Below are 144,179 nucleotides of genomic sequence, written 5' to 3'. Positions count from 1 at the left end.
GATTCTGAACCCAAGAATCCCATCAGCAGGCTAATTAGCTGCTGTGTGTAATCCAGAAGAAAGAATTCTGCTATTACAATCATGCTCATTTGGTTTCACAATGAGAAAGTGTTTTTGAAATATGATTACATTTTAATGAGTTAAGGATATAAACACATAAAGTGAAAACTTGCAAGCCGCGGAGTTTTGCCTGTTCCTACATGTGACATCTGCCTGCACAACATGCACGAGAGCTGAGAGTAAGAGCTCGTGAATGGCTCCCATTGCCAAGGCCATAATGCTGCAGGTGTAATGAAATGCAAGTAAAACAAAGCTGAGAGTGATGAAAGCTTTTCAATATGCGTTGGGATAAGCCCACGTTTCCCCCATGTGTCTTTGCATTTTCCTCCCAGATAAGCAGTTCTTTTCGTGGCCCATTCTCCCAACCACAAGTAATCTGTAGTTGGTAAATGTTCAGTCCCTGCCACTAGTTCTTAAAGTATCTTTTCCTGTAAGTTAAAAACTTCTTAGTTCTGGATATTTTTACTGTTTGGAAGCCTTAGGTTTTTTGTCACACTTTTTTTTTTTTTTTTTTTTTTTTTTTTTGCTGCAAACCACAGGTGGATATATAACAGCTTTGCTGTTAATGACTTCCTGACTATTCCAGCTAGTATGCACCCAGCCATCCCAGTCTATGAGGTATTCTATGCTTTACCTGTAAATTCAGCCTTTTAATAGGATATATCCAATGGTCCATGAACTAAACTTTCAGGTTAACTCCAGGCTATCTAACAATGATGCTTTTCCCTATTTCTCTCTGTTTCCTTTTCATTAAATTTTCAGCCTTCTGTAATATTTTGTAGTTCTGTGCAGTACTGTGCCACTGTCTAATGGGGTGTCCTGACCGGATGAAGTCTGATTGATGATTTCATAATCTCACCCAGTTGTCAGCTACGTAGTATGCTTGTCTATTATGCCTTTATATATGTTCCCACGGGATAATTTATGCATTCTTCTAAGCCAGCAGTGCCTTAGGACAGTTGAAGAACTTCTCTGGATTTCTGCTTGCTTCGTGGCAGAAGGCAACTTGTCAAGCATGGCCCTTGTATCTTCCTGTTGGTGAAGTTCCCTTGGAGCATGGTTCCTTGAGGGAGGAAGCTGCCCTCCATAGCTGACCTGGGTCTGAGATGAGCATCCTGCACCCCGACAGTCCTCGCTGCAGGTAGGAGTCCAGTTCTGGTACTGAACTCGATGTGTCCCCTAACAAACGCTGAGGACACCCAAGACATAAGAACACAAGACAAGGAAGCAAGTTTAAAAGTTACTGACGAAACATCTGCAGAAGTGCCTGGAATACTGACATCTTGTTCTAACTGGAAAACCCACATCAGGCCCATTTCATCCAGCATTCAGTCCCTTTTTACTTGCTTGGTGAATATTATGTTTTAATTTTAAAACTATGAGGCGTGAATTTTAGTCTATAAAAAATTGTCATTGTGCACATATAATGCTTACAGTTGAGACTGCATTGGGTACTGGAACTGCAGCTTTTTTATTTATTAGTGATGTATAGAGACTGTTTTTGAAACAGAAATGAACAGAATAGAGACTCCTCTTTTATTTTATTATTATTATTATTATTATTTTGGCAGGCCTTTTTTAATTTATTCTTTGGAAGTCTGCTGAAAAGGGCACTATTCTGCTGAGAAAAGTAGAACTTCATGCCGCCTGGAGCCTCCAGCAAGTTGTGCAGCAGTGGGACTGGTATGAGTAGGATGTCATTTCTTTCTTTCTGGCCAAAGGCAGCCATATGCTCCAAAATTTAGAACTGCATTGTGTCTGGGAGTGTCCCATCTTCTATTCATTAGGATAGGAGAGAAGTAAGCAACAAATTGAAAGAAAGAATACTGCAGTCATGTTGTTTGTCTCTTTTTTACTTGCTATTTTGAGACAAAAGGAGGAGAAGGGTGATGTTGGAATAATGCGATGGAGAGAACCTTAAAAATTACCAGTGCTCAGATCACAGGTATTTTAGCACATCTCTTTTCTACCTTCTTTGTGATAGATGATTGACAGCCACGTGATGCAGCCAGGAAGAGGGAGGACCGTGACAGTGCACACTGTACCGAACCACAAAATGCTAATCACACTTGCGTGGCTGACTCTCTGTGCACCACTCTCTGTATTTAACCCCACACAGTCTTCTGTCTCATTAACTTTCCTTACCCTGCTGACAGTACATTGTAAATAGTGTATGAAATTAAATACTCCTACCCACCCGGGGAACGTTCCCATCAGTGCTGTTTGCTGGGATATTGAACTCATAGCAGAGAGGGGGCAAAAAAAACCCTCTCAACTTTGAAGAGCACGCAGAGGGAGATTGCTCTGTGGGCTCAACAAATTCATAACACTCCTCTCTTATGATTAAGTGGCTGCCAACAGTGTGACTGAGACTGTGCACAGATTAGAGACACGTAACCCACAGTCAAAGGGCATTGAATTGTCACAGCAGCAGAGCTGTTAATCGGAGAGTGCTGGGAAATGAGAAATACAGGTTCAATTCTTTGCCTGCAGTGGTGCCAGATGCCTCTCCAGGCAGCTCTTCTGTGTGCTCGTTCCTAGGTGCTGGGCTGCAGGAACTCACAGGCAGTCCCACGTTGGTACCCTTGTGAGATCTTCATGTGAGCTGTGGGCCACGTGAGCTGGGACCATTCCCACGCTGATCACGGATCACAAAAGAAGGGGTGTACTTCTGAACATGAAAAACAGGGCTCTCAACCAAGATTATGTGCATCAAGTGCAGACCAGCTTTTTGCAACCTGTGTGATGAAGGCCCAGCCTCAGAGTTAGCTTTATTGAAAGGACATGGCATCATACCCTTTGGATGCTAGTAGAACTCCTAAAAATTGATGATATACACACCATGACCCAGCCCAACACCCAATATGTTAATGGAGATGGCCTTGTCTAGGCTTTTAATAGTATGGAAATGCAACTATATGCACTGTATAATTTATATATAAATACTGCTCATTCTCCGCTTTGAGCTCTGAGTTCCTTTATGTGATTTCTTGGGTTGTCAGCCTTTCTAGTGAGCATTTTACCTTCACTTTGGTTGAAATTGCAAGAGGAACTGACAACAGCAAAAACATTGCACAATCATTTTCCTTGTTGAATCTGAATTCAAAAGCCCCTTTGGGTAAAGACTTATCTACCTCCAAGGTGAACTACCATCCTTTGCTGTGGATGGTGTGAAGGTTTACCTGGCAGAGGGCCTGGAAGTTCTGCCAAGCTGTCTTCCTGGTTATTTTAGGTAACAGTTTAAAAAGGTCAGAGACAGAGAGAGAGAATACATGATTTTAATAAAAAACACGTGCGATATGGAGGATCTTAGTGGACACAATTGAAACCCAGTTCTGAAGAACACTCAAGAGCAGTTTTGCTTTTGAGCAGGTAATTAAGACATGAAATAACATAGTGGCTTTTTTCACTAACCTTATCAAGATGTGTATTTCCACCTGGGCAGCCTAAGGTCAAAACTAATCATTTTAGAATCAGTGATGTATCTATTAGCTACCGCTAGCACCTATTGCTGAAGATTTGAGGTGTAAATGAAAACATCCTGCAGCTGGAACTCTGAGCAAAGATGAAGCAATGGGCAAGACTGAGAAGCCTCCAATCTCTGGGAAAGAGAAGGAGCCCTGGAAACAAAAAATGGGAGGCTTGCTTGAAGATTTAAAGCCATAGGCAGCAGGTGGATTCACCTGAAAAAACCTTAGGAGAACCACGTTCCCATGCGGACTCGAGAGCAGGGGTGAGAACCCCGAAGCTGGAGCTAGAAGGTGACTCCACAACAGCTGCCTACAGACCTGGCTTTCTGCAGTGAAAGCTGCAAATTCAAGGAGCTGCATCAATTAAAAAGAGCCAGATTTACTCTCATGCCAGCACTGGACGTATTCCAGTCAGGAGAAGACTTTGGGGTGTGATGATATTTGGTGACACTGATAATTTTCCTCACTCTGAGATACTCCATATAGAGAATATAGTCTCTACATCTATATATAAATAGATAAATATTTTATTACTCAGCTAGTAACCTCCCCTACCAGTAAGGTAGCCACCTTACTACTTTCCATTTATAAAAATGTAAATATATATTAGAATATCTAGTCTCTGTAACTCCACAAAGAGAGCAATTTAAGTCCATAAGTACTATTCTGCCTGAATAGAAGTATCACAGTTTAGTGCACAGTAAATAGCTTTGACCCAAGTGATTCCTGTGCCATAGGTGTGTGTTAGCAATAGCTAATGAGGTAGGATCAGCTAAAACAGAGTATGCTGTATATTCCATCACGGTTACTCAAGTTCGAAGAGGAAAATCAATGCAGGGCTGAAATATCAGCTGGCAGGTTCTATACATACGGAGGCTGCAGAAGGCTGGACAGAAAAGAGACAGATGGGGTGCTGTCAGTGTGGTTTGCAGAAGCTCCTCGAGAATCCCTCACAGCAAAGGCAGTTCGCAGCACAGAGAGTAGAAAAATGGGCAAATCCATTGATTTGTTTTCTTACATGCCTTCTTAAAACAACACAGTTCAGAAGTACAGCTGCAACATTCATCAAACAACCTCGTCAAATGAATTAATGGAAGTCCCTAGACGGTTTCTCTTAAACATGTCAAGTGTTTTAACCTCCTCTAAATACTAATGGAAGAAAAAAGCCTTTGTTTAGTATAACACAGAGCTGTCCCTCTCACATGTTTGTTCTTTTCAAGTAAACCATACAAAAATAAAATGGAAAAGGTGGCACAGGCATTAGTAGGCTTCAAGTCTCCAGAACTGCCTGAGTTGAAAAGCTATTTATCTCCCATTGCAAAGCTGTATGATCTATTTATTAACCTAATTTTTTCTTTGCAGAATATCTACCCTATATCTCATTTAGGAATATGGAGGAAGAGGTACAAGAAATATTTAGCATTTGTAGGTACATGTATTACTAAAATAAAATACAATGCACATCAATAATGTGCAGTGATATAAAGCATCTGGTGTGTATGAGGATGAAGTTCAAATTCACAAAGGGAGGATTAAGAGCAGGTTTATCTATCCATAAATATCTTGGTTGGGGAGACCTTGTATCTAGCTGACCTCAGCTATATTAACGTCATGTTTTTGCATAGGTAGGAGCAAACTTTGTTGGCTAGTGCTCAGCAATTTCACTCAGTTTGTAGGTAGCAAAGCACCACTGTTCTGCTGGACACAAGCTTCCCCACCAGTACTGAGTCCTGACTGCCACAGTGATCCTTCAGATGTCGGGGGGGGGGATCAGTCCAAACCCTCTTTAGATGCAGATCCTCACTTCACCATAAGAACTCGGGTGATACGGAGAGGTCTGATCCACGGCAGTCACAGCTCAACCTGAAGGCCATGCCAGATCCTCCATCCCAGCAAAGAGTCACAGCTTGCTGTGTTGCAACTGCACCTCTGAGGCAAGAGGGCAGAAGTCCCTTGTCTCTCTTTGCCACTCTCATTGCCGGGATGGCTCCCTTTGACGTCTCCTTGTTGGCAGCCCCAGACACCTCGTATCTCAGCCTGAGCTCCACGGCCTTCTCAGGCACAACATGGCCATAGCCAGAGATTGCCGTATCCCTGCCACGAGTTTATCTGCCAGCGCCTTGTCAACAAGATCAAAGTGCTGCAAACAGCCAACAAGGTCATTCTAGTGGCCCATTTTTTACTAATCTCCACTGACGTCATACACATCGAGTGCCACTGGACAAATCAAGTTACCTGAAGCTCCATTCTAGAGGCAGAGTAACCAGGGTGAAGATACTGATCCCACCATTTCCCCTTCTTTTTATATCTTTTTTTTTTTCCCATAAGCTCCACTGCCTGGTCTGGGAAACAGTCCAGAGAAGAGGTTGTAGATAGAGAAGAGGGAATGTATCCTCGGAGGTGAAACAAGGCAGAAAAAAAGCGAAGAGCTGCTCCAGAGAAAAGTGCAATGTACTCACAAGTAAGGTCGGTTGTGTTCTGTCACCAAACTTTTGGTTTCATTTAAGATGATTTTTGCTGGTGGCTGTCTTAATTCCTGATAAATGAAATGTTGTTTTTCAGAAATGTGTAAGAGTAACTATAGATACTGTGGTTTGCCCTAATATCGTACCGGGCTCTTGTCCTGAACAATTTAATGTAGCAGCAAGTGCCACCAGCTAACTGTAGATCGTGCAAAATATGATTTGAATTTCATGAATTGTCTTTTTATCTCTGATACATCTCTTCAAACCCTCCACATTTTAATCAGCTTTTATCATATTCTCCTTGTCTTTTAAATCCATATGTCTTCTTCAGTCTCTTCTCATAAGAAAATTTTTTTGTTGTAGCTCTTTGTTTTAATTTTTGCTATTTTTTTCAAGTTCTACCTTAGTGTCATGAGCTATGTCCACGTTCCGCCAAGTTCTCATGCGTCTTTCAAGACCTGCAGTCATGAACTGCACAAGCAATCATGAACAGCAAACAGGGACTGTATTTACATTTATCTGGCAAAAGGATGGAAGGCATTTTTCATAGAAAGAGAAAGGTCGGATGTTTTGGTGGGGCAGGAAAGAGCAGACAGCAAGCTGAGGGAGGTATCTGTACATTCCTGTGGTCAGGAACATGCTGGTAGAAGAGTCAGATTTTGAGGAAAGAAGAAAATTAGGCCATTTGGCGCAGAAGGTATTCTGTATGTATGCTTTCAAAACATGGGAAGAGAAGACAGTATAATCAGTTTCAGTAAATGGGAATCATACATCTAGATCACTGCCCCTCTGAGAATTTACTGTCTTAGTTCTGTTAATGCATAAAACAGAAGCACTTCTTACTGTCTCGCACTGTCAATAAACAATACAGTGAACCATCTACTCTATCTCGCATGCAAAACATTAGCTTCAAGTAACTGACATTATGCATATTCTTGACAAGTCTCTATTAATTCCCGCATGAAGCCTCCATTTTAATTAAATTTGTAAGCTATGTTACACTAGTAGTCGCCGGGTTCAAACGATAATCACCGACTATGCTATTTATTATGCACTAAACGCCATACTAAGGGAGAAAGATATTGCAAGTACTCTTTGAATTTCAAATAAAGAAAAAGAGATGGTGGAGGCATTCTGCAACAGCTTTACACAAACACACACAGATGAACAGAGCAAGACTGGAGACCAGTATTATTCCTTGGCTTGTAACCTCCCCATCCACACTTATAGTCCCCATTTATAAATGCTTAAAATTCTGTCCTCAAAAAAGGACTAACAAGGCAGCTAGCAGGTGTGTGACTTTTCTGGAAACACTTCGATTCAGTTGCCCTTTTTCCTTGCTGCATCCTACAGCTAGCTGGTCACCTTCTACCTGAAGCCCAATGATACCCACATCTCTCACCTGCCCTGAGGACCTCCAGGTTACAGGAGAGGTTACAGCTACGAACTGTAAATGCAGGCCTTTGTATTTGTGGTCTTGGATGTCACCCTACACTTATTACAGCTGTTCTCAAAGTCACCATTGTGCCTGAATAATATTCTAATATTACTCATCATTGACAGTGGTTTTTTGTCATCAGCAACTTTAACTTACTGTCTTGTATTGCCAGAATCACTCATGAAAATACCAGGATCATCTCCAAGATCTACTGTGGAGAAATTCCACTCCTTGCAATGCGATATGTTGTTATCTCCTCTCAACCGTGTGTCAGACTCACCTAGATCTCATTTTTCTCCAACATAACTAATAATATGCTTTACTGAAGTGCACGGGCTTTTGTCTAGAAAGTCAGTTGTCTTGTCAAAGAAATCTATTGGGTTATACTGGCATGGTCTATCTTTTCTAAAGCACTGCTATATTTTCTTCCAGTCACCTTCATTTTTTAATTCTCCCTTTGGAAGTATTTCTATTGCCTTGCTGACTATTGAAATTGCTGAACAAATTGATTGTTGTGTACTTTTTTCTAAAAGCAGTATCTGAATTACCTGAATTTTGCAATTTTATAATCTCAGCCAGTACCAGACCACTTTAAATATCCTGCCACGAAGTGGGGAAGTGAAGTTGCCTCAGGTCACACGTAACAGGAGGGGAAAGGCTGAAACCAAGATCTCGTAAGACCCCCACTTTCTATGCTGCCTCTTTTATCCAATTTAGTTTGCCATATGACTTAAGGGACTTAAGGCTGTCTGTCTTCTTAATCTTTTTCTTTGCTGCTTTATCTGCTTTTCCTTTGCGTTTTCCCTACAGCTAGGTTGGCAAGTTTCTTAAAATCTCGTGACAGTTCAAACAAATAGACATGTGAAAGAGCTGGGAATTTTTAAGTATTGTATTGAAACAACTCTCAATGGAGAAAGGTTTTATTCAGTTGCTTCATGGTAATTGTTTTCTTGGAGAGAGAGGAAAGGACCATCCTGAACTCATCATTGTACTCAGTGTGGACTTACGAAGTGGAGCCTCAGAGCTGAGTTAAGGTATTTGGGTGGCCGCTGCTTGCAGCCATTGCTGCCACAGAACCACGGGATCACAGAATAACACAGGTGAGAAGGGACCTTTGGAGGTCTCTGGTCCAACCTGCCCAGACTGTTGCCACGTTAGGAGTTGCTCAGCTTAGGTGTTGCTTTGCCACAAGCTGTGCTGATGACTCCTGTTTAACTTGTCCACCAAGATCCTCAGCCTCTTTTCTGCAAAGCTGCTTTTTGCCAGTCGGCCCCAACCTGTCCTGTTGCATGGGGTTATTCCATCTCAGATACAGGGCTCCACATTTACCTTCTCTGGAGCCCCTGAGGCTCCTGTCAGCTCATTTCTGCAACCAGTCGATGGAAGGGAGTAGGAGAAGAACAAGCAGTGGCGTAGGCTGGGAGCAGCATCTGCCACAGCCAGAGAGGTTGGTATCACCATGGCTCGTACAAACGTGGCCACATCCTGAGTTTGCTCATAGTCTACAACAAGAGTTCTTAAAGAAGAGGGGTCCCCCCATTTCTCTTTGGGACGTTATTGCTTGGAAGCCTCCACTGTAGGCAAAACTTCCATTCAACCTGGCACAGAAAGTTGTATTTGAAAGTCAGTGACAAAGGCAGGACTGGTTCAAACAGCACTGCCGACTGCTGCTGCTCCCAGGCTGCATCGCGATGGCATTTGGATAACAAGAGCGTGTGTGCAGCCCGGCACGCAGAAATGAGGCCTTGTCTGTGGAAGCATCCTGCATCGGTGACCTCTCCTACCCACCACCCAGCCCTCTGTGGAGTTCTGACTTCAACGCTGATGCAGGGAGAAGGTCCAGCGAGAGGAGAGAGCTGCAGCAGGAGAGCTGCTAGCTGCCCCTCCTGCGCCTAGCCCTGGATCTACCCCAGCCCGCCGGAGCGCCCTGCTCCCGTGTCACAGGCTTTGGTACTGGCACGGGCACGGCAATGCCCATCGGTTCGGTGCTCTGCCTGCGACGGGAGACCCACGGTCTGCTGCAGGCATGACCACACTGGCAGCCCTCAGAGCAGCCAGCAACTGGGCGTGTGGTGCCGACCTCTCCCAGCGAGGTGCGGGAAGGGCCCGTGTCCATGGTCCTGCCCGTGCCCACGGGGTTGTGATGGTGCAGCTGCCACAGCGGGACATCTCAGCCCGTCCCTTCTCCCACAGACCATCCTGAGTGAGTGAGGTCTCATCTGACCGGCTGGGCAGCCACCACCCCTCGGTAGCCTGAGCATCCGATGGCTCTTCGGTGGCTCCTCCGCCGTGTCAAGGTGAGGCCGAGGTTGGTGGAAACCACTGGGATCTTACCCTGGATCAGAGAGGAGGAGGAGCGCATGCACAGCCAGGATCGCGGCTTGGTCGCAAGGCAGCAGCCGGTAATTCCTCCCTCTTCATCATCCCATTCCTCTGCTCCTCAACACCCTCTGCTCCGCAAGCTCCCAGCAAGGAAAGAGAAGAAAAGATGCTGCTGAGGGGACAAATGTTAGTTGATAAATCGTATTTTAGATGCTTTCACTTCAGTTCATTTTTTCTGCATTAAAAGAGAAGTTATAAAAAATATACCTTTCATAATCAGTGTTCTTTTCGCGGGCAGTTTGCAGGCCAGGACCTGCGCGGCCAGGAAGCCGGCTCCCCCACACCGACCACGGAGGGGGTGGAAGCACGCACGCACGCCATTCGCCTCGTGGAAGTCAACACCACAGCGTTGTATTCTGACCCCGCACCTGACAAACTGGGGAGAAGTTTCCAAAGTCACCATGCAAGTCGGAAGATGACTGTGGGATGGAGATATGCACGGCCGCCTTAGAGCAGCGCTTGGTTTTGCCGAGAGAAGCATTGCTTTCCAGCAAGCTCCAAGGAAAGGAGGAATCATCTCACACTCACGCTTGCTTCTCGAGCACCTATAGTGACCTGCAGATCTCCAAATAATTGCCAACAGCCCCAAGCGTCATGGGGTGGAGGAGAGAAAGCTGTCTAAAGCTGCCTTCGCAGATGTGCTTAAAACTGCAGCAGCAACCCCGTGCCCCGGCGGGGTCATTCCTGAGTCGGTGAGCGCTCGCGCCTCGTGAAATCGTTGCCTCCTTCGCTTAGGCACAGACTGCAGTCAGCACTTTCTCCGCCATGCAGCATGGTAATTTTCCTGATCCTGCCTACGTTTAACTTTTCCCCTTGGAGCAGGATGCTGTTACGAAAAATTTCTGTCAGCCTGAAGAAAGGAGCAGCGGCTGGCGGTGGGAGAGTCTGCAGTTACAGACCCCCCCAAATCACCATGGACGAAAAACAAAACAAAAACCTGCTTCTGTGTCTGTTAGATTCTGCCTTGTAGTTACTTTTCACACAGGGATAAGCAATTTATATTTTGCCTGCCAGAACATCTACCGTTACAAGGTGACTGCAGAGAGGCAGCAGCGTCCGTGGTGCATAAAGTGCTTTGAGGGAGACGAGCTCTAATTTGGAATCAGGTCTTAAAGCTGTCTGTTGTTCTCCAGCTTGAAGCTGTCAAGCTAGTTCAATGAAATCCTAAATGAAAAGCAACCTGGGCTTTCCCTGGTGATTAGGAGGACTGTTTGAAAGAGCTGGATTCTAACAATATCCTGCGCTTGGCAAGCTCCGAACCTCCTAACGACGCCTGTGACTAAATCACCTGCGGAGGCTGCCTGGGAAATGTGCACTTTTGTTTCACCACTGCAATAACAACTTTGTGGCATTGCATTTTGCAACCTGTGCTCAGGTTAACACAACGTGCTTTGTCAGCACGGACCATTAAGCACAACCGGTCTCCTGAACAGAAATATCCGTGTGTGTTTCCTGGAACATCACTGCTAAAAATAAAGCAAAGGCAGCTGCTGCTGCAGGAAGTAGGAGTGGCGAAATATTCACCTGCAGCACAGTGCACTCTGCCGAACAGTCCAAAAACGGCAGCGCTGGCTCCCCACTCATGCTGTGGAGTGTATGTTTTGTTTCCCCTGCTTTTGGTCTGTCTCACCAACAGCTCCAGGATTTCTGGATAGATATTGTGAATCATCTTGGGAAAGGCAGCGTGCTGCATTCTTCACTTCTTATTGCCACTGGGAAATAACCGCCCTCCCTAGAAGGACTGTGAGCGGATATAGCAGCCAGGGAAGCTGCAGGGAATGTGTTTTCATCAGATACAGATGCGTAAGTAGAAAACAGACCACAGTTTTCATGTGACTCAGGGTGATTGCAGCATGTTTATGGAATCACAGGAAACAGTGTAGGAGGGACCTTGAATGTAATCTAGAATATGCCCTGATTCTGCAGCGGGATCAGCAGTACCTAAGGTGTTCCCACTTAATTGCTTCTGCTTCCACAAGCTTCTCTAAAGAAAGTCGTAAGTTTTATGTGCAAAGTCTGCAAAATTCTGAGACAGATATTTAATCCATGAAGAATGACAGCTGCCGTGTGCTGAACATGATGCATTTTGCTCATCTTCCACAGCACGTTGTACAAGTGTCCCTCACAAAATCCCTCTCCCTCCACCGGTTCTCTGAGAGGTTTCTAAAACAGCCCGTCCAGGTGCTTTTTACCGTAGGTTGCTTCTTGTGGAAGACTATGAGCTCCGCAGCATCCCTCAGGGAGTGGCATGGCCAGCACCACTGTGGCCTGGGGATCCATGCCGTAGGTCCTCCTTAAAAGCTTCTGTCTCACACCTGCATCCGGGCTGAATATTGGCTTCTCTTCCTTTCTATCTGTGACAAATTCCCTTTCTCTGTGTTTTCACAGAAAAGCAACCACAGCCCACTCCCTGACATGGAAGAGCTGGTTGCCCAGTCGTTCAGGAAAGCAGGACCTAATTAATTTCTCTGCTGAGAACATTAGCTGACCAGAGCTGTCCCTTTGCCTCACCAATAACTAAAGGTCTTTTTTAAGCTCAAAATATTCTGGACTTGTTCTTTCATTTTTAATTTCCCATCAACCTCTCTCTTTCCAGTGTTTTAGACCTTACACAAAAGCCATGAAACTGGTTGGTCAGTGCAGGCTTCTAGCCTCTGCTTCTTCTTTTTAAAAATCTGGTTAAATTGATTATTTATGTTTCGTACACTGAGATATAGATCCCATGAAATGTTGACGTTTGTGGGAAGAGCGAGAGGGTGTTTTACAAGAGCAAAGCTAGCAACCAGGGAGCCATGTTGCCTGTCTATCCAAGGGGAGCAAGCAAGCTAATGCAGGGCTGCTGCTCTGCAGAGCAGTCTCACTTGATCTCTTTTAGCTGCAAATCCTTCACATCTGATTTGAAAAAAATGAAAAGGGAAACTAAATAGAATCAAATAAGTTGATTCCCAGCTGGCTTGAACATGCAAGCACAGCATCTTAGAAACAAATTAATCTTAGCTGAAGGACTGGAGGCTCGAAGCATGGTCCAATATCCTAACGGGGGGTCGTGACCAAATGAAGTCCTGACATTTATATTTCCTGTAATACCGTACCAATGACAATGGGGCCAGAGCACACAGAAAAGAAAAGGTAGCATTTTAATGATGCGCTTTTATTTTGCAAGGCACTGAGCTAATTAGAGTAGAAATTCTGCAACAGAATGAGCATGCATTTTAATTACAAAGAATGATGTAAATAATTAAGACACAAATGCTTTTAGGTACCATTACACTGAGGATCCAAAGTAAACCAACAGAGAGAGAGATGTTAAAGCAAACTGATTATTCCATACCCAGCTATGCTCACTTATCATAACACAACCAGACAGCTCCAAGCCTTTGGCAGTCTCTGAGTGAAAGTCCACCTTGGGGTTCTTTCACTCTTAAGGACAGCACAGTCCCTTCTCCAGGGCTGGCTGAGTCCTCGCCGTGCTGCTTGAGATCAGGAGGTTAACAGAAGTGGCACAACTTGGTATTTACGTAGAGCACTAATCAACACGCAGTGCCCCAGCATCTGGGACTGCCACAGCACTGGTGGGGCTCTTCTGCTGGGGCCTGCCCAGTGCCCACCCTCCCCGTGCTGGCCCTGGGTAGCCGGCTCTCCTCCACGAGGTCCACCCCAGCGTGACACTGCGTTGTCCAAGTCTGTGTTATTGCCATCCGCTTACAACACGGGTGGTCAGAAGAGTCCTGGTGTCTCTTTGACTTCAAAGACCTAGGAAAGTGGCAGGTCCCTCCACAAGACCAACCAGGAATGGAGCCAGCAGGTCCATCCTAGCTCCTCAGCACAGATGAACTGATTTTCCCATGTTCTTTCAACACTGGTCTCCTCTGATCCTCCCTCAAAGCTGCGCTGCCTCTCCACCCTTCCAGGAGCAACCCCTGAGCCTCTGCCAGCTCCCGTGAAGGCTGCCCAGTCCCACCGGGCTGCAAAGCTACCAAGTGGTGCACAGCGCTGGGCCCCGCTGCAATGAAGCTTTCCTGCTCTGGACTTTTTGTTTTTCGGTTTCTTTTCATATCCACAGAGCTTTTTTGTTCAAAGCTAAATTAGCATCACCATTATAACTGGTATTTTAGTTCTGTTATTAATTATAAGTACGAGCTCGAATCACACTCATTAGCTGAATGAGCAATAATGCACGTAAAGCCTCTATCTGTTGATAATATTCTCCAATGGATTGAGTATGTGTCATTTGACACTGATAAACTAGGCAATATTATGAGCTGAATGTCTTAAATGCTACACAGATGGGGAATATATTAATTTAAGAAAATGTTATTAAGTGTTTAAGGAGTGTAATTATGAGCAGCCTTCTCATTTGACACCTGTGTGCAGTCTTTACTTGTGAGATAAAGACAGGAGAATGAGAACTGGAAACCAGCCTTCAATCTCTCGATTTTATTTTCCTTTTAGCATCTTTCTGAATTAATTATTTTCAAGATACAAATAGCATTGTAAAGAACTTCTTACCAAAACCAGTACTGGTTTGCCACGCAGGGAAATCTTCATTTTAATTCTACATTTCTTTGGCAATACTAAATATTTTCTGAGAAAAACTCAAACTTCATACCATGCAGCATGGACACCAATTTCACCTTGAGTCAGTAATGTGCCCTTGTGGCCAAGTAGACCGATGGTATCCTGGGCTGCCTTGGGAGGAGCATTGCCAGCAGCTCAAGGGAGATGATCCTCACCCTCCACTCAGCCCTGCTGAGGCCACATCTGTGTCCAGTTCTGGGCTCCCCAGTACAGGAGAGACAGGGAGCTACTGGAGGGAGTGCAGTGAAGGGCTACAAAGATGATGAGGGGACTGGAGCATCTCTGCTATGAGGAAAGGCTGAGAGAGCTGGGACTGTTCAACCTGGAGAAGAGAAGACTGAGGGAGGATCTTATCAACGTGTGTAAGTATCTGAAGGGAGGGTGTAGAGAAGACACAGCCAGACTCTTTGCAGTGGTGCCCAGCAATAGGACAAGAGGCAGCAGGCACAAACTGAAGCACAGGAAGCGCTGTCTGAACATGAGGAAAAACTTTCCTGTGAGGGTGACAGAGCCCTGGACCAGGTTGCCCAGAGAGGTTGTGGAGTCTCTATCCTTGGAGATACTCAAAACCTAACTTGACATGGTCTGAGCAACCTGATTTAGCTTTGAACTTTGAAGTTGGAGCTGCATTGAGGAGGGAGGCTGGGTGAGACAATCTCCAGAAGTTCCTTCCAACCTCAGCCATTCTGTGATATGCGTATTATCCACTCATTTTCAAATAATTTTGGATTAGAAGCTTTATATTCTTCATCCTAAAGGAGATGTCAGTTGAACAGGAACAGAAGTTCAGCCTCAGTCTACTGTGTAGCCAACAAACCAGTGCAGGGCGGGGGGGTTTTTTTCATTATTTGTAAAATATTACATGTTATTATTGAACTTTTAAGTCCTACAACTGGGGCTGTATTTTTTTTCTTAGTTGCTATAAAAACAGAAATAAACCTTTGTAAGTGAATAGACCTCTATTTGTCTAGGAAGAGACTAGAAAAAAGATTCTAGTTCTAGAGCCCTTAGGTTCTCTAGACCTAAAAAAGAAATTAATTTTAAGGAGAAATAAAGAAATAGACCTTTCTCTGAAGAGTTGTGCTCTGAAGAACTACATAGATGAACCAGAACTGAAGGAATAATCAAAAACATTTTTCCCTCTTTCATAGGGAAATGAAAAACTGACTTTCAGAAGAATCGATTGCTTTAACCCAGGGTTATGGGTCTCTTGCTGTGATATACTGACAGATTCCATGCTGAAGCCCAACCACTAGCCAATTTTTCCACTTTTCAGAATTCCCAGGATTTTGGGAGGCATGGGGAGAAGAGGGAAAATTAATCTCATTTCATTTTAGGCATTTCAAAGTTAGTTGTAGAGGTCTAAATTTCTCATGTGGACTCATGCTGTAGTCAATGGAGGGAGACAGCCATTCCCTGCAGGCAGTTTATCATGGTGGAAAATAAGCGTTTAAGACAACTGGGATGGATCTGTCTTGGTGACTAGAGAAGGAGCCTAGACGATTTGCTCAGGCTTAGACAATTAACTCTGCAATGTCTAAAGCCAGGCGACAAGAGGGCTGCCCACGGCATCTCCCCGTTTCAGCGGGGTGTCCCAAGGGCCACCTGAAGGAAGCAGCTGCCGAGCACCGTCAGCTCCTCCTCGGCCCGCCCCGGTGTCCCCCGCTGAGCAGACCTCCAGACGAGAGATACTCGGTGGACCTCAGCGGAAATTAATTAAGTAGGATGCCTGCAGCACTGTCACATCCCCTGAGCTCCAAAACAATCTTTTGCCGTTGTTAAATACATCACAGCTGCCTGGCTGCACACAGCAACTGCCTGCGACTGGGTGCTCCTCGGCATCCCGAATGTGCTGCAGGGTGCCAGAAATTGGGGAAGGGTGGAAGGGCACTAAAACGTGACATACATTTCATAGGCAGCTGCTTCTGCAGAAATACTGATTTTACATTGTGAGTATTTTAAAATCTGTTGATTTAAGATATAGTTATATCAACTACTATTCACCAGGTAGCACTGTAGGGTTCCTGGGTAGTTTGAGAGAAGATTAACCTAAGCCATTTGCAAATAGAAAAGGCATTTTCTAGAAAGGTAGTAACTGGCAGCCAGGAAATATTCCACTGTAATTCTACTGCACAAAACATCACAGAAAATTCATCTTGAAATTATGTATAAACCTGTGCAAGAAAGAAACTCAGAGAGAAACTGATGTCGAGGGTACAAGCTGACCAGGCGAATGGACTATGTGTCTTAAAAGGGGCAACAAATAGTTTTTGACTTATTTAGCATAGCAAAAAAAGGTTGAACTAAGGATACAACTGACACCTGTGAACGCATCAGGAATAATCATGAGAGGAAGGGAAAAAAACTATTGGAACTAAAAGGACAACTGGGAGAAAAAATGAAGGGTTATAGGCAAACATTAATACTGTAATTCCATAGAAATTTGAAGTTTTTAACCATCAGTGGGTCTGGTGCTGCAGTTAGTGTCCGAGGTAACTCTGATGGCTGTTTCTCCTAGGTGTTTTGTTTCTCACCATTGTCTGCTCCTGGATCACATGAACTAGGCTCCTCTTGGAAGAAGCAAAGCCAGAAGATGCACTCCATAAGCAATGAGCTCTGTCTGCTGATGAGTATCCAGCCCATGGGACCAAGCTAGAATCAATCCGAAGTAAAATCCCTTGAAACGCATCTCACGCGATGCCGGGTTTGGGGCACTAGCTGCTCCAGTCTAGATCCACTGCTGTCAGTCTGATGGACACCCATCCAGGAGGTTCGGAGTGACACGAGGAAAAGCTGACTGCTTTCAGATGGACCTAAGTACATTCATGAAAGGTAGCCTTTAATGTAGCTCTGGGCAACATTAGGGGATGGACTGAGTGCTCCTTGCAGGCCTTTTTATAGCTGCAAGCACCCTCATGTAAATCCGAAACCTCACGGTTGCTCGTGGTCGAAAGGGTTTGCTCTAGCAGTACCCAGCTGCCAGGCACTATGTGCCCATTTCAAAAGGCCTGCATTCAAGAAAGCACCCATGCATAACTTTAAAAATAAGTTGCACATTAAGATCTATTGTCTTACATTGAGTTTAGATTCAAGGCATATGTTTAACAGAAGTATGTGCATAGGGTCCTCTGCCTGGATTGGTTCATTTGTGGGGAATCTGGGCTAAAATCAGCTAACACGTTGCACGCTGCTTATAGCCTTCCATAGAAAAATCCTAACCTTGCCACGTTTCTTTTCAATGTAACGTTCTCTTGGATGTTTAGATCCATAAATGTAAATATAAGAGTTATAATTCTGCATGTTATATTTGTAAAAATTAAACTGTGATTTGTAAAATGAAGAATAAAAACAAATAAATGAACTATGAACCAGAAAATACAATGATACATTCAATAGCATCAAATTATCCCAATAGATGTGCCTCATTGCCCTTTTTTTTTTTTTTTTTTTTTTCTGAGCCAGGTGTTTCCCTGCATGGAAGTTATGTGACCATGGCCCTGGAATATACACCTGAATGTGAAAACACACTTTGGTTCAAAATATTGGCAGCATCACGTGAGTAATCCTTTAGTTGTGAACAACAGACTTTCAGCATTTCCTTTAAATTCCGTCGATTCTCCATACAAGAGAATCTTCCTGAGTTCGTATAAACACCGACCCCCCTGGGTTCTCTTCCAGCATGCAATTTTATTTCTAGCACATCCAAAAAAAGTCAAGAAAATGGAAAAAATTCAGGATTTCATTTTATTGGAACAACTAAAATGTAGGAAATACTTAGGTCTTTTTTAGACTTCAGTTTGCAGACATAGGTGCTGATCCCTGTCTTTCTTTTCTCTTGGTGAATAATAATGGAAAAGCAGAGGTATCATGCTGAAGGTATTTTAACCACGGATTTTTTTACTACCTGTTTTTCAAAAGTAGTGTTTTGTTCTTTTACTTATGGTACCTGTTTCAGACGCCTTCCCTATGTGGGGATATACCGCAAAAGATTCATTGCTTCATCGTGTTTCTCCAGGAGGTATTAATCCAACTCTGAAACACTTAAGTTATATATTTCTATTGGAGTTAGCTACAAATTTTTAAAAAAAAATTTATGACAAGAAAGTAAATAAATATGTGCAGTATTTCAACACTGGTTTCATTTTGCAAGTTTAAAAACGAAAGTCCAAAATATTTCCATCAGGAAAGTGGGGTGAGACAATATTGGAAGAGTAAAAAGGATTGTCTAAAAAAAGTATAATAGATAAAATTGAAATATTTCAAGAAAACCACCAAGTAAATTAACATTCTTTATTTCCTTTGAAACTTTTCATGAAAAAAAAGGGAAATAAAATCATTCTTAAAATCCTTCTTCCCAAAACTGAGTGGACATGACTGTCCCATTTCCCACCACCTCGTCCTTTATGACCAGTGGCAAATGAGCAGGTCCCAGTGGCACCGCTCTTGCTTGCCTTTTGGGGTTGATCTGCAGGAATTAGTGCAGTTCCATTAGCATTAGATGCGAGCAAAGTAGCCGTAAACCAGATGGAGAGCTAAAGGCTACGAAGACCCTGGGGTTTTTCAGCAGCTCTTCTGCTAACTTGGCTACGTGCTGTCTCAGCAGAGCAATTCTTTATACAGACAGTTGTGAGAATGAACCGGCCAGTGCGAGTCTGGATCGATTTATACTTCCCCTCAAGAACCTACTAGCCGAAATATAATTTTTAGCTGAATAAAACATGAAAAAATAATCTCTAAAAACTGTGCCACTGAAGCATAGAAACCTCTCTTCTTCCCAAATTACGCTGGCCAGGTAATTGAGAACTACGTCCTGGCTCCCAGCTTGCCAGCACAGTCCTTTTGCTGCAGGGGACGTGGGTCAGCAGCTTTCTCGCTGCTTGGATCTATTCGCTAAATGCCTTTTGTGCATGGATAACCGCTGCCCCTGAAGCACAGCAAGTGCGGGGCCCTGGGACGGGCCATCCAGCGGCTCCACAGCCAGCAGGCAGCAGGGGCCGAGGGGCTGGCTAACGCTGGCATCCCCCGGCAGTGCGATAACCGAGCTTCCCCTCATGCAGGGATCACAGAACTGAAATGGTGGGGACTGATATCCGTAAGAGCATGGTGCATTCAGCGATTCTCACCCTCTAGCACGTGGATCCAGGAGCGTGGTAGATGGAGTCCACAACAGGGTTGTGAACGGGAGAGCCTTAGAGTGAAAAGAGGGGTCTCAGCGATCAGCTGCTGAGAGTATGCATCAATTAAAAAGAAAAATCCAGGCAGAAAGCAAACAAAAACAATTTAATAGAAATGCACAGGGATTCTGGCTTGGGCTGACATTTTTTAGGACCCTTTCAGAGACAGGTCTCTCCGTCTCCGAGGTTATTAAACTGAGACCCGGCTGCTGAGCAATAGCAAACTCCCCAAGCAGAACAGGCCTTTAGACTGAAAAAGATGCAGAAAGACTCACAGGAACGAACTTAGAGTTGTTTCAGATCAGGAGTCTTGGTAGCCCACAATAACGCGTGGCAACGGCTGCTGAGGGGAGAAGACTAACAGAGAGTGGGTTACAGCAGGATGTCTCTGCCCGGGGAGTCTCGCAGATGGGCGTAGGTCAGCTTAGGGAGGAGGAAACACCCACTTCTTGCCATCCGTCTGAAGAGCTGCTGCAGGCTGGCCTGCTGCGAGACGGTGCCTTGCTGGATCGCTGCCTCGGCTGCGAGCCCAGCACCCTCTTCAAGCACCACCAAATCCTGGCAGTTTGGGCTCGCGCGCCGGAGCAAGCCTACGTGCTGCCAGAAGCGCCGACAGGAGCATATTGCTTAGTAAAACACGAAGGCAGGCACCGGGCAGGATACACAAGGATACTGAAATAAAGGCAACAGCACTGAAATAAATGGCAGACTCAATTGCTCTACTTTATTAGATGCTGACAAGTGAACATAAATCCCTATCTGCAAAAATCGGTTATGTGCATTTGGACAACTGAATAAGGAGGACTGAAATATTGTTCTATTTACTTTCAAGGCACAGAACCAAGACACTCTTTGTTACCTCATAAAATGCAACATAGTCAAGTTAATGTGTTTTTGCCAGCAGCTTTTTGCTCTCCCTTGCCAGAAACAGCCTCCATTTCTGAGGCTACATCATCAATCCAGAAGCTGTAAGGACCTGAGTTTTTATGTATGCACCTACTTGATCCAAGGCCACAGCCCAGGCATATTACCTGTTTCACATGCTGAACTGTTGCAGCAGTAGTTGACTAATATGAGCATGCTGAGGGTGCAAAGGTCACTTTAAGCCACCTGACCTTCTCTTCTGTGCCTTCCCTTTTGCCACAAAACCACAGGGTCTGGCTAGAAGGGCAAGGCAGCGGGGCAGGCTCCTGCAGGCATCCATCTGACTCTTGTGCCTTGAAGGGCGGAAAAAAGGTCCACCCACGTTCTGCAATCGCTGTGCCTCTGGCACTTCCACTTTCGCTTCATCACAAAGACAGAAGTGCCACAGGCTGTAATGCTGTCTTTTGTGCATTCGGTCCCTACCCACCTTTAGTTTCCAGCATTAGCCCAGTAATTTACCCTTATTTTTTGGAAGCCCTTGGACGGATTCAGGTTGCAAATTAAACAGTGGAGTCACATAAAGCTGTCCTGTTTCCCTCACCTGGGAGCCAGTACTAAGGAGCACTCATGTGTAACTCATAATCAATGATTTATTCAGCATATGTGATTTATTTTATTCTGCTTCCTCAACAGCCAAAAGCAAAACTTTCATTCTTCAGAAGTACGCATTCCAGTTTTTTCAAACACAAATAAATTGAAAGCATTGCTTGCTTGCGAGAGACAGGACAAGTCAGATAACAGTAGCTTTATTCCGCAGTGGGGCACGCAATCAAACATGCCAACATTTGTTTTTGGAGAATTTCATATGAGATGTTCACTAGAATAATCTTAGAATGCAAATATTAAGCAGTAGGAACACGGCAGATTAAAATATTTATGAAGTTCAAACTCAGACAGGGAAAATGGGTATGCCTTTTTGCCGTACCTTTAGGAAAAACTGGAGTTGGTATGAGCAGCCAGAGAAACAATTTCTCATTGCCTCTGTACTCAAAATGCACTCAGTCTTTCCTTTCACAAGGAAGTCACCCAAGGACTGTGTACAATATTTTTTGCTTGTATCCCCTTATATTTTTCTGCTTCTGTTTTTTTCCCATCAATACAATTTGTCATTCTTTCCTGGTGCTACATATGTCGAGTCAAGCAAATATAAAATACATGGATTGCCCCAAATATCCATTGTAAACTCTTCATTTTTCACGATTGCATAGATGTTGTCTGTGCATCTCAAAATGAGCCTCGGCTACAGGATCTAACCATTTAATCTGGGCACAACAGCTTCTATAATTCTTACACTGAAATTTTGTAAAACTTCACTCATCAGTTTTCATTGATTCTTGCAGGCACAAAGCATTGCCAGCACTTCCAAAACATCCAAATTGCTAACTCATTAGCAGCTCAGCATGCTGTGTCTTGTACACACTAAATGAAGCAGTGTGTCTGTGTACCATACTTCTTCTCCATAGAAACATTAAAAGCACAGTTATTTTTGAGATTTCTTTTCTCTGTTATTGTCCTGTCCCCTCTTGCTACAGTTTCCTGGTGATTAAAGGATGCTCATACACCAGAATTTTCCCTTTAACTGAATTCCAGCAGTGTCAGATCTTCAAGCACAACTGACAAAACGAGACAGGCTACAGGAGGTGGCAAAGCCAATCTAATAGAAACAACGAAATTTATGAAATTGTCTTAATTAAAATAATGCACTTGAGACAAAATCCAGGACCACCACTTAATTGAATATTCAGGGCCAGATTTTCAAAACTGTAAGGCTTTGTGTAAGGGCTTAGGGGGTGACTAAGGGCACTTTCAGATGTGCCTGCTTGTGTTAAGTGAGGCTTGTGCAGACGGAGGGAAGGGGAATCTGTTCACTTCACTAGCCCATAGCTTTTAAAAACCCCTTAGTGCCTCCCCACCACTTTAGGCACCTACATACTGCTGGAGACACATTGTGCTTTTAGTCCCAATACCACAAATACGCACAGGTGTTGCTCATCCGAATAATTCCCCTGAAGTCAGGCTAAGAAGGGGTCTGCAGGAGAGAGGTCCTACCCAGCGCTTCCCATCAGCACCCGCTTAGCAATAGTGGGCAAGTTTTCCCCATTTATAGACTGGACCAAGAAAGGTCATGGCCTGAGGTATCTAGGTGGCCCATCTGGATAACTGGGTACAGGCCATGTCAGTCCGCCTGTTCCCTCTTTCCTAAGATAGGCTGCTGTTTCGCTGTTGGTGTCTCCATCATCCTTTGTTTAGGGTCTTCTTTCTCGTGTGCTTGGAGGAGGAGGTATGGGGAGACTTCACAAATAGAGGGTTCCCCCCCCTTTCCGGGCAGACCCATGGACACGGAAGGACAGAGGTGCTGTCCTCACGTCCCTGCTCTGCAGCCCGGGAGGTACGCAGGCTAGCGCAGAGCCTGTTCCCACGGGCGGAGGAGGCACAGCTTCACTGGCAGCAGGGACAGATATACAAACCCCAGCTCAGAAAGAGAAGCCACGGGTGAAACCATCTGGATTGACCTTGGCTTGGGCCCCTTGACACAATCTCCTTCCTGCTCCTGATGCGCGCAGTGTCCATAAATCCGCCTGTGGTCCAGGCCATCCTGTCTCACTTCTGCCAAAAGTTGTCTCTGGTGACAGAGTCCTTCAGCAGGAAGCTTGAGTTTTATCATTCACAGGTGACTTTGGTTTGGCTCTGAGAGTTTCCCTTGTTATTCCCTGAATAACACCCAGCTGCAAAGTTAGATTTTGCTCTGTTACTGGAAAGTGGTGAGGGTCGGAGGGAACGACTCTAGTACACCTGAATAATTTGCACACAGTGGATTTAATTCTGGAACTCTGTAGGTTGTGACTGTTTGCACTTATGCCATATTTTACGTAGTTCATTTTAGTTCATATTGCACTGAATACAAAATGCTCACAGTGCACAATATCTAAAACTAACTTATTTTTGATGTTTCATAATTCATAACTTATTCTTACTTTTTCATAGTCTTACATTTTCATCAGGGTGAGACTGACAGAAAGGTGTGTAGGAGAAGGAATAATATCTCTCTCAGTGTCAGGAAGGTGCTCCTGGCGTGCTAGCAGACTATACCAGCCAAGGTTTTGGGCAACACGACAGGGGGAGAGTTTAAAACTGGAGACTTGCATGTTGTGCTTGTATAGCGGCAGTGGTAGAGACCAGGCAGACACTGCAAATCCAGAGGCCGGGGCGAGGAAGAGGAGGAGCTCTGCAGCAGCGTTCTCCAAAGACAGGCAACGGCGATCGCAATCTTATCCCACCTGCAAGGAAAGATGTCACGAGTGTCGAAACATAAAACGGAAGATCCGGGACTAGGTGGGCAGATAAGAAAGACTAAGGGGAAGTTTCAGCTGCCTATGTGTAAGGCATCTAGTGCCTTTTGGGATGTCCTGGAAAACCTTTCCTGGCTCCGTGCCGTCATTCAGAAGCACACAGATGTCCCCTGGGTGTTGTCCTCCCGGCGTGTGTCATACACCTGAGCTTAGGCAGCTGAAGTGAAACTCCAGAACTCAAGAGAGGACAGTGTGGAGCATGGAAAGGGGAAGGAGAAGTGCTGGACAAGCCAGGGGTTTTTCAGAGGGGAGAAGGCTGGTGCACGTTGGCCGTGATGGCCCTATGCTGAGTTTGGAGAGGAACGTCCTCCAGCAGACACAGACTGATAACAGGGAAACCGCTACAGGCTCTGCTTCTCCAGGCAAGGCACATTCGCTGCGGCTCCCAGGTTCCTCGCTGTGTGCCTCAGGAAAACACAAGCCCCGTCATTAGATTAGAAAAGTCCTGGGTGCTACTGGGAAAAAAAACATTTAATACATTAATATACAGCTAACATGATAGAACATACCACAAACCAAAGCAACAACACACTGTGTAGAAAGGCTCTCGTAGATAGAGCACATCTCCCTATATATCTAACACACTATAGAACCAGAGTGAAACCTCACCAAAAATGGTGTCACGGTATAGCATTAAGGATACACAGCCTAACTGTGGAAAAATATTTTCCTAATGTTTTCAGAGAATAAAAAGATTGTATCCTCAGCAGAAAATGAATCTGAAACAGCAGTAATGGATTGGCTACCAGCTCTCAAGCGCCAATAGAAAGCTAATTTGTGTTATATAATTAGAAGTGTCATATTCAATATCACTTTCTGATCCTTTTTAAAAGAGAATTAAAAATAATTTGTTGTAATATAGTCCTATTGATACTTATTTGGAACTATAGATCAGGCAATTAGACTTAATGAAAAGCAGAGAAGAGAGAAGGAAATAAAGTGACTATAGCTAAAGAGAGTTCGTCATCTGCTGCAGTGCTTGTATTGATTAGCTTTATTGTGCTGAAGGCTTGAATCCTTAAGAGCAGCAATAATGGCACTGCAAGTGCACCCAGCGTCTGGCAGCAGTGGTTTAAGCAGGTCGTGCAGGGCTATCTCTGCGGTGAAAGGCAGCGGAAAGCACGGGCAGGCAGAGGCGGAGAAGCTGGAGGAGAAGGGATGCCGCTGCTTTCCAGGTCTCTTCTGCCCTTTTCGGCAGAGCAGAGCGGGGCATGAAGGGAAACAGCCAGTGGGTTGTTCAGAGCTGTCTTTCTCTCTGCCTCCTTGCTGGGTATCGGAGGTGAAACCGTTTCAGCTCTCTTCTGCTTCCATTTCACAGCCACTGTGCTGGACAGCTTTAGACCTGGGGCAGGAGAGAGGAGGCAGGGAAGAGCAGCATCACCTCTCAGCATCTTCCCCCCGGTATTCTCCTCCCGTAGCCTGTTAGGAAGGTGGAGGGTAGCACCAGGACCCTTCCTGAAACCTCCTGCCTGTCCTTTGCAGGATGCGAGGGTGGGTTCCGGGTCCTTCTGTAGGACACGTTACAAGGTCTTCCCATTCTCTGCCTCAATCCTAGGGAGCCAACGAATCTGAGATTTTGGATTCATGATATTAGTTGGCAAACATGTGACTTGGGCTTTTTTGTAGTGTTCTGTGTGAGCACAAGCCGCAATGGCTTTACACGGTGCCACCTGCGCTGTGGAGAGGATCTCTAGTGTAACAGCAAAAAAGAAAACTTTCCCCTTGGCATCGCAAGGGATATGAAGAGGACACGCTGTCGGGACTGAAGTGGGCCTTTCTGAGCACATAGTCTAATAGCAGACAGGATGAGTGACCTGGTGAAAATCGGCAAAGTGCAGGAACATATGCAGAAATCATTCCACCGCAATTTAGAACCCTAATATAGCACTTTTGGAGCTTGATTTCCCTTTACGAAGCTCTCTCACTGCTCTATAAGAGTTTTAAACATCATAAAAACTAACATGTTTCCTAAAGCAATGTATTTTTTTCTTTCTAGAGCACTTCTAGCAAAATTGCCAACATTACAATAGCATAAAGCATTACAAAAAAGTAGAGCCCACCACACAAGCTTAGATTACGAAATGAGTTGTGTCAAAGCATGCTTCACTTTGTAATTTTTTCTCTGAGAAATACATAGGGTTCTGTGCACAAATCCTATTATTTGTTAACAGGATTTATGAATATAACTTGCATATACTGCTTTGAAAATTTGTCACGTGTTTCTTTCCATTTCTGATACCAGCATCACAGAGCCAGGCAGCTCCTCTCTTCCTATTTTATTTTTTAAAGCTTATTCCTTCCAAGCGACCTATAAAGGAAAAGGCTTTAATTCAAGAGTTTTTCATATCCTGGCTGTTATGCTCAAGTACTAAAAGCAGCACTCCGACTGGCTGATCCACCATAAACGCACTGTGCACTGGACTGAATAAAATATTACTGAGTCAAAGGAAAGAGTACACATCTCTCTTCTCTCAAGATCATTTCTGAGAGGGAAACAAAGGATCTATGAAATGCTGAGACAGGCTGAGATGGTGTTAATTATGCAACCCAGGCATATTCTGTTAAGAGAAAGCCCTGAACTTCGTTCCGGGCACTCCTTCATGCTTCAGGGCTTCAGATAACCTCCCACTAGAAGGAGCAGGGAAAGATTTCCCCTGGAGGCAAGATTTTTCACATTTGAGTCCTAAACATTTCGTGCATCTTCCTTTGCTGCATTTGTCCAGTCCACTGGGATAGGAAAGATAGAGAGCAAGTCATCTCCCTGCAGACTTACCTGTCTATTCCTATGTCTTAAACAGGATTTACATGGGCATTTCTGCTACAATTAAACTTTTTTTCCAGGTAGAAACATACTGGGTAGCTGCTTCCTGTCATCTTGTGCTTAATGATTTTTGGGGATAATCCCTTATAATCCACCTCCTGGTGCATGCCACCGGAGCAACCGTGTCCAGCCCTCTCCTGACCACGTTTCCACTTCGCTTTGGAGACACTTGCACATGTTTAAGGCCTTGCACAAGGTTGGGAGCCTCATCTTCACGTGTGTGGAGTGGTCTGTATGCACCTCGCGGAGGGAGCTGGCTGGGGTCTCTCTGGTGAACAAAAATATTTTGAAGGGAAAACAAGAGTTAATGGGCCTTGGCAGGTGACTCTGCTAGTTCTGATAACATATTTTCTCATGTATTTGGAAATGAAAAGGACATGCAAGGCATATGTGAACAGGAAAGAACTTTAATAAATGTGTTTTTCTTGCATAAATTTGTAGGGAATTCCTCTTGAAACATTCCTTTTTTTGCATGTGAATTTAGTCTGTGTTCATCTAGCACAAAGCATCATAAAGTCTTTTAAGCTGTTTAAACATTCAGTGCTAGACTTCACATTGGGAACTCAGGATGTGTGAAACTGTCTTGAAATAGGACAAAAAAAAGCAGTTTATGTTCTTATGTTCCCTAGGGGTTTGCCATAGTGTTTTGAGAGTCTGGAACTTTTCAGCATTCATAATATGCAATATTATAAATATTCATACAGAGACTCATGGGCTAAAATTAAATGAGCTCATCATAGTTATTTTTAGCACAATGGACTTAGGCAATTGAAAATCCCCAGAAAATGAATACACGTATTTGGGGTAATGATGGTGCCTTTTTTATTTCGGTTTCAGGAACTGCTGTGGTGTCAGAGTTACGGTCCTCCCGCAGACACACAGGCGAGACCGCAAGCAGGGTTAAGAGTAGTGGTCCCGTTTCTCAGCGGGGTCCCCACGCGGATCAGAGCTGGGACCCGCATTGATGGATGTGTTCATGGGTGACACGGACACGACGGTGGAAGCGAGCTGACTTAATCCGTTGGCAAAAGGGAGTAACTCAAGGTGGCAGAGGCAAAGGCTGGTTCCCTTCAGGGCTGCAGAGGGCCAGCGGGTATTGAGGGCTGGGTAATAAAAAAAGCAAGTAAAAGTTAATTGGATGTGCATTGGTGCAGGGGAGGAAATCCTCATTATAAAAAAGGAACGAAGGTCCCTAAAGCATTTATTATCTCACTGGAAAAGGATCTTAGAGTTATACTTGACAGGTCTATGAAAAAGGCAGCTCAAGGCTCAACAGTGACCTCAGAAATAGATCATGTCAGAATTGAAAACTGAAAGGTGGAAGGTTCAAAGCAAGCAAACAGAAGGGTTTCTTCATGCAAATGTGGTTTTTAGATGTCTACAACAGTTCAAAAGAAATGCCTGCATGAGTTCGCAGGAGAGAAATCCATCAGAGGGTACTAACTACTAGAGGCTCGGTGTTGCCTCCAGCACAAGAAAACTCCAAGGAGCAAATAACTGGGAGGATATTCCAGGGAACTGTTTATTTGTGTTTGCTCCATTCCTGTATTTTCTTTCCTAAACAAATACTTTTGGCCACTCTCCAAGTTACTGGGCTAGATGGACTGCAGGCTCAGTACAGAATGGCAGCTGTTTCCAAAGATTCATCTAGAGATTTTATTTCCAGCTTAACGATTTAAGTTTTAAACTTCTACAATTCCTAGGACTGTCTTTAAAAAAATGAACAGGTGGTATTTTCTTAAAAAAGGTTCACACGCAGATTACAGCGGGGTTACTCCATGTTCTGTAGATGGTGTGAGGACATCTCTCATTAGCCGAACAACTGCACCCACTGCTAGAGATAAGTTGCCATGAGGTCAGTCGCGTGGTGCTAGGTTCGGTGGGAAAGGATCGTTTCATTCATTATGGGGAAGAATATCAGCCTTTAGGTCGTTCAAAAGCATCTTTTAAAAGCTGCCCAGGGAACGAGCAGTACCAGCTGTGCGGCCTTAGCTCTGGACACGGTGCATGACGGAGAGCAGGGCCTGGGGCACGTTGACGGGCGGGAGAGACCCGGAGCCGGCACGCGGCTCCTGGCGAAGGGGGCACATTCCCTAAAGCCGGATTAAAAGCCGAAGGCTGGTGTCTGCGCGCGGGAGCGGGGCGGGCAGCTCGGGCCACGGCGCGGGGAGCAGAGGTGGCATCCGCACCGCGCGCAAGGCCAGGGGCGAAAGCATTGCTGGTGGCCCTGAAATGGAGTTATTTTCCTATACCCAATTATTTCTGATCTGTTGGATTTAGCAGGCATGCTTTATTCCTGAGGCAAAAGCACAGAAAAGTGACATTGCCGTTAAGTTTATGATTCACATTTCTTTTTTGACATAATGTCACATAATGCGAGGGACTAGATGCAGTTGTATGCAGTCTGATTGTGTGCTCAGTTGTCACTTATGGCAATTATTACTTTTTAATAGCAGTAATTGTTACACTGAGTCGCCACAGATAAGCAAATCCCTGCTGTATCCAAAGTCATTTGTCATCCACGTAGCCTTGATAAATATTAATTGAATTGGCTGACTGTACTGACAAACAGAAAGTTTCTGATCTGAGCAAAATGTTAAAAATCAAAAAAGCAGCAGTGTTGTTGAGTAAACATACCACATATTTGTAAATAAATCCTTTTTTTTCCTGGAAAGTATTTGTTTTCTCATGAAGAGCCAGTGATTTCAGCTGACAAGTTTTTCACAGATGTTTCCTATATTTTTTTATGCTTGTGAATACTTTACGAATATATATCTTCTTCCTTCTTGTCCTTCATAGGCAACATTCTTAGACTTAAAAGATAAAATGAATTAAACTAAATAAAGTGAAAAAATCAGTCTTTTGGCAAAAATAGAAAGAATGAAACAATTAAATTTGATTTGGAAACCAACTCTTCCAATTATTTTTTGCAGAACCAATAGAAACAATTATTGGTACTCTTGTTAGTATAATAGACCTGTGGTCTACAGCCAGAAGACCACACTGAGGCTGTTTACTGAAAGATTAGAGAGCAACAAAGGCTTCTGTTGACAAATCACACCTTTCAGAAAATCACCTAATTTTATTTCAGTATTACAGGGGAGTAGGAATAAGCCACAGCCTAAGATGTTCCAAGCTGAATTAGGCTGACTTTGAAATGCGGCCTGCCCTGAACGCATCTCCCTGCAGGCTCCCACCGCCTGGGCTTGTTCTGCCCGGAGGGACAACCCTGGGTTGCTGGAAACGCTCTCCTGAAGGTATTTCTTATCTTTGGATGAAGACATTTCTGAACCGTTGATTTCTGAGTAAAATCTGTGTCACGTGTCTGTGCCAGTGTGTGGGTCAGAGCAGCAGTGCAGTTTGGAAGTGAAAAAGGCATTTTTACCAAAAAAGGTCACTCCTAGTGACCTTGTTCAGATTATACTCTGGGTTGCACTCTGTAATGGTTAAAGTAAATGATGTAATTGATTAGATTAGGTCTTCTGAAGTAAATTTATATACATTTAAACTAGTTTACGCTAGGTCACAACCCAACCTCTGTATGGAAAGATAAAGTGGCTTCTCTCAACAACCAGCATGCTTTTATAGTATTTGCAGTCAGCTTCATTACAAATTGCAAAGAGTTATATCATTTAATCAAGTAAAAATTGGGCATGATAGTTTTTGGAAAAGCTTGCGTGCTCAAATGTAAATGCAATTTTAGACCGACTTGCAAGTGTTGTTATTTCAGTGAAGGCCAGTGGACATGCAGAATTCCCACTTATCGCAGCCTAAGATAAGCCCGTGCAGCCAGCCGTGCAAACCCTCCACAGCCCTGTGGGAGCAACGCTGTGGACATACCCAGGTCAGTTAGGATATCTGCAGACGAAATATCCCCAGTATGAAATGGGTACCGGGCTGAACGCTCTGGCAGAGGGCTCCATGAAGAGCTATTTTGTTCTCCTTGCAGGCATCTGAGCATCCTCCAGTAGTTTATTAAATGCTACAGCTAACATATCATAAGGGTCTATCTTTCTGTCTTTCCCTAACAAAAGAATTATTTTACAGCAGAATGTTTTGTTTCGCTTTTGCAGTTCTTCCTTTTAAATAGGCTCTATCCTGTTTTTAGGAAAAAGAATGTCAAAGGTGTGAGTCGTACAGATGGACAAAGGCTGAGAGCACAAAGCAGTCCTTATTTGTTGGACGTGTTTATTCTGCACGCTTGGTCCTGCCTCTGACATGGATACGCTCATCTTAAAGCAGGAACATTTGATGGCATTTTAGGAACGGAGTTATCAGACCAAGATCCTTCTTTTTTTTTCCTTTTCCAGTAAAACAGGCTCCCTGCATTGATCAAGAGCTTTGGCGAGCTTTGGCTCTCAGTGATGTTCTCTGCTCAGCTGTGTAGAGTGGGGGCCCGTTTGGGGCACTCAGAAGTAGACCTGGTGGCCAAGGAGACAAGCTGCCTTCTGGAGAAGTTTAAACCCTTGTCCAGAGAGTTTAAAACCTAGGCTGGATCTGGCGTGTTTGGAGCAGCCCAGACAGGAGATGGCAACGGTGTTCAGGGCTGAGGCTGGATCGCAGGCGCTGGGCAAGGACAGAGAGGGATGCATGGCAGTGCGGCTGATGCCACTTGGCATCGCAGCAAATCGCAGAGACTTTCCAAGTGTTAAAGGGAACCAGTCGGTAGCATTATAAACTTCCAAGCCAAGGTGGAAACTGCTTCAGTTCCTCCGAACCCCCAGTGAGAAAGGGATCACAGGAAAGGAATTTTCCTCATAATTTGATGACAAGGACCTACCTATCCAAAACCTGTTACTTCCTAAGATAATTCAATGTAAAAAAAGACACTGAAAATCGTAGAAAGAATAATCATCTCAGATCAGAGTAGTCTGCATACACCAGGTACCTCTGGTTTCTGCACATACTGCTCTCCCCGTTCTCGCCGTCTGAGAAGGACCGCACCGGCACGGCCAGTCAGAGCGGTTTCTAGGGCAGCCGAGTTATTCCAGTGCGGATACTTTTGCTTTTCAGTGTTAACAGAGTTAATCAGGATTCCTCATCTATTTTTTCATTTAAGACCATGTTTTGGAAAGAAGTAAGAGCTGTGTCTGGTGAAGCAGATTCAAGGCTGCTTCACCCTGCAGCCTTGTAGACATTTTTCATTCCCACTAGTGATAACAAGCGAAGATGGAGAGCCTGCCATGGGGAAACATGATAAATATTTTATGAGCTGTTAAACATGTATTAATCATTCATATCCAGATGATTAAAAAATTAATACAAAATCTGAAAATGATTTAGGAATGAGTGAACTTCTGCTGACAGCTGCAACGAGCTCCTAAAAGAGGCGGGTGGGGGGGAAGGAGATGGTGTTGAGGTATTCGGGGCACGATCCCGTCTGTCTTTGCATATATCAAGCAAGCCAAATTCTGCAGAGCCCCACGTCCTCCAGCCCCCAGGAGCGAGCTGGAGTGGCCTGGATGCAGGGAACTCGGGAGCGGGAGTTTTGAGCCGTGGGGTTCCCTCGAGGGGCAGGTGCCGGGGCCGGGGTGCCCCTGTGGTCGGGCTGAGAGGACGTCCCCTCGCAGGGCCGGGGGCAAATCTGGGGTTGAATTCAGTTTCTTTTTTTCTTTTTTTTTTTTTCTTCAGTAATTTTCAGCAGCCTTGTTGCTCCGAGGTGCTATTTTAATAGTGGCAAGCAAGGGGAGTCCTACACCTCTCTTTCTCCGCTGCACTTTCAATGTTTAATATGGATGAGGACAGGATTAGTGTTTTCCATCTACATTTGAAATAGAAGCTGCATGGGGAGGACTATGGCACAGTATTATCTTACCAGATAAACAAGTCAGAGTGCAGAGCCTGTGGTCCCCGTGCTTACTACATAACGTGGCTTATCATAAAAATATTATTTCCTGATAATCTTATTTTTTTATTACAAAACATTACAAACAGAAAGTTGTATCTAACAGTCATAAATTCCTCAGCAAGTGGATTGCACAGAGACTTACAAAGTCAGTTGTTTGTAACAAGTACTAGACAAATTTAATCTATGTCGGTAAATATTAAAAGGTAAATTTTAGCTGATTATGTCACTATCAGCTACCTGTGCTATAGTAGCAAAGGAAATGTAAGTTGTTTGTATATGCTGTTGACCTTTCTGCGACAAACACTCCGATCCTGCCTCCAAAATACGCGTGGGCAGTGGGAGCTCTCAGCCGCCGGGCTCGCGTGCGCGTGCGGGAGCACATTTTCCTCCTGAATCCGTGCAAAGATGGAGCAAAGGACTCTGCTGCCCGACGCGGGGAACATCCCCTCCTGAGAGCCAGGTACCGCAAATACAGGTCATTGGGGCAACACGCGTGTTGGGAGCGCTTGGAGCAAGCAGCTGCACCGGGCAGCACTTCGGCACTTTTTTTCTCAGAAAAAAAGAGTATTTACTAATATTCTGAATTTATATTTTCTGGAAGGTTTATTTTTTAATTTGTTGCTCTTTTTGCTGTGTTTTCTGTCTGAATGCAAGAAATCCGCTCCCCACCGCGAGGGTGACCGAGCACTGGAGATGCTCAAACCCGCCCGGACGCGGTCCCGGGCCGCCTGGTCCAGGTGTCCCCGCTGGAGCCGGGCTGGACCTGGTGGTCCCCCGGGGTCCCTGCCGCCCCCGACCGCCCCGTGGTGCGGTGCTTCCTTCCCAGTTATTTTCAGTATCTAAGATTTTGAGAACTTTCATGTTATAAACAATAGCATTCATCCATAAAATCTGAAACCAGAGTTCGGAGGGAAATGAACTTCAGCGGTTCCCTTAGAAATAGACGTTAAAATGAAAAACAGTAGATTTGTAAGAATTAATATGACCCATGGAAGGCTTAGTTTGGACAGAAAGGTTTTTACCCTTTTCCCTAAGATGAGGAGACAATTTAAGAGAACTTGAATAGATTTTAAAAAAAATTCAACTGGTTCTTTTAACATTTAAAGCTAAATTTAAAGAAATACATTGGAAAAATCTTGGAAAACAGATTTTAATTTTAGTTTTCTTTCTTAGTGCACAGATTGTGTATGGAAACTTTCATTTGGACAAATATCTTCTCCACTTAAAATATTTTAGCCGTTTTCCACTGGGGAGGGGGAGGGGATATATGCCCATTTCCCCTCATTCTAAAATTTACAATCTTATTCCCCCAAAAAGGAGAGAAAAAGGGGGAAAGGGTCATAAATAATGCTGAAAACTTTCATTTTTATTTGATTAAATAATTGTTGTCTGTTCAGTCTTCACAAAATTTAACAGGAACTCACTGGAATTCACTGGAACAAACAGTATAATTGTATGTACTTATACAGGATAAACATTTTTTCATCAACTATTTGCAGCCAAACAGTAATGTGGAATGAAACAGTTAAACCTCAAGTTTATGATTACTATTAAGAAAAAAGTGTATCATCTGTCCTTTAATTTGGGTAGCACTGACAATTTATTCTTCTCTAATCTATCTTCTATCAGCATTTCTCCAGTGTGATACATGAGCGTCTATTATAATAGTTTTGTATAGCTTTTCTAGAAACTCAACAACAAATGGTTTTAATTGTATTCAAAATGATCCTAATAATTCAGGGATATACACAATATGTACACAATATTATTGATTGTGCAAAAATATTTCTAATATTGTATGTGCTTAATTAATTTTCCCCAGAATTGCACTTTTAGCTCCCTCGCTCATGATTCTTCGATTCAATATGGAGCAATACAGAAACAGAAAAGTTGTGTCTGTAACAAAATGTTACTGACCTTTTTCCTGGTTTAGTGTTTTTTAATATTATGAAAAATAGATTTAATTTCAATTCTTTCTAGGAAATTGCATCAATATTTAAACTAATTTCCAAAAGTTACTTTGAAAATGTAAATTCTCTTCCTTCTCCCTACATTAGAGATGCATACCCCACTGAAATAGAATAAGTGATGATGCGAAGCTCAGGAAATATTTTTATTGTTAAAACTACAGCAAATTAAAATAATTTAAAAGAATGTTCCTTAATTTTGCATCATTTTTAGAAGTTTGAAACCAGTGGGAAGTCCATATTTCAAATACATGAACCACATGGTTTCTGAGATTACAAGTGAAATATTATTTTTCAATAAAATATACTCCCCCACATCATCCTCATCCCAGAAAATGACTTTAATAGAACCAGATCTCAGATATGTAACCTGTATCTCTCTCCTTCAGTTGCTGGACATGGCTCCTCCTGCGAATGGTCTAAGCATGATACCGTGCTCGAAGTCCCCGAAATTATCCCTGTCCACAGGTGAGCAGCACCTCATCCCATCTGCGCTGTGACGAGGGCTCCAAGCTTTGAGGGAAAGAGACATTTTTGACAATTTGGTACAACATAAAGAAGGCAAATAGATACGCAAGAGATGCAGCATTTCATTATTTGTTATTTTCCTCTCAGCTTAGTCAAGAGCCCACTGGATCCATCAAACCACCAGTGAGCCACAGTGTATTTTGGTAAAAGCTGAGATAAGGCCACATCCATCATTATAACTGGTCCTTCCAAATGTATTAAAGAAAACAAGATTTTAATCCTCGCAATTACTATGGCTTTAGAGAATGAGATGAAACTGATGGATAAGAGAAAGGGTTTCTGTTTTTATTCTTCAGCTCTTCAGCTCTTCTTCCTTTTATTTTTCTTGTACCTTGAAATCATATATTAGCAGAATCTAATGGCAGATGGTAGTGTCTTTTATCTATCGTAAGTAGGAATTACAAAATTGCATGTTTTGGATGTAAAAATGTACTACGAGAAAGTAATGAGAAGACAGAGCACCTTGATGCCCTGGGGCTGCTACGCAGTCTATCTCATGAAGCAGTCTTAACATAACGGTGCGTTTATTTATCAGGAATTAATATTCAGGGATGCTTGGGTCATTTGGGATAAATTAAGTTGAAAGCAGATGGATGATGTAATTTGGCTTTTGGGTCATGTTCCAGAATGGCTATCCAAACCGTGGAGAAGATACCACGACGTAGGCAGCAGCTGACCCCGGTGGGGCTTTCTCCTGCTGTCCCAGCGCCGAAGGACCGAGGACCCGATGGTGCAGATGGCCATCGCAGTGACAGACCCACGTCCGCACGTGGGAGCGTATCCCCATGGATCTGCTATGAAGCACAAGAAGGACAGCGACTGGGAAAAATGGAGTGCAAAATGAAGATATCCTGGCAGTCATTTTCTGTCACCAGTCTAGAGAGATGCTGTTTCTAGGGGGTGAGTAACCATGCATATGTCTCCAACACATATGAAGCATTTGCTAGAAAGCTAGATTTAAACCCCAGAATGCCTGCTGTTCCCACAAGCACAAGTCTTAAGCCCAGAAAAAAATGCTCCCTGGTCCAGGCCCCGACATCATTCCTTCTGAGGAGGGATTTTGTATTTGCTTGCCTTTAACTTCCAAGGTTTTGACTGTCCTTGGCCGCTTAAGCCAATCTGTCCTGAAGCTGCACCTAGCAGTTTGCAGCCTCCCTTGGAGGCCAGGAGCAGGATGTATTCCTGGGAGCACTCCCATTTTTTTCAATTACATCAGACCAACTGAAAATGAGATTTCACTCCGCAGAGCCCTGGTCTTACTTGACAGCGAAGCATCGTAGAATTTTAATGCAGGTGTTAGCAGGTGTGTAACGACTAGCAGTGCTGTGGCTGCCTACGGGTATGTGAAAGGCAGGAGTATTTAACCTGTTACTCCTTCAGAAAGTTGGCTAAAAGGTCTTTCTCGTTTCTGCCCCCCCTTCCCACCCCCCAGCAGCACACTAACAGCAATTACCCGGTGCCTGTGGATTTGCTGATCACTCATCCCGGCTGCGTGTCGTGAATCTTCCCTTTCTGAACGAAGACAGACCTGAAGTGTTTAATGCAACTTTGGACACAAAGGTCGTGGGTCCATTTACGCATGCGGTATGAGCTGGCCGTTGTGTTACCAGGGAAGGAGAAAAATACGATACGAATTTTAAAATGTGGGCATCCCTGGAGCAATAAAAGTTTCTCCGTAAATAGACTCGGTATCCAGTGGATATCCGCGTAGCACGTTTTTATTATTTTGTCAGTGAAATGCGCAGAGGGGTACAACAGGGCCAGAAAATGCAATTTAAGTTCAGGCTTTTGGACTGAAGCTTAATTATATCCTAGAATTTACTCTGCCCTTCACATGGGCTCTAGGTAGATCAAGATTAATTATGCTGTAGAGATCTTTCCCCCTCTGGCCTAAATTTCTCTATCAAACTGGTTGCCTATGTAACTGGACAATAATTGTTTGACCAGACAATAAACCAATTTTGAAGACATGTTAACTAGAATTAATTTCCTTTTGCTATTAGCAGTAAGGGTTTTTCTGCACTAGAAAAGTTCATCAACTATACCAGTATAATTACCGTATATCTACACTACAGTAATTAGTTTGCGGTATCTCTTCATATAGAGATTGCTATTGAACAAAGCAGCTTTTTCACTATAACTAAATCTATTCCCCAGCAACATAAACTAAATCATAACATGTCCAGTTGTTGAGGAACAAACATTTTGTGTTGGGAATTAGGCGGGGAGCAGCAAAGCTGTTCAGCTACGGCGTTTCTAGAGGTTCGTGGTGGTAGAACAGTGGCCCAGGAAACTCCCTCGCAGAAGCCAGTGAACTAACAAACCTCAGCGCGTTAGTCTGGGCATATGCTTAGCTTGCACGGAGTAAATCATAGAAATGGCTTTCCAAAATCCAAAAAAGCCACCTGGTTCTCCCAGTGACAGGTGTGCAGCAAGTCTGGGACTGCACTGGAGCCATTAGCGATATGTCTACACTGTCATATATCTCAATAAAGATGCAGTTCAGAAGGAGTTTAAGACTGTGACGTTTCCTCCTCAGCACCGTACTTTGCCTGACATTTACAGTTACCATTACTACAATGCTAACTTGCAATAAAATAAATTCTTTAAATCTAATTTCCTGGTGCAATTCATGATACATAAATCAAAGGCAAGTAAAATAAATATGCATGAGAAAAATAAACTGCTTATACTCAGGTATTGTGACAAAGGCATTTCGTTGGTGGCAATACCCCCCAGACGGTGCCTCCACGTAGTGCACACAAACGAAATGAAGCTGGCAGTTTTTCTTCGGGGGGTGTAGAGTGCTTTACAAGTCCTGGATGTTGATGGGCACCGTTAGCTGCTGGACGGGAGAAGTCCGTCGTGTGATGGCAATGAAAAGCGCGTGTGAAGTGCAGGTGTTTCCTGACTGCTCCAGGCCTTGCTCTCAGACACGTACCCCAACTTTTCGGAGCATGAAGGGCTCCCTGCGCACAGCCGGCACCGGCGCAGCTCCGCTGCTCTCCCCGGGGCGACGTCGGAGGCACCTCGGCGCCCGCAGCCTCCCCCGCGCGACGGCAGCGGCAGCTGCTCGTCCCCTTCCTTTGCAAATCTGGTGTCGTCTGTGCAAGGTTTAATCCCTTGAGGTTTCCGAATGGCTATTATTAGTCCTAATTTTATCCAGTGAAACTGAGAAGCCGTAAGGAAGTCCCCGCGAAGGAGCCCCTCCATGCTCTGCAGGAGACAGGGAGACTTCCCGGCCGGTTTTCCGTGCGAGGAGCGGCTTCACCTGCTGCTGCTGGCGCTGGGGGCAAGGCTGGGGCTCGGTCCTCCCCGCGCCCTCCGGGCAGCAGCGGGCCGCGTGTGCCTGGCGCGCCGTGGGGCTGGCCGTGCCGTGTGAGCCCCAGACGTCCCAGGGTGGCACGAGAGTCCCCACGACGCGTCCGTGCTGCAGAAGGGCGACTCGTGGCAGCGAGCATCCCGCACGGGGCCCCACCAGCCACGGCCCCGGGACCTCCCCGCACCACTGCGAGGATGAGCCGAACCCGCGCACGCAGGAGAGGTCAGCTGTTCGAGCGTGACAAGTCAGCAAGTTGTCCCAGCACCTGGTAAAAGTCATAGAAAGTCCTTATGGGAAGGATAAACTTTGCGAGCCCACGCTCTCAGGCTGGATATGCCACTCACGCGTTTGCTACCTATCGCAGCTCCTCAGTTTTTCTTCCTATCATTCACGTATTCAAAATGTGACAATATTATGTGTGTATGTATACATTAAATAAGTACTCTGCCAGGGATCCCCAAACCAAAGCCCAGTTTATGTTCACTTTATAGCAAATCTTAAGTTTAAGCAAGCATTATGGCACGCACATTTTAGCAACTATATCTGTTGCTGCATAATTGCCAGATAATGTTTGGTGCAAACACTGATATCTTTAGCAACCAGACAAACTAAGTATGTATTTTCAAATCTAAAATAGTCTTCTGATGCAACGAGGCCAAGGTGAATGGCATGAAAAAATAATAACTGGGGAACAATTGTTCATTGTTCCTCACATCATAAGAACCAGAGGTCACCGAGCAAGTGACCTAACATTAGGTTTAAACTAAAAGCAGAGTTTAATTAGTAGAACTTTTCTTCCACATAATGCATAATTAAACATGGAACTCAGAGCCATGGGAGAGTCTGGAAATTAAAAATATAAATATCCTCAAAAGTAATTACACGTATTCAGGACAAAAAGATCCACAAACTAATTGCGTTGTATGCAAAAGGTGAAATTTTATCTCATCTGAAGCCAGTGATAATATCCAATTTATTTTAATAAGGCTTAAATTTATCACTTAGTAGGCAGTGCTGAAAACATAGGTATAAGTTAATAAAACTGATTTTTACTTTCAGATATTTATTTGTACATTATATGTTTTCCATTAATTAAACTGTATTTATGCTTCTATAATAGTTAATGAGAGACACTTTAAGAGTCCAGAAAATCCTTTAAGTATCACTTATATTAAGTCTTTTTTCATCACATTCCACTTAAGGAGCTTTGTCTTTTACTCAAATCTGGCTTATGACCTTTCTAAAAACAACTCTAATTAGCTGCAGAGCTGAGAGAGTATCCAACTATAAGGCAGAAGAAGAAGATGCTTACATTTTTCTGTGCGTATGAATGGATTAAATAACAGCTACACAGCCTAAAAAAGAACAGAGAGCAACATTTTTTCTTTGTCATATTCTCTTACTATTGCACTTCTCTGGCAACAATGACTATAACCAATAATTGGGGACCCAGAATGAAAAAAAAAAAAAATCTTCAACAGGGAGGAGACCTCGCTGGAATAGGAGATGCATCACGGCACATGTTTTATTCCCCTTTGAAAGCCGTCTATGGTGTATCACTGAGAGCACATCAGTAAAATAATGAGCTCATCTTTTTTGTTTGTTTCTTTTTCCCTCATGGCAAAGCAGTCAACAACCAGAAAATAAGCAGTTGTTCTTCACAGAGGATCAAATGGCCGAAGGAATGGTTTCAAGAGCTGCTCTCTTCCGCTAGCGACAACCAAAACCCGAATCACCCCGCACACGGGGTTAGCCCTTGCTTCCTTGGCAGGCGGTGATTAAAACCCCCATGCGCTTTACAGGGCCGGAGCAGCCCTGGGCGCGTCGCTGGAGGCCCCGACATCCCTGCACCGCTCGCGGCACGGGGCACCGCGCCGTCCCAGCCCCGCGCCGGCAGCAGCAGGACCCGCAGCGCGGAGCTGTCGCCGAGGCAGCCACGCAGGGCTGGAGAGAGCTGGAGTAGCCAGGAGCCATTCAAAGTTAAACGAGGACTGCAGAAATCCCTGCATATTCCTGAGATCAGCAGCCAGGGTTATTTTCCTCTAGTTACAAAAAAGCCCTGCAAACGCTCGTCAAACGTCTCCCATATTTCCTCTCTCCCGTCCAAATTGCAAATTAGCACAAGTGCCAGGGGTACCAGTCAAGAGGGGCAGGCGAATGAAAGCACCGTGCCTGATGAGGGCGGACTCGAGTCCTTCTGTCAAAATGAGCCGGGCTCTTCAAACCCATCCCGTCCGAACTGATATCCTGCACTTCTCAGTGTTTGGCTTAAAGGATTACTATTTGCTCTGCATTTGGAGAGAATTTCATGAGGCGTGCAGGAATACATGCATGCCAACTATTCATTCCCTATTTTTAGGCAGTTTTTTATAAATATATGTGCGTTCGTATTGTATCTTAAAAATTACAAAAATTACAAAGATGTATACACTTGAGAATAACATTTGCTCTAGTTCACTGGATACAGCACTTGCTTTTGGAGTATCAGGACTGCGGAGTCTCTAAAAGACAAAAAAATATACTTGCTTCCTGGCATAATTGGTTAATCTCAAAGGAGAGTAGGAGATGTTGAAAAAGCAATTGAAAAATCCTGCTAAATTTGTGCCCGAGATAGGATTTCACAGAGAAACAGATGGTGTACCTCATTTTTGCTCTTCAGGTGAGTTTAGTTTTCCCCTGGAAAATCTCACCCCGAAGCAGTTTACTCAGCCAGGACTATGACACCGCAATTTCCCGAGAAAGAGTAGAAGGAGCTTCGTCACGGCCAACCTGCCGGGGCCCGAACCGCCTTCAGGGCTGCCGGGAGTCCCAGGAGAAACTGGCTATCGACGCGTGTCTATGCTGCAGATGGAACGTGCCCACTAAAGCTTGTGAGAGCTAAAATCAAATGACGTGGAAAAGTATTAATGCATGCACTGTCCTCCAAAACGTGGTGGTGGCATCTCTGCTGAGTTCGAGCGGAGGTGGCCCACGGGCTTCACCCTTGCACGCACGACTTCTCGCCCCTCGTGCAGGGTGACCAGGGTGGACGTGCTGACTGACGCCATGGTCATGTGCAGCGTTGTGTGGGGTGAGGAGGACAAGTGCGTGAAGAAGAGGTGGAGGCTGAAGGCCTGCTGCAACACCACTGGAGGACGATGCAAGGTGTCACCATGCTGAACGGCCTCAGCTGCGCTGGCAAATGGAGATGTTCCCTGTCCCCGCTAACTCCCAGGCTGGTTCCAGGCGTTGTTTCAGAGACTGTGATGTAGTCTGGGCCAAATTCATGCCAGAAAGCAGAGTAATAGTGTAGACAACCGTGTGCTATTACCTGGCCGTGGTGCAGGGTACTCCTGAATTAGATGAGTGCAACTAGAATTCAGAGACCTGGTTGCAACAGAACCAACCATTTTTGTGTTTCTCCCATTTATTGATGAGGCCAGGAAGAACATTAGTAACCTAATCCAAAGCCTAGCAAAATAAATAACCTTCAGGCACCAGACAAAAATCTTCCCTGGCTCAGTTCCTGGATATTTTGTGCTCTACACTCCAGCCTGGTGTACCTCACCCATCCCTGTGCATCGGCTCCAAAGGTGCCTGTCCTGGCTGACATGAAAATATAATCTATTTTAGATTCGAATGAACAGGGGTGTGAAAACAACTGTGCCACGTGGCATCCTGACCCATCCCCACTACTCCGTGACGGCTTGAGCCTCTCATTTGTCCCTGGAGGAGCCCTATATGCCAGGGCTGGCACAGCCGGGACAAGCAGCACCTCGGGTCTAAAAACGTCAATGGTGGTGGAGGATATGAAAGCACAGAATAACCAGAAAATGGTCCCGGACCAGGTCAGTGGCAGAGCCGGCGACAAACCCTGGATTTTGTGGTTGCCAGTCAAGGACCTGGGGTGCTAGACTATGCACGGGCTGTTATTTGCTGCCACGGGAAATAGTGTCGCTTCGTGGGAGATCTTCACAGAAGTTTTTTTTAAAATCAGTTACCCAGGGACAATATCTTCAAATTACTAAAATATCTAAGGCTAAAAATATCTATCCTGCTAATTATCTTTACAGCAGTTAAAACACAGAAGTGCTAGCCGTGCTTTTTACTTAATTTGCCTTAAAAATATTTTGGTGTTTTATCACTCTATTTTCCCAAACAATATTTAATCAGAAAATTGATAACATTTAATGAACTGTGACTTGCAGTAAGAGATATTTTTTAAACGTGATGATGGCATCTTGAACTGAAACGAGGCTTTGCTCATTTTTTCTGGTGAGTAATTTAGCTCAGCTCAGCTCATTAATGGAGAAAGCGGCACAGGACAAGTGCTCGGCTTCGACGTGCAAAGCAGTCTGTGGTGTGAGCCTGGTCGCGCCGGTGGGCACTCTCCCGTTTTGGGGGTTGAAATGGAAAGAGTCAGAGACAGCAAGACTTCAACGTGCCACGGCAACTGCTTCCCTCTGGGAAGGGCTCACAGAGAGTCTCTCTGCCGCTTGGTAGCTGGCACCAGCTCTCTGCAGAAGGTGCGGGGAGGGTGACCTTCTGCCAGAGGAAGCTCTGCAACCCCTCCCGTCACCCGAGGGGCTTTGCGTAACTCCAGTCTTCTACAGGGACGAGGAGGAGGACCCAGGGAACTACAGGACAGTCAGCCTCACCTCCATCCCTGGAGAAGTAACGGAACAGCTCATCCTGGATGCCATCTCTAAGCATGTGAAGGATAAGAAGGTGATCAGCAGTAGTCAGCACGGATTCACCAAGGGGAAACCATGCTCAGCCAACTGATAGCTTTATATGGTGGAGTGACTGGCTGGATGGATGAGGGGACAGCAGTGGATTCTGTCTGCCTTGACTTCAGCAAGGCGTTTGACACTGTCTCCCATAACACCCTCATGGGTAAGGGCAGGAAATGTGGGCTCGATGAGGTGGAATTCACCTGCCACTGGGTGACAGTGAGGTGGATTGAGAGTGGGCTGAAGGGCAGAGCTGAGAAGGTTCTGCTCAGCAGCGCAAAGTCTAGTTGGAGGCCTGCAGTTAGTGATGGCCCCCAGCGGTCAGTACTGGGTCCAGTACTGCTCAGCTTATTCCTCAGTGACCTGGATGAAGGGACAGATGCACCCTCAGCAGTTTGCTGCTGATACCAAACCGGGAGGAGTGGCTGATACCCAGAGGGCTGGGCTGCCCTGCAGAGGGACCTGGACAGCCTGGAGAGATGGGCAGAGAGGAACCTCATGGAGCTCAACAAAGGCAAGTGCAGGGTCCTGCACCGAGGGAGGAATGACCCCATGCAGCAATACACACTGGGGGCTGACCTGCTGGAGAGCAGCTCTGCAGAGAAGGACCTGGGGGGGGAGGTCCTGGTGGACACCAAGTTGAGCATGAGCCAGCAATGTGCCCTTGCGGCCAAGAAGGCCAATGGTCTCCTGGGCTGCATCAGGCAGAGCAGTGCCAGCAGGTCGAGGGAGGTGATCCTCCCCAAATACTCAGCCCTGGTGAGGCCACATCTGGACTGCTGTGTGCAGTGCTGGGCTCCCCAGTACAGGAGAGACAGGGAGCTACTGGAGCGAGTGCAGCGAAGGGCTGCAAAGATGCTGAGGGGACTGGAGCATCTCTGCTATGAGGAAAGGCTGAGAGAGCTGTTGCCAGGAAGGTTTGGTTAAACCATTCATAGCCATATGGTCCCAGGTGCCCCAAGGCCAAGCCCAAGAGCAGTGCCCGTGGTTGCACCTTCCCTGTGCAAGCTCCCCCCAAAATAAAGCAACAGCATTTTCATCAGAGAGCCTTAACACTGCAAAGGAAAAAGCAAACAAGAAGGAATGTTATATTATTGCTCAGGTTGCCTCACTGACTTCAAAATGCAACCATTTACTTAACCACGCTGTGTCACATCCTGAACTGTCACAGAACAATGTCAGGAGAGGGATTTTAATGTGTTTGTTGAGCAAAAAGTGGCTTTATATTTTGCCTTGTTTAAAACTCTGCTCCTAGAGGAGAAACAGATCTATACCAGAGTAAAACCAAACAAACATTCAAAGAAAAAAACCCAATGTGCCAAGGATACAGTTTGTAATACTGACCAGAAATGGCACAGGGAGGTTCTTACTTGTAGGGCAGTATCTGCTGTGACATGAAGTAGAGAAGCCAGTCCTTTGGGCACGTATGCAGCGGTGTCCCTACACCCCAGATGTGCCTTTCTGCTCCAGCCACTGACAGAAGGTCAATTTTTTACTATGCAATATTCCTTAGCTCCCAACCATGCAGATCAATTCTTTGAGTTGAGTGGATAATTTAGACATTTTTACTCAAAGCTCCTGAGACACATTTTAAAATATGTATACTGTGCTATTGTAAAAAATTCTGCTTCAGATTGGATAAAAATGATGAATCTTAAATATGTGCAATGCAACCCCACTGACACCTTTTATGAATTTCAGCAATAATAGTAAAAAACTGAAAATAATTCCTTTAAAAATAATTATGTTATACTTACTAAGAAGCTCTGATTTTCATTTTATTTTCACATTTGTCATTTGAAATCTGCCAGCAATTAATTTTCTCTGTATTACAAACCCTGAGCAGGCCATAGCTTTGAGGAGGATTTGCCTAAATTTTCCTGATATGAGCATAAGCAAAAAAAACAGAGCTTTTAAACTCAGAAGCTGGGCTTTATTCACACAAGGCTTGTATCACCAATAGCAAATGTGAGTCAGTGCAAACGGAGAGCGGAGCGCACGGGCTGCTCAGGCTGAGGATTTTCGCCTTTGGTCCTGCCCAGCTGAATACAGAGGGCTTCAGACCTTAAATGGTTTCTTTCTTTTTTTTTTTTCCAGTCTATAAGAAAAGGGCATTACAAAGAGGTCTCCCCAGTATGTGCTAGATGTATAACCAGGATATTAAATAATGAAAAAGTGCTAAAAAAATCATTCTGTTCATTTACTTCCTCTGCACAGGACAAAGCTCTTGCTACGCCCTGGCACTTGATGCTTTGGCCAAGTAACGCGGGCGGGGAGGCGCGTAGCTCCCACAGTGCTCCGCGAAGAAATGTCCCTGTTTATTCTCCGCAGGGTGTGAAGAAGTATACTGCAGCTCTCCTTTCAGCTGGGACAGTGTTGAGTCTTGCATGGACAACACGGCTCCCTCATGTGAAAAATGGGCATAGAGGTCTCACTCTAACACCTTTTTATTCAAAAACGAGGCAAGGCTGCCTGTGCCTGAAGATAGGGTTGGCAGCTTTGACTCATGAACGGTTGCATGTGTTATTTCCTTGCAATCAATTGTTTTTGATTGTATCCATCTTTTTGCGAGGATTTCGCTGCAACAGGAGGAGTAGTTTCTGTCGTTCAGATTTCAGGAGCTTTGCACGCACTCTGATCGGAGGCAGCTGCACGCTGACCCTGCCGGGCACCGGCGCCCACGGGAAGCGACGCAAAAAAGGGTGAGACACAGAAAAAGTCGCAGCTGGGGCCACAGGGCAGCTGGTTTCAGAGGCAACGGAGCAGGACGCGGTGGCTGCAGCCACCTGGGACTGGTGGACAGTGACAGAAGGAGGACCGAGGCCCCCAGGTTGGGCATTCCCAACAGCAGCGAGGCGTGAGGATGAACAGAGAAGTTGGACTCAAAATACCAAACGGAATTATAGCAACAGTTGGTTCCTCTACATTACAGCTACATAAAATTAAAAAGCTGTGAACCAACATGAGAAGTGGGATGAAGCAAATCAAGAGCAATAAAGCATCAAGCTGTTGGTTGACTTGAAGGAGCAAAACCCAGTGCCAAACATCAGAATAATTTAGGAAGCTATCCTTGAGAGAAAAAAAAAGAGCACAAACAGAGTTAACCTTATATAAAAGTGTATCATTCCTACTTTTCCAAATCTTTGCAGAACTTAATGAAATTTAACAGACATTCAGTTTTGAAAGTTTTCCAGATATTGTAAAGAGATTGACAAGAGTTTGAATTCTTTCCCATTTTGGAAGACAAACAAACAAGCCAAGAACAAAGCCTATACAATAATAGAGACAAATATTGAGGAAGACTATTCATTTCCTGTAAAGAATCATTTCTTAGATCCTAGTTCAAGAAACTGTCTTAGAACTGCCAAAGCAAGGAGAAAAATCTGAAATTCCATCCTGCAAGAAATCCTGGTTTAACAGCATCCTTCTTGCAAAAGGGGAGAGAAGAGCTTGTTCTGTTCAGCCAAGCACAGCAGAGGCTGTTCTGGAGTTCCCAAATGGCCTTCTAATGCGATCAGCGGGAAAAGCCCGACCCAACGCGCCTGAGCAGCTTTCCCCAACGTGATCCGTCCCATGGTCTGGGGCCATGAGTTCCCATCACAGCTAATGCAGACCCAAAGCCCCAAGATAACCAGACACATCTCCCATTTTGTAGTCAGCATCTCTGACTGCTCGGCCTGCGCTGATGGTGGTGGATTTGTGTTTTCTGGGTGTTTAAATGACCTGAATGCATATGCTTAAGCTGATGTCATTAACATGCAGAGATAGGGGATTTCTACTCCATAATATAACAACTTAGCAGGTTTCTCTGTTTTATCCTCTCAAAAGTAAAGCCGTGACTGGAGCTGCCTTAAAATTATTACTATTTTTTTTTTCTTCTGAGAAGATCAGAGCATATTACTCAATCAGTAAGTCAAGAACCAGATATAAATTTGCCAGTCAAGTGCCTGCAGAAATAAGCAATATATGGGCTGGACTCAAGATTGTATGTGGGAAGTCACTTCTCTTGTCCACAAACGCATCTCACAGGTACCAGAAATGCTTACTGGCATATGGAAAAGCATTGTCCGATGTGGATAAAGTAGACTACGGACCCAAAAATGCGTATTAGTTAAACAGTATTTCTGTACAAGAATATCGCACAGTAGTCTGTTGCAATAAGATACCCAGAAAGAGGGGGGAAAAGAAAGAAAAAAGGACCTCCAATAGTTTGGAGCTACAGAATTCAGATTCAGGACAGAGCATTAACACAAGAAATGTACAATGTCATGATACAACAAGAACATCCATCATTTCTGCTGTTCTGCAAGTCACTAGTACTCAAAGTTGTATGACAATTTTTACTATTCAAAGTATGATTTTAATCATAAAGTTGTGATTTGTAATTCTAATATTTACACAGAAAGCTCTTTTTCTTATGTCTTTCTCCATAAAGCAATATTCAAATCAAAGTGCTGGTTTCAGTTTATACAGCTTTGAAGTTCATTCTTTTGACATTTCACATCTTCATGTCATGTTTTTAATTATGGAAAAATGAAAAGTTTCACTCATCATCAATTCATTTTTTGCACGTTTCCTTCACTGCCTTTTTTTACCTCTTCTGGCAAATGCAGAAAAGAGATGGAAACAAGAAGCGATGTCTGCCCAAGTGTGGGTGTGCAAGTCTCCGGGAAGAATTTGAAAACAGAATAATACAATTTTTTAATCCTGATTGGAGTGAGCTTAGCTTGGCACATCATGATTCCTCTTCCACTACGTGAAATGTGCACCTTGTGCCTCTCTCATGTCTTCTGCCGAGCAGCTTGAAGGCCTCCACGGCCATGGGTCAATACCGCACCTGCGGGGTGCTCGAGCTCCGTCCCCGCTGGCGAGCTCCCTGCGTGCTGCTCCAGGAAGGATGTCTTCAAGCCCGCATGGGGCAGCGCTGACACCCTGCTCCGACACGGGCAGAGCCCAGGGAACGCTCTCCAACACACACGGCCCGTTACCTTGTTGAAACAGGAACGAAAGCTGTTGCCATCTTCTGCTCGAGCAGCGAGAATGAAGGCAGAGAGAGCAAGCTAGCAATAGCTGATGTGCTTGGGTTTGGCAGCCAACAGCCATCAAAGTGTTCCCAAGCTGATACTGAAATTCATACTGTTTTGTATAACATTTTTCACTGTAATGTGAAACTTTCCACAGTTTTTACACACTTTTCACAGTGTAGTGTATAACACTTTCTTGTGTTGAACAATAACAGAGAATTCTGCCTTCAGATGATGGTTGGGTACATTGCATCAAAATTGGTTCTTCCTCGTCCAAGGCCAAACGCATCACACATGATCTCTGTTCAGCCTACCGCAGTGAATTGCACAAATCTGTGGCCCCGGTGCCTACTTTATTTCCTAGATATGATATTTTGCCTCTTGCTTGTTTACTCTTTGATAGCTCTCTCATGAAAGACGGTCAACGATCCTGTTTAATGAAACAAGCAGGGCACAGCCTGCGATGAGACACAGATGTGAGGAAGACATCCAAGATGTGAAACCCCGTCGGAAACAGCACCTTCAATTATACCTTTTCTCCTCGGCGTTCCTGTGAGTCAGAGATACTGCCCCGAGCCCTGGAGGAGAACGTCCTCTGAAGAAAAAGTGACTCATCTGTATGTCACCGTTTCAGTGTGCAGTTGTGCCACTCTCCTCAGAATGAAAATAATGGAATCGAGCAGCGACTAAAAGCAGTAGTACTTGCTGTAAAAACAGATTATGATTTAATGCTGAAATTTAAAAATAGTTTGTTTGTTTTTTAAGGCAAAGCTCCTTCCTTTACATTTGAAGGTTGAAAGACGAATAGCATTCTAATGCGAAAACTATTCCTCCCAGCAGCAATATTCATCCCAGGGAAAATCACAGGAAATGAAACAGCGTGTTTTGGAATGGTTGAAACAAATGTTCCAGCTGATCTGAACCAAATATTTTTATTGCTTCACATGATAAATTTACAAACATTTTAATGAGTTTGAGTTTTTCAACATAAATTTTAGAAAATGGGGCTGGGAGGTTGTGAGGTCATCCCCCCCCCCTCACACCCTGGCACAGAGAAGTTCCTGGCAGATGTGGACTGAATCTGCTCTTAGACGCTTTCAGCAGCGGAGACTCCCCACCCGCCTCAGGCAATCTGCTCCAGTGCTTCATTAGACCTAACGTTACCTTTTTTTCTTTTTTTAATTTCTAACTTTCTTGAATCTTTCTTGATGTAATTTAAATCTCTTCTTTCTTGCTCTGCCTGCTGCGTACAGGAAAAAATGTTGGCCTCCATCTTTGCAGAGCCATTTTACGCAACTGAGGATTTTTTGATATTTTCTTTTAGCTGTGTGTCTAAGCTAACATGATTTATTTAAATCTCTCCTTAAAATTCAACAAAGGCAAATGCAAAACACTGCCCCTTGGGCAAAAGAGCCCCAGGGGTTGGTCCAGGTTGGATCAACTGGGTCGCGGCTCTGCAGGAGGGGACCTGGGCACCCGGGTGGGAGCAGGAGGGGCAGGGTTGGGGCGTGGGTTGGAGCAGGGCTCAGAGCAGGGGTTGGAGCACGGGTCGGAGCACGGATCAGAGAGCAGAGTCGGAGCGCGGGTCGGAGCACAGGTTGGAGCATGGGTCAGAACACGGGTCGGAGCACCCTCAGCAATTTGCTGCTGATACCAAACCGGGAGGAGTGGCTGATACCCAGAGGGCTGGGCTGCCCTGCAGAGGGACCTGGACAGCCTGGAGAGATGGGCAGAGAGGAACCTCATGGAGCTCAACAGAGGGAAGAGCAGGGTCCTGCACCGAGGGAGGAATGACCCCATGCAGCAATACACATTGGGGGCTGACCTGCTGGAAAGCAGCTCTGCAGAGAAGGACCTGGGGTGCTGGTGGACACCAAGTTGACCATGAGCCAGCAATGTGCCCTTGTGGCCAAGAAGGCCAATGGTCTCCTGGGCTGCATCAGGCAGAGCAGTGCCAGCAGGTCGAGGGAGGTGATCCTCCCCAAATACTCAGCCCTGGTGAGGCCACATCTGGACTGCTGTGTGCAGTGCTGGGCTCCCCAGTACAGGAGAGACAGGGAGCTACTGGGGAGAGTCCAGCGAAGGGCCACGAAGATGCTGAGGGGACTGGAGCATCTCTGCTAAGAGGAAAGGCTGAGAGAGCTGGGACTGTGCAGCCTGGAGAAGAGGAGGCTGAGAGGGGATCTTATCAACGTGTATAAGTATCTGAAGGGAAGGTGTAGAGAGGATGGGGCCAGACTCTTTTCTGTGGTCCCCAGTGACAGGACGAGAGGCAACAGGCACAAACTGAAACACAGGCAGTTCCGTCTGAACGAGAGGAAAAACCTCTTTCCTGTGAGGGTGACAGAGCCCTGGACCAGGTTGCCCAGAGAGGTTGGGGACTCTCCTTCTCTGGAGGTATTCAAAAGCCGTCCAGACAGGTTCTTGGGCAGCTGTGCTGGAGGTGAATCCACTGGAGCAGGGGGGGATTGGACCAGATGATCTCCAGGGCAGAGGCTGGAGCAGGGCTTGGAGCACGGATTGGGGCTGCTGGTCCATTGGTGGGGACTGGCTGCACGGGCAAGCGTCAGGCCGGCGAGACCGGGAAGGGGCAGTTCCCCTCTGTGCAGCACCTGGAATAAACCCTGCGTCCAGCACTGCCCCTCTGCCCGTGCCGAGGGAAGGAGCAGAGCCCTGCGGGGCGCCGGGACAGGGCCTCCCAGCACCTTGCTGGGCTGGAGCGCGACGCCGGGGCTGGAGAGGGGGATGCTGAGCCTGGCGCGGCGGAGGCGGAGGGGGATCTAATTGCAGCCGTCAGCTGCCAGGTGGAGGATGACGGCAGACAGGCTGCTCTTGGGCATCTGCAGCCGCGTGCCGGAGGCGAGGCATGAGCTGCAGCGGGAGCACGCAGCTCCCCGAAGGGCGGCAGGTCCCAGCTTCGGCTGTGCCACGGTCCCGCGCAGACCCCAGCCAGCGCACGCCTGGAGAGCAGAGGGGCTCGGAAAAAGTCCCTCTAATAATGCTATAAAGCAGCATTGCTAGCACCTCAGTTAGCACAAATCGTGTGCATACAACGGAAAAGCAGGAGGGTTGCACGGGGGGACGACGACGAGGATGTTGGCACAAGGAGGGAAGGCGCAAAGGGCCACAGAGTTTCTGCACAAGTAAAGCTTCTCTCCAAAGCCGCATAAGCAATTTAGAGCTTCTTCTAAAAGTGGGGAACTACAAAATCAATTGGCTTTGATGAATAACATGAAGGTAACTTTGAACGCTTTTTTGCAAGTGAGTTTTAAGAGTAACAGTTTGTTCAGGTGGCAAAACAGTGTGCAGTGACAGATGGTACTGCGTTGCCCCAAACGCTAGTTCTGAAGAATAAATTTTGACTTTAAGAAACCACCAAAAAATACGTGCATTTTCCAGTGACATAAGTCCAGCCACACCAGCGGGCTCTTCAGATTTCCCTCTTTAGACCAGGTAGGAGCAGACCATCTGTGCTTCGGCCCAGATTTCAACTTCCATCTCAATCACATGCAACACTAATTTCCATGCACCCCAAATGGTGCATCTTTCTTCTCAACAGAACCACATCATCGTTCCTACTGCTCTGCGGGCAACATCAGCAGTGCGCTTTGGTGGGGTGGAGTATTTGTTTTAAACCTAAATACAACCAATAGCTGTGTGTATCGACTGTACTTTTTCAAGAGCCTACAAAGAAGTGATTTTTTCCCCTGAATGCAAGTATTGGACTTCTTAAAAAAGACTTCTGGACTGGACTTCTTAAAAAGATCTCTTTGCTCCTCTGGGAGAGGAAGGGGTTGTTTCCAGTGCTTCCAGCAGAAAAATGCCAGCAATTTCTTTCTTTTCTTTCCAGCCTTTGCATAAGGATTTAACTATATTTAGAAATTCCAGCACCAAAGTTTTAATTGTTGTTTCTGTCCCAGACTAAACTCAAAGCAAAGTGAGATCTGGTGATTTGGACAGTCTGGCTGAAAAATCATCAAGGCGATGTCCCACCACCGCCAGCGCGCTTCAGCCAGCCGGCCCGCTTGCTGGCACAGCCGTGTCGGATGCTTCACGCAGTGATTTTTTAATCTGCCCCGTTCCCAGAGGGAACTTGTTTCCTCTGCAGAGCTCTCTTTAATGCACATGTTAATAGATTCCATGGTCTCACTTTTTAATTTATTTATGAGGTTATTTTCTATCCTGGGTTGTAGCAATTATTCCATAAACTACAGTCAGCAGAACAAGATCATAATTATGCACACTTATTTTAGGCTTCTCGGAGATATGATTATTTGGCCACAAAAGCAGGGATATGTAGTAGGGAAAATAAACAAACCAGAACACAGAACACTGTAAAAAGAAAAAGATAATAGACAGAAATGCAAGAAGATAATTTTATGCGGCCGTGGCAGCCCTTTCTGTCTCATCTGCGTGGAAGAGCAGAGCGGTAGATCATGCCTTGGGGGATAGACTGAGATTATGTAACTTCATTAATAAAAGGCTATAGATAGACTTCACAACCCAGAGATAATAAATGCCCTATTTAGGTCTTTGCAAGAGTCTTTTGCTTTAAGGTTACCTATGATTAGCTCCAGGAGAGCCTCGGGAGAGAGACCGTGTGGGAGATTCCCACGCTGACCCAGCCCCGACAGCACCCCGGCTATGAGCCGGCTGGGCGTCCCAGAGTGGGGTCCCTGCACGTCGTTTTAGAGTTTTCAGTTGCTTTTTAGGTTTCAGTGTTGTGGTTTTTTAGGTTTTAATGTTGCATTTTGCTGCTTAATCTGCTGAATTGCACCCAGCCATGCAGAATGCTTCAGGCTTTGCCTGCTCAGCCGAAGAGGCAGCTCAGGCTTCGCGCGGGGAAGTGCTTGGTGTGCTCGAGGCGTCGATGGGCCAAGCCTGGGAAGGTGCCGTGGGAGCACGGCTGCCTGAGGGACAACGTTTCACCCTTCAGCCATCTCGCCTAGCGAACACCTTTTATTCAAATTTGGTTGTTCCATCTCATTAAGGAATTAAGGAATGATTATTTCCTAAAAAAGGAACTGGTCTCAAATCCCAAATCTCTATAAGGCACAGAAAGGTCACGTGATAAAATAAATAAAGCATAGCAGTGCTGTGCCTGCTCTTGTTCTGCGTCCGCACTTACTGACACGAACCTGCGGGAAGGGGTAGTGCTTGCCTGGTGGAAATCGCCGTTTCTGAAATATCACTCGTTCTCCCTAGATTAAAACTGTTAAAACCAAGACACTGATGCTAAGCTACTACCACCAGCTCTTGATAAGATAGCAGTCCTTAGGGATGACGCCAAAAGGACAGCAAAGGAAGTTGTGACTCCCTGCGGTGGTTCAAAGAAGTTTTGTCTTAGAGAAATAGAAACGTCCCGCTCTGCAGCCTGTTTCTCCAGTGTTTGCTAAGACGTAAAGGCCAGGGACTTGCCGCCAAAGCCCTCGGAGCTGGGAAGCGGCTCCCGGTGTGTCCCTCACAGCTGGAGCACCAGCTCATCCTGCTCCAGACACGGACATGAGCATGGGCAGTGCCGGACTACTGACTTGGGAAAAAAAGGAAAAGCATCTTTGTGAAAAGAAAAGCCAAAGTGCTCCAAATACGCAGCTCCCTGGTTATCTGTGCCATCCTATAGCAACGGCACCCTCTTCTCCACACGGATTTTGGTGAAATCAGGAAAGGAGGAGAATCTGGGCAGAGGGAAGGGGATAGGCTCGTTCCTGGCACCCGGGGACAGCTTTGTGCTCTGAGCATTACAGCCGCGAGTTTCCAGGTGCAGATGGTCGCTGCCGCGAGGGAGCAGCTTCACCCTCCCAGGAGAGCCGAAGGCCAAGGGCAAAACCTCACTCACAGCTGGCAAAATCACGGTGCATTTGGTGAATCAGCTCCAGCGCCGGTGCCCTGGCCACGTTGCCACGATGCCTTCGTTATCGAAAGCAATCTGGGCATTTTGCAGCAAGAGAAGGATGTTAATGTAATGGGAGAAGAGAGTAAATTACATACAACGGCTTGCACTTTTCCTTCTATACATCAGAAATGTGGAATAATAGGTCAGGGAATTACCAGGCATATAAAAAAGGAGAATTTCCATCATAATAAATTCATGAGAATTCGCAACAAACATTACTTGTGTGTTTATGCAGAACTGTAATATTGACCTGATTACAAAAATAACAGGAAACCTCAAAGGAAGCCATAGGGCAGAGCGATCCTGGGCAGCGGCTCCGGGTGAGATTAATATGATTGCTCACAAGATGTGACAACAGCTACCCTTGGAACATGAAGATATCTGAAAGTTAATGAAGAGACGGGAGTGTGATAATAAAGATAAACATGTCTTTTTAGGTTAGGCTGCCCCACTGCAAGCCTTATAGTGTTTGATAATGCAGTTCTTGAAAAACATGCTGATGACAGCCCTGAGAAGGCAAGACAATTTATCTTAAAATTGAAGAGAGAAACCAGGAGGCGAGGAATGTAGCACCAAAATACGGATGACAGTGTCCTTGCCGAGGATGCAAACAACCTTATTAAGTGCAGAAGCGGGAAGAGATGGCTATATTAGCCCTGAAAGGTAAGTCCGGGGGAATGCAATTAAGCGAGGGATTCGTACCAGGCTTGAAGAGCTGACAATCAACTTGAGCGGGGACCGGGGGAGAGCGAATGGTGCTGATCTCACGCGTGGGCTTCGTGTATCAAATTCGTTATCCCTGAAGGCCTATTATAAGAGTTAATGTAAAGGTAAGAGAAGCACGGCAGTAAATATCGACGGAGCGCTGCGGCACGGCGCCTGCCGGCACGGCTCAGCACCCGCCGGGCGACTCCCCATCGCCGTCTCCCACCCGCGAGCGGCTCCCGCTGCGGCGTGCACCGCAAACCGCCCTTTTTTCCCCCCGAAAGTCCAGTCCCAGGTGCTGGCGGTGGCACATCTGGGTGTCGTTCTGGCAAAGCGCCGCAGCAGCAGGGCAGAGCCGTCCCCGGCCGCGGTGCCGCTCACGGGAGCAGACGGACAGACGGACATCTGCCTTCCTGCGCCCGGCACAAGCGCGGCGGAAGCGAAACGGCCCCAAGGCCTGTCCGAAAGGGAGCCCCATCCTCACGAGACAAAGTAATTAAGAGGATGTTGAAAAGACAGCGTAATTCCTGGTTTACAAGAAATGTGAAGATTTCTGCTCTGCCGATCTTGTGCTTTGCATTTGAAACACAACGCGTTAGCTATTCCTCCATGTTTCAGATAAACGGGGAGGGTTTGCTTAGCCATGAAGGATTAGGGAGCTTCTTACCAGACTGAAAGGCAGATATTTATGTCTCCTTAGCATGGAGTGGTGTTGCAATAATTCAGATTTAACTGCCACCCTAGAAAGGCAGCGCTGGCACGTGCACACGTGAGCGCATAGGCACGTGCACACACTTTAAATCACCCCCTACAAACCCAGCAGTCATCTTTCTTTTATTCTGACAAGCGGGCAGTGATTAAACACAACTGCAACAACCACAACCAGAAGGCAGCAACACCCAAACTTTTAAACAGCAGTTTCTCATCCGGTAACAGAGGTTTGAATTATTTATCGTTTGATCATGAATAAGTAATCGCCAGCATCCTTTTCCACCCTTCGGCGTCCACGCTGAACTTCTTTTCTCACAGTTTGCAGCAGAGCAGGGAGCGAGCGGACCGTCCCGTCACGCCAGCGGTTCCCGGGGACACGCGTGAGCCGGAGCTGCCGGACATCTGCACCGCTGCTCACCGCGCTCCAAGGCCACCAGGTCCCTCACTGCACCCGAAAGCTTGGCCTGGCAGGGTAGAAAAAGAGGTTTTGCGTGCTCTGCTGCTGTCATCTCGCCTCGTGTAACCTTAGAGGACAATGCTGAGCTAATATGCCAGAAAACATTGCTGGCCTTTGCTGGGATTAAGAAATAATGAGATTCCGGAATGCTCCTTCCTACTGAGCGCACCTTTCCTGGCTCCGCCGCCGAAAACGCGGGCAGGGTTTCCAGCGCTGCTGCACCGCGCGGAAGAGTGCCTCGCAGGGCCCAGCAGCGCCGGGGCTGTGCCCACACTTCATCCCGAATGACTGCTTTTAAAGGTTAGCTGCTCGCGTGTTTGCTGGGCCAGGCGCTAAAAAAGAAAAATGACTTCAGCTGATGCCCGTGCGCTCTGCTTTGCAACTTCGTGCTTATTTTAAACCACAGACATAGTTCAGAGGAAGCAGCAGGCAGGGAGTCTGTGGGTGTGCGAGCATATACGCACGTTGTGTGCTGTACATACACGTGTGTACGTGTGTACTTTTGTATCTTCCATTGGTATTAATGTCTAATTTTTATAAATGGACTCCCAGACTGATGCATGTACGTGCACCTATATATAAAAATAGAAACAAATTTTTTTAAAGGTAGATACATACAGACATGCATTGATCAATTATATATTGTTTCAAGGTACAGTTAACTTTTTAAACCATTCAGTCCTGGATCCAGCTTCCAGTATTTCCCAACACGCCCTAACACGTACCAGTCATTCTTCTCCGTCTTTAACCTCTTTCTGGACAATCAACATCTCATTCACATAAAAATGTGATTCAGCCTTCCAGATAAGGACTCCCCAAGGACTTATGAAGTACTGTGCTGCTTTCCATACTATTTTCTTGTATGCCGTTACATATAATTTAATTATATTTTAATTTCTTAGTTTCGCAAGCCATCCTATCGCCCATTTTTGTTATCTTCCTGTTTTGTGGCTCCTCTGGACTTCCCCAAAGTCTACTTCAGTTTTCCTCTGTGTCATCTGCAAATGTTGTCGTCCCCGTTAATAAATACCCCGCTCTGTGATAATCCTGTTTCCCAGGAGCTGATCACTCGGTTTGGGGAATGCAGCTTTCACGCTGACGCTGAAATGTCGCACAAATGTGCGAGTACTTGTGATTTCAGATAGGGATTGCTTCACTCCCTGCACTGCTCCTATGTAGATATAAATATATTTATCAAATGCTGTGATCTCTATATGCAGCTCTCAGCTGGAGACAGTTCTCAGCTGCGAGAGAATTCTGTCAGGCTTTGAGTTTTTGCTGTGAAATTTGCTTATTTCATTATATTGTAACATTACATATTCTTCGAATAAAACATGGTTTTCCTCAAAATAAATAAATAAAAAACGTTTCCTCAAATTTTCGATAGCAGTAATGCAAAAGGGAAGGGAAGAAAGCAGGAGACCATTTTGGCGCAGAGAGGTAACGTGGGAAAGAGCACGCCACGCTGCCTTCCTCCAGCAAAACGAGCTGCAACGCGAGTGCATCATGTTTTTTCTTGGTTTCTGGTGTCCCTTGATCTTTTGTGACCTGAAAAGAAGGCATACTTTACTCCCAGCTCTCCACTTCTGCTGATTTTAGGAGTATTACTTTACCTGGAAGCTTACACTGCAGAGCGCATAGCATTGCGTGCCACTAACCTCACCAGCAGCAACGCGGTCCTGCAGAGCAGCGGGCGGCTAGCGGAGGACGTTGCATTTTCCCGGTCGGAAACCCCCAGGGGACACCAAGTTTTGGAGGAGGCAAAGGCACAGCGTGACCTGCCCGTGCACGCGGTGGAGACGCGGGAGCTGCTGCTGGTCTCTCCTTGCAGGCACCGGCCGCGCTGCCGCCGCCGAGCTGCCCCTGGCCTCCGTGGAGAGGTTCGTGGGACGTCTCGAAGGCGGCTCGGGTCAAACCGCCTCGCTGTCTGCAAGGCTGGAAGGGGAGAGGAGGGTCTCACTGCTGCGGTGGGGAAGGGTGGGCTTTCAGAAATCACACAAACTGATAGAAATTTTGGTGCATCAAGGAAGCTTTCAACCTCTGGAGGAACAGTGAAGTACGGACGTTAGAGGTGAACTTCAGGGAGAGGGAGGTGGGAATTCCCTCCTCCCCCACTAACACTCCAGGTTTGTGAAAGTGCAACTGCAGGGAGAGCAGACGACGAGAGAAAAAACAGACAGACAGATGCACAAACTGTATATAAACGTTAGCTTTAGTGCAGAGATGGTTTTAGTGTAAGAAGTATGGATATTTTTCTGTCCCAATAAAACTTTGCGGGTGTGCAATCCTGAAGAAAAAGGCCAACTTAAGACTTTCTTGCTTACGAGAGCACTGGTGTCTGTTGTATGAGGCCATCTGAATTTTTAATCTTTTTGATGAACAAGTTTTGAGGAGAAGAAAATGACCAGGGTCCTTTAGATCTGTTGTTCTGTTCTTGTTCGTTTGGCTTTTAAGGCCTGGGAGAGGCACCAGCCCCCTCGTGCACCCGCTGTCGTCGTCGGCGGGTGTGCGAACCGCGTGCCGCCGTGCAGCTCCAGCGCTGGCTTTCTTTGGTGTGTTAACAGCCAGAGCAAAACTAATTAACCTGACAGCGAACCGGTCGTCCTTGCCCTGCGCCTTCCCGCTCCGCGCGTTGCCTTGAGAAGCTGCACGGGGCTGCATGTATTTCTGGCATGCAGCAGATCCAGCTGGGGACCGAGCTCCAGGTCCCTGCTATAAGAAACATGGTTGGGACTAGATAAATTTGCTGGCCGGATTTAGAAATCACTTAGGACAGTTGAGTCTTTAATTTGCTAGAGGTTTTATTACACAGTTGAGATGACCCCAAATCTAAGCCACGGATGTCTCATAGCTCAAGGAGGTGCACCACCTCTGTAGGTGCGTCCAGGAACCATACCCACACCCGTGCTTAAGGTTTTACAAGAAACCTGTTCCTATTAGGCTTATAAAAGTTTAAAAAGTTGAATCTGACCTAAGAAAAGTTGGATATATATTATGTCTTTATACATATATATAATTGCTACGTACTACTAGTATGCATAGCAGTGTATATTATAGTATATAGTAATGTATAATATGTATTATCATAATATATGGTGGTATATATACTAGCATGATACTAATACATGATGATAGTATATATACTAGTATATAATACTAATGTCATGCATGTGATATAAATATATAATTATACTATATATTCATGCATGATATGTGTCATACACATTGTATATTTGACATGATTTTTTTGATTTTTACTCCATTTTTATGAAGAAAATTTCAAAATAAATCTAAATTTAGAATTTAAGATGTCTTTGATTATGCTAAAAAATTAGCAAATGTTAAATATTTCAATTAAAAAATTGGAAGCGTTGACTTCCAAAGTTTTAGTGATATTGAATTTCAACGTACAAATTTTGTGACACTGAAATGAATTTACATTTTTGTGTCATTGTCATTTTGCTGCACTATTCTCATAAATTTTCCTCTTCTATGTGTCAAAATAACTGTGGACCAAAGATACTAATCATGCGATTCAATCTGGCTTTCTATTGTGTTTTAAAATTAAGTGTGGTTAAATTTTTCAAAAGTTTTTATTTAACATCAGTGTGGCTAGATTGTGTGTTTCCAGATTTATAAAGTATGAAAGAGTAAAAGAAAAGAAATGAACATTTTTAGCCAATTAAACGAGACCGAATGGCTGGGATAGATAAGACAGCCGAGCTATTGAAAAGAAGGTAAATTAATGAGGGGGCTCGGGATGGCTGATTTGAATGCAGGGAGCACAGGTGGAAACGCGTCTCGTCAGAAGCCGCTTGTAGCAAAACACAGACACCGGCGTGGTTTGCAATTTGTATGAGATTTGCAGCCGTGCACTTAAAAGAGAGCTCATCTTACAGATCGTTGTGTAAGCTGAACAAAACTTACATTTTTCTCCTTTTTTTAATCTTTGCATAAGTTGTTTTCTCTGCCATTCTGGTGGGCATCCATCTGCGTCATGCCGGACCCAGCAGCGCAGGGGAGGGAGGAAGAGGATGCTCTGCTCCTTCGCTGATGTTGTGGTCCTCTTGCAAAGCTCGTACGAGGGAAGTCAGCTGCTGCGATTCCAGGCAGCGCAGCGACTTTACTGCATTTACGTCCCTCCGCAGAGTTTCATGCCCACCCACACGCTGGGGTGATTTCGTTCCCCTTTGAGCTGGGCTGCTTCTCCCGTGGGCTCTGCAGCCCGGTCAGCTCTGCGGAAGCCCTTCCCGAAGGGCGAGTAGGACCCGGCCCTGCCACAAGCTCCGCTCTACGTCTGAAGAGCAGAAGAAATATCTACCCTGTCTTGCAGGGACGTTTCCAGCTAAATCGCAGGTGGCTACATAGCTACACACCAGCCGTGCAGCTTGCTGGGGATGCGGGTGAGTGACAGGCTACGGTTGTCTCCTATTCCAGCACTTCTGAAGCTGCTGAGACAGATGGAGAGCAGTCATCAGCCTCGTCCGTCTTAGGGGGACCTCCTCTCCCGGCAGAGACCAGAGCACCGTCCTGCGAGACACTGTGCAGACACAGGAGTGACGGATCCTGCCTCTCCTTGAAGCATTTACACCGTAAATAAGGTTAAGAAACGGGGGCTGGGATGCAGGAGCGGAGACCCAGAGCAGCGAAGGCATCCTTCTTCCCAGAGGGAAGAGCAACACCGGTGGGGCACGCCTGGCCGTGGTGGCACGCAAACCCCAACCACGTGGGGAGGGACGGCGTGGCCTCCCCTGCATACCGCGCGGTGGGAACGCGGGACCACGCTTGCACCTCTAAGGTAAAACTAAGCATCGTCAGTTCATGGCCTTCACCGGCGCAGGAGCCACAATACTGAAGGAAAAATGCAGTGGGAAATTTTCCCCTTCTGCCCAGAAGAGGATTTCTCTCCAGAAGCCGGGACAGGAGTATTTAGGGGAAAAGAGCAAAGTGAAGAAGGAGCCCCGCGCTGTCCCCACGCTGCAGCCAGACCTGCCGCGGGCACGAGAGCATCGTCCCCAGGTGCCAGCGCAGCGGGAGCCCGGCCGCCAACCACGCGCCGTGTGAAAACATGGGCACAAGAACAGAAACACGCGGCTTAGAGAAACCACTCGAAATTTTGCATGGACAGTACGCTCACGAAAATGTCATTTTTGCAGGGGGAGGAAAGTGCGGGCCCGGCAGCTGAACCCGCACGTGCCCCGGGGTGTGGGGACTGCTGCCCAGGCCAGGCCTTGCCCCAGCCGTCCGTGCAGCTAGAGGATGTCAGGAGTTTTTCACTGCGCTGATTGAATCACGCCGAGCCCGCGGGGAGCAGCATGTTAAAAGAGCTCCGACACGGCAGAAGAGAACGGTGACAATTAATTACAGCGGATACGAAGGTATATATTATTCTGTTCATGTCCTTCCAGGCAGCATCCGCTGCATTATATTAACGCATAATGCAGCCATTTCATGTATTTAATTTCCGAAGGAAAGTGAGCTTCGGGACTCGGCGTGTGAGCTGGCGGGACGGGGCTGGGGCCGGCGTGGTGGCACTGGCGGGAGCGGCGCGGGGGCTGGGGATCGGTATTCGGAGCAGAGCGCAGGCAGCGCCGGAGTCTGAACCCCCTCATCAGGAACCAGACCCGGTGAAGAAATCAAGGGGAGATGTTTATTTCGGAAACACGCTGTTATGCATAGTATTAGACAACACCAATCAGTAGTAGAAATTATTTCCAGAGAATCTGGAGAAACAGCCAGGCGCTTGCATGCTATCTGCATAACAATGAAACCTAAGATTGCCACGATTAAAAATAGAAGGAGAAAAACATATACATCAGAAAGAACAACGGGCCTCAGCGGCAGGCAAGGTATAAGAAATGCTTTTCTTCTACAGCTTAGTCTAATTCACTGAAGATGGCGATGAAAGAAGCGGAGGAACAGGACTTGGGCAGTCGTACGGAGGGAGCTGAAATCGCTGCTCCCGTGGCTCAGGGTGTCGGGAACGCTGTCAGACCCCGGCCAGGCAGGGCAGAGCTCGTGCCCTCGTCTTCCAGCCAAACGGGAGCTGCCGACTCCGCGGGCCGGGGCCAGCAGCTGCCGCGGATTTCCATGCTTTGAAGTTGTTAAAGTCTATTTGAAACTGAAGTTCTGTTTTCTGTATCATCTCTGCAAGTAAACTGAAAAGATAAAGTCTGTGCAAAAAACCACAAAGGCAGTTTTGCAAACCGGAGCGGCAGCTCTCCGCCCAAGGCGGTCGTCCTTGGTCCTCACCAGTCTGGGGTGACTTCGTGCGAGCCCTCCATGGAGACGGGGCCGTGTGGACATCTCGCTGCAGATGTCCCGGGTGCCAGGTGGCTCCGGCTGCCTTCACTGGCCCTGCCATGGGAAGCGGAGCGCTAGCGGAGGAGCGTGTCTGCAGCGGTCTCGTGCATCCAGGGCCGTGCTAGCTGCGGAGGCCCTGTCCGGGCACCAGGTCCAGCGTGGGCCCTCCAGTACAAGGCAGAGCTGGGTGCCCATAGCCAGCCCGGCGGAGGCCCCCGAGCCAGCTGGGCCGGACCCCGGGATGGAGAGGAGAGGCTGCGGGAGGGGTTTGTGCTGCCTGGCGCGAGAAGGCAAAGGGGGGTCTTACTGCTGTCTGCAGCCGCCCACGGGGTGGGGAAGGGGGAGCCGGATGCACAGCACGAGGGCAAGAGACAGGGCAAGCTGTGACGCAGGAAATCCCAGCTCGGTATTAGGAAACGTTTTGTGTCCTGGGGTGGTCAAACGGCAACAGAGGAGCTGCGGGATCTCCAGCTGCGGAGATACTCAGAAATGAGTCAGACATGGCCTGAGCAACCTGCTTCACGTGGAGCTGCTCTGAGCACGGTGTTCAACCAGGAGACCTCAGAGGTCCCTGCCAGCTGCGATTATCTGTGACCCTGCTGTTGGTCAAGTGCGGAGATCCCAGCATTTGGGCACGCAGGGAGACTGTGTCAAAAGACACAAATTCCCCTGCCCCAGAAATGAGTGACGAGACGACTGCCAACGGTCCCGCAAAGCACCATGAGAAGTCCTGTCTGAGGTGCCTCTGCCGGTGGAGGCTGGAAAACGGACCCCGATGACCCCCAGGACCCTTTCCAGCGAGATTCGCTGTGAGCCTATGAGTCTGTTGCATCGTTTTGCATTTGTTTTCCTGCACTGGGAGAGGGACGCAAACAAACATCAAAAACTTGCTGAGAGACCTTTCTCCAAAAGCATCCAAAACCATCAGCCTGAGGGAAGATCTTAGTTTGGAAAACTTGGCAAAGTTATAGCAGCTAAAAGGAGGTTTTGTAATGAGGATTATCTGGCAGTGCTCTTTATCATCATTACCAGCATCATCTCCAAGCAGCAATTTCCCTAGGAGACGTGAATATAATGAAGAAATAAGTATTGTTATATACTTACTGCTCACTCTGCCGTTTCTAAGCACAGGTCATTCATTTAGGGAAACAGGGACACTTCTGCCGTCTCTTGTCTCTAATTTATTTGCAAAGGAAAGAGGACCCAAAATCTTTGATTAAAGCCTTAGCATTCAAACCTCTTTCAGCAGCAGTGCACTCGTTTCAAAGAGCCGCGGTGTGTCTGCAATCCAAATGCCTGTTAAATTGTCCTGTATCGAGCACATTGGTTATATTTTAGTTACAAGGTGACAGAAGAGATATCTGGTATGTCCTGACCGGTTAACGGCATTCAAGATTACATGCAGGAATGCTGTACGTTTCCCGCAGTATTTTTAGTCTCATTAGTTTCAGCTCTGCACCCCTGGCCGGTCTGAGTGCGCCAAGTTTTCCCGATGCTGCACACTCAAACTGGCGTTTAATCCCGTTTTATCTCGCTGGTGAGGGCAGACAGGCTGAGCTTTGATGCCTCAATTCACATGCACACGGAGATAGGGCCGGGGGACCGGAGCGCTCTCCCCGCGGGAGCCCCGAGCCTGGACACTGAGCCCCACCGCCCCTGTCCTGCCCCGAGGTGCTTGGGACCTCAGTCTGCTGGGACGAAACCCTGGGAAAAAAGGAACGGACGTGGCCAAGAAGGAGCCAGCCAAACATCTCACACCTAGAATCTGAAAATACCAATTTTGCTTCTCTCCTCTGTCCTACCTTGAGAATGAAAAATGCATTTCAAATAAAGGAGGAACATCTTCATTTAAAAATGTTGAAAAGAAAAGTTTTCATAACTTGGACATTTAGCATCACTGCTCTTTTCTCACGGAAAGAAGCAGTTTGGACTATTAAGCACTTTCATAAAAGAAGAGGGAAATAAATTAGAAAACACCCGTGTCCTGTGGATGGAAGCAGTCCCAGGATAAAGACCAGATTTCGGTGTCCCCCCCACCTCACCCGTCCCTGGGGCGGGCAAGGTGCCGAGGCAGGGGCTGGCGGGGACGGGGAGGTAGAGGCAGAGGCAGAGCCGGGTTTGCACACTGCAGCGTCGACGGATGCTCCGCGCCCGCTCGCGGGACATGACGAAGGGCCACGACGGACAGCGCAGCAACCACTGCAGCTGGGTGGGAAGGGCGAGGCTGGCAGCGGTGCTAATTACAGAACTTGTTCTGGCACAGATTTGGTCTCTTTATTCAGGAGAAATTAATTGCATTTGAAAAGTTCTGGTTTTGATTTTGTGTTCTATCTTTTTCTATCTAAAAGCAAAAATAACTAGGAAAGGATCTTCAAGAAGATTATGTTTTTCTTTTTCGGTTTTTTTTTTTTTGGTTTCAAGGAGAAAGAAAAGGAAAGAGGAAATATCATTTTTCTTGGACGCTTTCACTTTTAATGAGGCTAGCCACAATAACCAATAGGATTTGCTTATTTCCATAAAAAACCTAAGAACGTACACATTATTCATCATAGTTCATAAAAACATGTTCTATCTGAGCTTAACATCCAATAAATATACCACTTTTGCACAGACAAATTTTACAACAGTGTTGCCAAACATGTGAGAGCTGCCTTAAATCCGAGTCTCCTGTTCTTGCCTGCAGTTCCCACAATAGATCATTCCCACCAAGGGTGTCAGCTCCTCGGAAGAAATATTGTTGTTTGGAGACGCTTTCCTATCAAATACCTGCCAAAGAAAAGCTCATCAATTTGGACACCATAGCGTCCAAGACTTGTTTCAGCCTGTATGTTGTTCCTCTCTGCACGATGCTGCAGCATTGTGCTTAAAATGTAGAGTATGCACCTTGTGCAGAAGACCTGCCTTTAAAAATGTATTTAACCTAGCAGTTAATCTAATAGCACGTGTGCTGGGACATGGTGGGTGGTGACTAGCACAGCCCGTAGGAAACTGTCATAGACTTGACACGGAATTTGTGTTTTCTTGGTCTGGGAGCGTGTTTGTGCAGTGATTCCTTTAGGATGCCAAAGCAGGGGGCAAGGACTGTGACCTGCAGCGCGTGAGTGTGAGTGTGAGTGTGAGTGTGAGTGTGGGAGACAGACACCAATGCACGCACATGCACAGACTTGTGTGTCTGCATCTCTGGCATTTCCGCAGCAAATCCTGCCCAGCGCCTTTAGAAGTGCTGAGGGCAAAGCAGACATGCACAGGAGACGTACCAGGGACTTTTCATCGGCTGCAGATCCGTGCAGAGGAGCGCGTGTGGACGCTTTACTACCCACGCAGGGTAAGGGAAGGGCACGGGAGTGTGCGTCGGCCTTTCTCGGGGGATTCAGGCTGAATCACATTTCCTCCTAAGACATCTGTATGTCTATTTTAGCCAGCTATCACTGTGATTCTTCATTAGGCTGAGAAACAGCTATGACTCACTTATTTAATTTATGCAATGATGCATGTTTAGAAGTCTCTGCAATTATCCAGTAAAGTCTATTATTCTAGATTAGAACTGTATGAATATATTAATACAACATTTGACTATTTGTTTGAATTCTAAACGAATTTCAGTGTGAACATATGAGAGATGCATCTCTATACTCATATTCAATTTCTATTAGCAATGAAACTAAGCTAGTAAGAATGTCAATAGTGGGTTCATTTTTAACCGCAATCCACCAGCATTTGTCATAAGGAAACAGTTTGGAATTTGCAGTTGGCTCTTTACAAGTTGGCTCATGCCACGGACGGTCTGATTTCAGTTCCCTGAATGATGGCATAAGACACTAAACAACACATGACATGGAAACACTGGGCTGCAAATGCTGCAAAAATGCAGCTAAGTGTGTGTGATGTTTTACCTGCACGCTGCATTTGCAGTGGTTACTTCTTCATTTCAGTAAGAGACGTGGTGAGGAACAGGGCTTGAAGAAGTTCACCCAGCGGTGTAGAAGCAGAGCTGGGAGCCGTCAAAGGCCTGGCAGCAGCCCCTGTAGCGATGGATGCCATGGGTCCAACCTGGGCTCTCAGGTCAGCTCAGAGAAGACGAAGACATGATGTTCTCTGTAAATGTCTACACGTGAACTGTAATTTGAGAAAAAGCTTCTCCAGTTCATTTTGCAAAACAAGAAGAACAAATGGATGGAGGTTGCCTATAGACAGGGTCAGGTTAGCGATGAGGAACACATTTTTCACTAATGGGTAAAAGGACCAAGTCCCATCACAGGAGGGTGTAAGACCACCACTAAGAAATCACCACAGATGTCAGAAGATGAGCCAGGCAAAGCACTGGTGCATCAAAGCTCCCAAGCTATTATTCCACCAGCTATGGGTTTTTTTAATTCAAAAAAATACTTTCTGTAGTCAGATGAAAACTTCTACTTAATTAACAGTAGGAAAAAATCTCTTTCCTATTCATTGTTTTCTGATCCGATTGTGCGGCTGTTCTTACTGAAGATCCCGGGATATCACAGTCTTTTGAATCCTCTCTTTCATCACTTCTCAAAAAGAAGTGCCATTAGTATCTAGAGGATGGATTAAGATAGACTGTTCTGGCCAAATGCCTGAGGAACAAAGAAAAGAAAAAAAGTTTTATTTTTAACTAAAAGTTAACCACTCTGATATCTGATAATCTTTTTCTTTGAAATCCAGGTTCCTACCTGGATAAATTAGCATCTGCTAAGCATGGGCAAGAAGTCCTTATCCCTGATATTTCTCTGGACACTCATTCACAGTTCTGCCCAGACGACACCATGGAATAGCCTTACGTTTCTGAACAGCCACAGACGCAGACTAATCCATTTCCATATTCAAAAAGATTTCCCATAACCAGCTATCCATACTTTGCCGTTTCCAGCACGAGGATCTCCCAGCGAGAGCTCAGCTTGGGGGCTGCGAATTTCTGGAGAGACGGCAGATGTTTCCTGCCAGCAGCATCTGTGTCGCTCCCCTTCCAAACAGACCGTTTACAACCGTAGCGAAGGAGTCCTGGGGGTGACGGGGAAGCACTACGCGCTCCTGCGCTTTTCAGCCTCATCTGCTCTGCTCATATCTCACGCATCTTGCTGCAGACCTGCTTTCATGCAGTTTATAATGAAAAGAAGGTGCGTAGAAAAGCACTTGCTTTATTGTGTTGCCTCCTAAAATCTGTTGGGCAGGTTCAGGAAATCAGCAGGTGCTCTGAGGAAAGAAATAAATGTCTGTGAAGGCTATCAGAAAGGGAAAGAGAAGTTTCAAATAATGTCTACAACGGCGAAAGCCTCTAAAAGTGATGAAAAGGACGTGAGGGGAGGGAGGTACCCAGACTGCCAAGTTCACCATCTGTATTATTTATAGGCCAGGCACAGTCTCCATGGAAACCATGGCTATCTCAGATGGTGAGACCAAAATGTTGTGTCAATAATACTTTTATAATGCATGGGTTATAAGTTTCCATAAGATCATGAAAGGGTTTGTGTGCACGCCGCGCTGTCTGGAAGCGACTCAGGGAGAGCAGGGCAGGTCAGTCAACCTCACGGATGGGAGGATGCGCCGGGGCGAGGAATCACCATGTCAAGAGGCTTCGCGTAATCCAGCTCTGCAGAAAATGCCACCTTGCTCCCTCGGCTTTCTCACAGACATCCAGAGTGAGGGGAAGCTGCAAACAGCAGGTTTCTGCGGTTAAAGAAGGGAGGAGACTGGAGAGAGGGGCCGGAGGGCTCCCGCCTGCCAGGTTGTGCCTGGAGGAGCAAGTCCGACGCGTGCAGCACTCTGGGCCAAGCTGTCCGCCCCAAGCAGCAGAGGGGTGCCCCAGAGAGGTGGGGGGAGACACTCATCTCAGTCTATTTGGACTTCTGTGTCTGACGTTTTCTCGTCTTCAGCAAGGCCTGTAACTAGCGATGTCCCCCAGCGGTCAGTACTGGGTCCAGTACTGCTCGACTTATTCCTCAACGACCTCAATGAAGGGACAGATGCACCCTCAGCAATTTGCTGAGGATACAGAACTGGGAGGAGTGGGTTGGGCTGCCCTGCAGAGGGACCTGGACCGCCTGGGCAATGTGCTCTAGGTGAGCAGGTTCTAGGTTCTCGGGGGGCTGGACCAGATGATCTCCAAAGGTCCCTTCCAACCTCAACCGTCCTGTGGTTCCGTGAAGGTCGTCTCCAAGCACGTACCTGCGCACGCAGGTGTTAAGGAGCGAGTGAACCTGTGGCCTTGCAGACCAGGGGTTCCTCCCCCCAGCCTAGAGTCAAGCTGGGGGCACCCTCAGAGCTGGGGCTCTCCCGTCCCCTCGGCCCTCAGCGAGGCTGGACGCCAACCCCAGAGCTGCTCCCACCCGGAGAGGTTTCAGACGAGGACGGGGCTGACGGGGCTCCGGCTCCCGCGCTGGCCGTGATGGAGCAGCCACAGACCTGGGGACACGGCTCGCCCTGGCCCTCCTGGACACCAACACGGGGTCCCTCCTTCACCAAACCGGTAGGCGTGCTGCAATAAAAAATAGCTATTTCAGCTAATTGACGCATCCGCTTTTGTTTGGCAGTTCTGAGATGTAATAAACACGCTCCTTCTGGTCCGTGTGTCTGCGCTCAGCTTTCTCCTCGTCACCGAGCAGCCGGCGTGTTCTGCTCTTTGGCATCCGGGTTTTAAACTACCTCGCTGACCTTTTCAAACATAATTATTCTCACTTCCCAAGGAAAGTCTGAAACTTTTGGACAGATGACTAGATTTGCCCTTATTCCTCCTGTACGAGGTAAATGTGATCAACAGGAACATCCTTCCCGGCTTTCTGACCCCTTTCTCTCTCCCGCACATTTTTATGGTTATGAATAACCTCTTGAAGATGCGGAGCCACCAGACTCCTTCCTCAAGTACCAGAACAGGAGACTGAGGCTTTATGCACTGCTTTCGTGCCAGGCGCCTGGGCCGGCTGACGTGGTACGGACCCAAGCGAGTGGCAAGTAAAACCCTTGCAGCCGTGTCCGACCCCGCATCGCCCCGGCCCCGGCGGTGACCTGTCCGTGTGTCCTGCACGTCCCCGAGCCCCAGGACGCCTTGGCAATATGACGGCCAAATCACCCCTTTGCTGGGGAGAGGAACGCCAGAAACCAAGATTTGCAGAAAAATATGTAAGTTCCAGCAAGGTTACGCAAATTACTGTTTTTTCCTTTGTTCTGTTACTTGCCAGCTATATGAAAATAATACTAGTGATTACAATGAAAACAGAAATAAATCTACTTAGCTTTTTTTTTTGTGAAAAATTGCAATTTCAGGTTGTCTTTATACTTTTTATAGTTTCCAATACTTCATTTCAAAAAATTTAGAATGTAAATGTTTGGAAATAAAAAATTGATTTTTAAAGATTGAAATAAATCGCTGTGTCGTCTGGAAAATATTTACTAATACTAATACTGTTTAGTAAATTTGATCAAATTCTCTAATGTCTTGCCAAGCTCCTATTTTCAGCCTTTGTCATTTTGGGGAAAAAAATTCAATACCTGAGCCAGGTATGTCCTTATACCTCAGGAAAAGGCAAAATATTATTTTACAAAGCTATGCGTTTATGCCAAACTTGTGGCTTTTCCTGCTCAGGAGTGGCAATACTTTTTCCCGTGGGTTTTCCTTGTCACTGGCAGGATTTCTCGGGACAGGAGAGCCAGCGCTTGGCTGCCTTCGCCTGCCCGCCGGGGCTTTGATTTGCTCCCTAGGTTAACCGGGGGCAAAGCGAGGCCCCGGGAGCCTGCCCAGGTCTTTCCCCTTGGAGAGCGTCTGGGTGAGAAAGTGAGAAAGCTCCTCTGAATCCCCGTCCCAGAAGGAAGCTGGAAGTGGCAGAAATCTCAGGACATCTCTATGCCCATGAAAAAAATATTGCAATTTTGGTGCTTGTCTGAAGCGAGCACCTTTGCATTCGCTGTTTCGGTTGCGAGGGGTTGTGCTTTATAATCCGCAGCGCTCGCTGAATTTACAGGCAACGTAACCGCAAGCGCCTGCAGACGGGCCGCTGCACGGCTTGCTCCCCAGCAGCGAAGCTGACTTTAACTACGTGTAAAATACCCGTTAAGTCATGTCCTTCGGGATTATGCTGCTGCTTCAGTTTCTTTTTTTTTTTTTTTTTTTTTAATGCAAGAGGAAATATTTATGCTTTCAAATTAAATAAGGAGAAACACCCTCAGAAACGAGTGCCACTGCAGCGGGGTAAAAGCAAGGCTTTCCTTGCAGAGGTGGAAGGTGCTGCAGCTTGCCTAGGTATTGAAATTAGAGTGTATTTGGGGATAAGAAGTTACGGGCCGTGGCAGAGGGTTCAGGCTTTCTGTCCATGACAAGAGCTAATAGCTTCTCCTGAAATCTGGTTTCCCACGGATGCAGTGGCCAAAACGTGCTGGTGCCTCCCTCGCCCCGGCCCCGGTGCTTCCCTTTCCCTCGGATAAAGCACCAGCGCACAGAAGTTCCTGCTCCGTGACTCGGATGTGCCGATGGCACGGCAAAATAAACAGCGAGCAGAGATTTCCTCGGCAATGAGTCCCCATTCCTCCTAAGTGCAGCGGGCGGCAGAGCTGTCTGCAAACAGAGGGAGGTACACCCCTACCCCGGGATGAAAAACAGAAGCCCTTTGTGTGCTGTGTATATACATACATGTATACTTATACATACCTACACACACACACACATATGCACATATATATACACACACAGACACATATATACATAAATATACATGTACATACATACAAGCACATATGCACGCAATCCCGGGGCTGGGGGTGGGGGTGCTTTTCCTTCTTCCAGGCTCTCCCAAGTCTCTTCCATGGGATGCTATGGGTTCGTAACACCAGTGAGAAGACAAACTACTAAAGGCAGGAGCAGAGGAAAAGATCAAGAGAGGCATGCAAGAAAATTTCTCCCCTTTAAAAATCCCTGTGACCTAGTCCTGCCTAAAGCCAACAGTAAGGCATGAGCAGCCAGTTCTCAGAGCAAGAAGACAGATAACTTGCAATAGATTTATAAGTTAAATATAAATATGAAGCTAAACTCTCCATAATCTCCAACAATCTTATTAATAAAAAGCTAAATAGGTCACTTGTGAACATAGGCAAAAAGTGGAGGGGAAATAAGTCCATGCAGAGATCCTCTTGCATTTCCAATCATGTGCATACATCTAAAATAACAGTGTGAGGCATATGAAGTCAAGTTATGGAGACAAATTGATTTATTCAGATCACAGTGCTTACCTAACTGTTCTGCAAGTGACTAACATTATTCAGCTATTGTTACTAATAAACACGGACTCAGAACTCCGCAGGGAAAAGTCCCTTTGCTGCTGGAGGGGAAGAAGTGCAACGGACCTCTCGGTTCACTGCAGTGGGCACCTGCACGGACACAGTGGTTGCAGGTTTGGAACAGGTCATGTACATGTGCAGCCGGTTCCTACGTTTCCAGCCTTTTGCATGTTTCACTGTTGGATTACTTTAGTGCTTTAATTATTCTTATTACTTGGCAATTGTTTTTTGGAATTAATTCTTTGCTCAGCACCAGGGCACTGACCTGCTCGTGTTGGCTTGTGTTTTTTCTCACCCGTATATTTACTGACAGAACTGGGTGTTGAGTTTTCAGAGGCCCTGGAAAGACCCTCGGCCCGGAGACTCCAGCACCCGGCTGCCACAGCAGTGCGGGATGAGCAGCACCTCTCTGTCCAGGGACACATTTTCTTAGGAAGTTCAGGGGATTTGGCGTGTCTGCGCCTGGTCCCCGTCCCCCTCGGGGACACAGGCTGATGCCTTCCCGCGCCCATCCCGGGGCACCCCGGCATGGGGACAGGCACGATTTGGACTGTGTGTGCGAGGGATCAAAAATCCAGGGCATCTGTAATCTTTCTACAGTGTTATTTGCAGGCTAATTAAATATCAAAGACTGATAAAGGAGATTTAGCTTTCTGTATAAACATAACAATGAGATATAATTAAAAATCATGATTAAAATATTTTTAACCTACATGAGAAGGAAACACATGCAAATGTCCAGTTTCTCTTTCAGGGTGATCCTTGGCTCATTATTATAACGAAAAAGTCTATAATAAGCTGGGAGGTTGGTGGGGAGAGGGGAGCAGAGCGCCCGATCTCTGCGCTGGCCGGAGCCCCCGAAACGCGAGCGCTTGCTGCTCGCTGAGGGCACGAGGATGGGAGGGGGCTTTGGAGGGGGGGATTAGTGAGCGGCACATTTTGGAGGCTTGTATTATAAAAAAGCACTAGAAAGCCTAGGGAACTGTATAATTATCATTAAACTTTGTATTAAACCTCTTTTACATCTCAGTGAACCGTTTGCACAAAAATAGCTGTTTCCTTCCCAGCAAGCGCATCTGAAGCCCAGATTAAAGGATCTTTCATTTTGCATTTCCAAAACCCTGCCGCTTTTACCCCTCTAATTTATTAACTTCAGATGTGTATCTCCCCTCCCAGAAGAGCTTAACTCAGGATACAAGGCTGAGCCCTTGCCGGATCAGTGGCAAACTAGCAAGGTCGGGCACATCTTCCCGTTTCCATGGCGATCGCTGTGATCATACATAACACGGCAACACCATCTTCCCGCCGGTTCCTACGGCTCAGCTCCGGCTTTCCCTGCGCTCCCTCGGAACGGCGGTGAGGTGCAAAGCGAGTCGGGGGGCCAGGGGACGACTGGGCGAGCTGCCGGGGAGCGCGCCCAGCCCCTTGTGCCGCTTTGCCCAATACCGCCGGTTTTCAGCACGGATTTCCTTGCGAGGGCCTGGCGCCTGTCTGGGAGGTGCCAGCCTTCTGGTGATGCTGCGCTTAGTGATCCGGATCCTGCCAGAGATAAGGTGCATTATTTTGTTGATCAGGATGTACTTTCCCCGTAAGCAAAAGCACCAGAAGATTCCTCCCGCTGAGTCATTAGGATTCGCTTTTGCTGAAAAGAGAGGAAAAAACCCAAAAGCCCAGCGGATGACGGAGCTGATTCTGATGTTGGAAAAAGACGAGCTGGGTCTCATAGCCGAGTTCCTCCAAGCAGAAGGGTGGGTGCCGGTGTCGGGCTCCCCAGGGCGCAGGGTGTGTGGCCGCGGGACTCCTCTCCCGGCCGCGGCCGTCCCCAGCTTGGAGACCCGGGGAACCCGGGGGGGCTCCATCCTTGACTGGGGGAGGCCGCTTACTGCAGGAAGGCAAAGTTTTTTCAGCAAAAATGTTATTTTTATCCAAAATCAAGGGTTCTGAAACCTCAGCTCTTTGCAGTAAGAGCCAGCTTTAATGAGTATCTCGAGCAAGTTTCTGGATTTAGACGTTTAAACTGCTCATACAGCAACGTTTCTACTTCTTGATTAAATAATCAAAAGTTGTGCATTGGAATAAAATACTTTCATTAACCAGAACGATTTCCCACTTCAGTGAGAATTCTGGAATTATTTAAAAATTGCAAGAAAGTATTTATGTGTGTATGTACTCCCAAATTCAGATGCAAATTCCACGTACGCTCTATACACGATAAACTCACCCCTGGAGAGCAGTGGTATCAACCCCTCTGCCCAGAGACCTGTCGGGCTTTTACAGCCCCTCATTTTTAATTTGTCTGTTCACTTTCTCAAGTGCTTGTCAAGGCTGGTGTGAGCGAGGGAGCCGTCCTCCACGAGCACTCCCAAAAGATTGTGCTTGATGCCCCATTCGCTGCCCATGCCGTGGTGAGGATGAGGATGCTTTAGTCTGCAGCAATATCATGTGGCCATGCGAGCCCGAGCCGCTGCCCTTCTCCTGTCACTCACGGTCACTACAGCCCACCTTTTTTGTGAATAGATGGTATTTTTGTAGCCAGAATTGGTTGATATTTTACAATTTGATACCTGGAAAAGGAAAGGCTACTCAATGAATAGCGAGCGCCACGTGCAACTTTCTTCTGCGCAGAGCTAAGGAAGACCCCACCGTCACTGCACGTAAGCACCAGCTCTTCTGCTTTCCTTGACACCTAAATATGCCTGTTACGAGGACCCTTGCTCTGCAGTCTGAATGGAGATATGTAAAAACTGGTACAGCATTGTGGTTCACTATGTTATTGTATTTTAAAGATGTCTTCAGCTGTAACATGCTCTAAGGTGTTTTCAAGAATGATGAAGATTTTAATAAAAATAAGACAGAGAGTCACTGGAGACATCAGTGGCTTGTGCGCCCTTTGAAATACATTACTGGTCAAACAGATATCAGCTTAATACTTTCCTCTAGTTAAAACTGTAATTCATTTTCTAAAAGCAGCCAGATTTCAATGGATCTGTAAAATTCTTTCAGCTTCATTCAGCAGATTTGGATAAAATTTCTGTACAATTGTTTCCTCTGTGTAGAAAAGGAGATAGATTACAAAGGATACAATTGTCTGATAAGAATATCTTGTCATATGAAAAGTCATATGAAGCAACTTTTAGACTTTCCAGTCTGAATATATTCCGCAATATTCCGTTTTCTGCAGTTTCTGGAAGCTAAGCAGTTGTCACTGAGGGATGAAGCTGCTCTCCAGGATGCCAGGGACAGCCTCAAGCGGTTGCAGTGACTGCAGGTACCCGTGCTAGCATGATGCCAGTGTCCACGGTAACAGAATTTGGCCTCCAGAGACATGAAGCATGCAATGAACCTGTAACGTTTGGTTGCATCTATTCTACTGATCTTCAGATTTTTTGCCATCTCCCTATTGCCTTTGCACCATTTAGTCTTCTCTGCTCAGCCTCTGGCAAAGCGTGGCTTTTGGAGAACTTATTCCAAAGTCAGTGAAAGGTTTGCATCGGCTTTGCTCAGGCATGCATCAAGTGCCAAGACGTTCAGCCTGCTGCTCAGGGTCACACACAAAGTCTAGAAGAGAGCTGGAAACCGCAGACCCATTTCACTTCGCGCGGCACTTGCACCCCAGAAGGACCACTGCCGAAGAGCCGGCTCCCCCGGGAGCCCCTTTCTGGGCCCTCTCTTTAAGCTGACCTGAGAGCATCAAGGCAAGAACTTCCTCGCATGCACCTGCACATTGGCTAAGTATCTCCAAAGCGCCAATATTTGGAATTAAGACTTGTACTGTACTCTCAGTCTTGGCGCAGTCATGGACTTTTGGGGTGGGGACACTGTGGTCTCCCCGCTGTCTCCTTTGTGCTGCCTGTTCATAGCTACAGACGGTTCTATTCTCTTTCTCTGCTCCAGCAGGAGCAATGTTCGGTCGCCGTCCTTTCTGCTCACATCCTTCTTTGCTCTACAGCCACTAATGACCCTTTTCTCTCAATAATATAACATAATCATATGAAGCTAGCAGTGATTTACTCTAACCGGTATTTAACTGGAATGTGCTGCTTCTTGCCAGACCTGATGAAACTTCTCCGAGTCTCCCGCCTCCCTCACTACAAATCCCTAGCTCAAAGCAATTAACCTTATTTTTTGTATAATGCCTGAATTTCAGCTTATTTTATTTTTCAAAGAAATGATCTGTGAATGTGCAACAATCCTATAATTAAAATAATTTGCCCTTGTGGCATGGAGGTTACATAACTGGCAGCTAAGGATACTTGATATATTAATAATAGTGAGATACAGAAAAAAATGTTCTCACTTTCAGTTGCCTGTGAACAGGAGCTGCTGTGCTTTATGCCGTTACAATCTGCATCAGTCCTTCCGACCTGTCATTTTCCCAGAACTCTGTTTTCCAAATGACCCAGCAGCTCACTAAAAAAAGCTGAACTCCTCTGCAAGAGAAAAATCAATCATTTCCTAGAACATTTTACTAAGAAATGTTCCACACTTGTGAAGCTACTACACCAGATTTCATATACAAGACATTTTTAAAAAGTTAACATTTTAATGCAAGAGCTGAGTCTCAAAAAGGAATGGGTCTTTGATCTCTAAATCTAGCTAGAAATGTCATAGGCCTGAGCTTTCATAAATGATTCCTTCTAATATCAACTTCTGTCAGGGGCAAAATTAAAATCTAACAATAGTCTTTTCTGTAATATTTTGATGATTCTGCATCCGACCTTGTCAAGCCATATGTCCAACTACCTGTGCTTTTTATCATGGGAATAAAGACGCTGGCAAGATTCCATAAAATAACCAAAGAAATTTCAAGGCTTTCTGAGCCCAAAGGATGCTTGCAATTATGCTGAAGGCTGTTGCTAAACCTCTTCTACCTTCTCAACCTGCTCCGCTTTCACAGCCGGCCATCTGGAAGAGAACTGCTTGTCTGCTGGAGACGTGCTCCTCTGCGACAGACCCCCGGGAAGATGGAGGGGCATTTTCTGAGCTGGCCTAAAGCATTGCAGCTGTGGCGGAGAGATGCAGATTGCCCTGGCTCGGAGTCCACTGCCGGAGCCGTCCTCAGGACCGTGCAACAGCTCGTGGGGGGAGGTGGGGCAGCCCATCCAGACACGGCCACGAAAGCAGAGCTGGACACGGAGAGCAACAGCCGAGGGTGGAAGGTGCCGTCACACTTCATGTGGTCTTAGGGAAAAAAGTGATATTTAAAAACTGGGGCTGAAGACGAAAGATGAGCACGGCTCTAGCGTGGTTCTCATTTTTGTAGCACAAGCTCATCCATCGCCAGTCCTGAGCGTCCATAGATGTGCGGCACATAGTTGGGGCTTGCTTTGGGGTGCTTCTGCAAGTCCTTTAGAGAAGAGGAAGAAAAAAGATATTGCATTTGGGCCCCTTTATATTGATGTTTAGCGATAAAAGGACTTTTTAAGGATTACTTTGCAAAACCTTCCTAAAGAGGTCTAAAAGCTGTTTGAGAAACTGCCACCACAGTGAAAACGGGCTTGTCTGATGAAAGTTAGAAGTTGAAAGGAGAAAGAAAATTGAGAAATGAGAGAGACAAACCCATGTTCATGAATGGTTATTTAGGTATAAAGATAGGACTGGAGGACTCAGGCATGCAAATGTCACACTAAATTATAAGAAAAAAAAGTCTGAGTATTAAACCAGGAGCAAATTTCACCGTGGCAGCTCTACAGAAAGAAGAATATATTCTGCGATTCTGTACAACTCAGGAGGAAATCGCCTTTGATTTGTTGAAGGGCGAAGTGTCACTGTTTTATGCAAACTCGTGGCAAATGCAAGACACATTCACGACGGTTTCTTTTGGTACGTGTCTATGGCCAGGAAAGCGGAGCGAGCGCCCAGCCCCGCTACGTCTCCTTGCACGGCACTACTGCCTCCGGCACTGCCGGGAGCAGAGCTGCGCGGCCCCGTGGGCGTTTGGCATCATCTAGGAGCAGAAACAGGTCAGCCAAAACTCAAAATTTCATTTTCCATGGGAAATTTCCATGTCTCACAGTTCGTTTTCATCATTAAATGAAATGGAAAAAAATATTTCCAGTATCTTTCCCTAGCAATGTTTCCAGAAGAAAAGATTTAATTTTTTTCTGCAGACACAAAGAAAGACAGTAAAAATAGATGCAATTTTATGGCAATCTTTTCATCTTCTCAAACCTCTTTTCCGACACAACAAAAAAATATTTTTATACAAACCTGTCCACCCAGTCCCAAGCACAGCTGAGAATCCCTGAACAGACTGCGCGGGCCAGACACGCTGGCTGGCAACAGCCCTGTTTTGTTTTCTGCGAAAGCAGTAAATAAACACTTCTCGTGGGCTAAAACGGTGCAGAAGCAGCCGTGCCGGCCGAGGCGCGAACGCTCTCCGCGCAGCCCAGGAGACCGGCCGTGCCGCGCAGCGGGGATGCTCTTGGTGCTACGTAGGCTAGCCCAGCTCTGGAAACCCCTCGTGAAGTGCCTGCGAAAGGGACGTTAAGCTGCTCCAAAGGGGAGCCCAAACCAGGAAACCGAGTGCAGAGAGACTGAAAGGAGCAAGGAAAAACCAGGGAAAACCTCTATTTTCCATGAGTCTGCAGCGCACAAGAAGAGCCTCTTCAAGGATGGAAATTCAACGTTTTATCCACAGGGACATTTTTTAAAGTAGTTTTTAATAGCTACTCCTCCTCAGATGGGATTTTTTGCATAAAACATGGCTCGGTTGGGCTCGTTTCTGCAGAAGGATGCGGCGTCACTGGTTCCCGACGGATGACCCGGCCATCCCAGCCGCGCTCGGAGCGGGCACGGCCGGTGCTTCCCACCAGCGACGTTGGTGGGTGTTGGGACGTCGGAGAGATGGGGCGCGGGAGGGACAACATGGAAAAAGGCTTTTGTCAGAGGTGCAACGAATCTCCTTTTAGCCAGAGAGAAGAGGTTGACATTTAGAAGTGCATTAATTAGGAAAAGGCTCTTTTATAGGCCAATAACAGAAAGTCAGAACAAATTTGTTTAACTCAGCTCCGGGGGGGAGGATGGAGTTTGCTCAGGAGCTTAGCAGGGCCTTGCGTGGGAGTCGGCGGACTCGTGCCGGCCGTGCAGCCCGAAGGCGAGCCCAGTGCCTGGGCTCCCTGAAGCAAGAGGCGGGACACGCTCCCCTCCCTGGCTCTGCGAGACGGGGGGCCGCGAGACCCCTGCTCACCTGCTGACATCAGGGGGGTCACTCCTCATTTGTGCTGGTTGCAGCACAGCAACACAAAAGAGCCTCTTCTCATGTAAAAATGGCAAATAAGATTAAGGCATGGGGTTTCATCACAGGAGTTCGCATCTTCCTGATGCAACACTGAGCAACGCTGTACTCGGTATAAAAATGAGTATTGCAGCTTAGGGTTTCTTTCTCATTAGATATTGAGGAGTGGTGCTTTTCATGTGTGGCAGAAGCATAATACTGAGAAAAAAAGCTTATAGATTAAAATAATGATTTCTTGACTCTAGTTTTCTTTTTGCTACGGGCCATTCACAACTGCAATAGCAGAATGATAGCAGAGTGAAAGTTGGTTATACGTCTTCTCTTATGTGTACCCTGCAAAAAAAGAAATCATTATTATCCTACACTGATCTATTTCAGACTAGTGTGTGCGATAAAAATATTTGGATGTGGGATGTCATTCTTTGTGGTGGCTCAAAATACAAAGATGAGGGGTATTTTTCACAGCAGTAAAGCAGCGCATTGGGTTCTCTGTATCTTCATTTTCATTTAAAAGATAATATAAACTAGACAGCATTCTAAAACAAACAGTAATTAATGGGAAGCACGTTTTCATTTGTAATGTGCAACGAGTATAATATTTTAAATTGCAGTACTGCAGGAAACTGTATAATACAACTGCATGCCTTATCTAGCCAACCTGCAATTGCTGCGAGCTACAGCTCAAATCAAAGATCTCAATCTGGACAGCCTTTTCCCTCATTTTTTGGAATTTATAAATGAGTTTGTGAAGATTATTCAACATTTCCACGAAGCCTTACACCAGCTAAGGATATGGCTCTTTGCGTTCTTCGCTAGTTTTTTCTTGTAAAATCCGCACTAAGAATTCCCCCGAACAACTTTCTGCACTGCATACATCAATGAAAAGGTGTTAAAGCAAGCAGCTGGCTTTTTTCCACGCTAGTGGATGCAGGGTCTTCGTGTGTCTTCCTTTACTAGCCTTCAATTATGATGGTGATGATGTGTATTATTATTATTATTGTTAATAAAGTTTTCCTTTAGCTATATATCAATTAAAATGTGGTCTCACTTGATTATATGTATAGCAAACAATGCAGATTTTGGTCATTTGCCTACAACTGTTTTGGCACATGGTATAAACTGACAGATCAAGAACTATTTACTAATAAAATCACATAATAGATTTTTCAGCTTGTTGGTAGCAGTGATCGTTAGCAATAATCACATTCATTTCAATGGTCTAAGGAATTAAGTGAAGCATGGCTAGGAAGGAAAGATAGTGTCTTTTATTGCTATGCCAATTGCTATGGTCAGGAGAAATACACGTTTCTGGACACACAAACCCTTTTGTCAGATAATACTCATTTCATTGTTATGTTTGGTAGACTTTGTTTTAATTTTACTTAGAATTTTTAAAGCATACAGTTAAAAAGAAATAAAAAAAAGCCTTCCAGTCCATGATGGGTGATGCGCAACATCGTGCCTGTAGAAATGCAAAGCCAGTTCAAACCCTTCAAAAACGCGGGCGTCGGCTTCTCGTTCCTGCGGGCTGGTTGTGCCCCTGAACCTGACATTACTTCCGATTCCCCGTGAAGCTGATGCCCTTCCAGCAATCAGTGAAAGCGGCTTTACTCCAGCCCTACTTCTCATTCAGGCTACAACCAGCCGCGCTTGTCAAACAAGGCAGCAGATGCCGAGTACGTACTTTGCCCCACCTAATACCAGGAAGAGAAAACCATTCCGCAAAATGTGGGGGAGATACTGACCTTAAATGCAATTTATGTTAAAGAAACTCATTCCTCTCAGATTGCAAGTATTGGCATATCTTTCACCCTCTTATTTACAAACCTGTGTTTATATGCTACAGATGATTTCAAAAACAAAAAAAAAAAAAACAAAAAAACACATGGGAAGAGAAAAGCAAACTTATTAAAATTCAAATAGGACAATACACTGCAGTTTTCATTATGTCTTTATACTGGCAAAGCACTTGCTAGATGTATTGGGAACTTTGCTAGGGCAGATGCTAAAGCCTTCAAAGCTTGCACAAACATTTCTCTCATGATTTATTTCCCTTGCTTTGCAGGTGAGTATTAGCAGAATACAAAGGAAATCGTATGGAAATGGTGAGCAAGGCTGAATCTGCAGGGTAAGAAAATAGTGCAAGAGCAGGTTTCGCTGTTCTAAAAACTAATCAGATGGACCAAAATTTGATATATGTATATATTTATATATATAGTTGACTGTGGCAGGATTAGTGCAGAATTTAGTTCTCCTTCTGTTTATGTAAGAAAAACACAGCCTGTATATCTTGAAACCTGTCGCCGTGTTTCAGGGTTCTGCTCCCGGGTGCAAGTTCACGCTCAGCGCCAGGAAGCTGCGGGAGGGAGGTGGAGCACTGCACGCAGAGGAATGGGGATGCAAAATGCATCCACAGAAATCAAATTCTGACCTTGGAAAAGAGAGTGCTCAGGTCTGAATATCTGCTTGGAGGAGTGCAGCCCCTTGTCCATAAATAACGTATGTGTCCAAACAGAAAATCAAATTTATGGTAGAAATATGTTTTGATGAGAGCGGGAAGATTTTTTTGTATTTCTCCAACACTTTTCTCAATTTTATTGGTAGATTTGCATGGTAGTCACCATCCTAGGTATCAAAAAAAATCCTTTCACCTCAGCAAAAAAATCCCAGACCCCCAAACTGTATTATCAGCCTTGAAAGGCAGGAAAATCAGAGATAGCCATCTGCAAAAATAATAACAAAAAACTTTGATTTGTAAAACTATTCGTGTTATATTATGTTATCTTGGAGAGAAAATATACATACACACCCACACAAACATATGCCTTTTGCATATAAATAATTGTTAGAGGAAGGCATCTATAATTATTTAATGAAATAAAGGTTATGCTACCCAGAGGAACTGGGTACAAGAACAAGGTACTGAGCGCAGAGGAGCACGTCTATCACTCATCCCCTTTGGTGCTCGAAGTGTCTCTCGGTGGCCGAACCCAGACGGTTCCTTCCTTCCCGGAGCTGAACTTAGGAAACTGCCCGTTAGCTAGTGTTTCTGCACGGTTCCCCCGTAGCGGCTGTGCTGCTGATCCACATGCACATCCACATCTACTCGCACCGTGTGGAAAACTGAGACGCTGAATCTTTATCCACTTTTAACTGCTCATTAAAGATGCGAAATAGATGGCCAGATGCACCAACAACTAATTCAAGATGAGCTGGCACAGCATTAATAAGCTCCCAGGTTGCGAGGCCAGGAGGAACCGTCGTAATTACCTAGTTTAACGCTGGCTAAGCTAAGCCTCAGACACCAAAAAGGACATGAAAGTTGTCCATGTGCAGAAGTTTGCGGCTTGCTTAGAACTGGTGCTCCAGGGCCTGGGTTTTGGTGTGGAGGAACTGGCCGCACCCCCCAGTGCCAGTGCCCAGGGGACAGGACACGCGCCCTGGATAGCGCACAATTTGACCCAATACATGCCATTAAAAAGAAAAAAAGAAAAGAGAGAAACTGGGCAAGTTTGGTTTCAGAGTTTTTAACGATATTCACTTTGCATTGCTATAGCTATATACTAAAAACACAATATTCCACCAAGTTTTCAGTTTATTTATTCATAAGACATTTATCTTTTATTTTGTTCTTCAGGAAAAAACAAAACAACTGTTGCCCACAATTTGCAATCTGAGTGCTGAGCTCAAAAGCAACAAGAGTTTATAACCAAGATTAGATTGTAATGAATTATTCAGAAACCCAAATGTGCTGTGCCATGCAATGAGAGAAGCTAAATGAAAATGTGCCTTTTTGGGATGTGCACGCAACAGATGTAAATAGCAGGGCTGTAAGACTGTATCTGCAAAATATTTGCAAGGAGGTAAACGCTTCTCTTCAAAACACCAGTAGAATTGCGGGAACCAAGTGGAAAGCACAAAGCAAATGCAATATCAGTGGAAGATGCTGGGTTTTGTGGTTACAAAGCATACATTATATCACGCCATCCAAAAGAACAAAATCTTATTCTTCAGTACAGAAACACCAACAATTAAGGCTGGCATATTGCATAACTAAATACTGCCGCACAAATGGAAAGCCTGGCATGAAGTATCAGGCCATGGTTAAAGCGAGTCCATGCACACATAAATTTCAGCTACCTTGAGAACATGTATTTCCTCTTAAGCCCTCTTGATCTATTCAGAACCAGACAGTGATTTACCTTTTCTTTCTGAAAAGCAGGATGAGTAATGGAAAGTGAGTGGCTGTCTCCCCTTTTAATTTCAAATCAACTCACTGTAAGCCTTGCTCAGCTGCCTGATGTGACATGGCAATTTCGTAGGACAAGAGGAATAAAGACCATTTTAAAAGGCTATCAGAGGTCAGGTTGGTATCATGATATGATGCTGCATGAATACTGCTAGCATTGGTAATTTTACTCTTTGTATAATTACAGAAAACTTCTGTATATAAATACAATTTCCAGGAAACACTGAAATGCACCGTTTAGGATGTGAAATACCTCTAGCCACAGGGCTGTCTAGCACAGCAGATGAAGGGCATTTTCTTAATCCTTAGGGAATGCAAACCTTTGCTCACAGTGACTCCTTAATTTGTGAATAATTTTCAGGAAAGCACAGTTAATTTAGTAATGTCATTACGAAATACAGCACTGTGCCAGAACACGGGCCGCAGGCTCGGCACAGAGGGGGACGGCACGGCACGGGACCTCCTGTGTCTCGTGGTCCGAGCCAGGAGGAATTAAAATAGTTCTAAATATGGCACAGGACCGGCCTGCAGATGTGATCTTCGTGACTAGGGGGATACCGGGCAAAACAGGAGTGATTAGAAAAGTGCTCCTGGCATTCAAAGGGATGTGGGCAGAGGGCAGAGCGGCAGCCAGTCCATCGGATGCACCTCCGGAGAGAGCCGCGCGAGCTGGAGGAGCCGTGCTGCAGCACGGCATCCCAAGGGGGCTGGTGCCAGCCCCATCCGGGGGGGTCTGCTCAGCCAGGTGCCGTTGCACCGTCTGGTTAGACTATGCTTGGAGATGTACACTGAGCCCCCAAAAGCAGTGTGGTTGACTCTGCTCCTACTTGAGCTGGGTCTGCAGCATGCTCCCACGGTGGTCTCGGAAAGGCTGCAGACCCAGAGCTGCGGTAGCAGAAGTGCATTCACCATAACGGTGCACGTCGGTGAGGGGCAGGGCAGAAAGGGCACGTTTTTCTCAAAATCTGCTGTGACCCGTTGTGACAAGCCAGGGAATCGCTCTGCGTGATGCTGCGCATCAGCACGTGTGCTCCTTGCTCCCTGCGGAGGAATCCATAGGAAGCTTCCCATGGCAGTTCCCGCACAATGTGATTCTATACCTACCTTTTATACCATAAAAATTCCAGGGTGGGATTTGTATGCGAGAATATTATCATCACTTCAATAAAAAATGCATACAGATTTTTTTACTTTGTTTTGTTTTGAAGGATCTCTGCCTTCTCTGCATATTTTATTTAAATATGATGATAGAGTAATGTATGAATATTAGACCTAAGTGAATAATTAAAAACAAGCAATTCAGCACACATTAAGACACTTTCGTTGCTCTTGTAATATGAAAATCAGTTAGAAAAACCTCATAATTATGTTTGCACATATGTAAGCTTTCCAGTTAAAAGATGATAGCTGTATTTACTCAACTATTCATAAAGTTCTGCATTCCCCCACCTTATCCTGACTGGGGTGTAGAAATTGCGCTTTTCATGAAAAAAATCTATTGTAATGATGTAACATCTAATTAAAATTGTACATGAATCTTACTATAAACCATTATTTGGCTAGAGTAAAACATTGCAAAATATTCAGGTTGTTAATAATCCGTAGTTTATAGGAGTAGAGCTCCAGTAAATCTGTCATGAACATAACGACACTGTAGTGGTTTGCAGTAAACTTTGAGACATCTTCATGGGGAAATCTATGCCTTGTGTTATGATCCAATATTCTGATTTTATGTATCGATGACTTCTGATAAACTGAGATAAGTAAATGAAACTGTTGGGAACCACACGTGATGCACCATAATTCGATCGAAAAGCATAATTTTCCTTTGAAGGTTCGAAAGGCAACGGTGCAATAGCAGGCTGGCAGCACGCCCAGCTGACTCACGTTTTTCAGATCTCACTTGTGCAGCCTGGGACGGGGTCCCAAAACGATATCTGGGCTTTACCACTAAAAACACGGATAAAAGCACAGTGAAAGCTGCGTATTTTCTCTTAACGAACCTCTAAGGCCCGTCCCCGGTGCCGGGTGTGCTGCAGCCCAGGGGACCAGCAGCAGCCCCCCGCCCGCCCCGCGGTGCTCGGAGCCGGGCTCCTGCCACCCTCGGCAGCCCTTCGGGGCAGGGGAGAGGCGGAGGTGGCTCCTTGGCTTGCGGGGTGCTGGAGGGCGGTCACAGCTCATCTGGGGCGCTGCAGGTATTCATTAGCTCCTATGCACGGTTCAAAGTTCATCACTGGTTGCGAAGGTTGTGCGGCTGCCTCACCTGTCCTTTGCATACTTTAACCCATAAAATTACCCTGAGTGAATCCACATTACAACTAGAATATATTGCTAAATGGAGGGGGGGTGGAACTGAGCTTGGGTTGAACACTGATGGTTATGTGAATATTCCATATTAAGCTTAGATAAACTGCTTTGAATTTTCATTACTTTTGCTGATAAGTGCAAGAAAAACAAAGGCATGAAACCCAGCACTAGAAAGCAGCTTTTCTTTCATGGATACAAATAAGCAACAAACAACCAAAAAAAAAACCCCCAAAAACGTAAAGGAGGGAGTCTCAGGTCACAGTTCCCCCTTTACGAAGGGAGCTATCAGATGCTTACACATTGGCCTAGGGATGAAACCCTGCACGGTGCCCACAGACGATGTTACTTGGTTCTGGAGTCTCCCGCAAGAGCCAGGGACCTTGCAGCTCTCCATCCAGCCTTGCCTGGTGTCGGCTGCCCTGGATGTGACCGGGAACGCTCCCGCCATGGGCATTACCCCGTGCCCGGCCTCTCCCAGCATCCCATTTCACCAGCCTGTGTTCAGTCACATCTCCAAATTCAGCACCAAGGTTTCAGCTGGCTCCAGCACAGAAGCTGTTTTTTCTTTTTTTTTTTCTCAAGTTTCAGTACTCACCACTGAGACGGACTCTCTTCTCCCAGCTGCTCAGCTTGCCTTTCCAGCATTAAAGCAGCATTTCTAGAGGAACTCCTACCATTTTCAATCACATAAATAATTCTGCATGATGGGGAGGTCAAAGGATGCCTCCCAGTTCGTGTGTCCCTATCTGATTCATAAAATACTGCCAGACAAATGCATTCCTCTGTAGGGCTTTGGAAGTGCCAGGTCCCCAGCACGGGCTCCTGCTCCGATCTCCTTGTCAGCCCTTCCTCTGCTCCGATCTCCTTGCCAGCCCTTCCTCCTCCTGTGCTTCCTATGCCTGTGGTAGGACTGAGCCACAAACACAAGAGTTGGGAAGAATGGACTAAATGCTAAAAGGCAAAAGTAAATAAAATAAATAATAAAATAAAATAAAATAAAATAACCATTATTAAAATATCATATTACATAGGCAGTTGCAATTGAGCCTTATTTTCTCCTCCCGATTGACAGAAAGGGCCCCCGAGGACAGCAGCAGGTCTCTGAGTGGGACGGAGGGCCACCAGTCAGGGACAGCCCCGTGAGGTCCCGTGCTGGAGCACCGGGGATTTGGCTGTGGGTGGCTGGTGAGGTCCAAGTGCAGAGTGGCCCCTGCCCCGGGTGTCTGCAGGGGGGCTCAGACCTCAGCGAGGTGGGCAAATCTGAACAGAAAGCCACAAAAATCCATCAAGACCTTTAGTGGACACCCTATTTTTACTGCAAAAATATATTTGTATTTGAAACATTTAATACTTTAACTTATGCAAATATATTCTAAAAAAATATTTAAAACTCAGTCATGCAGATAGGTAGTCCAGATATCAGTGTTTGTGCAAATACGCTTACGAGAGATGTCTCACATCAGTGAAGTGCTTGTGGTTTGCATAGCAATTAATACATGAAATAAAAAGTATGCAATTTGTTTATTTAAGCCTACCACAGATCTTTCTCTTTGATAACCAGAATCAAAGTATAATAAAGATTCAGAAAATTGCCTTAGAGAGGAGTCAAGTACTCAGAGAAAGTGTTTGCAGGTTTGCGAGCAGAAATGTTCCCACTCCTGGTAGAACCTCCTCGGCAGTGCAAACTGGTCTGCAAGCGAATGCAAGTCCCAAACGTACACAAAGGGATTAATGTCTATTTTCTCCACAACTGAAGAGCACAAGAGGTTTGACAAGCAGTGCTTTTAAGACATCTATTTCAAATTAGGCTTTCTCACGATTCATTTTTTTCTCCCGCTTACTAAGGAATTACCCATCCCAGGAGACGTTACATGCTCCAGGGCATCCTGGGCACAGGAGATGGATGCTCTAAAACCCGGTGAGGTCCGAGCTGAGGTGCAAGCAGCACCCTCTGCCACTGCGCCTTCTGCTAGCACAGCTGCAAATTATCACCATATTGGGTTTTCTGAGGCTTTTAAAATAATCCTGCTAGATAAGACTTGCTCCCCTCTGCTTCCACCTGCTCTGTTCAGACACGGAGGGAATTGAATTAGACTGTTAAGATTTCCACTATACTAACAATAAATTCTTGGCTTTATTTACATATCTGAGGTGTGCTTCCTCTTTGCCCATAGATGGTATTTTAAGCTTAACTCCCTGTTACCTCTGTTCGCTCTTACTTTCCGACCCAAACTTGCTCCATCACAGCTGCCGGCGCCTGCTTCTGCCGCTGCCACTCCGTGCGGGAGGGAATGTCTCACCCACCCAAACTCTGTGCAGTCGGTTTCTCCAGGTGGCCCGGAGTCTGTCCCGGGGGAGAGCTGGGTTCTTTACATAGAGCTTGACCCCACCTCCAAAAGGTGAATTTACAGTCTGGGCATCCTCATATAAAACCTTCCATCTTACACGGAGCTTGAGGGACATGTCCTCGTGCTCTTTGGGACATCAGCCTGCAACTCCTGACTACGCGTAGGATGGAAAAATTAGCCAGGAACATCTCTTACGCGCTACATGTGTGTAAAAGCCCTGGAGAGACACTATTCCCTAGCCAACCCGTTCACCCAGAGAAATCGTTCAAACTCCGTTTTCAGAAGTTTTGCAAAACGTTGCTCTCCGTAGGTCTCTAGAGCCAGATGGCACATCTCCATCGTTTGCAAGCGCCTCTTATGCAGAAATGGCTGCATAGCCAGTAAGTACGTTTTAAAGCAATTCTCCTGTTTTTGAGGCCATGCTGCAACTGTGAGTAATAAAGAACCGTGTCTGCTTGTTCACCTGCACCAGTGGGGCGTGCAAGGGGTTAACAGGACTTCCAAATTCACAGCTGAGGACAGAAAAACACTCTGCCTCGGTTTGCCTGTGCAGAGGGAGGAATCACCATTATTTTTGTACAGTTTAGGCAGTTGAATGGGCAAATATTTTGCAAAGACTAAGGCAGGTCCCACTAATTATTCACAGCCACCTGGCAGGAGTCGTGTGTTCAGCTTAGGAGAAGGAAAACATTATGGGTTGATTTTATTTCCATGTGGGGATGGTGGATCCTGGCCTAAATCTGTCACATAATTTCTTTGCACACCGACCGGTCTGACACTCTGTCCGGAGTCCGTGAAAGCAGACCCGAGGGTGAGGAAGCTGCTGGCCTGAGAGGCAGGTTTCCCTGTCACCTGGGTTTAAATTCAAGCCTTGCAAAGGCTGAATACATCTAATAATAATAATAAAAACCAACCTGCAGCTGGTGAATACTTTCCATTTATACACTATGTGCTTGCAGGCTTTCGCTTCCTCTTTCTGGCAGATGAGGGGACAGTTCCAGTTCTACTTGGGTATTTCAGAAATATTATTTTTCAGTAATTCGAGAAAAGCAGAGGAGGAGAAAGGAAATATTTCATTTTTACTCAGTACATCAAAATGAGCTAATAGGGACAAAAAAACCTTGCCCATCTTTCCCTTTATCCCTAAAGGTACTGTGTAAATGTGAATTCCTCTAACCCCTCAAATTGCCGTGGCTTTCTTCCAACTGGAGAGCAGTTCCCCCGGGAATTACATCCGCGAGTCAGCACAGGCTTTGGACTACCAATAATTAAATTTGAAGGATCAGGAGGCGAGGTCACCCACACAAGGGCAGACACTGCTTCCCTCGCCTGCAGACCTCCAGCCGGAGCGCGGGGCCGCTAAGCTGCTTATACAGCACCTCGTTAATAGCTGCTAATCTGTAACCACTTGCCTTCCTGCTAATCACACGTCGCGTCGAAGCCCGGTGCCTTCTGTCAGCGCTGCCGTGGGAAAAGATGATCCGAGGTACCGGTTTCTCATCCCTCCGCCTGCAACGCAGCGCTGCCGGTGAAGGACGCGTCTCCGCTTGCCGGGACGTCGAGGTTAGGTGTAGCCCGCTGGCGTAGCATCATATCGATTTTCCCCCGCTGCGGCAGATACGGTCCTGTCCAGCTGCTAAATACTCGGGGAGAAAAAATAATACGGGGACAAGCCTGCAGGGCGTTTCCAGGATGGTGTTGAGTGCCCCAGCCTGGCCACGCTGGTGGTGGGGCAGCACGTGAGGCCCTAGGATCGCGTCCCCCGTCAGGTCCCTGCTCCACCTCCGTCACCAGGGCTTCATTGATTATCATTTCTATGGGCAGAGAACCAAACGGGCCATGCCTGTGCCGGGCACTGGAAAACCCCCAGATCAGATACAGCTCAACCCCAAAGCTGCTGCTGTTGAGGGAAGAATGGCTTTCATGCCGAACACCAAAACCACCGAAACCAAAACCACCAAGAATGGCCTCCATTCTGAACACCCAAACCACCAAAACCACAAACACCAAAACCAGCTTTCATCCCAAACACCAAAACCACAAACACCAAAAACAGCTTTCATCCCAAACACCAAAACCACCGAAACCAAAACCACCGAGAACAGCTTCCATCCTGAGCACCAGAACAGCAGCGAGGAGCCGTCTCTGCCCAGCTTGGTCTCCGCCTGAAGCGAAGCGGAGGGGGAGACGGGGCTGGGCGTCCCCAGGCTCTGCTGGTCCCCTGCTCATCCCACCGTTTCGGCAGGACACTCAGCACACATCATCGCGGTGGTGGTGTCTTCTGGCTCGGTTTCACAGGAGGCAAAGACGAGATGGCTGGAACAGTCAAGGCCGCCATAAAATCTGGCACTCGACCGATCGGTGGTCTCAGATCCAAGAGCAGCCACGTCATGTGTGTCGGCAAGGCTACATACCTCCATGCATGAGGGCAACAAGGGAACTCAGGTTTGCTTACGAGGAAAGGGAAAATATCGGTCCTTGATGGAGAGCCGTCCTATAGAGAAGCAACAGAAATAATTCGGCGTGCAGTGGCCGTGTCCTTGGTGGCAAAAACGCTGCTCCTGCTGTGCACAGCTGAGAGGCAGCAGCAGGGAGAGGGCGACCATGGGGCCACCAGCCCTGCCCCGCTGGTCCCCATCCCGTGCCCGACGTCCAGGTCCCTCCGCTGCCCGGCTGGGCTGCGAGAGCCTTGGCACAGGGCTGAGCCCGGGCAGCCCTCCCGGCGAGGAGCCCCTCGCTGCCGGCACCCCCCTTCGCCTCCCAAAACGCTCGCCAAACAGCGATTCCCGACTTGAGGTTTAATCTTTCAATTAAAGGTAAACGTATATTTTATTCAGATATGTATAAAATGCATCTGGTAGCGGGGTTTTCTGAATGAGGAAGGTCACTTGAGACTACTTTCGCTTTACAAGGTAATAACCGTGCTCTCTCAAGCTGCCGTTTAACTCTTCTAAGTTGGATTTTTTTTTTCAATTACCCAAAAACAATTACTGAAATAACAAAAACATTTGCTAAGCAGAGCACAAAAATCTTTTTTGGAAAAAAAACTCAACAACTAAATTGCTGAACAAATTGCTTGTGTAATTTCCCCGAGGATCAATCATCTTCCCTCTTTATTTGAAGACCCAGTTTTCTGAAGCCGCGTCTGGTGGAGTGCGTGCTATAGAGTCGAATTGATCACGCCATTTATCGGCTGAATACCGGACCATTTAATCATGCAGGTGCAGCTCACTGCTGGGCACCTTATTGTTCTCGCCACTGCTGAATAGTCTGTCCTTGGCAATAAAGCTCATATTCTGAGTACACACTCCTATTAATTTTCTTATTTTATGTAGGTAGCTGTCAAATAATAGCAGCTCCTTTTTTAAAAAAGGAACATCACATGCATACAAAATGAATTGAAGAATATGTACCCTTAGGGTACATAATTTTCTTAACTAAAATTCAAGTGCATACTTATTACCCAAATCTTTGTTTCAGAAATAGCTTCACACTCACATGACAGAATTACAAGCCACTACACAATTTGTTAGAACTTGAATGCAGAAGTGCTTTTTAAGCTGGCTTTTATAGTTGTCTTATTTATCTAATCTCCATGTGTCGTAATTCCTTTAGGACCACTCTATGCATTGCACTTCACCAAAAATAAATAAATAAAAGCAATGCAATAAACAAAAGGGGCATCCTTCTCTAGCCTGAAGATCTTGATGAAATGCTGCATGCAAGTTCTATTTGTTGCACCATTTCTAATAGGAACAGACACCCTCAGCGCACTGGGAGAGAGTCCCCAGGCAAAAGACTCAGGCTTAACATCTCCCTTGGAGACGAGCAAACTGGAAAAATAAAGTAATAATGAAAAATAAATAAAATAATGTAAAATAAAATAATGTAAATAAAATAAAATAAAATAAAAATAGTAGCTCCTCTTGCAATTTCCAGAAAGGGTTGGCCAAAATTTTGGGGGAATCTTCTCCTGGACTATAACAAAAAGCAGGGAGCTGACATAGCTTTCTAAACATGACTTTCAAGGATGGTTTAGTGAATTCAGACTTAAGCTACCCCTCACTCCCGTTCCTGAGTTGGAGCCATAAAGTGGGCCTCTTCCATAGGTGGGAAGGTCTGCTGCGGTGCGGAGCAGGCAGTCCCAGGGGAAGAGGTGGCTCATAACTCTAACATGACCTTTCAGCAATTTAGCCATGGTCGAGTCTGTGTGGGGAACAGTTTTATTCTTCAGCAAAAAATTTAGACAAAAAGCAAATTTTTTTCAGTATACCACCTGTGATAACTGCATGATAAAGACTGCAGAGATTTTTCCTGTCTCTCATGGTTCTCACCTGGGTCAATGCTGACGGAGGAAGAGGAGGAAGCGCAGGGTAGAGCAGGAGCCCGTTTCCCTCCTGCAGCTCGTTTTAACAGGCGTAATTACTGGCTTTCAAAATCGCCTTTCTCCTTCCCCCGTTCGGCAATTGTAGGGCTTGCCTGCAAAGGGCACCGCTTGTCTCAGCACAACAAGAGAGAGACGAAATTTCTCGTGCATCATCAGGGACAGGTAAATGGAGCTGCCCGACGGCTGCGGAGCCGCGGCAGGAGCATGGCACACACGGGGCTCGGGGACAGGGCGATGCACGGACCCCGCTCCCACCGCCAGCACCGCGCATCCACGCCCACCTCCGCCTGCCAGAGCGGCCAACATCTGCATCGACTGCCGCCTGCTCGGGCTGGCTGCCAGCTGCGAGGCTCCACCACCAACGCCAAAAATGCAACGCAGGGGGAGAGGGCCCGGTGTCCCTGGCCTTAAGACGCATTTAAATACTCACACCCAGCTTTTATTTCCAGATGCAATCCTGAAGAGCGGGTAACAGGGCTTCCAAGCTGAGCAACACGCTGAAATCTAATGAAATTAGAGGTAGAATGACAGATTTATGACAGTGTTCCTACAGAAGGAAACTGTGTCTGCTAGACAGATGTTTTATTACTATTTTCTTTTCAAAGGTAATTAACACATGCGTATAGAGAAGTTTACAGAAGATAAATTGGCTTCTTCAATTTGATTATTTACGGTCCAGAATCCAAATGAACATTATTAATGCAGACTCAGAGCCCATTCAAAGCATCGCCACCCAGAAACCGCGCCCTGGCACCGCCGAAAGCCTGAGCATCGCTCTGCTCGTAGGGGCTGCAGAAGCCACGGACAGACGTGTCCTTCCCCACCGCAGCCGAGGCCGCAGGAAGCTGCAGGTGGAAACTCACCGTCGTCTTTGCCTCCACCGGGAAACCCAAGAGGTCTAATCTCACAGCAAATAAAATAGATAAGCAGCTGGGCCGCCGATGCAGCGACATGCCCGCCTCCGGCACGCGAGCAGTGCTTCGCTCCTGCATGGTGCCCTGGTGTCTGATGGAGGGCACTCGTCTGTGGCACCAAGCTGCAGATTAACTTGACTCAGATGACAGCAATGGATATGACTGCAGACTGGTGGAAATCAGGAGCAGGACTGTCTGGGACCAGGCATTTCCATTCTGTGAGAAATTCTTACCACAGCAAAATAAATATCTCAGTTTTGAGCACTTTCCACATCCGACAAAATGTTTCAATTTCATATATATGTATTTTTTAATACCAGCCACTTCAATACAAAAATGTTGAGCTGTCTACAACTCTGTTTGGCCTAAGCAGCTGGGGAAAAAAAAGAAGAAAAAAAAAAGATTTTGCAAGTTGTTCCACTCAAGAAAGGAAATTGATAATGGAGTCATAAATCTCTAGGAGGAAAAGTTATTGGAACCTGATATCTTTTACATCATTCAGTCATTTTGCTCTTGCAGTCTAAGCTAAGAGAGGGATAATAAACTGCTCTGAGATTTTGCTTTGTAAGACCATATCTCTTTGATTTTAGCAAAACAAGACAAAACTGGCCGTGTCTCTTCAGCTCTGCTCAAGTCACCCTGTGGTTTTCTGCAGTGCTGCTGGCGTAGCTGGCTGGAGCTGAACTGACTGCATTAGCAAGTGTTAATTAAGCTCTGTCTACTCCTATGCCGTGTGGCAAGCCACAGTGCAAGTCCTTCTAGCCCAGAGGCTCAAAATGCAAGTGTCCAGCAGGATTAACTGTTGGACACAAACTAGGAGGGCCTGAAGTACCCAAGTGCACCAAGGCGGATGGAAAGTAGACGCTTGGCCAAAGAGTGCCAAACCGGGCTCTCGCGCTTGGGGCTGCCTCGCTGCTTCCGTTCAGCTTCTCTTACTTATGATTTAGTGTTTGGCCTCTTCTCTCTTTTCTTTTTCTCTTTTCCTTTCTCTTTCAGTCTCTATTATTCTCTTCAAAGAGGGAACAGTAATAAGTGAATTTGAGTGAAAAAGCAAAACAAATAGTAGCCTTTCAATATTTTCAGTATACAGCAATGTAGGACTCCCTGTATGGGAGAAAAAGAGCAGGGCAGAAAACAGCAGACCTATTCCTACCGCATCACATAGCAAGGATGATGAGTCCTATCAAATTAATTCATTCATTTTTAATAAGCAGGCTTAGGTAGCTGAACTCCACTGTTTCAGGTTAAATATCTTCATAGTCCTTTCATATATATATAGGCTCTTGAACCTATATAGGGGTGTGGGAGGGGAGTGGGACCTCCTAAGGGCAAGGGGTGCAGCTGAAGCAGGCTGGATACAGAGCTACGTTGAGCTGTTCGTGCCATCATTTGCTTAACCGCCTAAGAAGCTGGCAGATTAGTTACTGTAGGATAGCATATCGCTATAACATCAAAGGATTAAAAAAAACAATGCTGCTGACCCATCAAGCAAGGACAATACAAGGATTAGTGGCAGTTTCACATCATAATGTCATTTTTCAACCCCTGAAAAATTACTGATAATTCGTATTGATTCTCTGGACTGGATGCAGTGAGCTGAAAAGCAAAATCCAGAGACTCACTAAACTGGAATTATAGACATGGCTGAACTCATTAAATTTAAGCTTAGTTGCGCTGAATATTTACCTTATTGTTGCCTAGCGCATGCTGTCCTCTCTTGTGTTACGTAGCTTAAGGTAGGCTTGAATTAGACATTTTAACCTTTCCTCAATGTCCTCTCAAGGTCCTGAGGACTCACTAGTGGAATTCCTCTGGTTAAACACCCCTACCCTCAGAAAGGGGGTGAGTCTTATGCCATTAATACCGATAAGTATTCAGGTACAGCAAAATCAGTGTGCCTCGAAGAAATGCTTAACAACAAGCACCACAGTAAAACCAGTCCTACAGTTTTGTGCTTTCTTTCCCCCACGGTGTGCAATGCCCTGCCCGGCTGCAGGACAGCGAGGCGAGAGGTGGTGCTTTTGGGGCTGCCGCGCATCCTGGCACAGATGCTGGATAATTTAATATAAGGAAGTCTTTACTTTCTATTAAAGAAATGAATAGCGAACCAGAGCAGTGCTGACAATATTGAAACTGAAGCACTGGAAGGAAGCAGAACCACAGCGTCACACAACCACTCGGGCAAGGAGGGACCTCGGGGAGTCCCCAGTCCGGCCTCCTGCTCCGAGCAGGGGGATGCAGCCGGGTGCACTATTCCCGACGTGGTCTAACAAGAACCAAGCAAAGGGGGACTTCTCTTAAACTCCTGCCTACAGACAAGCATAGCAGAGTTACGGTCACAAGCTCCTCATCAGCAACCAAAGCATGCAGAAACCTCTGCTCTTTATCAAGGCCTGTGAGAAGACAGTCAAACCACAGCGATCGAGAAATGTAGAGTTATTTCATAATAATCTGTATATGGCCGTGACACATTTGAGCTGTTCAAGATTTATTCTGTAACTCTCCCAACACCTGCTTTTCCTATAAACATTTTCTTCGCTGCTGATTTTTTTCTGAGTCATTCTCACAAGCTCCATTTTAATCTCACTAGCATCAGGACTCGGGATTTTTCAGACGCTGCCCCACCATTTAGAGCCATCGTGCTGTCAATAAACAGCACTGAATGACCACCTGGCTCCCCCTCTCTGCAATACAGCACAAAAATTGCCTTGAGTGCTTTTTTTTAAATAATAGATGCACTCAAAGGACATTACGTGAATGCAGAAGAATAAAAATACAGCCACCACAGCCAGTCTTCATCCCATGACAACAAAAATGGTGATTAGTGCATAGCAAATGCTATAGAGCATCTTGCTGTGGCTGCCAGGTGGTTTAAAACAGGTATTAAAACAATAAACTGAGAAAACAATTATATTAATTAAAAGCTGAATGAAAGAACAGCTTTTTGCCAGAAGGAGACTACTCCGAGGCTGAAGAAGGCACCCCGTGGGGCCCGGGGACGGGAGGTGCTCTCCGTCACCCTGGGTTTACAGGACAGCCTCTGGCAGTCAGAGGAGCATCTACGGAGCCCAGAGGAGCATGACCATGGCCAGCTGGTTCCCTGGTTCCTCCAGGATCTCCTGGGAACTTCTTGCTGTTGGGGTTAACAGCTCTTGTATGCATGTGGGCCCCAAGCCTTTCTGGGTTTTAAGCAGCAGCAGTAAGTATTTTAATTGCACCCAAGTGCTCATAGGAGCCTCCATGTAGTCTGGAGAACAAGCGTTCGACTGCAGGAGACCTGAACGGTTGCACAGAGAGAAACAGCTTGACATGCCCAGTAACGAGTGACAACGCTGCTGGAGTTATGTTCTGTGCTCTGCCAAGAAAAAAATCATTGGGCTGAAAATCAGGCATGAGCAACCAAGGACCTGGGCTGAGCCGACGTGGCCTGCGCTCCTGGGAGAGCAGGGTGGATGGAGGCATCGGAGGCTCCTAGTCCGGCGGCAGCAGCAAGAACCAGCCACCGAGCTGACGGGGAGGTGTTTGCACAGAGCTCTCGCTGGTCCTGGAAGCAGTTGTTCTTGTGCAGATTTCAGAAGGGTCCAACTGGGCCTTTCCGACCATCTAAATTGAGTCTCTGTGTAACACGGGTCAGAGTCATCGGCAGAGCATCCCTGCTGAAGCCTCTCCGAGAGGTCTGCGCTGGGGAGGGCAGGCCCGGAGACGGGGCACAAGTACGTTAAGCTCTGCAGCGTGGTCGGACACCCAAGCAAGCGAGCTCTGCTAGCCCTGAACTGGCCTGACCGTGCTCCCAGGAGCGCGTGGCGGAGACCAGCGCGGAGACGTGGATAGAGCCAGCGGGGTCCGGCCCCAATGCCAGCACTGCCAGAAGAGCAGGCAAAGATGACACACAATTGGGAGCAGAAGACTGGAAAAGACTGGAAAACTGCTAAGCTAGTATTTCCCTTGAGAAATCCTGCCCTGATCATAGGAGATACGATGCACTGAGGAGCCAAGCTAATACAGGACACTGCAGATGTGAGGTCACTCCTGTCACAGCATTTCAGATACTTAATTAAGGGTTTTCTGTGCCAGGCAGGCTTTTCCATTTCCTTTTACAGAAAAGGAGTAAATTGCTTAATTGAAAATCCAGCTTAAAAAAAAAAAATTGAAAACAGTACAGTTGGCTCTTGTCATGAGCTTCTCCTTTTCATTATTGTAGTCAAAGCCAGGTGTCACGGTGGGTCAGTGCAATCTGACAAATGGATGCTATTTATGAGGCAAGTAGGTAAAAGAATGTGATTTCTATGGAACGTGGAAGATTATCTTTTCCTGCCTTATTCTGCTTTCCCTTGTGTGTCCGTTTGTGTTGGGTACAGCTTTTCTGTTCCCCAAATGCACTATAATTCTGTCAATTACAGCTGTGATGGAAATTATCTAGGCAGACAAATGCAAATTGTCTGATCATTCCCACAAAACCGGGGGGGGGGAAGGTAGAGCAAGCAGCCCCTCAGAAACCTGGTGCAAGAACAGCCCCTGAGTCGGTGAAGGGGAGCTGAGCGCGAGAGGGAACTGCTGGCTTGGCCAGACTCTCCATCTCTCCTCTTTTTCCTTCTAGGTCCTCCAGGAAAGTTATTTTCAGTTGTGATGGGATTAAAGCAGAATATTACTTCCCTGAAATTATCAGGCTGCAGATAAGCCAGATGCTGCTGAACCAATGCAATGGCAAACCAGCATGAAACTGGTTTCAGGCACGGCTCTGAAAAGCAGCACTGTTGATAACGTATGCAAAACAAAATTGCTTCAAAATCTGCCTAGAATAGCTGTTGATAACAGACGACGTCTACTTTTTTTCATGCCATTTTCTCCATGGACAAACAAATTCACAAGTTGAATCAACTATTCAGACCTGAAGTGGCTTGTGCAGAATCACCCAGAAATGCTGCAAAGGCCCTGGGAGGTATCCAGCCCGTTGCTCCACCCAGGATCAAGTCTTCCTGTGCCATTTCAGGCATGAACTTGAATCTACCTGCAGGAAGCCTCATGGAAGTATATCTTTTAAAAATATGGGTGATAACCGAAGGCCCTCAAAAGGGAATTCTTCCACTCAAAAATTTGGTCATGTCAAGGGCTGGAATTTTGTTGAAGACTGAGCTCTGCCAAATTTGCACATTTGCCCCTAATTTATCTATGTAGGCTTTGAATTCTTGGGGCTACAGTTTTTAATCAGTGTTATTTTCATTACATAACATCTTTTATTTTCAGCCTGAATTTTGTTTTAATGAGTTTTTGTTGAATTCATCAATGGCAACTCTTCCCTGCCCAGTCAATCCAGATTAATTGCATTTGTTAAGTATGCTTTTTTTTAAAAAAAAATTTCTGTGTGTTCCAAGAAGGCAGTACATTTTAAAATTGACAATGTTTTCAAACTATAACATTGTACAAGCTTGTGGGCTCATTTCAAATAATAGACATAAAAATATCCAATTTGGGGTCTTTCTCAATAACATAGGCTCATCAGAAATGTTGCTCTACTATACAATGTGCTGTACTTGACATGTAATCTTATTTGTACCATGACCCTGCTAGTGAACTCTGATATTTTCTCTGGAAATAGTAAACTAACTTTGACATCAATAACTAAATTTATGTTACTTGGGTCTTACTGGGGAGGATGTGAAGGAAAGAAGGTTCTCTCAGCTGCTACTCTGGGGTGGTCAATATGCTGATGTTATATTTTCAAAACATAAGGTTGGAGGCTTGCAAAAGCAGATGCCTCGATTTAGCAAGCTCAAAGGCTGACTTCACCGCGAGGATGGCATTTACCCCTGTTGTGAGGACCAGCCCTGGCTTCCTGCACTAAACTCCCTCCAATTCCTTGTGAGACTTAAGTATTGAGTGGCCTTGAGCTACCCTCCTGCATGGAGCAGCGTCTCGCCTAGGTCAGTGCTTCTTGCACATTAACAGAGGGAATCTTTGAGCGAAAACAGAAAACTAGGGAATTTCTTTCTCAGTTGTGTAACAGGAAGAGCAACACTTCTGCAAACGTCTGTCCAGAAACCAGTGGTCCCTGCAGAAGATCCAGTTCTCGTATTTCGCTATAGATACTTCCTTGTCGGGAAGCAGGTCGTGTCGTGGGTTCAGAGCCCAGCTGCATCGCCCAGCACAGCCCCGTGAAGGGACCTGCCCACAGCCGTGCCAGTCCCCGCTTGCGCCGCACCAGCGTCGCGTACGGCCCAGGGCCACGAGCGCGCCAGGCTGAAGAGAGCAGTGGCTGCACACGCGAGGAGACGCGACAAAAGTCGGGCTTGTTCATCTTAACGAAACAAAAGCTAAGATGGCATTGCTGCTAAATAGCTTGGTGGAGATCTAATTACGGCTAAAGACAGCCTTTGCAGAGCAACAGGGTGGGGGGAAATCCACATGAATGGATACAATGGACGCAAGAGTTTAGTCTAACCTTTTGGTGGAACTGCACCAGCCTGCGAAGGGATCCTCTTCAGCCTTCGGCTCGCCGCGGTCTTCGCTTCCCCAGCCGACTGCCTGGGGCTGCGCTGGGCTGCGGGGCTGCGCGTCGCCCGCCTGCAACGCGGCTGCTGCAAGGAGCTGCGGGTGATCGGCCCCTCTCCGAGGTGTGCCCTCAGGTTCAGGTCTCCCCCCGAGATCCGAGAGAGACTTTTTACTGCACGCTTTCTGCATTGTACTAGTTATTTCAAATGTTTTGACAACCGTCAGGATGAAGAAGCCGTAGGAGACAGCAGGCAGTGTGTCATGAGGGGAATTTTAAAATAGACTACTATTCTGGCAAGCTCAAAGAGGGATCCAGAAAGCCCACAGAGTAGTTAAAGCTGCCACAGGTAAGTATCCATTAATGAACTATATCTGTATAAAACTCCAGAAAAACAAGGATACCATAGACAAAACTGACCCTGCTCTTTGGTCAGATTTACCCAGTTACTCGCCCCGATAACATGTAGTTTAATGGTCCGTCATGACACATAAACACTCACACCCAGTCAATAAAGGTCAGCTGCCCGCTGATGCTCTGTAAGTAGAGGGAGGAGATATCTGATCCTGGAGGACTCTTTAATCTAGCAGATAAAAGCAGAACAAGACTCAAAGGGCTGCATTTGAATTTTCTGAAGAAAAAAAAAAGCAGAGAAAAGAAGAAAATAAAATGTCAGATAATACAGGCAGTAATTAACCACTGGGACAATTTCTGAGAGACCATTACTTGAAGACTGTACGTCAAGAGTGACAGCCTGAAATACATATTCTGGCTCCAACACAAGCAATTGGGCTTACAGCAGGAGCTACTGGGATGGATTTGCTGGAATGGCCCATGTCCAAGAACAGGCTAGGTGTTCATAATGACCATTCTGGCTGTGAAAAGATGCTTATCAGCCAGAAATGCAGCGCACGGGTGGTCCCCAAACAGAATTCACAGCTCTGGCTAGCCATTAACCTGGTTTCCTAAGGAGATCAGATTGATGCCTCCTCCCTCCTGTCCCCTGCAATCTGGCTCCCACCTCTGGCCAGCTATGGAGGAGCAGCGGGAGATCCTGCATTTTTGGGAAAAGCTGGCTAGAGAGACTCAGAGAGCTCTGCCAGAGGCACTGGGCGAGCCAGGCTGGAAGCACCGTGGCCAGGAGCAGCCAGTGGCATGGGGCACATCTGGGCTGACCCACGTGCTGCCCACTGAACGGGACCACCGAGGAAGGCAGCTGGGAAACCACATGAAACCAGACTCTTAGTTTATGTTTACCACTGGAATAAAAATCACAATTTTTCCAACCTCTTCAAGCTTTTCAAGCAGCTCAGGGAAGAGTGAGATCACTCACACTTGCAGAGCTAATAACACAAATTAAAAATAAGTACACTTAATTTTAAAAAGTGAGGAAACTCAAGTGAGTTACCTAAGAGAAGGGCAACGTGCATGAGAGGGGATGAATTTTCAGGAGGGGCTATCTGCTAGGGGACCCACGCCCGCCCGACACGGGCAAGACCTTGTTCCTCTGTGCGCAAGTTGTGCACGAGCGCAGGGCTCTTCCAGGAGTCTTTACGACAGGCTCTTAACAAGGTTTTGTATAATAGTCTGTGCTTTCTCATTCGTTATTAAAAACGTATCCCGTGGTGTCAGATAACTGCGATGCATAGAAATGGGCAAATTGGATGGGTACTTTCCTGACTAGGGAAGGAGTCTTCGTTCACTTGGGAGTAGGAGGTTTCCCTTTCCTGTAAGGCTATGCCGTAACTTTTAAGACTCCACATGTGCTTTGTGATGAATAACCAGCAACGCAGCTGTTGGGAAAGGCTGCCCTTGCTGTCCCCACGGCAGTGCTCCATCCCTGCCCGCCGCAAAGGCCATCTCCTGGGCAGGCCGGGCAAGCCCTGGCCCCGCAGGCTCGAAGGGACACGCCAAGACGAGGTCAATGCTGTGGACACTGGCAGCCCAAGCCCCGTTAGTTTATCCCCATTATGTTCCATGGGACCTGCGGTTAGCTCCTATTTGTGTATTTAAGCTGTAGTTTAAACAGTGTAAGAGAATTTAAGGGGAAAAAAATCAAAACAGAACAAAACCAAGCAAGCAAGCAAAAAGTAGCCAAGGCTACTTCTAAATCTTGCTTTTTAAAGGCAGTGATTTCAATATCGCTCCCCATATGAATCACAGATACCTGTAATTTTTAAGGACCAGCAACTACCACTGTCATCCCTAGTCCATCAATCCAAATCCACCAGATTTGGGTCAGTCACTCCTTGTCTTGAGCTGTTTTGTCACTGGCCTGAGCTCCTGCTGGCTGAAAATATTTGTCCTTGTCTATCACTACGTTTATTGATGTATATCTTATCTTGCCCTGTGTGTCTAACTAGATTACAGACCCGAGATACAATGAAAATGGATAGAGCAAAAAAATACTAACTTTTTTTTCCTCTGTTATCCTCCCTAGATTTAGGGCATTCCAAACAGGGGTGACATCGGAGAACGGAGATGGAGAAGACAGAGGAGCTCCACTTGCAGAAGCAGCTCTAGGCATCCCTCCACTTCTCAAGTAATAATGAGCTCAATTAATCATTATTAATAATGATTAATACTGAGATTTCTCTTTTCCTTACGGTGTTTCTTTAGCAGAGATGTATAGACTTCCCCCTCTTAAATACTCTTCAAATCTTTCACCACCTCCCTACTGAAATAGCTCTCAAGTTGTGTCCAACACCAGCCAGAGCAGGACATAGCCTGTGTCTAAGGTGGTTCTTCCCCGCATTAAACACTACCTGCTGTATGATTCAGAAGAGGTTTCTCCTCCATGGCAGCAGTGTTTCTGAACTGGATATTATTTGCAAGCAGGTGATAATCACGATGAATCAGCCAGGACCAGGGGTCCAGATCACAGCTTACCCTGCAATCCTACCTGGCTTTTCAGAGAAAGCTGGAGTTCCCCCAACCTTCGAAGCCTCGGGAGGACAGAAAAGGGAAAGGAGGAGACAGACTGGAAGCAGGCCCAGGTGCAAGGTCTCTCTGGATTCGAGGCTATAACGGCAGGAGGAAGGGGAGAATCCCAGCCCCGTTCTGCTGGGACAGGCAAGGCCAGAGCTGGAGATCTGTGTCCAGTGGCAAGTCAGTCCAGAGGTAAAGGCAGGCGTGAATAGACCAGATGGGCAGAAGACAAAGCAAGGAGAATGAGCAAAAGCATAGAAAAAAAATGAGCTGCAAGGGAAGCCTGAAGAAATTAGGATCCTTTTTAGTGTAGAGAAGACTGAAAAGGGGACATTACACAATACATGAAAGGCAGCTGAATAAAAGGAGGGACTCATTTCTCATCTGCGATTATGGCAGACAGAGCCAGAACCAGTGGACTTCAGCAGGAGCCAGAGAGACGTAGACACAGAACTCATCCGTCGGTCGGGACGGTGAAGCACTGCAGGGTTTGCGTGAGGGAGCGTCATCTCCATCCAGACAGGCACTAACTAGGAGTAACATGGACCAGTTCTTTCCCGAGATTCTTCCAGCCTTATTTTCTAGGAATCTCTGATAACACAGAAACCAGAAGAGATGCTGGGGGTTTGCTTTGTCTCATTCTGCTCTGTTTTAAAGCAGGGAGTGGGCAGGCGCCCTGCTCTCACTCACCATCCTCAGGATCCGTGTCCAGGCAAGGACAAGCGTTGGGCTGGGACTGCTCAGCTCGTGTAAACCCTGGTCCCAGATCCTTGTCTTGTAGCTTTACATTTTCCTAAGAAAGATTTTGAAGCTGGAAGTCAGCCATAGTGATACATACATTTGGGGGGGGGGGGGGGACGTGCTCTTTTTCCTATTTTGCTACCTCTCCGTCCTTAAATTCACAAAGTTTTCAAATTTTCTACCTTCATGCCTGGAACAAGATTCATCAGCTCAGAAACGTGCCGAAGTCCACACCATAATCCACTGCTCGCAGCATTGACTGCTTGGCTTTGACTTCTCCAAGCTGAGAAGGATGCACAGGTATTTTGTGATTGCAGGAGGCTTTCCAGGCACCTGCCTAAATCAGGGCCTTCGCAGCCAGGACTCCGAGCTTGTAACCACAACTCTGCCCGATGCATCAGACCTTTCAGCAGATTTGACCGGAAAGAAACCATCCACCGCTCTGTGATGGGACTTCCAACGGAGGAAGCTCACACAGGCCGATAGCTCTTCTTGACTAACGAACGGAGCTGTGCTGAGGTGCACCAGAAGGATCCTCGCGGTCAGGACCATCGCGGGCTGCTGCAGCTGTCTGTAGCAGGCTCTACGCCGAGGCCACGCTCAGTCGAAGCCCCATGATGGGGGGAAAAGTTTTCCTCAACCTAAGAACAAAGCAAAAGATTGTACATCTCTCAAAAAACACTTGCAATGATGAAATGTAAAGATATACGGTAACTTGTCAGAGTGATTTCCAAAGGTTACATATTACTACAACGCTATGTTTTTAAAGTAGACTACGACAAACTTTCTTGCACAGGATCTGAAGTGAAAAGGTAGCATTTTGCACCTCCATTATACACACATTATGCAAATGTGCGAGAATAAAGGGCAGAGACTGTTAAACTGAAGAGATATATGGGAAAGCTGACCTTTGCTATGCTTCTGCCGAGCAGAATAATGTTACACAGCTAGAAAAAAGAGCAGAACAGCAGGGGAATTACAGTGCACCGATATATAAAAATGGAATGCAAGAACAGCACTGCCCGCTGCAGGATCCCTTCCCCAACCATCCCTGAGGTTAATGATTCATAAGAGAACCACTAAGGTCATGGATTCTCTTAAGCATCTCCTCCCTACTTGAATCCCAAGGGAAGCAGAGGGAGGGGTAACTCGGATGGTCGCATTGTGGCAGGCTCGTGCGACGCGTCAGGAATCGGCACTGAGGGATCTGCAGGTGTGTCTGGGGCCGAGAGACTCCCTGCGTGGCTCAGAGCCGGGAGGATGCAGAACAGTCCGGGAACCTGCCCCGCGCGGGCTGAGACCCCACGCTTTCACCGCGCGGGCTGGATGGAGCAGCAGTGCTGGAGGAAGAGGATCATTGCATCCCCCCACCGCCCGGGACCTTGCGCTGCACGAGCTCTCCTGGTCTACACGTCCGAGCTACCCAGGGAAACCAAAGCATGCGGGAGGGGATATATATGTGTGTATATAGAGAGAGAGATAGAGAGAGATATCTATATATAACTTATCCTGGACAACTCGTCTTGTGAGGGAGATATCAAAGAATCAAATCCAGGACCCCCAAGTCCCACCTGCTGCAAACCCATAGTACCATCCAAACAACGCTTATAAAAACAAATGCTAATTCTCAATGTGAAATGGAAAAACAACCCGCAATAGGTTTCCTGTGAAGAACACACGTGGGATCCTAGTAAAGTGACTACACTGATGAATTAGAGGTGTTTGCAATTGTAATGATTTATTATACCAGAAATAGATAGTGTTATATCTGAGTCAGGCACTTTGGATTACCACTTCTACGATTTCCCAGTTTAAACCGTACCCTTCTTCCAACATGGTGAAACTTCAGCTGAGTTTATTAAAGCAATCGCTCAAATGTAAAACCTGTTTCCTGTTTTTCTAAGCAGGCAGAAATAGAAACAATTAGAAATAATTGCCTAGTAATCTTTTGCCTACATGGTTATTTTCTCGCCCTCCAGAGTCTAAAATTGGCAGTGGAAGAAACTTGGAGTCTTTGAGGCTTCACTTTGGGGATTGGGTAGTGGTTACAAGGCACAGAAAAGGCAAATTCTCAAGTATATCGATAACAATAGACCTGCTCCTAAAACAAAGGGTGACTAATGTTCCTGTGGCACTTTCTATGCATCGCACGAGAGGCAGAACGACCCAGACATTTATATTTAGCAGCATCCATGGTCAGGAACTTGCCAACTTGTAAACTGCTGCAGCAGGCACTTTCAGGCCGCTCTCCAGCAGCTTCCTGCTTTCCTAAAGAGACGGATCATGGAAGCTTTTTCAGTAGCCCAGAAAAAACAACAGGAGAGCAATTAAGGGAAGGAGAAATAAGAAATATCAGAAATATGAAATTTAGGCCACATCCACAAAGGTTAGTTTTTCTGTTGCCTTGTCCAAAAAAAATTAAAAAAAAAAAAGGGGGAATTAGTAAGGGAGGGAACCAATACAATAAATGTCTGCCCATAGCAGTGCTCTACAGATGGGGAAACATGGCATTTGGAGGGAAAACTACAAGTTTTGATGATGAAATGACAGCAGAAGTGCTCTCACGTTCTCACGCCCTTATATCTGTGAGCGGCAGATCCTGGGAGTCAGCGGCATCAGCTCCCTGGAACGGGTCATCGCACACGGCCGCCCAGCCTGATGGCTGCTAGCTCCAAATCTCCCTTGAGCAGGACACTGGAAATTAAGAAAAGGCACCTTCTTCTGACCACACTAGACATGAAAAACAGACATCTGGGAGGAAAAAAAAAAAAAGAAAGAAAAGAAAAGAAAGAAAGAAAAACCACAGAAGACACTTCCCTGTGCTTCAGGAGAGAAAAGTCAAATAGCACCATGCAAAAAGTCCTCTGCAAAACACCCTCTGCGGATGGACAGCGATTGCCTAGCAGGGAAACCGCAGCTGCTTTCCACCACCCGACGCTCAGCTCGGGCTGCTTGGTCTCCTGCGCCCACCGGGCTCGGGAGCAGGCTGCGTCCCTGGGCACGAGCCACTTCTCCGCCCCGTGTCCCTGCAAGGGTCCTGGCGCCCTGCGGACCTGCTCTTCCCCTTCAGGAGAAGACGGTGGGTGGAGAGGGGGGGCTACCACACGCGTAGCACTCCGCCAAAGCGCAGGAAACGCTGTTCTGCTAATTAAAAAAACCCAACAACGACAAACGTGGGGGTTAGAAATCAGCCAGTTATAATAATAGAGGCACTTGGGAGCGAAAGCTCAGTGCCTGGAGATGTGGTGGGAGATGCCTGTGGCTGCTGCAGGCACCTGCTGGGTCTCAGGACGACTGTGTCAGGAGAAGGAGTGTCTTTTATTGACAGTCCCAGAGAGGTAGTGAATTTGTTACCTTTTTAATAGAAATCGGGCATTTTCGAAGAGGTCAGCAAAGCTAACACAGCACTAAGCCCTGCTGCTGCAGGGGACTTGGGAACGGATGGTGCCTCTGACTTGCCCGTCACACACCGCGATGCCCAACTTCAGCCTTTTCCTGGTCTGCAGCACGTGTGTCTGCGTGCGCGTGTGCCTGCGTGCGCGTGTGTCTGCGTGCGCGTGTGTCTGCGTGCGCGTGTGTCTGCGTGCGCGTGTGCAGGGGGACATCTGCGGCAGCTGCTTCTAAACAAAACATCCATATGTGCTCAAGGTTATCAGGGATGGCGACTTGGTATCCGAATGGTTCCTTACTTGTTTTCCTAATTAAAAAATACAACAGCACGAAGGGAATTAAACTATTTGCTGTTGTGTAATATCCAAAAGGAACTGTAACCTGAGCAGCCGAGTGTAGCTACGCAAGATGTCCATCAGCACAGATCCAAACAGTGATTTCTTTAACAAAACAAAAACAAAACAAAAAAAACAAAAAAAACCAAACAAACAAACAAAAAAAAACCACACCACAGTTCGGCATCACACTGCCTGCATGATATAAGAAAGTATGATATTACAATAAGATGTGCTTTGTTCTCCCCCAGCAATTCCTGTTGTAATTGTTCTACTACTGAATCATGCTGTGCAAGGCAAAGAGTAACTCTGATAGAAAGCACTGCTAATTTATTTTAAGGTCTCTGATAATTATTTTGACACTTGGCCACAAGAATCTATTAAATACCCAGACTGATCTTAAGCACTGTGTTTGCATTAGTAGGATATAAAAAGGAAGAAAAGAATTAAAAACACATTTACTGAACACAGATCTATGCCATTTATTTAACGTCCGTTCAACCAAGCATGTCCTATTAGGAAGGACAATTAATGTTAAAGGGACATGAAAAATAAAAAGGCTGTAATAAATGGGCAGTGCTAATAATTAGCACTTAGATTTGTGTTCTGGTAAATTAATGGCACAGCAGAATGCTGAGTATTAATATACAGTCTTAGTTTATGGACACTGCAGTAGCGGCTTTACGACGCCCTGCCCACGGATACTGCATCTAACGATCCAGCTAGCTCGGTGTCACCGGCGAGTCAAGGGCAGAGCACGCGCCGGGAAGTCTCTGCAGGAAGGTAGCGAGTTTAGTGTCTAGCAATGCAATACTTAAACTGTTCTAATTGTCCCACCAGGTTCCTTTAACAGCAGGACTCGCAGAAGAGAGGATAATGAGCCTGTGAGCCACGAGCAATGGGATTCCTTCCTGGAGCACTAAAAGGGGTTGCCGGTGGGGAAAAATAATAAAGCGTTTCTTAAATAGGACAATATCAAATCTGCAGAACAAGTAAAGTAGTACAGAAGGCATGAATGCTGGGAAAGAGAATCTTTATAACCCACCTAGCATTAATAAATAAAAGTTTCTTTGCCTCACTTTCCTATCTGTCAATAAGAATAAAAGTCACCGCCCTTCCTCAGCTGGTGCCCAGCAAGGTGGTTGCATCTGAGTTTATAAAATAAATGTCACAAAAAGCAAGGACTGAATGCCTTCCTAACATGATGAGGTTTGTGTATGTGTTTTTTCCTCTTTAGTAAGGTTTTTAACAATATTCTATAGCATATATATAGATACATTTTTTTTCATATATATATATATATATATATATATATATATATATATATATATATATATATATATATATATATATATATATATATATATATATATATATATATATATATATATATATATATATATATATATATATATGAAAAAAGCGCTTTGGCACATAACTTGCTGTTATATGCCTGAGGCCAGGGAAAAGAGCATTTGGAAAAATTGAGATACTGTGAAACGAGTAAGTTCTAGTTACACAAAAGATGAATAATTACCCGACTTTGCAACATTTTTTGCAGATGAACAGTACTTACTTGCTAGACACCTGACATAAGCTGAAGCACCCAATGTTAACCAGGACCCATTAAATGCCCCTGCATCTGTTTTTAACCATCTGTCCCTATAGCAAGATATTAGCATAGCACATTAATGGCATGTCCCTGCTGTATCTCACAACTGTGTTTCTTAAATCCCTATTTTCACATTCCTGTCACTGACCTTGAACTTCACTGGCAAAACTCTGTCAAAAACTGGAAGGTTAACAGCGAAAATTTGCAGTATGCAAGACGAGCCGCTGTTGTGCTTTTGCTAGCACAGCAAATGCTAGCGGCAAGAGCAAGGAGATGTGGGCGCAGGTAATGACGGGCACGCAAAGGCTAAACGGAGATGTGCACCACAAGTTGCGCTAGCGACTGTTGGGAGAGATGCTGTACCAGATCCTCCATAGTCCATGGTCATGTGTAGTAACTATTCCATAAAAGAGAATTATTCAGTTGGATGCTTGCAGGAATTAAAACATAAGTTTACCCCTTTTTCACCGTTCCCCAGCATTTTTCGGTGCACTGAGGCAGCTGGGAGGACTTGCTAGGGAATTAACAGGAGGGCCGATCACCCTCTGCAGTCTCACCTGCGCGATGCCGTGAGTCCTGCCTCCCGCGCACGCAGACCCCTGTGCTGGCATCGCGGTGGGGACAGGCCATGGCACAGCTTTCCACCGATGCCTTCTCCTCTTCCCGTTGTACCAGGCTGCATCTGCCGCACAGTAAATATTTAATGAAATGCGCCCATCCTTTGCACAATTTGTAAAGCATAATCCCAGATCACTGGTGTTTCAAAATGTCATCCTTGCTCTTTACAAAGCTATGTGCATCTATCAGTACTGACGAGCCAAACTCAAGATTTACAGGAATGTTGTGAAATTTTGAAATTCAAAGCATATGCCTTTGCAGAAAATGCCTTTGAAGATGAACACATTTTTCTTAGATGGAAACTGAAGCTAGATCCTGGACAACTCGGAAGCCCGTTTTAGACAAGAATGAGATTTAAAAAAACTTAAGAAACTTGCAATAAGTTTCAAGAAAAACAGTTCAGAGGCTCTGCAGGTATCAGCTTGCAGCTCCTTTCATGAGCAGGAATGTCAACGCTGGGCTGTAACAGCAATGCTGGAGGCGAGGAAGCTGCCACCGCAAGCGGAACAGAGACCAGTATTGTCTTGTGGGAATAGGAGACAGGGATAAACCAAGTAGAACTTTTAAGAAAAAGATCAAGACCTTATATTTGACAATAAGATAAGAAGATGCCAGTGAAAGAAAAAAGATGCCAGTGAAAGAATGCAAAAAGAACCTGACCTTTGTTTTGAACAAAAAATAAGGAGTTTTCAGATGCAATTTGTTGCAGAGCAAGCTGTGGCAGCCTAGGTGCCAGAGGCAAGGTAGGCTTGGTCATGAGATCATCACGGTTGCCATTATCATGGCAATAACAAGCGTGGGAAAGTGCAAGACCGCAGTCCTTTTGCAGCTGCTTCCATCTCACATCTGCATTTATATCATTGACTTAATAGGAAATGAATCCTGATTCACTCTAGATAACGTGATGGATCAAGAGAGGAAAAACTAAGATGTTCATTATTACTGGAGAGAACTACTAAATATTCATAATTAAGACCAGGTCATCCCCTCTCACTTCGTGAGTTTAAGCTTCACTTAGTGTGGCTAGCAATATTACCAAGAGACATGTAACACCTCCGCTGCCTCGTCACGGTGGGCCAAGAGCGTCACTGCCGCTCCACTTGCTGCTCTCCAGAAGCACCGAGGACGCAGTGGCTACCCTTCTCCTTCCTAGGCACAACTTCTCCGTGCATAACTTTATTGTTCTTCATGCAGGGAGATCTCTCCGGGAGGTTGGGAACTTGTCCTTTACTCACAAACCCTTCTTCATCACCAGATAAAATCTTAAGACTTAAAATAAGTGAATACGCAAACCTGAGACTGAAAAAAGAAAGAAAATTAAATGAAGAAAATAAAAGGAGTATATAATGAGATGTGTTTCAGACCCATTTTAGTGTTGCAAAGATCTAAGTGTGGTGGGGTAGTGGAAAAACTGTTGCATGCAAAATTAAAACAGTTATATAAGAGAAATAGGTGTTGGCCCTCAAAAGGAAAATGAGATTAAACCATTTCTGCAACAGCTATTAGCATAGAAACTTTCAATAAGGTAAAAAGAATAAAAGCAAAATTTACTAATGGCTACATTTTTAAGACAGTGAATCTATCAACATCTCTTGTTTACAGCTTTTAACAGAGCTGCATATAGCAAAATGCACCTCCTTACCCCTATTTATCTCTAACATCTAAATCATAAAAAAATGTATGTAAGGAGTGCTGGACATGATAAAAATCAGAGGGAAACACTTAAAGAAAGCAATAACAGACACAAGAAGTGATGAAAATTTGCTGCCATTCGAAACAATGGTGGTCTGACATTGGGCAGAAATCCCAGTCTTGCTGACAAAATAGGACATAAAAGTGAAGAGCAAATTGAAATAACAGCCCACAGATTCTGAAATTGCACTTATCTTTGCAGTATTTGCTAATATTACTCTCAGGCAAAGCAAAAGGGTGAAAACTGAAACTGCATAATTTACTGGGTAGTCTTCTTGAAAGTAGGAAGCAGCACTGGATCCAGCATTATCAATTCAACGCGAAAAGAAATCGGGCAGAACAAAACTGTAACCGCTGCCAAACTCTGTTCAAAAAGCCTACAGAAAAGCAGCAGCACCAGGGAAGAAAACAAAATGCCTGGCACTTAGGATTATTTTCCACACATACCCTTTTTACAACCAAGTTAGAGACCCATTATAGACAACGTCACGATGCCTGCAAACTTGTGTTGCCAGTAACATGTTCTGTGCTAATAGCTCTGTAAGGAACATTTCAGTGCAGAAAATATTAAGTGCATTCCAGTAGCACATCTGTTCTCCTCTGCTGTTGTTCTGGCCAGACCCGTGCCTGCAGGACAAAGGATGGCCACTGGCCCTGAGCAGGATAAATACTTACTATTTCCTTCCAGGCTGCGAGAGGCAGTGAAATTGAATACAGAGACATGTTTTTAATATCTTTGCATGTAAGTGGCACCGCTTTCACTGGAACATGCATCAAATGCAGCTCAAACTCATGTCATGCCATCACTTTGCCAGAACTTGCTAATGAGGGTTCAGTTTGGATTATGGTTTCTAGTTGAGAAAGTAACCAAGAATACTAAATAGACTGATTTTAGGCAGGTTTTCTCAAGGTACAAAACAAAGCTCCAAAGAGCTCGTATTAGTGTTGAATTGTTATGAGTCGTCTTCAGGTTTCAAAGGACACCTTATGCCCTTTAAGGTGATCAAGGAAAGTCATAGAAAATAGATTCTAAGTTGCATTTAGTCCCTGCTCATTTCCCATGCAAACCATGACCAAACGCAAGACTAGGGAAAGATGCTGAAGCCCTGCCCCAGCGGGGGTGGCCTCTGCGGAGGGGCACCCAACCAGCCGAAAGCCCCACTGGTGGGCACTGGGCTGGTGGCACCTCCAGCAGCCCCGTGCCCGGCTCACGGTGCACGTGCCCCAGAGACTCCCCTGCACGGTCCGGTGAATGCAGCAGAAAGCCACCACTTCCAGCCTGGTCAGGGGAGACAAAAACTGCAGTGTCAAAAAGTGAGGAATCGCTGGAGAGCAATGGAGAAGACCCTGGTGTAGGCACCAGCGATGCGGCGTGCAGAGAACGCCCGGAGTCGTCTCCTCCTGGGAGCTCCAGCAGCAGCTGCCAGGGCCAGGGATCCCCTCTGATGATTGCTCCGTCTTTCTTCCTTTTCTAATGGCATCAAGAAATTAAAATGTCCCTTCAAACCTTCTGAGCATCTGCAGCCTCATTTCTTCCTTGACACCCATGCGATGATTTGGGTTTCCACTCTCAACAGGTCTTTTTGCAAATTTCAGACTAGCTGTAACTTTCATACAGGAATGACAGTTTTTTGGTTTTTTGTTTTTTGTTTTTTAAGTGAAGTACCAATAAAAGCTCCATAATACAAGCCGAATGGGATCTTGTGGGATAGACAAGTTTCAGATGAGCTCTATTTTTCACAGAATCTAGAGTAAGTATTTGCCAGTTTTCTTTATCACAGTTCCAGAGGGAGATGCTGTGAACTGTCACTTCACACTAAACCAAAGAAAGGAAACTTCACTGCTAATAAACTAAGTAGTAAAACAGCTAAATATGGTCACTATTCAGTGGAGGAAACATCCACCCTGGTACTTGAAAGAAAATGATACAAGCTTTTCCTACACGAGGAAATCCTCCTCATTAAATGATCTGTAGAGAGCAGCTCCTTAAATAAAGCTGGAAATAATCAAAGAGAGGTGAGAAATGGCAGCCATCCAACAAGGATTCACAGAAGTGGAACAAAGGGCTAGTGGCCCAGAACACCACACAAAAGAAATGAAACTCATATTTTAAAAGTAGCATCCCCAGAAGCCGCTTAAGAGCAGTCGCTTCACAGTGTTTCGGTGTACTTCGTTGAACACTTTAAAGATCACCATTTGAAATGTGCACTTCAAGTACATTATCAGATAAATGCAGCCTTTCGCCCGTGTCTGTGAATCTCTCTGAAGACACGCTTGACTTTTTGTGACTGTTGGCTATTCACAATTGTTTGTAAATTGTCAGTCTAGAGGCGTTTATGTCATTTTGTTCAGCTCTTCGCTATGCACGGTGTGCTTGGGCTTACCTTGCCCACATGAGGCTTATTTTCCCAGAACGGGAGAATAACGACTTGCAAAAACCTTTGATTATAAAATTGTACATCCCCAATGGCTGAAAACATTCTCATTCCGCTGTTTTTTCTCCACGTAGCATGCACAGCCAGCCCTCAAAGATATCACAGTTCGCGGAGAGGGCTCCGAGGCCCTCCAGCACGGCCCTCCACGAGCTCCAGGCTGGGTCCGATGCTCCCTTTGCTCCCTCACCTCAGACTGCACGGGCCACCCGAGAGCAGCTCTGCCTGCTTCTCGCCCGGCGTGGAAAGGCACATCCACAGCCTGGTCCCCAGGCTTTTCCCTTCCCCTAGTGCCTCCTGCAAGAAAGGGCAACCAGCTCTTCTGAGTTCATGGTTGTTTTCACCCGTGGCAAACTTCCCCCCACTTCCTGAACAGGAAATAAGAGTTTTTCACTATTCATCTCAAAGATGACTTGATAAGTGCAATGTCTGAAAAATAACAGACAGAATATCTTTCTACATCTGAGAAGAAAACCTAATGCAGTTATGGTATGATGTAAGCAAAGACAGAGTGACCTGTTAAGAGTTGCTTCATTTATCCCGTCTGCAATGGACTTTAAGGATTGTTTCATATTGTTCAACAAAACAAAACCAAAACCGCACACCCACACCAACAACAAACCTGCTCTGCCTAGCACCATCATATCTTCACAACTTAAAATTCTTTGAGGACTGTATAAGTACGCTATTTCATAGGTAGCACAAACATAAAATAATCCCATCATTCATAGTAAGCAGCCCTGGCCTAAAACTGAAGGATATTCATTTTTAGTATTGTATTTAAATTGCAAGTCTTAGTTGCAGAGACGGTCATCTGTGCAAGAAAGTTAGATAATTTATCCTACCTCCTGAATACGTTTCTCCTTAGATGCTGGACTTTCACCTCTACGCGCTTCAGATCACTCAAGGGAATGTGATGGCTTCAGCATTTTTAATATTACACTAGGTTTCTTAGTCTCAGACTCTCTCCAAGCTCAGCAAAATTTGTAATGATTGTCATTCTCTATCTCATATAGGTTCAAGACAAAATGAGATTGAGTCTGAATTATCGTCTCAAGAGCCTGTTCAGGGTGTGTTAGAAGAGAACACCATGACATTTGAAGTCTACTGCTGTTTCTGCCTGTGTTTCATCATGTTCATAAAACACAGCCTTCACTTTCCAACCCTATCAATCTTTCATCTTTCTGAAGTATAAAGTTAATCCTATTAAAAAATGTCAATTAAACTGGTCAGCTTTTTTGATGGTATTAGAAAGTACTTGATATCATTGCTGCCCTTTAAAATAGGAGTGAACACATCTTGCAAAAATAAAGCCCCTTCAGCTATAAGCTTATCTGTAAAATATTAATTGTAAATGGCATTATCTTGAAACAAAATCTTTTTGTCTTTTTGTAAACAGAAGGAAGATTATGTTTGCACTACTTACAAAAAAAGGTACTAACGCAAAAATGAACCTACAGGTCCATGCCAACAAAGAGAGTAAGTCCCAATTAGATGTCTTTAAGCAGTAAACATAGGTCAAAATTTCAAAAGTCACCTCAACAGAAGCTTATAGCCCTAATTAGGCACGAGGAAGTTGTGCTGCTTTTCTTCCCTTCGGTATTTTTAAGGAGGGAAGTGTATGGATATCGTGCACATCTTGGACGGATATGAACTGGAACAGCGCCGGTGAAGTCAGTGAGCCGTATTCCAGCTGAGGCGAGCGGCACAGCTCTGCCGAAGCAGCCAGGCCTCAGCCACCATCGGCTAAGGGACTCGTTGTGTGTCACCGTCCGCAAACCTCCCCAGCGGTCGCGGGTACCCAGCAGGTTTTGCCCAGGCTCACACATGGGATGCACTTCAAAGCCTCCGCGCCTTGTCCAAAGGACAAAGTCCCTTCTGGACAGCTCTCTGCTTCTTAGCAGGTCTTGACCTGGCTGGCTGTGGCAGCTGGTGGCACAAATACTGGCAACGGTGCACAGGCAAGTGTTAATACCTGGTATCCTTTAACTGCTGACAGATAAAACGTCACCGGGTTTGTGCATAACTGAAGCCATTCATCCACTTTTCCCAGCAGCTCGTTCCCCATCTCCGCCCAGAGCCGGCAGCGATGCTCCAGGTCCACGGGGAAGCAGGATCTACCAACGCAGGCTCCACAAATGGAAGAGGGGACGCGGGCAGTGGCAGATGTCGTGTCATCTCACCCTCAGCACAGTGCAACTCCCGTGGGCTACTCGCCAAGCCACAGTGCATCCTTCCCACTGCCCAGGGACCAGGACTTCCCTGGGGCTGTCCCGTTGTCTTCTCCGGGACTTGTCAGAGAGGAGCCTTCAGCCTTTTACTTCATAACAGAGAGAGGTCCCAGCTGCTTCCAGCATCCTGACCACTGGAGCATGCCAGCGAGTCCAGCACAGTCCCAGGGGTCCAACTGCTGCTGGTTCCAACAGCCATGCAGGGGATGCACCCCTCCGGGACCTCTCCATCGCCCAGGGCAGCCCCGAGGTCCTGCTGCACCAGCCCCTGGGCAAGCTGGGCCAGGCACTGAAGCTCCAGACAAGGTGGGATGCTTAGCCCTCCTCTCCAGCCTGGCTTTTCTCAAGAGGAGACTGGTTTCTTGAAAAAAAGCACACCGTTCTGTCTCCGCTAGCTACGGCAGTGCAAGGCTGCAATAGCCATCGGCACGTGGTCACTCTCAGCAGCAGCCGCGAAAGGGGTATTTGTTGCCAAGGAATACGTCCCTGCCTTTCTTGTTCAAATGAAATAAAAATCAAAGCAAATTTAGCAGCCAGCAATTAAGTGACAAAGAGAGGATTAGGACATCAGCTGGAGACCAAACAGCAGGAACAGAGGGACAAGAAATAAAAACAAATCCTAATTTTACATAAATATATTAAAGCGAGGCATTCATGTCTGTATTTATGCCACTGTGACCCAGGCCCCAGGGGAGCTAGTCTTCCCATTGACTTACTCTCAACAATTTCTCTTTAAATATGTACTTAATAAAACCCTGTTTAAGTAACAGCATAATGCCCACTGGCCTTTAGTAAACACCTTTAACAGAGGCAGACATGCCTTTGGTGAGCCCTACGGGGAAGAATTTTAAAAAATACATCAGATTTAACAGCAACAGTGGAGGGGCAGTGGTTGTATTAATAAGTCCATAGGCACTAAATCATGGATTATTTCTACCTGGCTGAGATGCTGATTTTCACTTTAAAATGCTCTTCAACAGCAAAATCAAAGAATTACATCATCACTAAACAGGAGCTCTACAAGCAGAGAGAGCAGAAAAATCAGAGGAGGGTTTGGGAACGAGTGTAGCGAAGCAGTCCAAACAGTAAACAGCTCTTTCTGAAGAATAGCTACTGGAAAGTAAAAATCAGCTTCGAGTCCAAGCAGGAACCGTCCCCGTTTTTGACAGTCCATATGCTCTGCAGATTCCCTGCCAGGAGCCCTGCTCGTCGCCGGTCCAGCCCATGACGCGACGGGCTCCAGCACGAGACCCCCAGAAGAGCCCGGACACGGGGGGCAACGCACCGCCCGGGCAGCCCGGCTCCTGCCTCAGCCCCGCTCCGGGCCCAGGTCGGACCAGGGGTCCCACGGGTCTCCCCAGCCCCAGCTCCACCTCCACATCACGTCTTTAGTGAAAGGAAGACACTACTGGAACACGAAGCAGCCCAGGGAGCAAAAGTGACAGTTTAGTAAATCATTAGTGATATTTGCTCCTCCTGCGCCGGCTGAGTGTGCCAGGACTGGAGCACATCACCACGAGATAAACCTGGCACAGCGCAGGCAGAGCAATTAGCTACGTCTGGCTGGACCCAGAATTACGAAAGCAGGTGTAGCGTTGTAATTAACACAGAGGAATGTCACGCACAAGTCCAAATTAAAATATGAGTCCTGAAAACATTGTGCCATCATACATCAATAAATGGTTTATTTACTGTGCCCATTTTCAGTAAGTAGTACAGCTAGCGCTTGAGAAACCTCTCAAATTCTTCAGTGTTTTGTTTTTCTTTTATTTTAAATTAGAGAAGCTTTATTTTTGTCATTGAACTTGCATTTGTTTCTGTGCAGTTAGACTTTACTTCAGCTGGACATGTTTATGTGATCCTGCTTTAAAGACATAAATAGTAGCCCACATTTCAGTGGAACTATTCTACGCTAAAAGTCAGGCCTCTGCTCCAGGTCAGCATTTGAGTGTTTCTAAATGATCAAAATACTCCAGGAGGAAGAACAAGCTGTCTTTCTTCAGTTGAGAAGCCCTCAAACTACACACCAACTAAGAGATAGGAAATTGAATAAAGAAAAAGTGCAGGTTAAACCTTGAAGAAGAAATTCACACTGCACAGCCAAGCGAGCTGGCCTTTTGCCACAGGCATAACGCTTGAAATGGTTAAAAAAAAAAAAAAAAAAAAAAAAAAAAAAAAAAAAAAAAAAAAAAAAAAAGAAATACAACACCCAGGAGGCTTGATGATTGCAGCGCATCCATTAGACAATTATCCCAACCTGCCCTTGTGCATCTGTTGCACGCATTCTACACTGGTGACGGGGTTAATTGCACAATTAAGAGGTAACAAACACCGTTAATGCTGCTCGCTGTGTAACAAGGCGCTGATGCCACCAGCGTAGACCCGCTCTCACTACGAGATGATGCTGCACGCAGCAGCTCCTGGCAGAGCACAAGGCTCCAGGGTTCCCACCAGCACTGAAGACCAAGTCCCAGAGCTGGAAGAGGGGCTGAATGCACAGGAGCAGCAGCTCCATGCACGAGCAGCAGTGCATTGCTCACCAAGCATCCTGCCTTGGTGCTGGCAGGGCCACCACTTTACAATGCTTGGAGGGGCCCTGGTGATCCCACCACGCTGGAGGAGCAGAGCTGCACAGCGGCCATGTGACTCAAAGCTGCAGAAGGAGCCAAGAGAGCACCTAATGTAGGTGTCCTGCAGAGGCTACGGGACAGCTGGACATCTCCTGTTCCGTGCAGTCGACCAGAGCAGAGGGACCCTCTCCTTGTCCATCAGCATTCCTCCTGCATGCTGGGAGCTCAGCACGGTGCCCCACGTCCCCTCACTACCTCTCTGGGGCCGGACCATTGCAGCGCTTGACCACATATGCAGACATGGTATGGTAAAAAAACCAAACACCTCTTCTGTCCCATCTTCTCCCAGAAACAGAGGTAACATCACCGTATCAACTGGAGTGATACAGGAGCCCTTTGCACCGTCATCCCATCAACACAGCACCTGCTGGCTCCGGGAGCTAGCGTGAAGGACCGTGCTTGGGCAGGCAAGACCATCGGTGGAAGGAAGAGGAGAGGACAGCAGGCAGCCTGGACAAGCCTCGCCTGGTCACTTTGCTCCGCTCATGCAATTGGCTTGCCTGCATTCGTGAAGAGACAGGTTAGCGGGGAGGGCCAGGCTGCAGGAGCACCAGGAGAAATGCAGCCACATCACCTGCCTTTTGGGCAGGCTCGTACCATTCAATTACGCAATTTTTTAAAACCTTGTCTACTAATAAGCATGACTTTGTTGTAAAGTGACCAATGCAGGACTGGCTTTAATGTCACGTATGTTCAAAACCCATCAGTTCTTCCCAGTTAGTGATTTAGCGATGACATGGGAGCTTGCCCTGAGCTTTAGCTGTTCTCCTCTCTGCCCTGTCACTGAAATCTGAGCAATTAAGCCACATGTAACCACATATATAACATCTAGAGAAGAAATGTGAACTGAATAGTTCTGTAAAGGCATTTTTAAAACTCAACACTCCAACTTTCATTTTGTTTGAACCTCATTTATGCCATAATCAATGCATGAACTGACTAGAATCAAAGCCACAGAGTTTGGCCAAACTCTCAAATCTGTGGTCATTACCGTATTTTGATAACGGGCTGCAGTATAACACCCTTCAAGGACAAAAAATTAAGCTTGGTTGATATTCAGAAAAAAAGAGAAAAAACAATGTCTGTTTTGCAAAAATAAGGTCTATGGAAAGGCTTCAGAGTCTGACCCCTGCTGAACAAAATATTTAGGTATAACACACTGATTTTTATTCCTTCCACAGGGCCTCATCTGCCCAGGCAACCCACGGACAAATCCAGGCTTGCATTAACGCTGGTACAGTGACAGTACAGCCACCGTGGCACGGGGGGGCCCGGGGAACACGGCCAGAGGGGAAGGTGTTGATAAACACCTTATTTACAAACCCAGGATCCATCTCATCTTCTGCAAACATTTTTTGCTCACCCTTCTGTCTTCTACTGAAGAGTATTAAGACTGGGAGGGAAGGAAAATCATGCCACTTTCTCGGGTGGAGGCAGGCAACCAGCTCCGTACCCACGTGTCCTCCCCGCAGGGCATCACCTTTCGACTGCAAGCACAAACGTGCGTTAATGAGGCATGGGACTGGACCATGGGACACCTGTGCTGGGTTCCCACCTCCGGCAGACTTGGAGCAAGTAGAGTCTTTGCTCTCTGTGTTTTCCACCTCTTTTGCTCCAAGCCGGCTCTGCCTCGGCACCGTTTGCCCCTTGCTCCTGCACAGAGCCATGAGGGGCCACCAAAGCATGAATGCAGAATAACAGAACAGACACAGAAGACCCAGCTTTAGGAAGAGGCAGCCAAACTCCTATTTCTTTCAAATTATCACCTTTATAAATGATCAGTTACCTTTTGATAAATGGATCTGCATAACTCTGACAGTGTTGATGAATGACTTATGCCAGGAAACATGAAGATTGATGTATTGTTCATACTTAAACTAAACATAAAATGTTGATGTTAATTCACTGATAGACCCTCAAACTTGGATTTCATCAGCATATGTAATTAAACGTGTTACTTCATGAATTTTACAAATATGGCATAAAGTTGCTAATGGAGTGTCTTAAATTCTATTAGCATTCATTTAGTCCCTTTGCTTTCTCTTTAAACATGCATTTACAAGTCTAATCACTGCAAAAAGATTTTAATAAAAGACAATGTTAATGAAATATGTGAAAAGAACTATTGAAATAAAGAATTCTTTAGAAAAACTTGAAGAAAAAAGAAACATGCCATGCTAAAATGGCATATAGACAGCTATTTAAAGACTAAAGACAAGCACAGATTCATGGTTTCTAGGATGGCATATTTTTAAATGGCTCTTTCTGTACTGAATATTAAGTATTGGGATTAATTGTGGGATTAAACTCTTCCCAGCTCCCTCCTTTGGATTTTTGCTCTCCAGCACTGCTGCCTGACTCTCTCCCGAGCGCTGCCATGCTGCTCCCGCGCACCATCGCAACGCCCGCGCTGGGTGAACCGATCACGGGGCAACCCCACCACAACATCCTCCTGCATCTCCCAGGAGCTTTTGCTTTGGTCACACATGCTAAATTCTTCAATTATGTTTATCCAGCCAAAAAAAGGTAGCTGGGGCACTTTCCCCCCGCCTCCACCTCCACTCACTCACCCTCACAGCTGAGAAGGGGCTTCCTTTCCTTTTTATTGTCAGAGAAATGGTGATGGATGCCACATCATAGGAAACCCAATGCCCTTCAGCCCAGCTCAGCTTTGGGGACGGAGCAGAAGCTAAAACTTCTGCAAGGTCTTGTGCAAAAGCACGATCACAGGCATTGCCAGGACACACTTAAAGAACGAACGTTTCACAAACCACACCTCTGAAGAGCCCGTCTGCTCCTGCAGCACGAAGCTTTCAAGGTCCCTCAGTCAACAGCAGCAACCAAGCTGAGGCCCGTTCGTGCCGTATAACCCACACCCATATCCATCATCTCCAGCAACCTCCATAACTAATACCATGAATCGCTTTAGAAATTTAAAACATTTAGCTTCCCTAGTTCCCCAAGTGCTCTCTGCTGTCTCAGCTTGGCGACTTGGCAGGAGAAAGGAGACGGAGACAGGTACCAGTACATACGCCAAGTGGCTGCTACGATGTTCATATCTGGTATTGTCTGAAAGCCAGCCCATGAGATTAATAAAAGAAAGGAAGTAGCATCAGATCCCAACCTTTGCTGAATTCCTTACTTTTGCTGCTGATGGCAGGTTCAGCTTAAAATTCTCTATCAAAAGCCCATCTGCTGTTTGACATGCATCACGCTAAGGTCTGCTCCCGCCAGCGGTGCTCCCCGCGGGCACGGCCCCCGCAAGCACTCGCGTGCAGCAACCCTTCGGCTTTGCAGGTGGGCTTTGGCTTCCCCTGTGCTGATACAGCCCCCGCAGCAGAGGGCTGGCAGAGAAGAGACGACTTTTCTTGCAAGCACAACCAATAACGCTAACTTTCCTCGCAATATTTGCCTGCCTATTCAAACAAACACGGCAAGTTGTGTAAGACTACAGAAGAACTATAAAACCTCTGCTCATTCAAGAAATAAATTATATCCTGTGCAATCCATGGAGACACACTGCAATCCGGCTGTACTCCCCTCACAAGATAATTCAAAACATGGCACTGCTCTGTGTGCAGGAAGCAGATGCTCCTAAGCGAGAAGGTGGGATTTTCATGATTAAAAATGATAGAATGCCTTCCTGCAAGAATTTAACCATCTAGTAACCAGCTGCAGGAGCTGTGGGATGTGCCGCTACCAAAGAGCAGCAATCCATAGCCGTGGTCAGTGCTTGCGCCTGGGTCTTCCCTGACAAGTTCCTTGTGGCTGAAGTGGTCAGTGCCTTTCAGATACCTCTGTGGAGTCACCAAGAACTGGGGATCTTATGGAGCACCATGATGGGCTGGGCCACAGGACATTTCACATCAGGAAAGCTTGCAAAAAAAAGGACTAGATTGCTGGTTCTCTTTATTGCCTTGACTGCAGCCCCTGGGCAGTCCGATGAAATTTTTTCCCCCCAGAAACAAAGCTATTCCAAGAAGGGAGGAGGTCTTGCAGATAGCTCAGCGCCAAAGGAAGAGGGTGACTGTTCTTGCTTGTAGTATGCAGAAGCAGATGTGCAGCTCTGAGTTCATCTGGGTGCTATCCCAGGGACTGAAGGACTCTCGGGGTTGTACGGGGTGGTGGGATGCAATAGCTGAGAGAAGTTAAAGGTTCAACAGGGGACTAAGAAAGAGGAACAACCTGTTTTCTACGATACAGAGGGAAACTTGAAGGAAAAGGCACTTTTAGGCTTTTCTGATTAAGGTTATAGTCCCATTTTGTGTCACTTTGTTAGGTTTCAATTTGAAATTGTTCCATGACTAGAAACCAAAGGAGATTCAGACACAGCATGGAATTTCCCAGGCTGGTAAGGACATCGATCGCTTCACCTGCAGACATCTCCTACATCAGCAAACAAAACCACTTTTACCACTTCCTTTTGATCACGCTGGTCCTATATCCCTCTGTTCTTCACTCTGCTCTTGCACCAGCTCAAAGGCTCCCATTGCATATTTCAGAGTATACATTTAACATAAACTTATTTCTGCAGTTATTATTGGTATATTAACAGTTTTATTCAAAATAAGCTTATTAACTTGCACTAATGCCATGTCATATTATATAATAAGTGGTTAATAAGTGTTCTTTAATTTCAAAAAGAACAAATCCCAGTTAATAAGAAACATGCATGTGTGTTATGTAAATATGCGGAATGCAGAGGGGTAGAAAAGGAGGAAAATGCAGCATTTACCTCTCAGTAGGAAGAGAACCAACCTTTTACTCATGTGATATGAACATGGAAAAATACCTGATACAACATTAAGATGAAACTGTCATACCTAATCCCAAAACAATGAGGAAAATGCAGAAAAAAACAAGGACCTAGCCCTGTGAAAACTTTTTTCTTTTCTTTCCTACAGATAAATTGCATTCATCAGCACACAAGATACCAAGAGATCATGAGAATTATGCACCACAATTTGCATAACATCCCCCTTCCAGCCTGCATAAATCTGAACCTATTGTGCAATAAATAGAGCAAAGGCACGAGACAGGCGAGAGAAACACCGCAACCACGGTATTCCCATCAATACAGCAATAGCTCGCTCCTGGACCAGACAACAACCATCATAAATCTCATGGCGATGCAGCAAAAACAAGTCCCGGCACATACAGCCAGCCCCAACCACCTCCGCAAGCACCTGCAAATGGGAGAAGCGGAAGCAGCAAGTTGCATCTGGAGCAACCTTGGTTGTGTGGTACCACCCTGGTACCGTTTCAGGTACCATTACAGCATCCACGAGAAAATATCTCTACATTTCATCTGCTTGAAAAAAAGAAATTACATGCACACTTAGCCACATAAAACTCAATAGAACTCAATTAAAAAGAACCACGGAAGGAAAATGTCCAAAACTTGCATTAAAACCCATTAAAACTGACTGAAATCAGAACATTTTGAGTGGGGGTAAGTCAAAATGTACAGCGGACTTTGCAAAAAGGTGACGATTTGTTTACATCTCTCAATATTTTCCAGGTATATTTACTCTACACACATTTTGTATGTTCTGACCCTTTTGCAGACTGAAGACGAAAAAAATGTTGAAATTTCAGAATACCTTGCGGAATAGGAATTCTTAATTTTCCTCATTTTGATATAGGTTTAAGTAAGTATCAGCAGCAACATTAAAGGACCAATAATGACAATAATACGGTGGCTGTTTTCTGATCTTTGCATGATTTTTTTCCTCAACCTTAATTTCTCTAATTAGTTATTTATTTGCACAATAACATTCCCTATATTTGGCACATGTGTAAGTGCTAAAGTTCAAAAAAAATTCTTCAGGCTGTGCCATAAAGAAAATCTCTCATTTTGTAAACAAGCAGATTCACATCATTAAATTAATCCTGGAATTTACTTCTCAGACTAGGAACCACTGCCTTGCTAGTAAATGAAAAGGAAACGTTTTTAGGACTCACTCTTCCAAGCAAACTGCATAGCAAAGTAATAATTTCACTGTAACATTTCTATGCTCTTTGCAGTAGACAGAAGTGGATCATTTCATGCATAATTTGCGATATGCAAAAGTCAATACATATCATTAACATGAGCAGAGGATGAAGCAATCATCTGTATTATTAAAATAAAGTGCATGAGTAGCCAGCATAAGTCTCAGGGAAGTGCTTCAGAAGATGTGCTGGAAACAGTGACCTTATATATTCACACACACACACACACAGACTATCAAACTCCCTGTTCACACCGTCTGTACACGCTGGCTTTGACTCCTGCATCCCTCGCTGCACTCCCAGCACCGAACCCCCATTAGCAGCCAAGTTCCCACAAACAGCAATTTGTTCGCTGTTGCTTCGACTCCCATCTAAAGGCACCCTGTGCCCTGCCTTCGTAACGGTGTGTCACGGTTCGCCCTAGCAGCAGCACTGTGCGTACCATTAGTATTTTGAGGGCTCAGAACATTTTATAGTCCAAGAAAATGGGCTAAATCACGAGTGTGACTTTACCTGGGTCATTGGGTCCCTACGCACCACGTTCACCGAGCCTCAGTCCCCTTGTTCAGGGCTTACGTCAGAAATGGTAACAAAGGCAACAAAGGAAATATATATTAAAAAAAAAAGATCTAATTTTCCCCAGAGAAAATCACTGCTCTGCTCACACAGGTCCCTTGCAGAAGGGGGAAGCAGCCGGGCAACACACGGGTTTTGCGGCGCAGCTTTTCCCACCGCTGGAAGCGGCCGGCACGCTTCGACCGCGGGAGCGCCTCGCTGGGGCTGTGCACGCCGGGACGGGACAGGGAGCATCCCTGCTCCTGCTCTTCCTCCGAATTTAAGGAAGACGCTCTTTGGGTGTGCTTGCTCACATAGAACATAAATATAAAAGATATCATCAAGCAAAAGGCAAAACAAAACATCCAAAACCCCACAGACAACCAACCTAGAGGTCATGACATTCAGCGTTGCCCCTTTGCCTTTGCTGGTGAACGCAGAGGCAGCAGAGCAGGAGCTACGTGAAATGGCACCTCCCCAGTTGCACAACATGCCTTAAAGGTTAAACTGGATCCTGCCTTGTCCAGAAGGAAATTTCCAGGCTAGCTTTGCCCTCTGAGCCCCCAGGAGCACCGGGATGCACACTTGCTCCGGTTCCAGGTCGAGCATGCTGTTTCTTGGAGAAAAAACTTGTTTTGAGCAGGAAAATTGAACAAAATGAGCTGAAACATCCATCACCAAAAACAAACTGGTTGTCAAGCGGAAAATCATTGAGAGCGGCAGAATGAAGGAGGGGGAGCAGGGCTGGGCTTGGTGGCACCAGGACGGAGGTGGGGCTCAGTGCTGAGCGATTCCCACACCACGTTCAAATTCCCAGAAAAACTGGAAGAACTTTGCATCCCAAGCAAAGAAACGATTCAGATGTGCATTGACAATGCTACGACATGTGGGTTTGCGTTAAGCACTGATTGAAAACAAACTGCATGGTGTAATCACGAAATTTTGCAGAGTATGAGCTACTGGAGCAATACAGCTTTTCTTGCTCAAGAGCACAATTTATTAAGCAAATACCCCTGCCTGATATTTTATCTTCTATTTCAATCAGCCATATGGGAGGAAATCTGTAAACTATGTTACAGCAATTAAAGCACACTTATACTATTTATATGAAATTGTTGAATGAATTATGCTACAGGATGCAAATGTGCTAGAGCCAAACAATAGAACTTCATGAATATTTAATTCTTATAATTTATTTAAACTAGTAAAAATATAGTATATGATAACCTTCAGAACACCAATCAGGATGAAGCATTATTTCTCTTAATAAAGTTGTTTAAAGAGATTCAGTAAATTATCTTGCTGTAATTAAGTTTCTATCAAAATAAATGGGAGGGAGAAGGGGCCTAAACGGTGGGCTACCACTGCTTCTTGGGGACAGTACCGCACACATTGCGATGTCCGAACTGGTGCCGAGCGGTCAGGACAGGGGACACCTCTGTCCGGAGGTTTCTCGCTGCCGTCCCCGTCAAATCCTCGACTCCCTCCATGTCCGCAGAAAACCTGGCTGCGGCAGCTACAGCCACCTGCAAACTCTCACTGCTTATATTACTCCTTACATGCTGCTTATGCCTTCCGAGCGTGAGCAGAGGCACTGTACTGACGGCAGAAGTCCATCTGCTCGAAGCAGGCCGGAATTCGTCCAGTAAATTAAATCCCTAGCCAGTGCCCTCGGGAAAGGTCGGATTCTCCCCCAGACTCATCTCAAGGACGTTGTGCCCGGCGAGACTTGGGGAAAAAGGCTTTGATGCAGAAGAGCGACCGCGGAGGAAACCTCGCAAAATTCGCTCTAACACGCTGCCGCAGCGGGCTGGGCACAGCGCTGCTCCGCGCCAGCCCCCGCGACCGGACCGACTCGCAACTGGGGCTTGCCTCTGGCTCAAGGACTGCTCAGCGCTGCACGCGGAATAAACAGCCAGCAAAACAAAGTCCTAGAGGGTTTTCACCTTGCAAGCACACCTTATTAACCAAATCCCTTAGTCTGGGGTTCAGGAGGGCAGAAAGCGTTGTTTTTATTTCTTTCAAGGTTTAGGGGGTTTTTTTGCACCAGATACAGAATCTGAAAATTAACAGAGTTGAAGGAATTAATGGCCTACCATCAGAGCATTTACTGCCTGGCCACTTTTCGGACACTTTTCTGGGCCAAAAATAATGGATTCAGAGCCTTCACGTGCAACACAAGTAGGGATATCAGGTTCCTATTGCAAGGTTTACCCAAGGAGGTTGTTAGCCACAGTTAATGCACTCCTTAATATTTACAGAATAATACCAACTTGGTATAGGAATATTGAAAAGCAACATACCACAAGATTTGCAAGCAATAAAATCAAATCACAGGCTATCCAGGGAACTAAGCACGGTACCATGGCAGCTGGTCAGCAGGTTAGCCAATAACAGCTATCTTAAAACTGGCCAATATTTATGTGCTGCAGTTTATCTAAAAAAGTTTTTGTATGATTAAAAGAACTCATCTCTCCTTGTTGTATAAGTACTTTGAACTTAGTTAATTAAAAGATAATTCTTCTTTCCACCAAGATATTATCATATAATTACTTAAATAAACTACCTAATTTCTGCCAATCTAAGCTACGGCACGTTTTGACTTTAGAGACACTCATTTTAACACCTATTGTCTAAATGTGCTGACAGAATGACTAAGATGCTTCGCCTGTCAGCAGTAGGAGTGAAAGTTCCCACTACAACCCCATTGCCCTTTGTCTTAGTTATCTGTCTCTTCAATATATACAAAAAAAGAAAAACATGACTATTAAATATTACTTAATGAATTCAAAAATAAGGATATTTTTACTGCCTAAAAATAAAACTGTGATTAACACTATGGTTTAAAAAAATAAGCAAGCAACAAGACAAGAGCATACAACCCTTTGTATTTCAGGCGATGGGCAAATGACTTCTCCGGGGGATCAAAAGCCCACACCACACCAAGCAGTGGCACTCTCAAAACCCAGTGCTTGTGTTCAGTGCAACGGGGCTGTACCCGTTCCTACCTGTGGAAGACACAGCTGGACACTGAAGGGAAGCTGGAGAATGACTTTAGTGCTTTTTCATCTGAAGTCTGTCCTCATAACAAATAAAAACAACTTCTTCCCAATAGCTAGAGTGCTGCAGACTTGCTGGCTGACTGTGATTTAAAGACTCCTGCCCCACAGGTGAGCTGCATGGTGCTGAGAGCATCAGCAGCAGCAGCAACGACTGAATTTCCCCCAAAGAACAGAAAAGGCCATTGGAAGCTGCAGGCACAGCTGGGCTCGTGGGAGGGCTCGAGAGTGAGAGAGGCACAGCTGCAACAGCTTGCTCACGTGCTTAGAGGAGAAGTCTGCCCTGTGGGAAGTCCTGTGCTGATGACCCTACAACAACTAGCCTGATGGTGACCTTGAATCAGACAGTGAGGAAAATGGCAGAGATTTAACTGAGGTAGAAGTGCAAATAGCTCTGCTCCTGTTCTTAATTCCAGGTGTTAGCTATTTGTATCACTCTGCAGAAGATGCTGGGGTGTCTGTGAGGTCGGGAGAATGAGCTCCCAGGGAAACCTCTTGCTCTGGGCTCTGGAAGCAGGTCGGTGTGCCCTTGCATCCCAGTTGCTGGTCGTGCTGTGAGCTGGTCAGCTGCTCTGCAAGAAGTGCAAGTAAGCAGGATCCTAACAAGCAGGGGAATATGCTTTCTCTTGAGGGTGTTTCCAGGCCCACGTCTCTCCTTTGATGTGTCTTGCTGGTTGCTACCCTGAGGCTATGAAACGAGGTTGGGGAAGAGGAGCTGGATATCCAGCCCTGGTGGCTGCAGCAGCAGGAGCCCTTGCTGCCGCCTGTCTTTGTGCCCACGTTGCTCTCCAAACAGCCCCGGCCAAGGGTCTCCCCCTGGAAATCCCAGCTGGATGCTCTGAGGTGGAGACAGAGATGACTTCTTGGTAAACGGACTTGAAAATAGAGGAGTAGCTTTGTTCCTGCTGAGGTTATTAGTTCTCCAATGCAAAACAGCAGAGACTGGCATAAGCCTAAGAGAGCCTGGGAAGTCCCACGTGGAGTGGGAGCCTCTTGGCGTGCAAGCAGTGCCCTACCAAAACAGTTTCTCTCAGAGTCCTCAAGTGCCACAGTGTCAACTCCTGCATTGCTATTTAGAGCAAGTCTTTAAAACTATGCATCTGGTGAAACAGGGGACTCTGAAGAATGCATCTTTAAAACACCGGTATTTAGGCATATTCCTCAATAAATCAGGTGCAAGGGCCCTGGCTCTTCTAGAACATAGATTGAGTTTATACAGCTATATTTTTGCATATGTTTGGGGTGGGGAGGGAAGTATACATGCCTTACTGATGCAAATGAGTGACAAGCTATGCACTGAACTGCATTGCTAGTGCACTCAACTGTAGTGCAAAACACAAATTGGGTTCATGAATGTATTTCCATATTTCCCTATATTCTGAAGTGTATTAATAGTTTTTCAGTGTTATAGTATAGGGCGTAGCCTTCCTAGCGCATTGTGCAAGACTTTAATTCAGACAGAATTAGTCAGCATGCAGCAGAGTAGTGGATAGGGCAGGTAGTGGATGGCAACTCTGTTTCCAAGCCGATCACTAAATCAAAGATGGATTCTCTGATCATGATAGGGAAAGTGGTCCATGGGCCATTTAGTGTGTCAGTTCAGGTACAGGATGCTGACAGCTATGTTTTGTTGTTCTTTTATGTTCTTTATTTTTTTGGTTTTTGTTCTCCACCGCCCCTTCCCTAATCTGGAATGAAAGTCACCAGAAGCGAAATTCTGTGTTGTACTTTTGGGATATAGGAGAAACAGACAGCTTGTGTCATCTGGAGAGAGCACGATTCCCAGAGCATGCTCAATTCAGTCCCCATAACAGCATCTTTACTAAACACTCTACAGTAATGACATTGTGCTTAGTTAGATGCACTGATATGTGAAAAAGAAGAGACGTGGGGAAAAAAGAGGAGACTGGAATACCTAATGTTGCATTTCACTATCATAATTGGTTTAGATACTATAAATCTTTTTATATCTGCATTTTTAAACAAAAAATTGCTCTTTCAAGCAGTAAATCAGGCTTGTTAGCCTAAAGTTTAATAAAGTTTCCAGTAATGAGTTTTCCAAATGTTAAACTTGTTATTCTATTCTTTTTGATTGAAACTAAAATTGCTTTTCATGCACAAAGCTGTCAGCATAAGATCACAACTGACAAAGTGACTTCTAGTTAACAAATATTCCAGTCTCTGTGTACCAATTGACTTCCATTGCTTCTGCAGAAGGTAGGATGGCTAATGATTTAGGGAGGCTGATGATGATGTGCTGAACCCTTCACCCAAGGCGTGGTTCCCACTGGACAGCTGCTAGGAAGCCTTGGTGGAGGGAGACGACAGTCAGATTTTGGAGAACAGGCCTCCGCTGCACGTGGGGCACGGCACGCGGTGGGGAAGCCAGGGAACGAAAGAAGTCTGCAACCTTCCTGGTTTCCCAGCATCCTGCTGGGGTTGCGCTTTGGTGGTGAGCGATCAGTGAAGGGGCGGCACGCGATGTGCTGGCGATGCTGCTTGCAGGACACGGCTACGCACCCACTATCTGCTGCAGATGAAGCCTGCAAATGACTTGTGATCTCTCGTGGCCGCTCTCGGAGCCGACTCAACCTGCCTCTGGCAAGGCTGAGGGTGAGCTGTGGGCAGGATGAAAGCTACTGCATGGCTAACTCCAGAAACTGAAGCAAAATCCCAGTTCAAAGGCTGTTGACCTACAGCCGAAGTATGTCGGTGGGGCGGTCCTCGAGGGATGCTGGCTCACAGCAGCGTTTCCCACCTGGGCCGAGCAGCAGGGTCCAGTTGAGAAGAACCAGCGCGATGTGACGGTGCAGGGGCACATCAGAGCCAGCACGGTCCCCAAGTCCCCGGAGAGCGGGGGCCGCTCCTGGGCTGGCGGTCGCCCTGGACGAGGCTCTGTTCGCACGACAGCCACCTGCGCGTAAGGACAAGAGTATAGGAAACGGAGGGCAGGCAGAAGTTCCTATTCAAAAATGCTTCGTACATCTTGATGACTGAATGAAAACTTACCACTTTATGTTCTGCCAAAGCCAAATTAGTCTTAGCTGAGTGGAACAGGGCTGGGTCAAAATGCTCTCGCCGCCCTCCTGTGCTTTCCAGGAAAGCAGCAATGTTTTTACTGGCTTGTTTGAACCTTAGCTTTCATTTTTCTTTTTCAGACTATTTGTTCCCTCTGAGCCTCTTCTTTTTAATAAGCAACGCAGAATAGAATTTGGTCTGTGAGAAAGCTGCAGGATCTGCTCTGCAAAATGATCAGACTCCCCCCCCCCCGCCTTAGTTTATGGGATTTTGTGCATCTCGGATGTTAGCTAAGAGTTCCAGGTAGGTGAGGCACATGGTGACCATGGTGACACCGGCTCCCCAGGTTTTGGCTGCTTTTTGCTTCAGTGCTTTTTAATAGGCAGGGAGCTGATTTTTCGGAGCATGGATTGTGGCAAGGTTTCTGAGATCCATGTTATCCTTTACCATAATGTTTTTTCCATGATTTGGTGTAGTTCTGAGACAAACTAACTGGCCCGTGTTTTCCTAAATTAGTCCTTTCCTCAATGCCACAATATCTGTTTTGTTTGGGCATGGTTTTTTTCTTATCTTTTTCGGGACTGTCTAAATGTCGATTTGTTGAAAGCTAGCAATAGTTAGGGAGTGTTCTGAGCAGTCCTGCTAGTACTCTTGGACACAAATTATTTTCACCATTCTGCTGTTATGAAGTGTATCTTTCCCAGCCACTGACAATAGAAGGAATTTTTTTCCCTCTCTGTAACCTACAATTACATCTATTCTACCCATTCCTTAAAACAGGAGAAAATACCTCTGTTTTTTTCTACATGATTGTGTCATCAGTATCTAATATTGTGCTTGCATCATGGTAAAGGAGTATGAAATAATTCCTTCCTGTTTGATGACTCATTTGGTCATAGATTTTTTTCATGAACACCTGATTATTTTATTCTTCATTTTCCCAACGCAGCTTTGTATTGCGTTCTACCTGCCTTCCCCATTTTCTCATTTACTGTGCACTGCTATCTCTTCTCTTTCCTGGAGTTTGGACTCCTTCAGCTGATCAGCTCAGCTCTTCCTTGCAGGAAATTCAACTTTAAGGCCATTCCAGCATCAGTATTGTCTTGTACTTTTTGACCACTCACAGGGTAAGTACCAGAGATAAAACAACTGATGAAAGCTGTGCTGTCCTAGATGAAGCCTGAGCAGGGATGGGAAGAGCAAAATGTAAAGGTTCAAAACGCCTGTTTACAGACAGCTGTAGAGGAAGGCAAAGCTCCAAGACTTGGCTATAAGGGTCAGCACATAAACCACTGACCTTTTTCTTCAAAGCTCCCTCAAACAATATAGAAATGTCCTTCAGATTTTCCTTTCCTTGAGAGAGACTGTCCTCTTCCAGATGGTTTCTCTCACAAGCAAATTTAAGCATTTGGTGGGCCATAACCAGTCTCCATTCATGGGCAAAGGGAGGGGAAAAAACCATACAAATAACCATAAGCCATTTAAGTATCTTTCACTGACCAGTTGAAGCAGCTCCTGGAATATGAGTATGGGAAACTACATTTTGGGGCCGTCATCCTTTTTAAAATACCCTGAGTACACAGTCAATATTTACCAATAACCCTACTTAAAAAAAGAAGGGGGGGAGAACCCCCCTCCACACACACACTAACTAGCACTTTAATGCCTGGTAAGCTGTGTGATTCTTCACTGCAGATATCTATATTTTTGCTTTGCTATAACCTTGTGACTTCTGCATATACAGAAACAGTACATCATGCTGAGATTTAAAGCATTACAACAAAAAGTTAGTACAAATCCACCTGGTTTTGGTGATTTACTTAGCATGGTACTGATTAACCCTGTATTTCATTCCTAGAGTTCCTCCGTGCATAGACAGTCCTGCTCCAGCACAGTCATTTGTCCTGCTGATGTTTCATTTTTTTCACAACTGAGAAGGCATCAGAGGTATGAAATTCTTAATGGCTTTAATTTATTGTTGAACTGAAGGGAAACTTTGTCATTTACTGGACTTAACACTTGGACTTAATAGAGCATGAGGAGAAACTCAAAACCTCTGGAAAAACAGGGAACTGTAATAAATTCCAGCTAGATGTATATGTATATGTTCATGTTGTTATTGTCAGGGGAAAAAAAAATCATTTTCCCCTAATACTTCAGGGTGTATCCACTCAGTTGCATTCTTTAAAATGGCAGAAAGTAAGGATGGGGATGTTTGAAACCCATCTGGACCCTGGTCTTGGGCAGCCTGCTCCAGCTGACCTTGCTTGGGCAGGGGTACTGGACCAGGCCATCTCCAGAAGTCCCTGAAAACCCCAGCTATTCTGTGATTCTGTATATCTAGCTAAGAGGGATCATCTCCACGGTTTAAGAGGAGGCCCTAGCGCAATGTGGCCCTGACCTAGTTTGGGATGTCTAAGCCTGAGGTGAAATATGTAACACTACGGAAGGTGGAAGGACATCCTTGACTTCAGCTGCAGTTTTAGAAAATCAAGTCTTCTCAAACTTTACTGAAGGAGTTTCTTACAGCGTGCAGAGAGCTACCTCTCCAGGGGCTATTCGGGAAATGGGGGAAGAGCCCTGTACAAGGACCAGACTGCTTACCTGGTGTATCTCGGAAAGACTGGAAGTGCAATTACACTTTATCTGATTCTATTACAGGAAGAAACATCATGCAAAGATAGGTACTATCCCAAGTCCCCATCAATAAGAATGAGACCACAACAATGTCAGCTTTTCTTGTAAAATAGCAGTAGAACCCAGGGCAGAAGAAGCCTGGGGAGAAGAGGAGATATATCTTCACCTCTGGTTTGTGAGATGAGTAGTAAATTGTGTAATCCAAAAATGAACCTCAGCCCAAAGAGCATGACAGTATTTTCTCCAGACTTTATTGTTAGGAGTTATTTTCTATTGCACTGGAAAATGTGGAGATTATACAACATAAGTCAGCCTGTTAAAAAGTAATTCATTTTTACACACCTTTTTTCTAGGTTAGAAAAATACTATTTATTATCTTCTGGATCATCATCCCCTACTGCTGGAACAATTTCCATGAGATGCTGCTGGCCTAATATCCAAGAAAGCATATAGCGGTAAGGAAGGTCCGTTCATGTATGCCTTGTGTGTTCAGCTATTCCCTGCATGTTTCCTTGAAGTACTGCTGGGAGACTTTGGAGTGGAACACAAGCACTGCTGCGTTGGGGTTAGTTCAGCTCCCAACCAACCCAAAAGTCAAAGGCAACATGGTCAAGAATGAATTCTTGTTTCTCTTGTTTCTCCTCCCAGCATGGACATGCCAGGGTTTCCTGTACCCAGGTTAAACTCTGTTAATAATCAAGTTCCTGGAGGAAGTTTGCTAGCTCTGGAAGATGCTCTGGATGTTCAAATGCAACGTGCTGAATATGGTCCCCATACAAAGCTGCCTCAGCTCTGGGTAAACCAACCTTTGGAGCAGGCTGGTGCCTTTCTGCTCTCCCCTTGCAGCAAAGATCTTGGTTATTATTGCTTGCTCACTTAACTTTGTTCCCTAATTCAATTGGTGGTCAGCAAATGAACCAAGTCCCAGGCAGAACCACCTCTTTTCTGGATAGAAATGTCAGCTTGTTCTCTAGCTGGTTTGCTGTGGAGTCTCTTGGCCTCCAACTTCAAGCGGGGAAAATCTTCAAACTCAGTTTTCTTCTCTGGGGCATTCTTTAGGTGTATTTTGGGTACACTGGGCCTGTCTTGCAGCTGAATTATTAAAAAAAAAGCCTAAGAGTCAATCATCAATACTCAGGTGTACCAAAGCAACCTGTTCTTCTTATTAAATAGTGCACTATTTTCCCCAAAGAATAAGAAATACAATATTGGAGAAAAGAGTTGATGAAAGAAAGCGACCACGGTGAATACTGACTTAGGTTTAATAATCCACGTTCCCGAGAAGAAATATCCTCCAGCTGCTCATAAATGCTGTTCCTGAGCCCACACGGTGACAGTCACTGCAGCTGGGACCACCGAGTTGTCCCCTGCTCAGGGAGGGAGGAGGTGGCACGGCTGGAGAACGGCGTGGCAGTGCAACGCTGGAGGACGAGTCGTGTCACCCTCACTAATGAGTGTGACAGGTATCTTCCTGCAATAAACACCCTTCTGCGTGTGCCGGGACAACATCTGTCCCCACGGCCATCAACCTGGGGGCAGCACGTCACAGCGCCCGTCCCTTCCCAAAACTCTGCGCGGTGAGGCAAAATAAGGTGTGCTGGCTTTCTTCTTGTTCACTCACGCATGTGCACACACGTTTCTACTGATTGCACCAAGTATTATTACTGGTAACTTGTCTCTCTTTATCACAAAGCGTTTTTGGCCAGAATGACTACTTTTTTCCTCTTAATACTTTTTCCTCTTCATTTCACTTATCTTTGAAGAATTTTGGCAAGTGGATAAATACAATACTCATGTAAGTTATTTACCACATTATCTCAAGTTAATAAGAGAATTATTACCAGCCATTACATATTTATAATATAATGAAGTTGTTGGGTATTTAAAAAACACTTACTAGAAAATACTGTGCTGTATTTCATAGAAAGTAGAAGGCAGCTCAGGAAAACCCTGGCCATCTTCCTTTGTATAAGGTCTTGAATTCCCTCTAAATCTTTATTCCATTTTTTCTTATTTCTTGCCCCTTTATGCCTTCAGGAATTTTGAACAAAACAGGTCTCTCTTTCTCTCTCTAAATTAGCTTTCCCCATTTACTCTCATCTTTCTCTGTTTCCAAGAATCTTGTTTCTGGATCTTTCCCCATCGAGTCCATATTGCATCAGTCACTGGGACCAGTCCCTTCATAAGCCCCCGACCTCCAGTGTTTTCTCAGCAGCCTCGATCCCCTGCTGGCAAACCGGGAAGGGCACCTGTGTGCACCCGGGCACACGTCTTCCCCGAGGAATCGTTTTGTCCCTTAAAAAGCTTTGTCTGCAGCCCTATTGCCTGAGGCTTTGCCTTTCCTTCCCTGCACGGCTGCCAGCGCTTGAGTGGAGATGGGTACCCGAGCCTCAACGTATCCACGTGGGTTTGTGCCCAGCTTACACCTCGCCTATGTCAAATACGGAAGGACCTACTCTTAAATAAGTGCAGAAACAGAAATTGAAAAACTCCTCAGAAGGGTTTAGCAGTTTAAATGACAGATGTAATTGCAGCAGGAGCAGGTCTGTGAGCTGTAGGTAAATGATGTTTCCGGGATTTCTGGAGAGTGACGCTGCATTTTGTCTGTCAAGATGCTTGAAGGCATGAAGTCATCACGCCACAGCCTTCTGCCAATGTGTCAGTGCTAAGGAAACAGAAAAAGCAGTTTTAAAAATATCTTAAAAAAAAAAGAAAAGAAACTATCAGTTTCTTTTACTTTTGAAAAGCACTTTAGGATACTTTGCAGAAGTAAGTAGGATTTAGTGTGTGACTAAAAGCTGCAGAACTGATCCTTACTGAAGCACAGAGAAACACAGCTTGCAAAGGAAATTAAGTCCAGAACTTCAAATGTGCTGATAGTTCTGGATATATGATGCTATTATTAGAACACACACATGAAAGGAGCTAGATTTATGGGGGCTCTGCAGACGGACCTGTTTTCCTGGAAACGGGAATACTTTGGTGCCGGGCTCAGGCAGAGCCTGCTCTGTGTCTGGAGGGTGGATGTGGCACGTGCACGCTCCCTGCGCGGGTGCATGGGTGGGATTCGGTGCAGGGTGGGATTCGGTGCAGGGCTGCTGGTGCTGCAGCTGCAGCAGAAAGCAAGAACGTGCTGAGCTCTTCTACAGGAGGTTCTTTAACAGGCTTCACTACGGAAGTGTTTAGAATGGCAGTAAAATATCAGTTTGTGGTGGATGTTTTTGCACAAACCCAGTGGTTCCTCGGTGTTTAGCTGGGTCATGATTTGCTTTGGTGCCAGTGGAAGGCAGCAAGAGATGTCCATGTACCTGCAAATGCCTTCCTTGCTCCTTTCTGACCGCAGAGTGGGGATGGCTGCTTTAAGAGCAAATGCTCTACAGTGCATGGAGGTGGCTGAGTGGTGTAAAATGGCCAGTTTTCTCAGGACAAGCTGCTTCAGAAAGGCTTCTGTGCACTAACCTCATGTCAGATTGTTCCTCGACCATCCAGGACCTGCAGACACGGGGGTGCTCTGCAAGCCTGGTGTTCCTGCTTGCATCCCTGCTTATCCACGCCTTCCTGAGCCGCCCGTAGAGCTTCGCGTTAGGGGCTGTTCAGCCCCGTGGCACTGCCCACCCTGCCCGGAGCCACCTAAGCTGTCGTTGTCACCTCGAGTAAATCCTGCTTTTCCAAGCGCTTGCTTGTGGTGGTGGACTCGTGGTAGTGCTCCCACAGTGCAAACAGCCACAGAACTGAAACATACTGGTTCCTCCATCAGTTGGATCTACAGATACACAGGTGCTTGCTTCTGATCTGGTGCTGAGAGAAACAAACTTTTTTTTCAGCTAGAAATTTAATTTCAGATAAATCTGAACAGATATACATCAAAGCCTGCCCTGTGTCTCTGTGAGCATACTGGTGGTTATAATAGCATTACGGAGCTGCAGAATTATAGGACTGCTTTTCATCGCAAGGGTACAGTACTTTTATAGGCATAACAGAAGCTGTTAACTTGATTGTTAATCTATCTGTAAAGTGTTTTTTTTCCCAAGGATAAAACAGGCTAAATTACAGAGTTAGTCACTGGTAAAAGCTCTCATAGATCTGTTCTTACATATGTGAGAAAATGTAGGACAAAAAATTAGAGCAGCAGGAACTGAATGCCCATGAAAATCAAACCTGTGAATGCCAGGCCCAAGATGGATATGTTATTTACACATCTAGAAATGTCAGATCAGGCACAGAGAGCTGATGGTGCACTGAGGGTCAGACAGCTAGTTAGGAGTAAGTCCCTTTGATAGCCTTTATCTGCTGCTCCCAATGTCCTAGCCTTTAAGTCAATATATAAATGGAAATGTTTGGGGATGAGGAGTTATATGATGTTATCTTTGCTTTGCTGACAGCTGGAAATGTAAAGGGAAATTCCTACCCCTGCTATGCAGAGACTGCAGCATCGACGACAGGCACAGAGAGCCAAGCGTAACCGTGCTGGCAAAGCCGGGGCTCCTTGGCTGCCCGCCTTGGGGACCAGCAGTGACGGTGTCACTTTCCTGGGACATCAGATGCAGAAGCTATCTGTCCAAATGAAAGGCAATATATAGGCTTTGCAAGTGATTAATGTCTGGTTAGGACCTCTACAAGGGCGTGGTTAACGACACCAAGACCCATGTGCCATGGCACAAACCCCTCCAGAAGCACGGTGGTGGCAGCAATGGGGCACAGCTGCTCCAAGCAGCTGTCAGAAGCAAACTCCTCTGCTCTTCCCCACGTTCCTCTTGCAGCAATGAGGCCAGCTCCCAAAGCCAAGCCCAAGCTATGCACGTACTGTTGCAAGGTTCAGGTGCTGAACTCCTGGTCTTTAAATAGCGAAAGCACAGGTTATTTGCTCCTTGCTGGGTTTCTTTGCCACTGGGGTTTTATCATCTTTTTCACAGAGAGGTGGATAATGGGCTGCCCATGTCTTTTCTTTGTCCCCATGGAGGTCTCTCTTCTGTTTTGGCTGATGAATTTATATTATTGGTACATGTTTCAAATTTATGTCGTACACAGGTTTGTTCCTTTGTTTGAGTGTAAATTCCTACCACGGAAAAAATTACAGGTGCCTCCAGTGATCTTCTCCTTGATGCCTTTACCCCTTTCCTGAGACATTTGGCCATAACTAATATCATAATCCTCATAACACTGTTCTTAGCTATATTACTCACCTAGACCAGAACCTGCCTTCCACCCCAAAGTTTAACTGATTATTCATGAGAGCTACACAAGATAATTAGTTATTACTAATTAGGGAAGGATATAAGCTTCTTGCCTGCAAGAGCAGCTTAGGAATAAATCATTTGTTATTACTCTGTAATTCAATAGACATTTTTCAAGCAAGAAATAATGCTTTTTGGATAAGTAGACTTGATTTTTGAAGATATTTGTGTTTGCAGTTCCACACTGGCCTGGAGGAAGGCTTGGACCTGGCCATGCAGCATGGCTCCATCTCGGCATGTCCCCAGGCACTCAGGCCACCTCTGTAACTGGCAACTCTCCTGCGACTAAAAACGTTTATTTTTTTTTCCTTTCTTTTGGGGATACTTGCACCTTTCAAGGCACCTGAACACCTTTTTCCTTTTGAAAGGAAGTGTGACAGCTCATCTCTTCATTTTGAGTGGTTTTTGCCAGGTTCAGAGCCCCGCAGAGAGCAGCCCACTCGACCCGTTGGTTTTTGCAGCCCTTGGAGCGGGTCCCTCAAGGCGGTTGCTGTGAGCCCATGGGGGTGGCCACGGCATGAGCTGGCCCTGGAGCGCGAGCTGGGTGACTGCAGGCACGCTGGTAGTGCAGAGCTGAACTTATTTAATATCTTCATTTCTAGCAACTGTTTTCAGTACTCATTTTGCCACATAATTCCTACCCCTGTAAGTAGGATCTATATTTTCGCATTTATATTTAAAGCAAACTTATCTTACTGGTGTCTGAATATTTACAATTTACAAATATTACTAGGAGCGAGAACAGTCCTAAATCTGACTTAGGAACGGAGCACTACTTAATGAAGAGCGTCATGCACGAGCACCAGTAAAGTGATACTGCAAAGAGAGCGCCCATGTAAAAATGCCGACATGACAAGCTGAATACGTGCTGAAGGGACTTGTTATCCACGGATGGCCAAAACCGTTTTGTTTTCAGGGAGGTGCCCATTTATAGGAGAAAGCAAATTCTTTAGGAGGGATAAAGTGAAACTGGGTTCCCTGGGTGGTGACACGCAGCGTGTTGCTTTGGGACCCGTGTGCCAGCAGCGAAGAGGCAGCCCGGAGTGCCGCTGTCTTGTCCGGAGTCGCTGCCGCTGAGACCGAGCGCTCCTCTGCGCAGGGAAAAGCGACGCTCGGCAGCACGGGCCCAGCTCCTGCTCTGCTGCGTCTCTGGCGCAGAAGCTGCATAACAAAATTAAAGTTAACTTCGCTACCCCGATACTGAAATTTCTCAAGGTTTTTTTCTAATGGTCTGGTGGTAGCAGAGATCAAAAAATAGTTGTGGCAGATGGGGGGAAAATAATTTTTCAAAGAAATAATTCCTTTTTACAAATCGGAGACAGTTAATTCATTGTTTATTGATGTGGCTGTCATACATATGTCCGTAGGTGTTCATTTGTCATTTGCATCACTTGTGGAGATTTAGCACTTTATAATCGGTGAGAGCATTTTGCTGCAAGTGTGCAGTTACGATGAGCTATTAGGTATTCATTGTAATAACACCGATAATAATGAACTTATGTGGTATTCGTTTTTCATGTGCATATGTTCCATATTTCCGTAAGAGTACTATTTTAACTCATCTTTGGATATGAAAAGTATAAAAATAAAATAATGTCACCAAGGCATTTACTTCTGCTTAATAACAGCCTATCACAAGCGAGAACAGCATGAGCGCAGGGTTTCGGGAAGGTGCTGCTGTGCTGCACAATGGAGCGTCGCATAGTAAAACCCCTTCCCGCTGTGAGAGGTTAAAAATGCTGAAATTACCGTTCCCAGAGACATTTTCCCCTCTCGGTTCCCGCTGTCCACGTCCAGGGTACGTGACATCCTGGATGAGCGGCGAAAGCCGGATGCGTGGAGGGTGCTGCGCTGCTGATGCTGGTGCTGGCAGCCCCTCGCAGCTCGTCCGCGCGGTCCCCCTCGCAGCTCTTCCCTGTTAGTTGAAGTTCGTGGGGCTCGACTGGCCAGCAGACGGTTTAAGACAAATGCAGGTGGTTTGCAGGTCGTGGCAGCTAATTTGGGGGCATTCTCACGGCTTTGTGCTCCCTCCCTGCGGCTTTCGGGGTTCGCTGGAGCTAGAAGTCGTGCCCTGAGGACGAGCTCACAGGGGATGTTGTGCAGTCCTGGCGTCGAAAGGCTGACACTGATCTTTTTCTGAACGGCATCAGCTTTACCATTAATGCAATATTAGAGCCTTGGACCGCTAGTCATTGAAGTTAGTTCTGGTGACCAAAGTGGTGAGTAGATTCCTTTTAACTCTCATTTAGCTGCCAGAGTATTCCAAAACGCAACAAAAAAGGCCACCGATACACACGGAAAGGAAAGACACAATTCCTCTGAATAAGACTTCTTTTCCTAATGCTCACCTATTCTTGTTAAAAGTTGAATTTGCAACTAAATGAAACTTATTTTGAATCACAACTTTTCATTATATTATACTGTTTAGATCTTGTTCTACAGCTGTTTTAGACTGCGAATTTCATTTACTTGTTGGAAGAGTGGAGCAGCAGCAAATGGTGTGTTTTGGCCTTTGCTGCATCAAGCAGAGAAACAGAGTTTGCTGGAGAGCTGGCAGGACTGGGGCCAGCCCTTTCCCGAGGCCCTCAGAAGAGCATGCACTGTGACTTGCTTGACTCCATACTCTGTTCTCTTAAGTCATTTTAGGGAGATCGGGTGATTTGACTCACTCTTAATTCTGAATGACCTATGCAAATAGATGGAAAAATTAGGTTAATATAGAATAAGAACCAGATTTTACAGTGCGCAATGGAAGTTTTATTTTCTGTTGATTTTTCATGGAAGTTTTGAAAATAGAAGGTCCAGTAGGCACAAGGACTAGAGCAAAGTTCTAGGCAATCAGGACAAAAGCGCAGGTGGGTCTCTAAGAGCAAATGTCCCCCTGTTTAGATGCCCCATTCATTACTAATGACATGGGAACCTTTGCCAGGACAAAAACTTCACCAGCAAGAAGTTTTGTGTGTCTGCACTTTTATCAGAGGTTTTCTTCTTAATGAATCTCTTGCTTTCCATCAGATCTTGTGAATGTTGGAGTCATGTGTTAATGTCCCTGGGTTTCTTTACTAAAGAGGTGCAGCCATGTCAACTGGCTTTGAAGCACCTCTTTACTAAGTAGGAAAAAAAAAAGTAGAGAAAAAAGGAATGAAAAAAGGAGAGAAGGATAAGAAAAAAATAGTATAACAGACAAAAAAATAAAGCAGAGCATGAAAAATTGGGAAAAAAAGATTATCCTTTTAATTTTTTGCCAGACTATTTTGGGAGGCTGGAGGAGAGAAAGGGGGGGGAAGCAGAAGAAGGTAGAAATTTTAAGTCTTTCAGATGATAAAATTCCACCAAAAAATCCCCGGGGCAGCTGAGGGGGCTGGTGCCGAGCTGCTTCGAAACGCGATGGATTTGGACAACGGTGGCAGTCGGTGATGCGTGGGCAGCAGCAGAATAGGCAGGACAGCGATGCCGCGTGCCGGTTAGTGCTGAACGCTGACGGATGGCACTAGCAGACCGGCTGCTGGTCACTCGGCAGCAGCAGCGCTTAATGTGTGACGCCGAATCTACTGCTGTTGTGCAAACATTGATACTGCTTAGTGCTGACATTGCAGGAAGGATATTGTAAAGTCATTGCTTCGGTAGCCACCTTTCATTTGTTTTCATGCTATACAAATAGCTTCTCTCTTATGAGTTGATTTCCCTTATCCCCAAAAATTGTTGGGAAAAATCACAGTCCCGAGAAATAATTTTGCAGTTAAATAGAGATAACTAAATAATATAAATCTGTATTACAATATAAAACTATAATATAAAACTATAATTAATAATTTTCATTGGATTTCTTTGATAATTATGTGCCATTATTATACCTATTGTTAAATTTGATAGGTATGTATATATTTTTATATATTTATTCATATTTGTTTTCCACCACAAATGTAGACATTGGGTGGCCAACGCACATTTCATTACATTAGATCAAAAATGCAAACTGTGCCAAGGAGAACGGTGATTTCACCAGCAGTGAAGCTCCTTTTGCTTCCTTTTACCAGGCACCGCTGGGCTGGGTACGAGCCTGCACCAACGGCAGCGGTGGTGACCCTGCTCCTTCTGCTGCTGCTGCCGCAGCCCTGGAGCCGGTCTGCCCTCCAGCCCCCGCGCACGCCTGGGCCCCGGGGCAGCAGGAGCCGCGGTTTGGGGGTGTCGGGCAGAGCGCTCGCTCTCTAGCAGGACTTTTTTGAGCTCCCGTGAGACGTGCGTTGCCTACGGTGGAAGAGGACTGGGCTTGACGACACCGTGAGTCCCTTCCACAGGCGCGTTCCCAGGCCGTGCTGGGGTGACTCCTTGTACACGAGTTTAAGGCACCTCCAGAAGCAGGTACCTCCACACGGGACCCGCGACCTGGCCGAGTCTCGCTGCGACAAGCCGAGCTCGCCCGCGCTGCAGAAGCGTTCTGCCGGCTCGCGGAGCTGGGCTGCCCTCCACGGTGGTGCTCACCGCTGCTTGGAATGTGACGGGAACTAGTGCTCCTTGGCAGGATCCCCCGAAAGGACGAGCCCAGCTTCCAGGCAGAATCCAGTACTGCATGAAGTTTAAGAAATGCAAATGATCTCATGCAAAAAAAAAAAAAACCCTCCAGGCATCATCTTTTGTGCATAAATTTCAAAAGTATGATAACTTAACACCTTGGAAATAACTTCCACTGTCTCCCACCTCCCAGGGTCCTCCCTGAAGAGCAACTGGACACTTAAAACTGGATAAAACGCTCCGTTATTGCTGCCGCTGCGGCAGGGCTCTGGGCGTGCACGGCAGAGGATGCGTCGTCCGTCACGTAGTTGGCACCGTGGTGCGGAGGGAGCGACCTGCAGCTCCGTGTCTCCTGCTGAGCCGGTCGGGGGAGGTGGTTCTCCAGGCTGGGGCTGGGACTGCTGGGGAACGGTGTGTCAGCACATCGGGAGAGGGTCACAAATCCGGCACCTGGCTCAGGACTCGCTCGGGAACCTCCCAAGCCCAGCGGGGCCGAGGGCAGGTCTCGCTCCGGCACCGCTCTTGCAGTGTCCGAGCCCTGCAACCAGACGCTTTCCAGGTTTTAATTCCGGCTCCTCCAGCGGCAGCCTTCGCAGGCTGGGATAAGCCGCAAATAAAGTCCTTCCCCTCACTTCTCATCCCTTGTTAAAAATGGGTATAACAGCACGCTGCAATTCCCGGCGAGTGTTATGACCATCAGTCCATTAATATTTTCCCATCAGTTTGAGCATTTAATGTGCTAAGTATCATCGTGCTCGCAGAGGACCCATTAGCAGCTGTGAAAGGAAGAGGCATGCCCCCGCCGCTGCCGCCGAGTCCGGGATGAAAGCAGTGTCAGTGAAGCAGGAAATAAGAATATCGAGGTCAGGTCACTCGTGAGACAAGGGCATTCGGAACAGTGCGGTACAGCCGCAGTCATCATTTCGGTGCTTTGGGCCAGGAAATCTTCAGCAGCAGCCAAAGAAGAGAAAGACAAACACAGCAATTAACCCTTTTTTAATAGCGTATTGATTTCCAGAATGGTGTCAGACACAACTTAATAAGTACAATAGGAAGAAAAAACCTATTTGGCAACACAGGTTTTATAGTGGTGTCAAAAGACACAAACAGAGCAGGTAATATACTCAACGAAGTAAGATTCCAGAAGAATTGAATACTAATAATAACAAAATTAATTCCTTCAATTAAAAATGAATACACTCCTGGAACATTTAATAC

Source organism: Dromaius novaehollandiae, chromosome 5, assembly GCF_036370855.1.
Source record: "Dromaius novaehollandiae isolate bDroNov1 chromosome 5, bDroNov1.hap1, whole genome shotgun sequence".
Lineage (NCBI taxonomy): Eukaryota > Metazoa > Chordata > Aves > Casuariiformes > Dromaiidae > Dromaius > Dromaius novaehollandiae.
This window is presented reverse-complemented; position numbering follows the sequence as displayed.